This window comes from Mustela putorius, unplaced genomic scaffold (assembly GCF_011764305.1).
Source record: "Mustela putorius furo isolate JIRA1106 unplaced genomic scaffold, ASM1176430v1.1 tig00000695_pilon_pilon_pilon, whole genome shotgun sequence".
Classification (NCBI taxonomy): Eukaryota; Metazoa; Chordata; class Mammalia; order Carnivora; family Mustelidae; genus Mustela; species Mustela putorius.
Genome location: NW_025421447.1, coordinates 3,188,811 through 3,332,989, shown reverse-complemented (window position 1 = coordinate 3,332,989; position 144,179 = coordinate 3,188,811). Strand labels below are relative to the sequence as shown.

Sequence of the window (144,179 nt, the reverse complement as noted above, 5' to 3'; positions counted from 1 at the left end):
TTAAAAAAATTTTTTTTAAGGGTGCCTGGGTGGCTCAGTGGGTTAAGCCGCTGCCTTCGGCTCAGGTCATGATCTCAGGGTCCTGGGATCGAGTCCCGCATCGGGCTCTCTGCTCAGCAGGAAGCCTGCTTCCTCCTCTCTCTCTCTGCCTGCCTCTCTGCCTACTTGTAATCTCTCTCTGTCAAATAAATAAATAAATCTTTAAAAAAAAAAAAAAAATTTTTTTTAAGATTTTATTTATTTATTTGAGAGAGAGCAAGAGAGAAAACGCATACATGAGCAGGCTGGGGGAGGAGAGGAGAGGGAAAGGGAGAAGCAATCTCCCTGCTGAACAGGGAGTTGGATCTTCAGACTCCAAAGGCAAATGTTTAACTGACTGAGCCACCCAGGTGCCCCATTTTATCTATTCATCTGTCAGTGGCACTTGGGTTGCTTCTACTTTTTAGTTATTTTGAGTAATGGGTGTGAATATGAGTGTTCAGATATCTCTTTGATACCCTGCTTTCAGTTCTTTTGGGTATTTACCCAGAAGGAAAATGCTAGATCCTATGGTAATTCTATTTTTAATTTTCTGAGAAACCACCATACTGTGTTCCATAACAGCTGCACCATTTTACATTCCCTCTACCAGTACACAGGATTCCAATCCCCCCCCCAATTTCTTTATATCCTCACCAACACTTATTATTTTCTGGGGGGAGATGTTTTGGTTGTTTGTTTTTAGTAGGTTCCACACTCAGCGTTGAGCTCAACGTGGAGCTTGAACTTGTGACTCTGAGATCAAGAGTCTGATGCTTAACTAACTGACTGAGCCACCCAGGCGCCCCTGTTTTTTTTTGTTTTTAAATTTAATAATAGTCATTCTAATGGGTACAAGGTGAAATCTCCTTGTACATTTTTGTTCCTTGTGGGTTTTGATTTGCTTTTTCTCTGATGACTAATGATGTTGAGCATCTTTTCATGTGTTTATTGGCCATTTGTGTATCTTTGCAGAAACGTGTATTCAAGTCCTTCACCCTTTTTGAATTGGGTTTTGGGCTTTTTTTTTTTTTTTTAAGTTTTTGAGTTATAGGAGTTTTTTATATACTCTGGGATATTATTCACTTATCAGATATATGACTCACAAATATTTTCTCCTGTTCTGTGGATTGTCTTTTCACTCTCTTAATAGTGTCTTTTGATGCACAAAAGTTTTTAATCTTGATGAAGTCCAATTTATCTATTTTTTGCTGTTGTTACATGTGTTTTTGGTACCATAGCAAAGAAATCACTGCCAAATTTGATGTCGTGAAGATTTTCCCATGTTCCCTTTCATCCACAAATTTTACAGTTTGTGTCCTTAAGTTTAGGTCTTTGATCCATTTTGTGTTAAATTTTGTATATGATGCGCAAAAGGGGTCCAGCTTTATTCTTTGCATGTGGATACCCATTTTTTTCTGCACCATTTGTTGAACAGACTGTCCTGTCCCTATTGAATAGTCTTGGCACCCTTGTGAAAATGTCAACTGGCCATATATGTGACATTTATTTCTGAGTTCTGTTTTGTTGGTCTGCATGGCTGTCCTTTATGCTGGTACCACACTAACTGTGTTTTATACATTGCATTTAATCCTCATAATAGTATTTTGAAATAGAGATTCTTTTTTTTTTTTTTTTAAGATTTTATTTATTTAACAGACAGAGATCACAGGTAGGCAGAGAGGCAGGCAGAGAGAGAGGAGGAAGCAGGCTCCCTGCGGAGCAGAGAGCCCGATGTGGGGCTCGATCCCAGGACCCTGGGATCACGACCCGAGCCGAAGGCAAAGGCTTTAACCCACTGAGCCACCCAGGCACCCCTGAAATAGACATTCTTACTCTTATTTTATAATTCAGTAAACAACCTCAGAAAATTTAATTACCTGAAGGAATATAGCTAGTAACTGGGAGACTAAGGATTTAAACCCATCCATTTTCCAAGCATTAGAAATAAAATCAGTTCATAGAAAAACATTTCCCTCTGGGGAATTGAGCCCAGACAGTTAAAGGCACTGAAACAGAATAAACTTAAAACTCTGCAGAGTTGGAATCATTAACCCATTTAGCAGACTTAGAGTGAATGTTCTGTGAGACATTGGTGTTAGGTGCTGTAGATACATACAATGGGTAAGCTGAGGCATGAATAACTTGAGCAACATACTGGAGCTCCCTCAATTTGTTACTCAAAACCAAGCTTTATGGGCGTCTGGGTGGCTCAGTGGGTTAAACCCCTCTGCCTTTGGCTCAGATCATGATCCCTGAGTCCTGGGATCAAGCCCCACATCGGGCTCTCTGCTCTGCAGAGAGCCTGCTTCCTCCTCTCTGTCTCTCTGCCTGCCTCTCTGCCTACTTGTGATCTCTGTCTTTCAAATAAATAAATAAATCTTTAAAACAAACAAACAAACAGACAACACCAAGCTTTATTCCATGATGTCATGGTGCAACATCAGGGAAGATTTTTTTGTACTTGTTTAATCAGGAAAGTATTTTTCGTACTTGTTTAAAACCAGCCTTTTTTTTTTTTTTTAAGATTTTTATTTATTTATTTCAGAGAGAGAGAGACACAGTGAGAGAGGGAATACAAACAGGGGGAATGGGAGAGAGAGAAGCAGGCTTCCCGCCGAGCAGGGAGCCCGATGTGGGGCTCGATCCCAGGACTCTGGGATCATGACCTGAGCCAAAGGCAGACACTTAACGACGGGGCCACCCAGGTGCCCCTAAAACCAGCCTTTAGAAACACAAGTCTTATCTTCCCTGGGAAATTCTAATAACCTCCCTAGAGAATAGCTGCATATTGTGGTGAGCCTATCATCTAAGAAGACATCCTGGAATTTTAGTTTCTGCAGTTTGTAATTGGATATAGCAGAATAGTTTGTTTCCCATATATGAAACTGTACCATAATATTGGATGTATTTTTTCCAGACTTTACTTTGCCCATATACATGCTTTCCAGAAGCAGTGGTTTAAAGGGTCAGTAAGGTGTAGAGCCTCATTCTGAAGAAAGGAAAAAATACAGGCATACTGGTAGAATGAGAAAATCTGTTCTGTCAGGTCTTACTCATTTATCATTTGTTGAGCCTTTACTTTATTTGATACTCTCCTAGGTCCTGGAGATACAAAGACAATGTGACACAAAATGCCTTAAGGTATCTCCATTCCTTAGGTGAAAAACAGTTTATAGCCAGTTCTAAGGCCTGCAGGATCTGCTGCTGAAAAAACTTCATTCTTTAGTTCAACAAATATGAATTTATTTAATTGTGCCAGGTGCTATTATAGGCATTTAGGATATTTCAGTGACAACGAGTCCTCTCTTTAAGGAGGTTACATTCTACCAGAGGGAGTCAAATGATAAGCAATAAAACGTAAACTAGTACTAGTATGGTAGGTGGTGATAAGTACCATGGAAAAAGAAAAAAAGAAACTTGGGACTCTAGACTGCCAGACAGGCTTTAGAATTGAATGGGGTGATCAAGGAAGGCTTTACGTAGGCCATATTTGAATAAAAATCTGAAGGGGATTGAGGGAACAAATCCTATATCTGGGTTAAGACCAATCCAGGCAGAAAGCATCAAGTCCCAAGGCCTTGACGTGAAATTATCCTTGGCATGTTCAAGAAACAAGGGATTGGGATTTTGGAGCTCAATGAGTGAGGGAAAGAGTGGTAGTAGATGAGGTCACATAGGTAATGGCGTGGGGCATTTTGTAGGGCATTTTACTCAGTGAAATGGAATGCCAAGGGATGGTTTTAAGCAGAGGGATAATAATGACCTTTCCGATGTGTTTACATGGTCACTATAATACTTGCCATTCTAGTACTAGATAATTTGCTTATTAGCTTATGTGATGAGACTAACGGAGAGTAGGGGGAAGCAAGAGAGAAAGCAGGAGGCTACTAAAAAAATCCCAGGCATAGAAATGAGAATAGTGAAGGTGGTGAGAAGCAAATGGGTCTGTATATATTTGAAAGTAGGGCCAATGGAACAGGAGTCCAAGAAGATTCTGAGATTATTGGCCTGAATAACTGTAAGAATAGGGTTGCCATTGACGGAGGATGAAGACTATGAGCTGTTCTTTTGTGGGGGTGGACGAGTGGGGGGAGGGTTGGAATCAGGAGCTTAGTTTCATCATGTGAATTTGAAATGTCTGTTACACATTTATGTAGGCAATTAACTATCATTGTATAGAATGTAGCTTTATTGAACTCTATGGGAGGCACTGTTTTAAGTGCATTGCCCTCAGTCATTCTTGTAGTCCTAAGAGCAGCCCCATGAAGTGGATTTTTTTTACAGGTGAGGAAACAGGGCTTAAGTAACATGCCTAATATCACAGCTAAGGCGAGAGGCTACAATACAAATCTAGGCAGTCTGACTTTAAAGCCATGGTCTTAATCATAAGAACTATGGATTCTCAGAGGATGCCTGGCACTGAGTAGTGGGCAGTCAACAAGTATTACGTCAGTGAATGAATAAAACAAAAGGCACAGGGGCTACTATCTTCAGAGTCCTTCTATGTTCGTCATTCTTCTTGGTGGTCTCTGGCACCACGCTCAAGTAAAGGAGAAAGATGAAAGGGGTAGCTAATGCTAGTGACAACGCCTCTCAGATGGTTTCGTTTCTACCAGAAAGGCCCCGTTTAGCGCGAACGCAGAAGCTCCGCTTTTAGCGCATTTATTCACGACATGAGTACTGCAAGCAGCCCAGTTTCTGCTTCAGACAACATTAACTTCGCAGTACTCTAGTTACCAGATTTCGCTGGAGAAACTTAAAGAGGTAGGAACTTCCAAGTGCAATCTTTACAGCTCCAGCACGCATGCGCTCCGCCGAGGGGAAAGTGGTTACCACGGCTGCGCGAATCGGTGGCCCGGCCCTTCCCCGTCACATGTCGGGGGACCGCGGCGTGGCGGCGACTGTGGCGGTAGCGACGGCAGGCCGTAGGGCGGTCGGAGGGTTTCCGGTTCCGGTGTAACGTTCGGGCTCCGTCTCAGGGGCTGAAGTTTGTGAGGTGAGTAGTGGCCCCGGGCCCTGGGAGGGTATCCTCCGGTCTGAGCGGTGAGGGCCAGGGCTCAGCCCAAGGGGAGGACCGAGGCGGGAACGTTCAGTGGGAAGCAAGCCGAAAGTACAAGGTTCTGAGGGAGAATGGGTTGGAGTGAGATTGTGAGGAGGAAAAGGGCGGGGGCGGGAAGGGGACGGAGTGGGGAGATTAGCTTTAGGATGAGTTTGGGGAGAACAAGGTGGAGTAGGGAGCTGGTCGGAGATAGGAAGAGGGCAAGCAGAAGAATAGGGGTTGCAGCGGGGGAAACTCAGCTTATAGCAAAGAAGAGCACGGAGTAAGGAAATTTCTTCAGAAGATTGGATTCTGCTACCTGCTCATTCAGAGATCCTCTGCCTTCCTCTTCTTCCACCCCCACCCCGCCCCGCCCCAGCCACTTACTGTTGAACATTGGATTAGTGACAAAGCTGGTTACTGTTTGAAACTTTTATTTTTGCCCACTGGCTGTTTCGTTTCCTAGAGGATTGGATCGAAGTTGAATGCATTTGTTAGCATGATACTTGGACACACATTTCATCTGATAGAGTGATACCTCATTTGTTGCTTTGGATTTTCACATTGCTTACACTTTCCAGCCCACGATTGAGTTCTTGTGGAATATAAGATCCATTAAAGCGAGGATTGTCTGTTATGTTCACTGTCCTGTGTATCCTCAGCACACAGTACACTACTTGAGACCTAGTAATTATGCAATAAGTATCTGTTGAATGAGTAAGGATGCTTTAGGTGTGGGGATGGGCCTCATTTTGTAAGATGAGTAAACTAAGCCACAGAGGAATTATTTGCTCCAAAGCTGGTAGAGTTCAGTGTTTCAAATGTTCAGGGTGAATTCTTTCTTCACTCTCTTTGGTGTCTGAGTATGCCTTTTTTGAGTAATGCACATTTAATATGTAGAGATTTATAGGCCCTACTGCTATCTCATGAGAGTTGAATAGAGCTGCCACAGAATTATTCATATAACATGTCCCCGAGTCATAAAATCTTTCACTCCTATTTTCATGACTTTAAACTGCTAGCTTCCTATGGTTATACCAAAATTAAATATGCTGTTTAGCAACAGGTCTTACAGAGGATAAACCTGCCAAGAATGTAAAAATTAATCAGACTATCTTTTAGGAGAAAAGATGTCTTAAAACATCTTGAAAGATTGACTCCCAGAGACTCTGATTTGTAGCACTGCTTAGAGGAAGTTTGCTTGGAAATTGAGGTCAGTGCTGTTTATTGACTTTAGGCGGCACTTACGGAGAAAATTAGAGAAATAAATTTCTCTGTGCTCATGAGCTTTGCTATTTAAATGGGAGAGCAGAATGTAAACATGAGTAATGTTGAAGAGTTATACTAACTTGCATTAAGGTTTGTTGTAGAAGGTCCTTTGTGATAGTGTTTTCTCTGCTAAACTAAAAAGTAGAAATATAAAGATGAAAAGGGAGAGAGAGAAGGTACATCCAAAATGAGGGTATTCTTTTCTGAGCCAAAGGATTAATCTTACGAAGTCAACTGAAAGATCCTATAGAACATGAGAGAAAATCATCTGGGTACAGAATTTCCACAGGGATGAATATGACTATAGAGAAATGTGACGACATTCTTAAGGATTAGGAGCTTTAATTAATTAGCTAATTAATTAATTTTAAAGTAGGCTCCACACTCAGTGTGGGGTTTGAATTCACAGCCCTGAGATTGAGAGTCACTTGCTCCATCAGCTGAGCTAGCCAGGCTCCCCAGGATTATGAGCCTTTTTTTTTTTTTTTTTTTAATCATAGCTGGGGGAAGGCCTGTGGAAGAGGGAGAAAGAGAATCTCAAGCAGGCTCCACACCCAGCATGAACCCTGGCATGGAGCTCAGTCGCATAACCCCAAGATCGTGAATAGAGCCTAAATCAAGAGCTAGATGCTTGGCCAACTGAACCACCCAGGCATCCTTGATTATGAACTTTAATGTACAATGACTGACCTGGATAAGTCCTCCTTGTTTTTTTTTTATTTATCCTTTAAAGGAAAGGAAACTTACAGGTCAAGGCTGGATTAAGGAATGCCTGCCTAGGAGAAATAGAAAAGCCGGTCTCTGGGTGGGCTTTTCAGTCTTGTTTTCAGGTTATATGTTTGCCACCAACCCTTGTTATGACAGGACCAAAACAGAAGCTAAAACTCTGACTAGATGACTAGATAGACTAGATTATTCCCAGGGTTTCCTTGTTTATTCCACAAATTTACTGATGCACTGATACTTAACTGAGTTAGGGTCACAAACAGAATGTGACTCTTTCTGCTTTGAAATATGGGTTTTGGGGGAAGTATTTGGCTTGAAATGAAGTACAGGCACTTGCCTGATTGAGAAGAGGGATGGAGATGTCATTCATGATATACTAAACATTGCCTGGAATGGTCTTTTCCTACCCCCTAACAGAGCTTTTTCCTGGTTTCTTTTTAGGTGCAGTACTGAATCCCATTTGAGCTACCCCCTTTTTCCTGAAGAATGGCACTGTCTAAGAGGGAGCTGGATGAGCTGAAACCATGGATAGAGAAGACAGTGAAGAGGGTGCTGGGCTTCTCAGAGCCCACAGTGGTCACAGCAGCACTGAACTGTGTGGGGAAGGGCATGGACAAGAAGAAGGCAGCTGGTATGTCCTTTCATGAATCTTTGGATTTAACATATAGTATGATCCCAAATGCTACTTTGAATTTCCCCAAATTCTCTGTTGGGAGTATCTGAAAAAGATTAGGCCACATTTTATTTTCTCCTGCATTATAATGCAAATAGCCTAAGTGACTAATTTTGCATTTTTTCTGGCTTTTTATACTACTCCTTTAACCAGTATATTGAATTGATTAGGTTATATTTACTTAAGAAATATACTAAGGTATTCAAGGTAGGTATGTTCAGATTGAGATTGACATCTAAATACATCAAAGTCTCTGAAAAATAAAAACATGAAAAAAGTTGAGGATGGTAGAATTTGTTTATGGTAGTCTCCTATAGCTTGCTCTTTGGGAAGAGTTGGGATGATTATTCATCATAAACTTTTTTTTTTTTTTAGATTTTATTTATTTAAGAGAGAGCATGAGCAGGGGGGAGAGGGAGAGGAAAAAGCAGATTCCCCACTGAGCAGGGGGCCTCCTGACCTGGGACTCAATCCCAGGACCGTGGGATCATAACCTGAGCTGAAGACCGGTGCTTAACTGACTGAGCCATCCAGATGCCCTATTCATCATAAACTTCGATGCTCAACCTGAATAGTTTGCTCTGGCTGTGCTACTTCCTACTGTAAAAAAATTCTGACTGTACTTTTACCTCGAAAAGTAAAGTCATTCAATGTAAAAGGATTTATGGGAATCCTACAAAGAACTTAGGAAGACCTTTCCCTCCCTCCTGGCGATAAAATTTCAGTGTTGGTATCTGTTATATGCCTACTGTTGGATTAAGCACTCTTACTTTTTCAACCCTATCACCTCTTTTTTTCCTGTCAGACCATCTGAAACCTTTTCTTGATGATTCTACTCTCCGATTTGTGGACAAACTATTTGAGGCTGTGGAAGAAGGCCGAAGCTCTAGACATTCCAAGTCTAGCAGTGACAGGAGCAGAAAAAGAGAGCTGAAGGTAGGTTACAGTTAACTATCCGATGAGCTGGGGAGTGTTTTGAATGGTAACAAAGTTGCTGAGTTTACATGCCCCACACTTTGATATCCCCTATTAGAATACATAATATTCAAGAGAGGTACTTAGACATTAAAGGAGAGGTGTACTCATATTATCACCATTTTATGGTGATGAACTACCTGAGTTCATGGGTTGAAATACTCCAAAGAAACAATTGGTAGCTTTGTCCTTTTTCATGTACAGTTAGGAGGTTTTGGTTCTTATATTTCCTTAGGTCTCCTCCATCCTCCCCCTTGCTACTACCTATAAATTGATTGTCTAAGGTTTTATTCTTTGGATTACTTGGTAACTAATAGAGTGATTCAGAATATGACTCTGCTGCTATAGACCTCATTGTTGCACCTTTGAGAGTTTTCTCTGGAATGGACCTGTAGTTGGAATACCTAACAAAAACTATTATTTACTATATGTCTTGAGAGGCTACTGTTTGCTATATAGCATTTTTCTGGTCATCAGGCCCCATGAGTGGAGTGCTTAAAAGGACCATTATTACTGTTTTACCTCCTTCACTTTTTATTCAGTGACTGCTTATTCATCGTGCCATCTTTCAATATTAGTATCTTCAAGTGGCTGATTTCTCTCTTTTCTGTCTCTTCCATTAAGATACTCTTTTCTGTGAGTCCCATCAAACCTTCCAAAGTGCATTTGAAACCTTAGCTATCCTGTTGCTTTTCCTGAGGCACAAAGGCTGAATAAGCAATGTTGGCTCGGTCCCTGGCCAGGCTGTGGTACCAAGAGAAGTAGAGAATTGTGTGCCTTTTATGTTTAAGGCATTGTAAGGTGTTCAGAGGAATGAGAAATAGCCCTTGCTTTAAAGGAATTGGCAACTTGGGGGTGGGAGGGACGTAACAACAAAATACAGTCGCAAATTATAAAATCTAAGCGGTTTCCTATATATTTTAGAGTTGACTATAGAGTCAGACTGACGTTGAATTTGTTTGTTGAAGGGGAATGCTTGATCCACAGTATACACAGATCTGTGGAGCAAAGTTAGTGCTATAATAGGGCATGTGGCTGTGTAAGTTCTGAGGCATGCTGTGAGTGAAGTCACTACATTGGGTGGGATTAATGAAAACGGTTTCTTGAAGGAGATATCTAGATAGCCTTGGGATATGGGTCCCATTTTGGTCCATTCAGGTCCCCACCCCACACAATATATTATGGGAGAGTCCTTTTTCTTGAACTGTAGGAGTTCCAGGAAGCGCTCGCCCTTGGCCGAGGATATGTCCTTGCAAAACACGAGCCCTCCTAGTGAAGAGGGGATGTCACCCAAAGCCTACCACCGGTGTGTACATTTGCTTTTTCCCGTTGTCCCTTCCAGTTGGCCACTCTTGGTCCTGTTAAATTCACCTTGCAAATTAGTCAACATATTTGAGTTCCCATTGTTTGATGACAACAAGTGTTATTGGGGAATACTGAAGAAGAAAGAGAAAACCCCTGTCCTGGAAGAGCTTAGACTCTAGTTGGGAGAAAGTACTATCATTAAAAGACTTAACACTTGGCAAGGAGAATATCAGCAATGTAATTTTATGTAGCATGAGCCCAGGTCTTAAGTGCTAAGAGGATATGAAACAACAGTTTGATCAGAGTGGGATGAGTTTATGAGGAAAACTTCCTGGAGGAGGTGAGTTTCAGGCAGGATTTGGAATAGGGGTGTGGAAAAATTGAGGGAAATCATTACAAATGTAGGCAATAGCTTTTGTAAAGAGCTTGAGATGGGAACATTTGTAAGGACACGGAGATGAAATTTGCTTGGCTGGAGTAGGAGAATGATGAAATTGGGTGAGACGGTCCATTTGGTGGAGGGACTAGAAGACTAGGAAAAGCCACAAAATGCTGATAGGGACTAGGTTGATTCTTCCCTTCTCCCATGGGCAGGGAGACAACTCTTCTTTCGTCTTGGGTTTCCTTAGGAAGTGTTTGGTGATGACTCTGAGATCTCCAAGGAATCATCAGGAGTAAAGAAGCGACGGATACCCCGTTTTGAGGAGGTGGAAGAAGAGCCTGAAGTGATCCCTGGACCTCCCTCAGAAAGTCCTGGTATGCTAACTAAGCTCCAGGTGAGTAATTAGGAACTGAAAGCAGTGATTTTATGAGTTGAAGAAGCAAGAGATGCATAGGTCCAGATTTGTTGTGACCTTAATTTGGATTAATGTTTAGCATCAGGGAAGACTATTGAAGTTGTATTTACTGAGCTCCTGTTATATGGCAAACAAGCTGTATTACATACATCATTTGCCTAGTTGTGTACCTTGTTGAGTCATTGAGAAAATTACTGAAATAATCAGAACTCCGCTTGATGGCAGAGGAGAATTTCCAAATATAATGCTGAGACAAGATGATATAATCCACTAAAAATAGTTTCAAGTTGACTTTGTCAGGGTGGTAGGGGCGGTTTGTGGGGTTTTTTTGTTTTTTCCTTTGATGTTATTTGTTTAAAGAGAGCGAGCTCACACAAGCAGGAGAGAAGGGCAGAGGGAGAGAATCCCAACCAGACTCTGTGCTGACCAGAGTCCAGCACAGGGCTCGGTCCAGGAGCCAAACCTAAGAGTCAGATGCTTGACCAACTGAGCCACCTAGGCACCCCGACTTTGGGTCGTTTTTTTTTTAGTAGGAATTATTTGGGGGCGCCTGGGTGGCTTAGTCAGTTAAGCGGATGCCTTTGGCTCAGGTCATCATCCTGGGGTCCTGGGACTGAGCTCCATGTCGGGCTCCGTGCTCAGCAGGGTATCTGCTTCTCCCTCCTCCCTCTTCTCTGATTTATTCTCTCTCTCTCTCTTTCTCATATAAATAAGTGAAGTCTTTAACCTTTATAAACAGTAAATATTTCTTGTGCCATTTAAAATTTCTTAGAAGGGAAATAGAATATATACATATATGTGTATAGATGAGTAGATTAATTTCTTTTCCTTTTTTTTTTTTTTTTTAAAGATTTTATTTATTTATTTGACAGAGATATCACAAGTAGGCAGAGAGGCAGGCAGAGAGAGAGAGGAGGAAGCAGGCTTTCTGCCGAGCAGAGAGCCCGATGCGGGACTTGATCCCAGGACACCGGGATCATGACCTGAGCCGAAGGCAGAGGCCCCAACCCACTGAGCCACCCAGGCACCCCTCTTTTCCTTTTTTTTTTTTAAGGTAGGGGGGTGCAGAGGGAGATGGGGAGAGAGAGAATCTTAAGCAGACTCCACTCCCAGGGTATAGCCTATCACAGGGTTTGATCTCATCACTCTGAGATCATGGCCTGAGCCGAAATCAAGAGTTGTACACTTAACTGATTGAGCCACCCAGGTGCCCTGGAAAGAAACGAATGTTGGTGCTTTATAGAGAATAGGGGGTGGAAGAAATAATATACCTTTTTGTACTTTTTTTGCATTTTGAACTATGTAAACATATTACCTACTCAAAAAAATGTTTAAAAAAAGTGAATTTTAAAGGGGCTCCTAGTGGGCTCAGTGAGAAGAGGACGCAGCTTGGGGTTGTGAGTTTGACCACCATGTTGGGTGTAGACATTACTTAAATAAATGAAACTTTAAAAAAAATAAAAATAAATTTCAAAAACCATGAAGCACCTTGGCAGCAAGGTCTCTTTTTTGGAAAATTCAGAAAGAGTTACTTAATTGTATTTTCAGAGCTTATCATTTTCATATTCTTTAGGACAAAAGGGTTTTACAGAGGCTAGGAAACAGGTCTTTGGTTTGTCATCTCCAGTTACCCGAAGCAGGTATTCATAAAAAGTATGATAATGTGGGGCACCTGGCTGGCTCATTCGGGAGATCATGAAACTGTTTTTCTCAGGGTCCTGAGTTTGAATCCCATGTTGGATGTAGAAATTCCAAAAAATAGATAAATATACTTAAAAAAAAAAGTATGGTCATTTGTGCTGATTCTGTTAGGAGTTTTGTTTAAATGCTCATAATAGTCTCGTAACGTAGGTACTGTTTTTACCCTATTTAGACACTTGGCATTTTAGAGATTAAATTCCATATCCAGGGTCACACAAGCATTAAGTGTCAGTTAAAATTCAGGCTTGGGTTTCTCTTAACCTGATGCTTTTTTTTTTTTTTTTTTTTTAAGATTTATTTATTTTGAGAGAGGTAGGGGAGAAGCAATGGGAGAGGGAGAGGGAAAATCTCAAGCAGATTCCCTGCTGAGCATGGAGGCTGTCGCAGGGCTCCATCCCACAGGGATTATGACCAGAGCCAAAAACATGAGTTGGACACTTAACCCAAGTAATCATCAAATTATGTTACTACCTAACATGCCAGTCCTTCAGTAGGATGATGGGTTGAAAAGTTTCAGTGCTCAGCTATATAGGCTTATCTTTACTAAAATTTCTAGCCAGTCGTATAGGCAGAATATGATGGGTTCATTCAAACATTTTAGTTCTCTATACCTAAAAGCCTTTTGTGTTTAGGAACCCATACAGGAGAAATAAAAAAGAGATTTTTAGGTGCCTGGGTGGTTCAGTTGGTTAAGCATCTGCCTTTGGTTCAGGTCATAATCCTGGGATCAAGTCCCAGGTCAGTAGGGAGCCTCCTTCTCCTTCTCCCTCTGCTGCCCACCCTGCTTGTGCTCTCTCATTCTCCCTCTGTCAAATGAATACATCTTTTAAAAAAAAAAAAAGTTAACAGTTTTTTCTTTTTTTCCCCCATCGAGAACAGATCAAACAGATGATGGAGGCAGCTACACGGCAAATCGAGGAGAGGAAAAAGCAGCTGAGCTTCATTAGCCCCCCTACTCCTCAGGTACTGTGAAAAGAAGACTCTTTAGCAAAGATTTCTTGCTGTCTACTCATTTGAGAGTCTGGAAGGTGACTGCATGTTCCACCCTACAATCTACCAGTCTGTGTGTGTGTCTTTTTGTGTGACCTGTCTGCCCAATTCTTCTGATTCTGACTTCTTTTTCTCTGTCTCACAGCCAAAGACTCCTTCTTCCTCCCAACCAGAGCGACTTCCAATTGGCAACACTATTCAGCCCTCCCAGGCTGCCACTTTCATGAATGATGCCATTGAGAAGGCAAGGAAAGCAGCTGAATTACAAGCCCGCATCCAAGCCCAGCTGGCACTGAAGCCAGGGCTCATTGGCAATGCCAACATGGTGGGCCTGGCCAATCTCCATGCCATGGGCATTGCTCCCCCGTGAGTATCTGTTTCATGGAACCTCTTGTTATTGCTGGAGAAGCAATAAATACATTTGAAAGTTAAAAACAACAACAACAAACAAAACCCCTGAAATGTTACCGATCCTCTTCTTCCAAGAAACCTACATCATTTCTTAGTTTTATATTTCTTACATATGTTTAATAAATACTAGATGAATTCTTTTAGCTTCCTTGTTGCAGAATTTATCTTCTTTTTACAATTGGTAGAACTGAGGGTAAGATTATTTATCTATTGTTGTAGCTAGGAATAGAACCAGGTCTCCTGGTTCCTAACTCAGCCAAATCCATTAAATCACAGTGAGTGATCCCAGATCTCAGTGTTCCCTACACTGGGTAAAGATAATAGCCTTTATTTCTATCACCTACAATTGGTTTGGCATATTATATCTGACTCAGAAATTTAGGAGTGAAATAGGTTTGCAAATTCTTACCAATGTAATGTATACATAAATTCATTTCATCTGATTGTCTCCTGTACTCAAATATTTAGTTTGATGTTTTCAATCAAGCTGTTACTATTCACTGATGGGCTTATATTCCCTAGAATTTTGTAACCTGTTCTCTCTGTTGGGTTTGATTTATTTTCTTTTGTTTTTATTTGCTTTATTTATTGTCCCATATGGCATTTATTTCTTGGTGGGCTGTTTCTCAGGAAGGTGGAGTTAAAAGATCAAACTAAACCTACACCACTGATTCTCGATGAGCAAGGCCGGACTGTGGATGCAACTGGCAAGGAGATCGAGCTGACGCACCGCATGCCTACTCTGAAGGCCAATATTCGTGCTGTGAAGAGGGAACAATTCAAACAACAGCTAAAAGAAAAGCCATCTGAAGACATGGAGTCTAATACCTTTTTTGACCCCCGAGTCTCAATTGCCCCTTCCCAGCGCCAGAGACGCACTTTTAAATTCCATGACAAGGGCAAATTTGAGAAGATTGCCCAGCGGTTACGGACAAAGGTACCTAATTAAGAATATAACCCAGAACTAGAAGTTAGGAAGGGGAAAAGGAAATTTAATACAGTCCCAAAATACTATCAACTCAGTTCTCTTAAGTTTTAGCAATTAGATACACAAGTAATAAAACAGTGACTTAATTTTTAAAATACTTCATTTATGCCTGGAATCCTTGATTTTTTTAGCTGATTTGTCTTCTTAATTACACTCTGCTTATGTGGAAATAAAACTGAGTTTGAAAATTCACATACAAACAGTGGAAGGAAACAATTCAGAATACTCTGAGTGACTGAGGAAAGCTAGCCTCGTGTTAACATTTACTGCAGATAAATTAACTCCACATGTGGAGAGTTGGATTGACTGTATCTTCAGTGAGTTTTGCTCTTGTTTTCATCCTCTGAGAATGGTGTTTTCATGAAATTCCATTTCCGTGTATTTGCTATAGGCACACACTGTGGGGTGAAGCGGGTGGTGCTGAGAGTAGTTGTATGTAAATCAACTAAGGATAAAATAAAGTGGAAGTTTCTTCTAAGCTTTCAGAAATTATGAATTCTTTGCATTAGGCATAAAGAGTTCAACAAGAGAGTTAAAACAAGAGAGTTTAAAATATGGGGTTCTATCATATCCCTGTGTTCTGTAACTCTAGTTTATCTTCAGGTCTTGTTTTATCTTGTCTTTAGGCTCAACTGGAGAAGCTGCAGGCAGAGATCTCCCAGGCAGCTCGAAAAACCGGCATCCATACTTCAACTAGGCTGGCCCTCATTGCTCCCAAAAAAGAGCTAAAGGAAGGAGATATCCCTGAAATCGAGTGGTGGGACTCTTACATCATCCCCAATGGCTTTGACCTGTGAGTTTGTTAGATAATACCTTTTGATAAAGCTGGAGTTTTATTGGGAGAGGTGATATTCATGCATTAAGTAAAATTTTAAAATCCTGGGGAAATAGGTAACCATACACAGACTCATGTTTTTGTGAAGAATATATTGTATAGGTTTTTTTAAATTTGGGGTGTTAATATAGGAAGGAACAGGCACAAATAATCTAAAAGAAAAAGAGGGGCGCCTGGGTGGCTCAGTGGGTTAAGCCGCTGCCTTCGGCTCAGGTCATGATCTCAGGGTACTGGGATCGAGTCCCGCATCGGGCTCTCTGCTCAGCAGGGAGCCTGCTTCCTCCTCCTCTCTCTCTCTCTCTCTGCCTGCCTCTCTGCCTACTTGTGATCTCTCTCTGTCAAATAAATAAATAAAATCTTTAAAAAAAAAAAATAAAAAAAATAAAATAAAAGAAAAAGAATGTAAGTTTTACATTTGCTTTTGTTATACGTAGTTATTTGTTTTCTTAATTACATTTTCTGCTACTTATAATAGGTTTTTATATTTCTTAAAGATCCAGTCCTGAAATAGTGGAAGGATTCTTAATTGATGGGGGAGAGAATGGTAAATAAAGCATTTAGGAAACATTTGTAGAACTTTAATTATATCTGCTCTGTAATTCTGATACATGGCTTTAGGAGACTGTGTTCAGGCTTTCCCCTTACCCTTTCTTTGTCAACCACTGTCCCAGGGAGTTACCATTATTAGTTGAAAGAATGTGACATCTATCAAGGATGTTAGTGTAGGAAAAAGGTTGAGAATGACTGGTGTGGAGAATATGTCCAACCTTAGTAGGAGCCAGTTTTCTCATCTTGAAAATTATATGTAATATAATTACATGTTGTAGATAAGCACTAAAAAGTGCTAGAACATATAACAGAGAGTTCATTTTTCATTGTGTTTCTGAGACTCCCTCTCTCTTGGAATTGTCTCTACCCACATATCCTGTTTTCCTTTCTTCCTCCAATTTTAGTACAGAGGAAAATCCCAAGAGAGAAGATTATTTTGGAATCACAAATCTTGTTGAACACCCAGCCCAACTCAATCCTCCAGGTAATGTATAGCTTACTCAGTTAAGGCTCTAGAGAAGTATTATCCAATAGAACTTCATGTGATAATGAATATATTCCCTACCCGTGCTGACTGTATAGTATCAGCTGTCCACTTGTTACTACTGAGCACTTGAAAATGGAGTTGCACTAATACAACTGAAAGACTAACTCTTAAATTATGTTCAATTTTAATTTCAATTTAAATAGTATATGTATAGGACGCCTGGGTGGCTCAGTTGGTTGGGCGGCTGCCTTCGGCTCTGGTCATGATCCTGGCGTCCTGGGATCGAGTCCCACATCGGGCTCCTTGCTCGGCAGGGAGCCTGCTTCTCCCTCTGCCTCTGCCTGCCATTCTGTCTGCCTGTGCTTGCTCTCTCCCCTTCTCTCTCTCTGATAAATAAATAAAATCTTAAAATAAATAAATAAATAAATAGTATATGTGTGGGGCGCCTCGACGACTCACATGGTTAACATCTGATTCTTGGTTTCAGGTAAGGTCATGATCTCAGGGTTGTGGGATCAAGCCCTAGCCCTGTGTCAGGCTCTGTGCTAGGTGTGGAGCCTGCTTAAGATTTTCTCTCTCTCCCTCTGCCACTCCCCCTTGTATGCATGCACGCGCTCTCTCTCCATATATATATAAATAAGTAAATCTTTAAAAATATGTAGGTAGGCAGATAGTGTATGTGTGTGGCTATTAGCTACGGTATTGGACAGTGCAGCTCTAGAGCAGTGAGCCCTACTCCAAGAGGTGGTTTCACTGATGCCTGTAACAAATTGGGTTTTAAAAAATCATTCTTGGAGCACCTGGGTGGCTCAGTTGTTAAGTGTCTGCCTTTGGCTAGTGCCCTGGGATTGAGCCCCACATTGGGCTCCCTTCTCAGCAAGCCTGCTTCTCCATCTCCCTCTGCCTGCTGTTCCCCCTTCTGTGCTCGCTCTCTGTTTTATTTCTAAATAAATATAATCTTCAAAAAAAATCATTCTTGGGATGCCTGAGTGGCTCAGTCGGTTTAGCATCTGACTCTTGATCTCAGTTCAGGTAAGATTGTGTGTTTAAGCCCTACGTTGAACTCCACGCTGGGTGTGAAGCCTACTTAAAATAAATAAATGAGGGCGCCTGAGTGGCTCAGTGGTTAAGCCGCTGCCTTCGGCTCAGGTCATGATCTCAGGGTCCTGGGATCGAGTCCCGCATCGGGCTCTCTGCTCAGCAGGGAGCCTGCTTCCTCCTCTCTCTCTCTCTCTGCCTGCCTCTCTGCCTACTTGTGATTTCTCTCTGTCAAATAAATAAATAAAATCTTTATAAAAAAAATAATAATAAATAAAATAAATAAATGAGAAGCATTCTTATCTTCGACTCCCAACTCCATTCTTGTACACCATTACTGAATACCTGCCCTTCTTTAGTCTCCTTTGTCTTTACCCATTCTCTCTTTCATTTTTGTAGCAAAAGTCTGTTGCCTCACTCAAAAGAGAGATAAGTTTTAGTTGTGGCTCCTTTATTACCTAGCTGAATCCCTTGGGTAAATCACTTAGATTTACTTGGAATTTTCTCACATGTAGAGATAATATTAACTATTACATCTTCTTCAATAAGAGTTATGCAGATCATTAAAGATTTTTCTTATTTATTTTACAGAGAAAGAGATCACAAATAGGCAGAGCAGCAGGCAGAGGGAGAGGGGGAAGCAGGCTCCCTGCTGAGCAGAGAGCCCGATGCAGGGCTCGATCCCAGGACCCCAAGATCATGACCTGGGCAGGAAGCAGAGGCTTAACCCACTGAGCCACCCAGGCACCTCACAGATCATTAAAGATTTTAATACTTGCATCAGATTTGGGATGACTAAAGGACACAATACCTCAATTAGTAAATTGGAAAAATAGGTTGAGACCTTGAGGTAATACAACGTATGGAAATCACTGAATATTACTTAGTAAGAGTCTACTTAGATGTCATCAGTGTGGATCATTGGAAGACCATAGGGATTGTGTTTGTTTTAAAAAGTTAAGAGGTTGGGGCACCTGGGTGGTTCAGAGGGTTAAAGCCTCTGCCTTCCGCTCAGGTCATGATCCCAGGGTCCTGGGATCGAGCCCCGCATCAGGCTCCCAAGTCAGCAGGAAGCCTGCTTCTCCCTCTCCCATTCCCCATGCTTGTGTTTCCTCTCTTGCTGTGTCTCTGTCAAATAAATAAATAAAATCTTTAAAAAAAAAAAAAAAAGAAAGAAAAGAAAAAAACGAAATCCAGGGGAGCCCCACGTCAGGCTTCACACTCAGCAGGGAGTTTGCTTGAGATCTCTCCCTTTCCCTCTCCCCCTCCATCCCCTCACTTGCATGTGTGCACACACTCTCTATAAAATGAATAAATCAATCTTCAAAAAATAGTAAAAAGTTGAGGGTTTTCTGACCTGGCTGGCTCAGGTCAGAAGAGCATGTGACTCTTGCTTTCAGGTCCATGAGTTTGAGCCCCACTTTGGATATAGACATTGTTTAAATGAATAACCTTTAAAACTAATAATAAATAAAATTAAATAAAAATTTGAGCAAACCTGCTTTGGGAGTCTCAAGGATTTTCCCCAAACCCTGTAACTTCAAAAGTATAAATTTCATCATCGTGGCCCCACCTACCCCAAATCCTCAGACAAGGTAACTAGAGCAGCTCTCACTTTCTTTTCTATATCGGCCACTTTTAAGTTGATTAAAGCATTCAACTCCTTCAAGAAAAAACACGTTAGATCACTCTCATGAAAGATAAGAATGCTTTAAAAAAAAAAAAAAGTAACATACTAGGGGCACCTGGGTGGCTCAGTTCTTAAGCATCTGCCTTCAGCTCAGGTCATGGTCCCTGGATCCTGGGATCAAGCCCCACATTGGGCTGCCTGCTCAGCGGAAAGCCTGCTTCTCCCTCTGCTTGTATTACCTCTCTTGCTGTCTCTCTCTCTATCAAATAAATAAAATCTTTTAAAAAAATGTAACATGCTACCATTATCACAACATAAAAATAGTAAGAATTAAATTTCTTTTAATGTGATCGATACTCACTTACATTCCTCTGATGGGTCTGTTGCTTTTATACTTTCATTTCTCTACCTGGCAGTTGATAATGACACACCTGTTACTCTGGGGGTATATCTTACTAAGAAGGAACAGAAGAAACTTCGAAGGCAAACAAGGAGGGAAGCACAGAAGGAACTACAAGAGAAAGTCAGGCTGGGCCTGATGCCTCCTCCAGAACCCAAAGGTATGTATCTTAGAGCCAGGGAAGAAAGGGTGGTGCGTTTGTTTATCTCTGTAATTCTATAAGAACTTTCTCACCTCTCTATATTTGGGTGCTTTCCATTTCTCAGACTCATTCATTGATTCTTTTCTTCCTTTCCTAAATTTTCTACAATTTTACTAAGACAGGTCAGCATATTCAGAGGTCATTTAAGGCTTATGAAAATATATAACACTGTGATCTTCCTGAAAGAATAATGGTCTTGAAATACGTGAAGATAGCAGCTGCAGAGTGTGCATAAATTTGTTTTGTACATAATTCTTAATATCTGACAAAGATACTGTTAAAAGAAACCTTCACTCCTGTACTTCCCATTACCACTCAGGAATCTTTTGAGTGAGCACTGTAGGATCTTTAATTAAATGCTGTGATCAGAGTGAAAAATACCAAAGAAATTAAGTTCCTTATCTTTCATAAATTTTCAAGCAGTTTAAGTAAATGTATACCAACTATTTAGATTGTGTGTCATTCCACAAATGCTGAATTAATTGGATGGGCTTTTCAAGGTAGGGATTTTGGGAGGAAATGAACTTTGAGCAGAGATTTCAAGTAGGTAAACAGTATGAATTGAGAAGAGGTGACAGGTTATCTCAGCTGGAGAATTAATTGTTTTATATCCCCTCTCTCCACGTGCAGTGAGAATTTCAAATTTGATGCGAGTATTAGGAACAGAAGCTGTTCAAGACCCCACGAAGGTAGAAGCCCATGTCAGAGCTCAGATGGCAAAAAGACAGAAGTAAGTGCCATGGGATTGGGTGGAAACCCAGGGCAAGTACCTTTCCCAGACTCTTCTGGGGGGATCCATATTTGGAGGGAGGGGAGAGTCCTCTGTTGCTCTCTCTTTCCCTCAGCTTTGCCTCTGATCTTCAATGCCTTTCTCACTTGTGGATGTCCTTCCTGTCACGACAGAGCGCATGAAGAGGCCAACGCTGCCCGAAAACTTACAGCAGAACAGAGAAAGGTCAAGAAAATTAAAAAGCTTAAAGAAGACATTTCACAGGGGGTACACATATCTGTATATAGGTAGGTGTCCAATCTGGGCCAGCCTTTGCCTTAGAAATACCAAAAACTTTCCAAGTGCTTGAGGCAGAATCTCTGTGGACAAAGCACACATCAGTCTCTGCTGTCTTCTATGACCCCAACGTGAATCCGGAGCTGGTGAATCTTTTATAATGAGGGAGGTTTAAGGACTTAATTGTTGATCTCTGAGGCTTTTCAATGAACCAGTACTAGTTCTGAAGAATGAATGAATGAATATACCTGTTGAAACAAACCTGTGAACTAAGGATCATCATCCTTTGTTGAAATATAAAATAACCTATTTCTCCAGGAAGCATTAAACCAGAAACTATATTCTTATCCTCACTTATTGCAGTAATCCTCTTATTTCCACTCCAAAGTATATTTTAAACATTGTAAATATTTTCTACCTTCCTGTTGATTTAATGTTTTCATTTTATTCTTTTATGTTGAGTGCTTGTGTATCTTCCATTTTTTAAAATGTGCTCCTTTTTAATAACTAGCTCTTTATTATGAAAGTACTTTATCAGAAAAGTAGTGAAAGCTTATTAAAATTTTTTTTGATCTAATACTATAGAAGGCCCTTACTGAAAAAATCCCCTTCCTACTCTCTGATCCCTTGACACCACCTACTGTAGGTAATTGCGACTAACGGTTTTTTGTGTAGCTTTCTAGAAATTTTCCATGCATAGCATTCTGACTACTTTACATGATAAGTATCTAGGAGGCAGAGTTTGTTGATCTTTATTTATTTATTTATTTATATTTTATTTATTAATTTGACAGAGAGAGAGATCACAAGTAGGCAGAGAGGCAAGTGGGGCGGGAGGGGGCAGGCTCCCCGCCGAGCAGAGAGCCCGAGATCATGACCTGAGCCGAAGGCAGAGGCTTAACCCACTGAGCCACCCAGGCGCCCCTGCTGATCTTTATACTGTCAAGAACAGTTAGCTTACACATATTTTTGGATGATGGCAAATACCTCTCCTTTCTTAGAGAACATTTCAATTACTTGCTGTTTGTTGTAGGGTGTACAGTACTGGTCTTTAAAGCATAAGACAGTGGAATCACTTTGATACTCATTGATTCTAGCTTTTAAGCATTAGTGTATTTGCTTACTTTAAAGGGCTTTGTTTTTAGAGAGAAAACCATTTTGGGTCCATCTGTTTATTTGCCATTCCATTCAGGCAGCAACTGATGCTAAAACAAAAGCCGTAACTAAACTTTCCCTTCTCCAGAGTTCGAAATTTGAGCAACCCAGCCAAGAAGTTCAAGATTGAGGCCAATGCTGGGCAGCTGTACCTGACAGGGGTGGTGGTACTGCACAAGGATGTCAACGTGGTAGTAGTGGAAGGGGGTGAGTCTGAAAAAACGAAGGGAGACCGTCCCCACGCAACCCTAGGCCTTGAAGTGATAAGAATGGTGGGAAGAAAAGAAAGAGTTTTAGAGCCATACCTGGCTGTAATATCCTGGGCCTCTGTTTCTGTGTTTATTGGAGTAGAAGGACCTAAGATATGGTTCCTGGGATTGCTTCAACTACCACATTAAGGTCTGCGTCACAAATGCGCTTAGAGGCTCTTTCTATGTCATCATCTTCCGCCTCTCTGGCAAAGTTCTCCTCCTCTGTTTCCAGGCCCCAAGGCCCAGAAGAAATTTAAGCGTCTCATGCTGCATCGGATAAAGTGGGATGAGCAGACGGCGAGCACAAAGGGAGATGGTGAATGGGGGTTCAAGGGGATTCAGCAGGGGTTGGGGGTGGCTCTCTGTCCCGTCAGCCATTCCTTCCTAGTGAAAATTGCTCACGCTAGATAATGTTTAGGAATTTTAGAAAGACCCATTTGGATTGTGAACATGATAGGCATTCATACAGTATTTATTATGTGGTGATGCTTGTGACTGTTAGTTATTCTTCTGCCTGACCTTTGTATGAGCTGCTTTCCCTGTCTGCCTGGTTACTGGCTATGGGAGTGTATTGAGTTTGTGAAAATGTAGCAAGCTACGAATACTCTCTTTTTTAAAGATTTTATTTATTTGACAGAAACAGAGCATAAGCAAGGGGAGTTGCAGCAGAGGGAGAGAAACCAGGCACCCCACTGAGCAGGGAGCCTGATGGGGGGCTTGATCTAAGGACACTGGGATCATGGCCCAGGCCAAAGGCAGACGCTTAACCAGCTGAACCACCCAGGCAGCCCAAGCTATGCACTTATATGTACATTGTCTTAAGTATTTTTTTTTTTGTGGGGGGAGCTTTTTAAAGGGTTGAAGGCAGAATGTATATACACTTTTATTCTTTTGCCTGCCTTTATATATGTATAAAATATAAAAATATAGATTACATGTATATTTTGAATATACATGTCATGAATCATCATGAATCATCAATATTCATTCAGTAGTCATGAATCATCAATATTCATTCTTCCCTTCTTTGGAAACCTGGGTTAGCATTTAACATGCACAGAGAGCCTTACTTTTCTTAATTTTACCTAACTTTGGACCTCTTAAATTTTTTGTTCTTAAATTATTTTTGTGCCCTACTTAAAGTACACTTTTTTACTGCAGTTGACCTATGTTTTCTTTCGTTTTGCAAGGTTTCTAAGATATTTTAATTTAGTTTATCTGCCCTCCTCCACTAGATTAAAAACTCCTTGATAAGGTACTCTATCATGTTGGCATCTGAAGCCTGGCTCTCAAAGTGCTTAAGACAAGTTTTTAATTTTGTTTTGTTTTTTAAGATTTTATTTATTTATTTGACAAAAGCAGAGTACAAGCAGGAGAAGAGGCAGGGAGAGCTTCTCCAGCAGGCTCCTGAGCAGAGAGCCCAATGTGGGCCTTGATCCCAAGACCCTGCAATCATGACCTGAGCTGAGGGCAGACACTTAACTGACTGAGCCACCCAGGTGCCCCTTAAGACAAGATTTTATTGTTGGTTACTTGTCTTTTTAATTTTTCTCCTTATTCCCAGTACCTGGGCAGCTCTTGATATATAATAAGTGCTCAGTAGATGTTGAATTAATTAGTATCTCTGGCTCTTTGGAGCTTTCAGTCTAATTTGGGGGAAATAAAAATAACAGAAGAAATTTGACCCTGATACATGGCAAAGAGGGGGACAACATTTAAAAGAATTGGGGTAGACTTGAATACTCCTTGTTTAGAACCTAAATCTTGATCTCTAGTCTAAGTCTAGAGCAAGATTTAGCTATATTGTTTTTTCCAGATGATGAGGAATCTGATGAAGAAGCTGTGAAGAAAACCAACAAATGTGTACTAGTCTGGGAGGTAGGTGATCGTCTGTTACCCACTGAAGCAGAACTTTAACTAATTCCCGGTTGTTTATAGCATTCTAGAGGAGCAGTGGAATGATAAAACTAAGCGATGACTGATTCCTTAAGCAATTTAGGTTTCTTTTTGGAGACCAGTGGTAAATATTTGGCAGCAGATTCTTCCTGATTATATTTCAGTTAAATTGATGAGTATATAGTGTATTTCACCTGGGAGCAGGGGAAAGTATGGAAAATTGTGGCAAGAATATAAACGCTCGGCCAAGTTGTTTATTTCATAGTCCTGGATATGAGATGTGGAAAGGGGGAAATGGATTATGGGATTTTTTTTGGTCTGAATATAATGAAAGAAGTACTAGACTTAAGAATATCAAGTTGGGAGACTGGGCAGTACCACTCCCTAGCTGTTCAACTGGACAAAACACTTAACATCAATTACTGTTGGTTTGTCTACAAAATGTGGATATTATTTTCCCTTTCTAGTTGTCAAATTTTTTCTGAGCAGAATTAGATTACTATGAATAGTGCTCTGTAAAATGGAGCTTGTTTATGGTTATACAGTTCCCTCATTTCTGAAATCTTAGTGAACCAGTGTTCGTTATGAAGAATGAATTAATGAATATTATGCTTATTCAGGCCAAAATGTCAATTAAGGATTGTTCATTATTTGAGAAGCATAAAATACCATCCTGTTTTTTCAGGAAGCATTAAAATTTTCTTTCTTGAATAATTATATCCTTATCCTGATGTGTTGCAGTAATCCTTTTATTCCCACTCCAAAATACATTTTTTACATTGTAAGTATCTTCTACCTTTGTGTTGATGTAATGTTTTTATGTTATTATTTCATATTGAGTATATGTAGATCTTCCATTTTTTTAAAGTGCTCATGTTTAGTAGCTAGTTCTTTATTATAAAAGTATTATTTCAAAAGTGGTAAATGCTTATTAAAATAAATTCTAATAACACAGAAGAACATTTACTGAAATGGTCTCCTTCTGATCTCTGATTCTTTAAGACCACTCTTTTTTTTTTTTTTTTTTTAAGATTTTATTTATTTGTTTGACAGACAGAGATCACAAGTAGGCAGAGAGGCAGGCAGAGAGAGAGGAGGAAGCAGGCTCCCTGCTGAGCAGAGAGCCCCATTCGGGGCTCGATCCCAGGACCCTGGGATCATGACCGGAGCCGAAAGCAGAGGCTTTAACCCACTGAGCCACCCAGGCACCCCCCTTTAAGACCACTCTTTATAGGCAGTTGTTATTGTTCTTCATATATCCTTTTGTCTTATCCCAGACTTGTCCAATTTATGCATACAAATTAGAATAATAACCACCTGCATATTTAATAAATATATTTAATAATATATTAAATAAATATATTTAACAAATATATTTAATAATAAACCCCACCTGCATATTTAAGATCGTAACCCCTTCATCTCTTCCCGTTTCTCCTCCATTTATCCCTGAGAATCCACAGGAATTGTATCTCAGGTTCAGAAACAAGCCAGGTTCTACTCTAGCTTCTTCCTGGAATTTCATCCCTGAGAGTCTCTTGAGATAGCACTAAAGTGCATGCCAAAGTGACTGCCATTGCTGCTGGCGCCTTTGGCAAGGTTGTAGTTACACACCCAATTCTGTATGGTTTTCTGTTGTAGTTCTCCTTGGGTAGCCCCCACTCTGCTCCCATTCCCCTCTTCCCCTCACCCTCATATTGTTCTTGGTCTGTGGGCCCCAAAGCCTCCTGCTTGTATACAGGGTCCCACTGAGTCTTGGTAGAAGGAGTCCTTTCAGCCTTTGGTTCTCTCCTTTAAGGCCCAAATCTAGTTCTGGAGGCCTGGTGGGTTAGTGGTTCATCCCATCTCACCCTCCATAGTCCTTCCTGACTTGCTCTTTAACCCAGGTACCAAAGCACAGAATTCCTCATCCTTTGTTCATCAAAAAAAAAAAAAAGAACTGTAAAGCAACAACAAAAACAACCCCTGAAGCCTTTTATGCCTATAAATTCATGAAGACTTACACAAATATCCAAGGGAGTGGAAGTTGGAATAGCTTTTACTGTAAAATCATGCTCACTAGGCACATTGCTACACAAATGTTACTAGGTTTTAAAGATTCACTTATTCAAGGTGCGACTCCTGGCTCAGTCAGTTGTTTCTGCCTTCAGCTCAGGTTATGATCTCATGGCCCTAGGATCAAGCCTTGCGTGGCGCTCCCTGCTTAGTAGAGAGTCTTGCTCCCTCTCTCTCTCTGCCCCTCCACGCTACTTGTATGCAAACAACAGCCCTGCTTTTCTCTCTCAAATAAATAAAATATTTAAAAGTAAATAAAGATTTATTTATTAGAGAGAGAACATGTGTGCATGTGCACATGGCGGGGTAGATAGAGAGGGAGAGAATCTCAAGCAGACTCGCTGCTGATTGCAGAGCCCGATGCAGGGCTTTATCTCACAATCCTGAGATCATGACCTAAGCTGAAATCAAGAGTCAGATACTTAACTGACGGAGCTACCCAGGCACCCCAAAAATGCTACTAGGTTTTAAAAAAGAGTATTATATCTGATTTAAATTAGAAATTGCAATGTTTTGGGGCACCTGGCCAATTCAGTTGGTGGGGCTTACAGCTCTTGATATGGGGGTTGTAGTTTGGAGCCCCACGCTGGATGTAAAAATTACTTTAAAAAATAAAATCTTTTTTAAAAATTACAGTGTTCTTAACTACAGATGTCTCTTTCCCAGGGTACAGCCAAAGACCGGAGCTTTGGAGAGATGAAGTTCAAACAGTGCCCTACAGAGAACATGGCTCGAGAGCACTTCAAAAAGCATGGGGCTGAACACTACTGGGACCTTGCACTGAGTGAATCTGTGTTGGAGTCCACCGACTGAAACTACTGCGAGTCCTTGCCTCTCCCCTCCTGCCTTTGTCTCTTCAGTCCTCTTATTCCACGTCCCAACCCAGTCCTATTTGTGTGTGATCTCAGAACTGTGCCAAGCTGACATTGGGTCAAAGGGAAAACACCTTAGTCCCTTCCCCAGTCAGCCTGGTGCTGCCCTTTATTCCCCTTATGTGCATATGATTAAAGAGTTATTTTTAAAGTTGGTATGATATTTTTCACACATTTATAGGTATTGGAGTTTGGGTCTTCAGGTGATCTTTTCTCCCAACTTCTGCAATTGCTGTGGAAAAAGAAAATTTTGCCATTGTTATTTGTGTATATATTGAATGGATGGATGGATGGCTGAATGGATGAATATGTATTTTTGATGTCTGATGGAAATTCCTCACCTCATCTTGGAGCAAGAATGATAAATACTGTTTTTCTCCAGCAGAGTAAATAAAGGAGGAGGTGTTCAGTGGGTAAAAGAGGGTGGAACAAATCTGTTAACCTTCAAGAGAGTCACAAGGCAGACTACCTCTGGTCTTGGCTGTAGTCTTAACAGGAAGTCATTTCCTTAAACAGGTACATAGATGAGAGATATGTGTTGTGGGTGAAGTGGACACAGGAAGAGTCCAAGGAGGATGTTATGGGTCAGTTTGCAAAATGGAATAGGATTCAGGAATTTAGCCTATTTCCTCTCTTTACTAATTAAAAAAATAGAAAATCTTTTTCTAAAAGGCGTGTAGTTTGTTTTTTCTTTTCCAAAGAATATGACTAGATGTGGTTCTTTTCAGAATGTACTGTTTGTGGTTTGATTTTAGGAGTATTTAGGTCAGCATCAGTATCCATTGAAGTCCAGAATTCTTACCATATATACACTTCCAATTCATGTTGCCTGTTGAGAACCTAATGGGTACGAACACAAGAGCCATTAGAGCTCCTGTAACTTGCTCTAGTTGGAGTTTACCAGGAAGTGGTGTTGAAAAATGGATACTTGATTAGAAGTTAAAACATTCCTTATTACAAAATTAACCCTTTATTAAAAGTTTTATGTGTTCAGGTCCTAGTTAGAGTTCTAATTTCAAAACAGTATGAGAGAGCTTTAGGATAAAAAAGGTAGAAGGAGACAGGAACTGCTAAAAGCCTTAAGGAAAACCTAATATGATCTCTTTTAGAGATAAGTAAACTATAACCCAGACAGGTGAGGTTAACTAATTATTCCTGGAGCAGGATGAAATCTGAAAAGTTCACCAGGCCTCAGCAATGAACTGGGTTCTTGCTAATAATCAGCTCTGTATCTGTGAGATGGGAGCCAGAGAATTGAACTTGTTTTTTGATACTTCTTGATTTAAGCAAATCCAGGGGAAAAATTCATTGTCATAGAAATAAGTGCTTTTGCTCTTATTAAAGGATTTATCACAATAATGTGTGTAAATAATTTATATACTACTTTAAAAATGTATTATTTACATGAGGCCTTAAAAGGAATATTTATACTCATACACAATTTTTCATTGTAAAGTATAGTGAGACTTTTTTTTAAGATCTTCTTTCTTTATTTATTTGTTTGTTTGACAGAGAGAGAGAGGGGTCACAAGTAGGTGGAGAGGCAGGCAGAGAAGGGGGGAAGTAGGCTCCTTACTGAGGAGAGAGCCCAATGCAGGGCTCAATCCCAGGACCCTGGGATCATGATCTGAGCGGGAAGAGAGGCTTTAACCCACTGAGCCACTCAGGCATCCGAGTATAGTGAGACTTAGCCATGCCTTGAGCAAGTCTTTTTTTTCTTTTTAAAATTTTATTTGACATCACAAGTAGGCAGAGAGGCAGGCAGAGACAGGGGAAGCAGGCTCCTTGCTGAGCAGAGAGCCCAATGCAGAGCTCTATCCCAGGACCCTGGGATCATGACCTGAGCGGCAGGCAGAGGCTTTAACTACCCCTGAGCCACCCATGTGCCCCTTTGAGCAAGTCTTTAATCTCCCTGTGCTTCACAGTGTTTTTGTTGTCTTTAAATTTTTTGACCCCATCCATACTGTATTGAGCATTGTGTTCCATAAGCATTGCCTCTTTTATCAGAATAAATTTAAGATAGAAGTAGATTTTAGAGATGAGGAATTTGAGGCTTAGAGTAAGTAATTTGCTCCAAGGTTCTGGCTAGTAAGTAACGGAGCTTAGTTTGAACCCAGGTTCAAACTCCAAACTCCTAGCCCCTACATACGCTGCTTCATTTGTGAAATAAGGGGGTAGGAACAGCTGTGTTCTTTCAAATGAATGTTATTCCCAGAGTAGTTCCTATTTAAAATGCATTGTGAACTTTAGCAATGCCTTTCATAATGTTTGAAATTATGTATATTATGTCAGATATGTTAATGTCCGTTGTTTGTTCTCCAGAGTTCTGGTAAGAATTTTAAAAGTCATTTGGAATTTATAATAGGGAATTAAGTGAAACATCAAGGTAGAAAATAGCTTTCTTGGTTTAAAAGTGAATATAAAATAACTGGACTATTTACTCCTCCCTGTATGTAGCTTACCTTGATGAATTTCCAGAATTATCTTTTTTTTTTTTTTTAAGATTTTATTTATTTGCCAGAGATAGAGTGCACACAAGCAGGCAGAGAGGCAGGCAGAGGCAGCGAGAGAAGCAGGCTCCCTGCCGAGCAAGGAGCCTGATTCGGGACTTGATCCCAGCACCCTGGGATCATGACCTGAGCCGAAGGCAGCGGCTTAACCAACTGAGCCACCCAGGCGTCCCTAATTTCCAGAATTATCTTGAAAATGTTAATATCCTAGGACTATAGGTACCAAATAATTATTTTTGAATAAGGCAATTCAGTAATAACTAACACGACCATTTTAAAGTTTTCTGGGTGCATGTCATTGTTATTGTTAGGGTGCAGTTTTGCATGTTATTCAATGCAATATTCCCTGGAGATAAGAAAATACAAATAATTTCACTCAGGGCAGAAAATGTTAGTGCACAAAAGAGGCAATTTAAGATAGCTCTTGAGGGACGCCTGGGTAGCTCAGTTGGTTAAGCAGCTGCCTTCGGCTCAGGTCATGATCCCAGCGTCCTGGAATCGAGTCCCATATCGGGCTCCTTGCTCCGCAGGGAGCCTGCTTCTCCGTCTGACTCTGCCTTCCACTCTGTCTGCCTGTGCTCGCTCTCACTCGCTCTCTCTGACAAATAAATAAAATCTTTAAAAAAAAAAAAAAAAGATAGCTCTTGAAAGATGGGTAGAATTTTGATAATAGGATGTTTTAGGCAGAAAGAACAGAATTAATTGCAAATAGAAAATTACAAGATATATTTAAGGAAAAGAACAGTTTGGAGCCCAAGGAACCATGGAGGGGAGGCATTTGAGATTATACTGGAAAGTTAGATTGGAACCATTGTGGAGAGTCTTAAAAGCCGGGACTTTTACTTAACAAACAAGGAACACTCCTTAACAAGGAACACTTTTTTTTTTTTTTAAGATACTTATTTGAGAGAGCACTCACAAGTAGGGGAAGCAGGAGAGGCAGAGGGAGAATCAAGCTCCCCTTTGATCGTGACCTGAGCCAAATGGCAGCCACTTAACCACTGAGCTACCTAGGTGCCCCAAGGAACACTTTTTTTGTTTTGTTTTAAGGGGAGGGGAAAAGATGTTCATCCGATAATGGTATATAAGTTGAAGAGATAGACTGAGAAGCTAATTGTGATGCTCCTGTGCTGATATCATAGTTTATTGGAATGGTAATGATAACCATAAGTAGTAGAGGGCAAAGGGAATGGAAAGCAAATTCATACAAGAGTTGTGGGGTTTTTTTTAAAGATTTTATTTGTCAGACCAAGAGAGCACAAGAGGAGGAGCGGCAGGCAGAGGGAGAGGAAGAAGCAGACTCCCTGCTGACCCTGGGATCATGACCTGAGCCAAAGGCAGACGGTTAACTGACTGAGCCACCTAGGCGCCCCCATACAAGAGATTTCTAGGTATAGGTCTATAGGATTTGATAGCTAGATGGAAGAGGTGGAAACAAAAATAACTAGAATATCCCACTTGAATATGTCTGAATGCAGGTGATAAAATTTAATCTTTAAGAGAGGATAAGGAGATAACAAAAGGGCTAAAAATGGAACTGTGGCAAATAGGGTGTGAAAACTGGCAATGGGCAGAGAAAACCATTAATTTAGTACAGTCTGATTAGGGATTGTACATTTAACAGAAGCAAAAGGAAATAAGTTTTAAGAAAAGTTTAAGTGTAATAATAGCTGACATCATCATCAAACCTTTTCTGACTCAGGCACTATTCGAACCACACATTCATTAACTCATTTAATAATTGTAGCACCACGGAGATAAAGAAATTTACCTAAAATTGCTGCTGGTAAGTGGCATAGCCTGAATTTCAGCAGTCTGGTTCTAGAGGTCTTGTTCTTAGCCATTACACTCTCTAGCAGAAAAATGGGAGGTGAACCCTGCAATAGTACACGGGAATTGGCAGTTAGCAGATAATTACTGCCTTTGAAGTGGGTGTTTCCTCAGGACCTACTACAGTGCCCACTTATTTCACTGAGAAAATGAGCAGCTGAAGAGAATTTCTGCACATTGTGACCAAGAAATCTATCAATATGGGGCGCCTGGGTGGTTCAGTGGGTTAAGCCACTGCCTTCGGCTCAGGTCATGATCCCAGGGTCCTGGGATCGAGTCCCGCATTGGGCTCTCTGCTCAGCAGGGAGCCTGCTTCCTCCTTTCTCTCTGCCTGCCTCTCTGCCTACTTGTGATCTCTCTGTCAAATAAATAAATAAATTCTTAAAAAAAAAAATCTCTCAATACCTGAATCTCTTACCTACATTATCTACTTTCCTATTAAAAAGCAAAACAAAACTGTGAACCTATCACTTGATTCTATCCTCTCCCATCTATTCAAGGAAATCAATCCAACCATTGTCCCATCTCTATTCTGTATCAATATTTAACCCCCAATTTTCATTTCCATCAGCTATAATTATTTCCCATCATAGAAAAAGGACTGATGCCTTGATTTCACATTTCCCTTGGGCTTCAATTCCATTTCTCTGCTGCCTTTCTTCCTTTTATTTTTTTTCTTTTTTAAATTAGGCTCGGTACCCAATATGGAGTTTGATCTCATAACCCTGAGATCAAGAGTCACACATTCACCAACTGTGTGAGCCAGGCACCCCTCATTTTATTTCTTGAAAGAGTTGTCTATATATGATATCTCCACTTCTCCCATTCTCTGTAGAACCCTCTCCAAGCACTTCACTTCCTAGAAACAGTCCTTGTCAAGACCATCGATGATCACCATGTTGCCAAATCCGTGTTTGTCTCAGTCCTCACCCAACCTACACAGCAACAACTGACATAATTTTTTTTAAGAATTTTATTTATTTGACAGACAGAGATCACAAGCAGGCAGAGAGAGAGGAGGAAGCAGGCTTCCTGCTGAGCAGAGAGCCCGATGCGGGGCTCAATCCCAGGACCCTGGGATCATGACCTGAGCTGAAGGCAGCGGCTTTAACCCGCTGAGCCACCCAGGCGCCCCATGACATAATTTTTTTAAAGATTTTATTTATTTATTTGACAGAGAGAGAAAAGAACACAAGTAGGCAGAGAGGCAGGCAGAGGGAGGGGGGAAGCAGGCTCCCCAATGAGCAGGGAGCCCAATGCAGGACTCAATCCCAGGACCCTGGGATCGTGACCTGAGCCAAAGACAGTTGCTTAACCAACTGAGCCACCCAGGTGCCCCAACAGCTGACATAATTGATTGGTCATTCCTTCTTGACAAAATTTCATTACTTTTTTAAAAACATTGTATTTATTTGTCAGAGAAAGAAAGAACAAGAGAGCAAGCACACTCAGGGGAAGCGGCAGGCTGGGAGAAGCAGGCTCTCCCGCTGAACAAGGAACCCAATGAAGGACTCAAGGGATCACTATCTGAGCCAATGGCAGCCGCTTAACGGACTAAGCCAGGCAGGTGTCCCTTCATTACTTCTTTCAGAACATTATTCTCTAGGTTCTCCCTTCAGTGGTCATTCCTTTTTGATCTCCTATACAAGTTGTTCGTTATGTCTTAGTCCTTGGACCTCTTTTCTATCTACACCCACTCATTTCCTAGGGAACCTTAACCATTTCATGGCTTTATTATCAATAACTCTTTTTAAAAATACAATTCTTAAAGTTCTATGTATGGGGCTCAGGTCATGATTCCAGGGTCCTGGGATTGAGACCCGCATTGGGCTGCCTGCTCAGTGAGAAGTCTGTTTCTCCCTTTCCCACTCCCTCTGTTTGTATTCCCTCTCTCTTTCTCTGTCTCCCTCTCTGTGTCAAATAAATAAACAAAATTTTAAAAGAATAGTAAAGATTTATTTATTTTTTTTAGTACTCTCTACACCCAACGTGGAGCTGGAACTCACAACTCTCAGATCTAGAGTTGCATGCTCTTCCAGCCAGTCAAGCTCCCCTAAATACTGATATTTTAAAAAATTCAACGTACAGACTTTAACAAAAGTAACAGAGAAGGTCAAACAAGCACTTATATTAAGAGAAAAACTGACTAGAAGGAATTTTATCTTATTATTTTATTTTTTAAAAGATTTTATTTATTTATTTGACAGAGATCACAAGTACGCAGAGAGGCAGGCAGGGGTGGGGGGGAAGCAGGTTCCCTGCCGAGCAGAGAGCCGAATGCCTGCTCCATCCCAGGACCCTGGGATCATTACCTCAGCCAAAGGCAGATGCTTAGCCCACTGAGCCACCCAGGTGCCCCTATTATTTTATTTTTTAATCAGCAAGAGAGTGAGTATACACAAGGAGAATGGTAAGCAGAGAAGCAGGCTCCCCGCTGAGCAAGGAGCCGGATATGGGACTCGATCCCAGAACCTTAGGAACATGACCTGAGCTGAAGGCAGCCACTTAAGCAGCTGAACTACCCAGGCATCCAGGAATTGTATCTTTTTTTCTTAATTATTTAAAAAAATTAACATATAATGTATTATTAGCCCCAGAGGTACAGGTCTGTGAATCGTCAGGCTTACACACTTCACAGCACTCACCATAGCACATACCCTCCCCAATGTCCATAACCCAGTCACCCTCTCCTTAGCCCCACCCCCCACAACCCTTAGTTTGTTTTGTGACATTAAGAGTCTCTTATGGTTTGTCTCCCTCCTGACAGGAATTGTATCTTAAACGCCTTATAGTAACCTACTCGATGCATTTAACTGAGCTCTGTTCCTGTGAAGAATATAGATAGCTCATGTACAGGTATGGAGGAATGATTTATACATTTTTACCTTTGCACAGGTATGGATGAACATTTGTACATTCACCTTATATACATATACATTAAATCTGAAAAATATTTAATTGATGATCACCAGATAAACTTCACTTTTGTTGATCTTTTGGAAGAGGTCATCTAAAGACAAGAATATGTGGTTCTGGCTCATGAATCATGTAATGAGCCCAGTCTGGACTGTATTAGACACCAAGTCTCCTCTACTCTTCTTCAGACATCAGATAGATTTTTGGTACTTGTTTGGAAAGTTCTCTGGGTAACATGCTAGGTCACCATTTATCATAAAAAGATACAATTCAGGAACAGCCAGATGAAGAGATACACAGGGCCACATATGGGGAAAGGCGCAGAGCTTCCATGCCCTCTCTGGGTGCCTCTTTCCAAATCTCCACAAGTTCACCAACCTGGAAGCTCCAATACTAACAATGCTTTTTTTTTTTTTTTTGAGATTTTATTTATTTGATAGAGACACAATGAGAGAGGGAACACAAGCAGGGGGAGTGGGAGAGGGAGAAGCAGGCTTCCCGCTGAGCAAGGAACCCGATGCGGGGCTCTATCCCAGGACCCCGGGATCATCACCTGAGCCAAATACAAACCCTTAATGACTAAGTGCCCCCCTTTTTAAGATTTATTTTTATTTATTTGGGAAGAGAGAGTGAGAGCAAGTGGGGACGGCAAGGAAGAGGGAGAGAACCTCAGACTCCTCACAGACGGAACATAGAGCCCAGTGTGGGGCTTGATCCCAGGACCCCAAGATCATGACCTGAGCCAAAATCAAGAGTTGATGCTTAACTAACTGAGCCTCCCAGGCAACCCCCAACACTAACAATTCTTTTTTTTTTTTTTTTTAAGATTTTATTTATTTGACAGAGATCACAAGTAGGCAGAGAGGCAGGCAGAGAGAGGAGGAAGCAGGCTCCCTGCTAAGCAGAGAGCCTGATGCGGGGTTCAATCCCAGGACCCTGGGATCATGACCTGAACCGAAGGCAGAGGCTTTAACCCACTGAGCCACCCAGATGCCCCACAACACTAACAATTCTTAAATTGATGTTTCCTACCTAGATCTTTCTTGTGAACTTCAGACTTTTATATCTATGCCATTTATAGATCTGATATCTCAAACGCAAGCTGTCCATAACTGAAATCCTGACTCCTATTCATTTCTTACCTGACTGCTCCTCCATCTTTCTTCCCTGGTCCATCTGAGAAAACGTTTATTTCCTGCATTTTCAACCACGGCAGTGTCACCCCACGAAAGGGAAAAATTTGGCTCTTGCATGATGAAGAAGTCTTAGATATTATAGTGGTTTAGATATTATATATAGATATAATAGATATTATATATAGATTATATTTAGATATACATAGATATTATATATAGATACTACATATAGATACTACATATAGATATAGATATAGATATAGATATAGATATAGATATAGATACTATAGTGGTAACTCATTAAAACTCAAATATACCCAACATCTTTTCTTCAAAGATTTTGTTTACTCTAGAAAGAGAGAGAGAGAGAGAGAAAGAAACTGTGCACAGAGGGGAGGGGGAACAGAGGGAGAGAGAGAGGGACAAGCAGACTCTGCACTGAGTCTGGGGTCATGTTAGGGCTTGATCCCAGGAACCTGAGACCATGACCTGAGCTGAAGGCAAACACTTGACCAACTGAGACACCCGGGCACCCCTTACCCAACACAAACTTATTCCTTACTTAATTTCTCTATTTATTTTTTGGATAGGACAAAAACAACAATAACATTGAGTTCATGGAAGAGATACAAAATTATGCAAGGTCAATGCTACAAAATTTTGAGGCTGTGACTGGAGAACCTTCCCTTAATTTTGAAGTTCTGAATACAAGGAAATGGCCTATACCCAATTTTTTTTGACTGTCATGTAGTGCCTTGTGAATATCATTTTTGATTCTGAGTGCTTTTGTGTATGACTTGGGCTTTGAGGAGCAAATAAAAATAGTTTGTATTTTTTATTTAACTTTACCTTTGTTATTCAGTTCATCATTAACTCTGTCAAATGCTGAGAAGGAAAAAATGTCAACAATATCTGAACAACTAGCTAGTAATTTTCTGTCAAATAAAAATTTAAAATTCATTAAAAATTTTGAAGAAACAATTTTTCAATTGTTTTGTTGGAAATATAAACAATTTTGAAGGATTTGTTTATTTTTTAAATATTTTATTTATTTATTAGAGAAAGAAAGAAAAAGCAAAGCAGGGGGGAGCAGCACGGAGAGGGGGAAGCAAGCTCCCCACTGAGCAAGGAGCCTGATGTGGGACTCCATCTCAGGACCCTAGGATCATGTCCTGAGTGGAAGGCAGATGCCTAACCAACTGAGCCACCAAGGTATTCCTATTTTCATTTTTTAAAAAGATTTTATCCATTTATTCAACAGAGAGAGACAGTATAAGAAGGGGGAGCAGTAGGCAGAGGGAGAGGGAGAAGCAGGCTCCCCACTGAGCAAGGAGCCCAATGAGGGCTTATCCCAGGACCCCAGGAACATGACTTGAGTCAAATGCAGATACCTAACCAACTAAGCCACCCAGCCACAATTTTGAATGATTTAAAAAAGTGATTACATTGCTATTATGTATTTGTGTAAACCACTAATTTGCATATGTAATGGCCATAAATTATAATTTATGTAAGTAAATAAATTATTACATTAAAGTTTACTCAGCAAATGCAGTTATAAAGATTTTAAATACTAATAGCTTAAAAATTTTTTTAAACATTTTTTAAAACTTTTTTTAAAAAAGATTATTTATTTATTTATTTGACAGAGAGAGATCACAAGTAGGCAGAGAGGCAGGCAGAGAGAGAGGGAAGCAGGCTCCCTGCTGAGCAGAAAGTTCAATGCAGACTCGATCCCAGGACCCTGAGATCATGACCTGAGCTGAAGGCAGTGGCTTAACCCACTGAGCCACCCAGGCACCCCAAAGATTTTATTTATTTATTTGACAGAGAGCACAAGCAGGGGGAGCAGTAGGTAGAGAGAGAGGGGAGAAGCAGCCTCCTTACTGAGCAAGGAGCCAGATATGGGACTTAAATCCAGGATCCTGGGATCATGACCTGAGTCAAAGGCAGACACTTAACCGACTGAGCCACCCAGGCACCCCCACTTTAAATTTTTTAATTTGGGGGCGCCTGGGTGGCTCAGTGGGTTAAGCTTCTGCCTTCAGCTCGGGTCATGGTCTCAGGGTCCTGGGATCGAGTCCCACATGGGGTTCTTTGCTCAGCGGAGAGCCTGCTTCCCCCTCTCTTTCTGCCTACTTGTGATTTCTCTCTCTCTGTGTCAAATAAAACACACACACACACACACACTTTTAAAATTTTTAATTTTTAATTTGTGGTATTAGTACTTAAAAAAAAATCTATTTATTAATTTAAATAATCTCTACACCCAACATGGAATTCAAACCCATGACTCCAAGATGAAGAGTTGCATGCTCTCCTAACTGAGCCATACAGGTGCCCCAAAGATTTTAGTACTGCTTTACTCTGCATTGAATAAAGCATACTGCACATAAACAGATATATAGTTTATCTGTGGCATTAAAATTCAATGTGAACTGGGAGATTAGGAGAAAATATTTAAAAAGGATCTTCAGGGGCAACATTAAAAAAAAAAAAAGGCAGAGAAATACTGGTCTAGCTGCTCAGGTCACAAACTGTGGTGTTGTACCTGACTCATTTGTTTTTCTCATACTCACCTTAACTCCATGAGCAGTTCTTTTGGCTCTATCTTCAAAATATATCCAGGATCATGGGACGCTTGGGTGGCTCAGTGGGTTAAGCGTCTGCCTTCGGCTTAGGTCATGATCTCAGAGTCCTGGGATTGACCCCTGAGCCCTGCAAGGGGCTCTCTGCTTAGCCGGGAACCTGCTTCCCCCTCTCTCTGGCTTCCTACTCGTGATCTATCTCTGTCAAATAAATAAATAAAATCTTTAAATATATCTATATCTGTATCCGTATCTATATCTATATCTATGTATATCTATATCTATTTCTGTATCTATCTCCAGGATCTGACACCACTTATTATCTCTTTGCTATTACTCTTGTACAAGCCATGGTTTCCTTGTCTGGATTATTCCAATAGCCTCCTTGACTGGTGGCTCTTAAATCTGTTTTCAACATAGCAACCAGTTAAAAAGTTACGTGGGTTGTAACTTCCCTACTTGTAACCTCTCTGCTTAAATGTCTCCCCATCTCAAAGTTAAAAGGCAGAATCCTGGGGTGCCTGGGTGGCTCAGTGGGTTAAACCCTCTACCTTTGGTTCAGGTCATGATCCCAGGGTCCTGGGATCGAGCCTGGCATGGGGCTCTCTGCTGAGTGGGGAGCCTGCTTCCCTTCCTTTCTCTCTGCCTGCCTACTTGTGATCTCTGTCAAATAAATAAATAAAATCTTTATTAAAAAAAAAAAAAGCCAGAATCCTTACAGTCGCCAGCAAGGTCTTCCAAGAACCCCCTCCCTCCACGTCAGACCTCATATTCTGCTCCTTGTACCCTCTCTTTCTCTTCTCCAGCCAAACCGGCCTCCTTTTTCTTGCTGGAATATGTCAAGACGTAGTTGCAGTCCTTTGCACTTGGCTGATCCAGCATGTTCTTCTCCCCCTTCCCAAGACCTGCTTGGTTACCTTACTCTCAGGGTTCAGCTAAGTGTCACTTCCTTCCAAAAGCCTTCCTGGATCAGCAATTGCCCTTCTCATACAGGATCTCATAAACAAAATACTCTCTCTTTCTTACATTGTTTCAGAGAAGTAGCTTCTTGGTTCCATACACTACTACTTCATAGAATTTATTACTCCCTGACACGTATTTGTTCATGATCTGCTACTAAGCTCCATAGGTAGAATATTTTTGTTTGTTTTGCTATTATACTTCCCAGTATCTAGAACTGTACTTAGCACAAAACGTTCACCAACTTTTTGTTGAATGAATGAACACTAGATAAGAGTTTGACAAAACAGGTTCCTCGCCTCAAGAAACTGAGTTCTTTGGGGAGACGTAAAAGACTTAAAATACAGTAACTCCATGTACTTAGTGGAACACAGGAGCCTCCAAATCTGCCCAGAGGATTTACATAAGAAGATACGGTGGGAAGGCTAATCTAGGTTGTGCTAATCAATACAATAGACGGCTAGGGCTCTTGTAAACAATAATGTATTACGTGGTTGCGAGGCTATTATAACCCGCAAAGGTGAGATCATCTCGCCTTCTATTTTCTCGTCTCGAAAATTTTACTAAGCAATTCTTCGTTTCACTTCATTTACTTCCTCTTCCTATAATCCAAATAGCCTACTGGCTATGAATGGCACCGTCCAACCGGAGTGTAAAATATTGTTTGATTTGGGAGTCTGCGTAGTGAATGGCTCGCCGGAGCTGACGCATGCGCATCTTTTGAGGCACTGCAAGATGGCTGCCAGCCACCTTGTCGCGCGTCGGAGCCCCGAGGAGTTAGCGGCGGCGGCGGCCGCAGCGGCAGCAGCTGCCACAGAATAACAGTGACCTCTGAGCGGTGGGAATTACCCGGTCTGCTGTAAGAGTTGACAATCCCAAGAGGGAAACCTCGCTTGGAAGTAAAGGGCGGGGCAGAGCGATGAAGCTCCACCCCCAACCTCTCCTTAATTTGACCAACTCCCTCACCCTTCCTCCTGGTTTTTCCTCCTAGCCCTCTACACGCGGGTCTGGTGCGCAAGCGCACAAATAATCGTAGCGCCTCCTTGGCCCTTAGGGCTTGAGGGCTTCTGCGCGCGCTTCCCGTTCTGGTCCTTTGATTGGTCAGACTGCCCCGCCATCACGCCTCCCTCTGCTTTCTAGGTTGAGAAGGAAGCGGGGAGGCGGAGCGAAGCAGCGCGTGCGCGATACTGTTGCTGTTCCTTTGCTGCTATTGCGTTGCAAAAAAAATCCAGTCTAGGTAGCCTTGGGCCTTTTCTGTGCTAGAGGATCTAAAGGAGAAAGATTTCTGCAACTGAAGGGGCAGTCGGGTAGTATTAAATTTAAGATATTAACGCCCAGCTTTACAGGAGCGTGGTGATAGGAGTGGGGAATAGCCTTAGCTTTGAGAGCTGAAGAGTGTAAAACCATTAGTTTCGGGGCCAGGCGTTTGGAAAGGCTTTGCAGGATCCGTTTTCAGCGCAGTTCTTCCGTGATTATTGACTGGTTTAAACACAACCCCTTGAACAATTCTGATAAACCTTCGATACCCGCAGCCCTTAGAGCCTGTAGGAGCCACCAGCGTGCCCAGCAGCTGGTCCTCCCGTCCTACCTCTAGAAGAGCCTAGCGCGTGCACCATCCCCACCCCCTGGCCTCCTTCCCCACCTACGGCTTTCACGCACTCGCAGTGATTGTTTTGCCCGCTCCCGCTCCCGCTCCCGCCGCCGCCGCCGCCGCCGCCGCCGCGGCCGCCAGAGGAGCAGCAGCGCTTGTGCAAACCGGGAAGATGGCGGCCGGCGGCGGCGGAGGCAGCAGTAAGGCCTCCTCCTCGTCGGCCTCTTCGGCAGGGGCTCTGGAGTCCTCGTTGGATCGAAAATTCCAGTCGGTAACTAACACCATGGAATCTATTCAAGGCTTGTCGTCTTGGTGTATAGAGAACAAGAAACACCACACTACTATCGTCTACCATTGGATGAAGTGGCTCCGGAGATGTGAGTGTTGGGGGTGACTAGGGAAGGGAAGACTGGGGAAATGGAAGGAAATCCTTCCAGAAACGCCTGGGTTTTTTTCCCCACGGAGCCACTGCATTCGGTTGGCGTTGTTCACATTAATGCTTTGACGCGAGTGTTCCCAAACCCAGCCTCCATTCCTAGCCAGAGTTGTCCTGAGCTGCCGGAGGCTCATCATTTCTTGGATTTTTTTATTAGCTAGTTACCCACTTGGGGTGTGTGTGTGACCTTGGGCCGTTGGGCCCAGATCATTAGAGATTTAGGTGTTATTTTAGAGCCTTGTAAGGTGCTGTTGTCTTTACTGAACCTTCGCGGAAATTATCGCGTCCGTTTATTTCTTACAGGCCTAGACGTGCTCATGATTTCTGGTTTTCGTGATGATAGACAAGCTATGGTTTAAGCAGTAGCAAAACCACTTCTTTGGTATATGTTGGACCACTATTTTACGCTGAACTATAACTCGTGATCTGTTATACGAAGGGCCTTGCTTGGGTGAATGTTACGAAGTAACGGGAGCTCCACGTAGAGCTGAAGCGACCACCTGGGAGGTTTCCCCGTACCTGTGTTTGCTGCAATAAAACACGGGCTTCTTGATACTGCCCGGAAATAACTGCAGTCAGTATCATCACTTAATACCTTAAAATGTAAAACATGTCTGGCTTCTTTTCAGTCACTTGAGATACCTTTTTTAAAGAATAAGTTTGGCTTCATAGGCAATCAAAACAGGAAATCGGGATAATATATGGTACTTTCTTTCCCAAGTAACTGCTTTTTTGTCTCCCTTGGGTATTTTTTTCCACTTTGCTTCTTTTCTACAGAAAAGAGGTATGTATATTAAACTGTCAGGAAGCATGGACTGTCTCCAAAACATTTCAAATCTTTTAGGAGCAAGTGTGGAGAATTCATTGTTGCTTCCTGCTGAGAAGAGGGTTAACCCTAAATCCATATATATTTATTTGACATTTTGGTCTTTTGTTGCTTCTTGTCTATGGCATGTCACCAGTGAGACCCATCGTCCAGTTCCTCTTCTTACTCCACTTCTGCCATTGGCCCTATAGTGTTTTGGTTTGTGTTAACCTTTGGGGGAGTAGATGGATAAAGCTTACAAAATCATAGGCCCCAATCTTCAGACTATGTGTGTAAAGTTATTGTTGGTAGAGATGTGGCACTTGGAGTAATATATACTGAAAAGGTTGTAGAACCAAGACAGGATTACCAATATTTACCAATAGATTAGTGTTACTTTCTTCCGAAGAAGTAAAATTAGAACATACAATATAAACTATGATAACAGTTATCATTAAAAGACTCACATGTTTAAGGATCTGCTATGTGCCCAACCCTTTATTGCCACTTACGATATATCCATCTCATTATACTTTAAAATAACCCTAAGAAGTGGATTTTTTTTTACATATGGGGAAACTAAAGCCCAGAAGTGTTAAGTAAATTGCTTAAGATTACACAGAAAAAGTGTGGAGTTAGGATTTGATTCCACCATATCAGATGACAGTGACCACATTTAACTTTGTAGTAATGTTTTCAAGATTAAAAGAAAATTGTTCTTTAATGTACTTGGTACACTAGGTGTACCAATGATACACCGTGGTAGCAAATGCTCATACAAGTCTGAAACATACTTTCTTTAATTGTCTTAAAACATTTTTACAAAATTATACAAGCATTTAACATTTCCTACCTTTGAGCTCTGGTGCTTTACTTGCACGGTTACATCATTTGCAAGACTAAGTTGGTCCCCATCCCTGCCTTGTGGGATTTCAAATGACAATTAGAATTTTTTTTCTAGTTAGCAATAATGAGATATACTGGAGCCAAAAGTTTTCTGCCTCTACTATTGTTGGTATTTTGCCCGAGCTTATTTCCCCTGTTGATATCTTGAGTGAAAAAGTGATTGCTCTAGTAAAATACTTGATTTGAAGTGCATTATATGTAATTTATGTAGTTAAATGCTTTTGGCTTTCTAAAAACTTGATTCTTTTTTCCCTAGTGTAATGGAACTTTCTAAAAATGGTTCAGGGTTATTTGTAGTCATTTTGTGTTTACCTTTAATGAACATCATCTATTTAATCTATTTCAATGTAAATAAAATTTGAGAGAAATTTTCAGGAGAGTAATGAAGGGCACAGTGAAAATAGTTGATGCATTAGGCTTCATTTAGTTTCATATTTCTTTACAGTTGGGATTATTTTAGTTTGAGTTCATTTCTAAGTCAGGTTTAGGCAAGTCTGCGAAATAGGTGTCTCTGGCATTCCCAGCCTTTGTGTCTGTTTTCCCGATGTTACTTTTGCTTCTCTTTTTTATTCTAGCATCCATTATTTAATAAGTTGTGTTTAGACCTCAGTGTGAATTTAAGTGTGTTAGCTCTTCCAAAGATATTTTCATATGACCCTTTATTCCATATGTTGTAATGAGAGGCTTTTGTTGATTTTAAAGGAAATAATTTGGAGAAAGCAAGTAGGCTTCTGGAAGATACACTCCATAGCTGGGTTCTAACTGATTTTATTTAGGCTTTTTAAAATTTGTCCTGAAGCATTTATTGCCATCATTTTTAAAACTGATCTTTCTATAGCATAAACAGATGTCATTACTGTGTTTCAGAATCCTCCACTGATGTCCCATTGCAACAGGTTAGAATCTAAATTTCTTTATTGTGGTCTATAAGTTCCTACACCATCTGCCTTGCCTACTACCTCTCAGGTTTCTTCCAGTTCCATTTCTGCATCATTTAGATTCAAGCTCGTGTATTACCTGTTCAGAAAGGCCCTCTCTTAATTGACCTTATTTCAGGTGGTCACTTTGATTGCCTTCTGTCACTTCACATTGTTTTCAGTATATGAAATTACCTTGCTTATTTGTTTACATGTTTATTGTTTGTCTTCTCCCACCAGATGATAGAGCTAGGTCTTCTTTGCTGCTGTATCCTCAAGCAACTAAAACAGTGTTTGGCACAAAGTGAGCTGTCAGTAAATATTTGCCGACATAATTTTGTGTATTAATCAAGAACTTGAATTGTTTTAATTTCTATTTATCAGAAAGATGCTTATAATTAGTGAAAGAAATGATTGCTATGGTTTTCAGCAGGTTCAAGATATGGCTTTTTTTTTTGTTGTTTTTTGTTTGTTTGTAAGCTATGGCTCTTTTTGGACTTGATGTTCATATAACCAGATTTTCATTTCTTTACTTCATTTGTCCCTCCCATTTTTAATGTAAAATAGAAATCAATGTGGAAAAGTAGAAAAATGCAGACTTTAGAATTAGACATAGATTCAGACCTTAATTCCATCATTTAATACTTAGGTGACTCTACACTTATATTGCGAGCCCCAATTTCTGATCTGTAAGTAGAGGTAATAATTATCTCATAGAATTGCTGTCTAGGTTTGAAAAGATTATTTATTTTAGCATAGGTTCTAGCATATCCAGAACTTTCAAATTATTTATTATGATGACAGTGATGATGCAGATAAAGATTGTCTTTATCTTAAAATCCTGAGTATCCAGAATAATTACAGCAGAACTTTTTTGGGATATAGTGCTGGAAATTCCCAGTTGGAGCAGATGGATTGGACCAGACACTAATGAATTAACAAGTGCTCTGAAGAACTAGTAGGACAAAATGGAAATTACTGTGTTCATGATATTTCCATGTTGTCTTGTTTCTTTTTAAAAGTAATTTATTTATGTATCAGAGAGAGAGCAGTGCACAAGCAGGAGGAATGGCAGGCAGAGGGGGGAAGCAGGCTCCCTGCTGAGCAAGGAGCCCCATGTGGAACTGAAGCGTTTCACCCAAGCTGAAAGCAGACGCTTAACCCACTTAGCCACCCAGGCAACCCATGTTGTCTTGTTTCTAACCATTGAATGGGTTGGTCTGTTTTAGAAGGTGGTCTGAGAATTTAAGTGAGTTTTTTAAGAAAGGATATAGAAAAATAGAATCATTTGTAGAGCAGAAAATCTGTTAAGAAGTCCCTTCAGCTATTTTTGATACAAACTAAATATTTTACACCCACCCCAGACCTTGTACTGATTAACCCACTTCATTAGTTATCAACTTAATGGCCAGTCTTTTTTTCTTCTGCCTCCCCTTACTTTTTACCCCTTCCACCTCATTTGAAGGAACTCATAGTACAATGTTTTTTTTTTCTACAAGAGAAACTATTACATAAACATGGGCTAGCAAAAAAAAAAATTCTCTTTTTACAGGATTAAATTGTTGGAGAGAATTTGCAAAGTGCAGTTACTGTTTTGATTTATGGCAGTGGTTTCTCAGTTTGGTACTCACAGATCCTTAGCTGGACTATGAAGATGGTGATAATTTTTTTTTTTTTAAAGATTTTATTTATTTATTGGACAGAGAGAGATCACAAGTAGGCAGAGAGGCAGGCAGAGAGAGAGAGGAGGAAACAGGCTCCCTGCTGAGCAGAGAGCCCGATGCGGGACTCGATCCCAGGACCCTGAGATCATGACCTGAGCTGAAGGCAGAGGCTTAACCCACTGAGCCATCCAGGTGCCCCCAGTCCTCATAGATCTTTGAAGTGTAGGTATTGTTATGATCGCCATTTTATGGATGAGAAAACAGAGACACTAAAAGATTGAGTAACTTGCTGATGGTTACAGAGGTATTAAGTGGTAGAGCCAGGATTCAATCCAGACATTCTGGATTTAGGGTGAATACTCTTCACCACTACTATACTGCTTTTCTGATCCATAAAATACTCTCTTTCTGCCATGCAGAAAACCTTTCATTACTTGCTTATTTATCCAAGGTTAGGCTTTGTAGATTAACCAGAATGTTGAAATTTTAAATCTCTGTGGGTGTTTTTGTTTTTGCATTCTGTGGCAAAACTGATTATCTTGTGTGGATTTTGAGTTCTGATAGGTATTTATGTTTTTGCTTGAAAATATGGTAACTATGAAAGCTGACTACTAGATAAAAATCTCTAAATATGGGGTTATTTGGATTAAATAATAAATTTTTTTTTTAAAGATTTTATTTATTTATTTGTCAGAGCAGCAGAGAGCACAAGCAGGGTGAGCAGCAGGGAGAGGGAGAAGCAGACTCCTCACCAAGCAAGGAGCCTGATGTAGGGCTCAATCCCAGGAGCCTGGGATCATGACCTGAACCAAAGGCAGACACTTAAGGACTGAGCTACCCAGGCAGCTGCCTTTTTTTTTTTTTCTTTTAAGATTTTATTTATTTATTTGACAGAGATTACAAGTAGGCAGAGAGGCAGGCAGAGAGAGAGGGAGAAGCAGGCTTGCTGCCAAGCAGGCAGCCCGATGTGGGGCTCAATCCCAGGACCCTGAGATCATGACCCGAGCTGAAGGCAGAGGCTCAACCCACTGAGTGACCCAGGTGCCCCTGCCTTTTTTTTTTTTAAGTAATTTCTGCCCAATGTGGGGTTGAACTCAACGACCCCAAGGTCAAGAGTTACTGAGGTGACTGACTGAGCTAGCTTGGTGCTCCATAAGAGTTTTCTTGACAAAAAGTTCGGGACATAGTATTGGTCAGTGGGGAGTGGAGTCTGCTATTGTATATATATATATATATATATTTTTTTTTTAAGATTTTATTTATTTATTTGTCATAGAGAGAGAAGCGAGAGCAATCACAGGCAGACAGAGTGGCAGGCAGAGGAAGAGGGAGAAGCAGGCTCCCCGCCAAGCAAGGAGCCCGATGTGGGACTCGATCCCAGGACGCTGGGATCATGACCTGAGCCGAAGGCAGCAGCTTAACCAACTGAGCCACCCAGGCGTCCCAGCTATTGTATATTTGATATTCCGCAAATCTGAGGGTCTGGGACCATTTCTGCAGCTTTGGCTTCTGAAATGTACTTTTTTTGGGCACAGATTTAAAAATTTTTGTTATTATTTTTTAAAATAATAGAGGTTGGAGTGCCTGAGTGGTTCAGTCAGTTAAGCATCTGCCTTAGGCTCAGGTCATGATCTGGGGGATCCTGGGGTTGAGCCCTGCATGGGACTCTCTGAGAAGCATGGAGTCTGCTCCTCCTCCCTCTTCCTCAGCCTCTCCCTCTGCTCACATACATGCTCTCTCTCTCTCTCTTAATAAATAAATAAAATCTTTAAAAACAACAACAGAGGTCAACCACAGATGTAGATCTCCAGCAATAAAAGCAGTATCTCAAGTGCCAGATACTTAGCAATTTAGGTTTCCTACCTAATAATACCAATACCTACCTATTAAGTCACAGGTAATAGTTGTAAGTATCTGTGATGTGATCCAAAAGCCTAAAAACAGCTGGCATAGTTAACTGTTTATTCTCTTTGAAATCCATTCTTGGCAGCAAATATGTAGGCTAGACATGTAGAATATATAATATATAACAGTACTGCCATAGGCATAAAGCTTTATAATTACATATCACATGTATACAGACGAATAATACAGGTGAACTAGAGAACAGATTCTAACTTTGAGTAGGAAGATGCGTTTTGCTTATAAGTCCCTAGTTTACATTCGGTTCTTTAACAACTATTTGTTGAATACCTGTTGTACCAAGGCCTGGGGATATAGCACGTGAACCAAATGGAGAAAAATTTTGCCCTCTTGGAGCTTATACTCCAGTGAGGTGAGACAACAAGAAAATAAGTAAAATATTAAATATATGTGAAGGTAAAAGTATTAGAAGTGCTGTAGAGAAAGTAGGAAAGGGAAATACAGAGTGTTATAGGGGTTTGCAGTTTTTTTTTTTTTTTTTTTTTTAAGATTTTATCCATCCACTTTGACAGAAAGAGAGAGAGAAAGAGAGTGCACAAGCAGGGGCAACATCAGGCAGAGGGAGAAGGAGGCTTTCCAAAGAACAAGGGAGCCCAGCGTAGGACTTGATCCTGGGACTTCCGGAACATGACCTGAGCCTCAGATGCCCAACTGACTGAGCCACCTAGGTACCCAGGGGTTTGCAGTTTTAAATTAGGTTGTAAGAGAAGGCCTCACTGGGAAGGTGACATTTGAGCAGGGAAATGAGGTATTGCAGTATAGATAAATGAGAGTGTGAGGAGAGAATGTTCCAACACAAAGAGAACAGAAAAATACAAAGGTCCTGAGGGTAGAATGTGCCTGGAAAGTTTAAGGAAGGGCAAGAAAGCTTTTGTGGCTGGAAAGGAATAGGTACAGTGAGGTTTGGCAGATGATCTCAGAGATTATGGTGGGTGATGGTGGGAGGAGAGGCATATCACAGTGTCTTATAGGTGTCAGAAGGACTTTTTTGGCTTTCAGTCTAAATTAGATGGGGAGCTATTTGAGCAGAGGAATGACATGAACTGATTTTTTTTCTTTCTTTCTTTCCTTTTTTTTTAAGTGAGCTCTAGGCCCAGTGTGGGACTTGAACTTGTGATGCTGAGATCAAGAGTCATGTGCTCGGTGGACTGAGCCAGGGAAGGCATCCCATGATTTATGTTTTTAAAAGGTCATTCTGCAGGGCACCTGGCTTAGTTGGTTAAGTGTCTGCCTTTGGCTTAGGTTGTGATTCCAGGGTCCTGGCATCTATGGCGGCATTGGGCTCTCTCCTCAGCAAGGAGTCTGCTTCTCCCTCTTAGTCTCCCTCTGTGCTATCTCTCTCTCAAATAAATAAAAAAACCTAAAAAAAAAAAAAGGTCATTCGAGTTGCTGTAGAAACAGGGATACCAATTAGGTGGCTGTTGTAGTAATCCTAGAGAAAGGTGCTGGTGGTTTGGACCAGGCTGTGGCCTATGGAGGTGATAAATAATTTAATTCTGGATCTATTTTGAATGTAGGTCTAACTGGATTTCTAGATGGATTAAACATGGGCTAAGAGAGTAAAGTAATCCAGAATGACTCCAGTTTTTTGCTGGACTAGGAAGAGTTGATATTTATTAATATGGGGAAGGCAGTAAGTGGAGCAGATTTGGGGAGGAAGATCAGAATTTTAGTTTTAAATGTTAGGTTTGTGTTGTCCATATTTTAAAGTATCTTTATTGAGATATAATTCACAAATACAAGATTCATTCATTTAAACTCTAAAATCAGTTGTTTTAGTATGTTCACAGAATTGTCCAACAGTCACTATAGGGTGTCTGTTTAGTGTATAGATTATTTTTGGAGCCACAGAGATTGAGCTACATGGGAGTTAAGTATAACTAGATGGGGCACCTGGGTGGCTTAGTGGGTTAAGCCTCTGCCTTCAGCTCAGGTCACGATCTCAGGGTCCTGGGATCAAGCCCCGCATCTGGCTCTCTGCTCAGTGGGGAGCCTGCTTCCCCCTCTCTCTGCCTGCCTCTCTGCCTACTTGTGATCTCTCTCTGTGTGTCAACTAACTAAATAAAATCTTTAAAAAAAAAAAAATCTTAAAAAAAAAAGTATAGATAGAGAAGGAAGCATGGGAAGAGTACTAAGTGTAGATAGAGAAGAGGTCCAGAGAGAAGGCTCTGGGGCAGTCAGTATTTCAGATACTTCTTTCTGCTTATTTGATCTAATGTGTTCTTGGCTTAGGTTCTTTTTGAGGTTCAAGGTAAACTTTATCTCAGCTCCCCAAAGAAGTAATCTATTTTGAGCTCTTGTTTAGACTAAATGGCACTTCCGGATTAGTTAGGCAGTAACTGTATCTTAATTACCAATTATAAAATTATTGCATAATGATTCTCTCCCTCTCCTTTGGATGCTTAGGTCACTTTTTCTTTATTCCACTGCCCTAAATTCATAGAGATGTACATAATATTTTCCATGTTTCCTGACAGTGTTTTAAAACATGAACTACCTAATTATGACATATTTCATTACTAGATGGCATATACTAAATGAGCTTTTTCACTTGGATTGTGAGACTTTACAGTCAGTCATTATGTTCTTCATTTAGCTATGTTGTCTCTGAAATACAGAAGGGTGACACTATAAACATGGCCGTAGATGGGTTTGAAGCATTATATATGACATAATTTTGTTATACATTCCATAGTAAGCTAAATGTTAAATTATGTAGCAAGTAAACATTCCTATAACTAAAAGTGTGAAACAATATTGACAAACTTCGAATGGTTCTTTGGTATGGAAAGGAAAATTTCATTGGCAGTGAAAAAATACTAATTAAAATTTGCTCAGATAGGTCACAACAAAATTATAGTTTTGTCTGCATAGAAGGAGTGAGTGTATGTATGTGTATAATTTCTTTTTTCTTTTAAAGGTTTTATTTATTTATTTAAAGATTTTATTTGTTTATTTGAGGGAGTGAGTAAGAGAGGGAGGGAGAAGGAGAAGCAGACTCCCAGCTCAGCAGGGAGCCTAATGCAGGGCTGGATCCCAGGACCCCGAGACCCTGGGATCATGACCTGAGCCGAAGGCAGCCGCTTAACCAACTGAGCTACGCATTTATTTAGCATTTATTTATTTAAGAGAGCAAGAGCGAGCCTACGCAAGCACACACAAGCTAGGGAGGAGCAGAGAATGACGGAGAGGGACAAGCAGACTCCCTGCTAAGCAGGGAGCTGGTGTGTGGACGTGTGGCTCCATCCCAGGACCTGATCATGACTTGAGCTGAAGTCAGACAGTTAACCAGCTGAGCTACCCAGATGCTCCTGTATGTGTATAATTTCTTAGGGGGTAGAGGCTTATTGATTTTATTTTTAGTGACTTGGCTTCCTGCTTTTCATAAACTAATAAATCATAGATGCATCCAAACTCCTTTTCTCCTAAGCTTTTGCCAAACAGTTATGATACTTGTTTAAAAATTTCAAATGTTGGCAAAGTAAGGATACAGAAGGTTTTTTAAGGTGTAGAAGGAGCTCAGAGACCCTAGTAAAATTACTCCAGAACTCAATAGTGTTATACAAACCAGCTAGACTGAGTTTCTCATCTGTTTGTCAAGGAAACAAAAAGTAGTTTGTGTTTTGTGGTGCTTTCAGATCCCACTGCCTCCACAGATTTTAATTATAGAACACTGGAGAAATGCACATCTTGTGGAAAAAGTAATAGAACAGAGTTACTCTTTTTGGAAAAAAGGCAACAATTCCATCTGTGCTTTGGAATATTGAAGTTTTTCTAAGATAGAACAGTTAAAAAAAAACCCAATTTTTATTCTTTTCTTAACAAACATTGAAATAGAGTCTCTTTGATGAAAGAAGTGAAGTGTTCAGTATTCCGGGTTTATTTTGTTTGTGGCCTTTATCTTTGCCTCCTCTCTTCTCCTTCCACTTCACTTTCTAGTGTTTAGTTTCACTTACTTTCACTCTCTGGTTCTTTGGTAACCCACTAGCCGAGAGTGTGTGTTTCTTTATTACCCTTTAGTAAAAGTTGCACTGTTAGAAGGGAAAAGATCTTTTAATGTTAAGAATTGTAGCTTAAGGGGCGCCTGGGTGGCTCAGTGGGTTAAGCCGCTGCCTTCGGCTCGTCCTGCGATCGAGCCCCGCATCAGGCTCTCTGCTCAGCCGCGAGCCTGCTTCCTCCTCTCTCTCTGCCTGCTTGTGATCTCTCTCTGTCGAATAAATAAATAAAATCTCTCAAAAAAAAAAAAAGATTAAAAAAAATTGTAGCTTAACATTTTAAAAAATATTTACTTTTTTTTTTTAAGATTTTATTTATTCATTTGAAATATATATATGGGGGGGGAGACTGAACAGGGAGAGAGGCCACAAGAGAGGGAGAAGCAGGCTCCCCACCAAGCCAGGAGCCCGAGACCATGATCTGAGCTGAAGGCAGATGTTTAACCATCTGAGCCGCCCAGGCTCCCCTATTTATCTGTTTAAGTTTATGTATTTAAGTAATCTATACAACCAGCATGGAGCTCATACTTAGGACCCCAGGATCAAGAGCCACATGCTTCTCTGACTGAGCCAGCCAGCCACTCATGACCCTGAGATCATGACCACCATTTTTTATTTTAAAAAGACCAGAATGGATCCTATATTGTTTTCGGGTTCCCTTTACCATCAGGGTAATTTTAAAACTGTAGTAAATGGGTTATTTTAGGGGCACCTGGGTGGCTCATTGGGTTAAAGTCTTTGCCTTCAGCTCAGGTCATGATCCCAGGATCCTGGGATGGAGCCCCGTATCAGGCTTTTGGCTCCCTGCTCAGCAGGGAGCCTGCTTCACCCCCACCCCCACCCCTCTGCCTGCCACTCTGCCTACTTGTGATTTCTGTCTGTCAAATAAATGAATAAAATCTAAAAAGACAAAAATGTCTTTTAAAAAACTGTGTTATTTTGGGTGCCTGGGTGGCTCAGTGGGTTAAGCCTCTGCCTTCGGCTCGGGTCGTGATCTCAGGGTCCTGGGATCAAGCCCCGCATTGGCCTGTTTGCTCAGCGGGAAGCCTGCTTCCCCTCCCCTGTCTATCTGCTTCTCTGCCTATTTGTGATCTCTCTCTCTTTGTCAAATAAATAAATCAAATCTTTTTTTAAAAATGTGTTATTTTAAAATGATGAATTCTGTGTCCAGGGGACAGTCACTGTTACTCAAATTATTAAAATTTATAGTGTGTTCCTATGTCCAAAGTTAGAGAATTTAGAAAAAATTAGAAATACTGAGTACTTGCTCTGTGTAGAACTCTCGATTGGAATTATAAGGAATTTAACTCTTAGTAACTTAGAAATTGAACAAAAATAACTCATTCTGGGACGCCTGGGTGGCTCAGTTGGTTAAGCAGCTGCCTTTGGCTCGGGTCATGATCTCAGCGTCCTGGGATCGAATCCCACATCGGGCTCCTTGCTCAGCAGGGAGCCTGCTTCTCCCTCTGCCTCTGCCTGCCATTCTGTCTGCCTGTGCTTGCTCTCTCCCCCCCCTCTCTCTGATAAATAAATAAAATCTTAAAAAATAACAACTCATTCTGGAAAGTAGTATGATAGTGTGAGGTTTTTATATGCTATAACAGTTGGACGATTTTTTATTTTTATTTTTTAAAGAATTTATTTATTTGACAGAGATCACAAGTAGGCAGAGAGGCAGGCAGAGAGAGAGAGAGGAGGAAGCAGGCTCCCTGCTGAGCAGAGAGCCCGATGTGGGGCTCAATCCCGGGACCCTGGGATCATGACCTGAGCCGAAGGCAGAGGCTTTAACCTACTGAGCCACCCAGGTGCCCTGAAAATTTTTTTTTTTTTTTTTTTTTTTGTAATTTGAGAGAGAGAGAGAGAGAGGACAAGCAGTGGGCAGCAGGAGTGGGAAAAGCAGGCTCTCCGCTGAGCAGGGAGCCCGATGCAGAGCTGGAGCACAGGACAGTGGGATCATGACCTGAGCTAAAGGCAGACATTTAACTGACTGAGCCACCCAGGCGCCCCATAAGCTGTAACAGTTTAGAAGAGGGTATCACTTTTTGGTTGGGGTGAAGGTATGGTGGATATATACGTATTACCTATAATCTTGATATCAACTCTGCAAAATAAGACTTATCTGCGCTTTAAAATTTTATAATCTGAGGGAAGTTGATTGATTATTTGAGGAAATTGTCAGAACATTTATTGCATAGGAAAAGGAAACCAGAGGTGCCTGTGTGGCTCCAGTGGATTGAACGTCTGCCTCAAACTCCCAGGATTGAGCCTACATTGGGCTCCCTGCTCAGCAGGGAGTCTGCTTCTCCCTCTGCCCCTCACCAGACTTGTGTTCTCTCACTCACGCGCTCTCTCAAATAAAATCTTAAAAAAAAAAAAGGAGAGGAAACCATACCTGATTTCAGGGTAAGGCTAATTTTGGTTTGTTTTATGTAGGCAGAAGTTGAGAGTGGGAGAGAAAAGAAATACAGTGGATTAAAGCCTGAGTTGCTCACAGATACTTCACTATTATTTAGCAGTGTTCTTTATTAAATTTCCAGTCATTAATATAGTTAACTTCACAAATGTCACTAATAGATTTAATGATAAATAGCCAACAAGGCACCTCGCTGTCTCAGTAGAGTGTGCGACTCTTGATCTCAGGGTTGTGGGTTGGAGTCCCATGTTGGATGTAGAGATTATTTAAAAATAAAATCTTTTTTTTTTTTTTAAGATTTTATTTATTTATTTGACAGAGATCACAGGTAGGCAGAATTGGGGGGGGGGGCACGCTCCCTGCTGAGCAGAGAGCCTGATGCAGGGCTCAATCCCAGGACCCTGAGATCATGACCTGAGCTGAGGGCAGAGGCTTAATCCACTGAGCCACCCAGGCGCCCCTAAAAATTAAATCTTTAAAAAGAATAAATAGGGCACCTGGGTGGCTCAGCCCATTAGGCATCTGCCTTTGGCTCAGGTTGTGATCCCAGGATCCTGGGATCAAGCCCTGCGTTGGGCTCCCTGCTCAGGGAGTCTGCTTCTCCCTCTCCCTCTCTGCCACCCCTGCTCATGCTCTCTCTCTCTCAAATAAATATCTTTTTTTTTAAGATTTTATGTATTTGAGAGAGAACACAAGTAAATTTTATTTGAGAGAGGGGCAGAAGGAGAAGCAGCAGCAGCAGGAGCCCAGTGTGGGGCTGGATTGTAGGATCTTGGTATCATGACCTGAGCTGAAGGCAAAGGCCTAACCAACTAAGCCACCCAGGCGCCCCTAAATTAAAAAAAAAAAAAATCTTAAATAAATAGTCAACGTATACCAGATTTTTATGTGATCTTATGTAATATAACAACTCATGAGGTAATTACTGTATATAATTTTTATTACTGAGTAAGTGTATTAGTAATGTAAATGTAAAATTAACTACACTGGTGACAGGCAAAATAATAAGACAAAGGATAGTAAGTGAAGTACTTGAAGTCTCAGTGAGGGAGAATTTATCGAAGGCATAGGGGTGGTAAACAGTAGAGCCAAGATTCAAATCTAAGTAGTATTTTTTTTTTAGGTATTTATTTATTTATTTGTATATGTATGTGTCAGAGTGAGAAAGAGAGAGAGGCAAGCAGAGGGAGATGCAGACTCCTTGCTGAGCAAGGGGCCTGATCTGGGACTTGATCCCCAGACCCCTGAGATCATGACCTGCGCTGAAGGCAGACACTTAACTGACTGAGCTACCCAGGCATCCCCCCCACTTTTTTTTTTTTTAAGTAGTAGCTAGGGGAAGAGGGAGAGAATCTTAAGAAGGCTCCATATGCACCACAGAGCATAACACAGGGCTTGTTATCACAACCCTGAGATCATGACCTAAGTTGAAATTAAGGATCGAATGCTTAACTGACTGAGCCACACAGGCACCCCCAAATCTTTTTCTTTTTTTAAGATTTTTAAAATTGTTTTTGAGAGAGAGAAAATGGGACCAAGCCTAGGGTGGGGTGGAGGGAGGAGCAGAGGGAGAGGGAAACCTAAGCAGGTTCCTTGCTGAGTGCAGAGTCCGCCCTGGGGCTTAATCCCATGACTCTGGGATCACCATCTGAGCTGAAACCAAGGGCTGGACGTTTAACTGACTGTGCCACCCAGGCACTCCCAAATTCAAGCATTCTTGACTCCAGAATCTGTGCTCTACCGTTGTGCTAGACTGCTTCCCACTTCTTCCTAAGTTTATTGGTATTTTAGTGTCCCATAGACACTATGGTATATATAGTATAATAGATTTCAAACAGCCTTGTGGTTTTTTCCCCCCAGCTTTATTGAGATATATTTGACATATAACATTGTATAAATTCAAGGTATATAATGTGATGATTGTTTTTTTAAGATTTTTATTTATTTATTTGACAGAGATCACAAGTAGGCAGAGAGGCAGGCAGAGAGAGAGGAGGAAGCAGGCTCCCTGCTGAGCAGAGAGCTGGATGTGGGGCTTAATCCCAGGACCCTGGGATCATGACCTGAGCCAAAGGCAGAGGGTTTAACCCACTGAGCCATCCAGGCACCCCTCATGTGATGGTTTGATACACATATATATTGTAAAATAATTACCACAATAAGGTTAGTTAACATGTGTATCACCTCACAATTACCTTTTTGTTGTTTTATTTTTTAAAGATTTTCTGTATTTATATTAGAGAGCATGCTCATGCACGCAGGCAAGTGTGGGGAGGAGCAGAGGGAAAGGGAGAGAATCTCCAGTAGACCGCACAGAGCCCAGTGCAGGGCTTGATCTGAGGATTCTGTGATTGTAACCTGAGCCAAAACCAAAAGTCAGAACCCCAACTGAGTGAGCCACTCAGGTGCCCCATTGTTTTTGCTTTGAGAGAAAGAGAGTGCATGCGCATGCGCAAGAGGGGGTGTGCAAAGGGAGAGGGAAAGAATTTTACCCACTGTGGAGCCCGAGTCCGGCTTGAACTCAGTACCCTAAGATCAAGACCTGAGTTGAGATAAAGAATCAGTTGGTTGCTTAACCAGCTGAGCTGATCAGGTGCCTTACCTTTTTTGTTGTTGTGAAAATATTTAAGATTTACTGTCTTAGCATCTTTCAGGGTTGTTAGCTATAGTATAAGGCTGTACATGAGCTCCCCAGAATCTTATTCATCTTTTTTTTTTTAATTTTTAAAATTTTTATTATTTTTTAAAAGATTCTATTTATTTGACACAGAGAGAGAGAGAGATCACAAGTAGGTAGAGAGGCAGGCAGAGAGATGGGGGAAGCAGGCTCCCCGCTGAGCAGAGTCCAATGCAGGGCTCCATCCCAGGACCCTGAGATTGTGACCTGAGCCTAAGGCAGAGGATTAACCTACTGAGCCACCCAGGCACCCCATCTTATTCATCTTTTTTTTTTTTTAAGATTTTATTTATTTACTTGTCAGAGAGAGAGAGAACGCACAGGCAGACAAGTGGCAGGCATAGGCAGAAGGAGAAGCAGCCTCCCTTCCAAGCAAGGAGCCCCGATGTGGGACTCATTGCTAGGACGCTCGGATCATGACCTGAGCTGAAGGCGGTCGCTTAACTGACTGAGCCACCCAGGCATCCCTTATTCATCTTTTAATTGGAAGTTTGTACACTTTGACCAACATCTCCGCATTTCTGCCACTCTCTAGCCCCTGGAAACCACTATTCTACTGTTTCTATGAGTTCATGTACCTGCGTATTTTTTTTCATGATTTCACACAACTGTGAAGTTGAAGGAACTCATTAATTCATATATAGAAATAAATTGAATATGATATGATATGAGATCCTAGTTGTTTTTTCTTATTAAACCAGACATTAGATTTTAAAAAATGTAAAACAATGCTACTTACCTTTACAAAGTAGCATTTAAAAAAAATATTTTTATTTGAGAGAGAGGGGCCCTCCAGAATGTGTGCATGCAAGTGAGTCGGGGAAGGGGCAGAGGGAGAAAATCTGCATGCTGACATGGCTTGACCTAATGGCCCATGAGATCATGACCTGAGCCGAAACCAAGAGTTAGAAGCTTAACTGAGCCACCTAGGCACCACAAAATATAGTTATTATTAGCAAAAATTGTATGTAACATTAAATATAATGATTTTATTGCTGCTTTTAGTGAATTAGTGGATTTTTAGATTGCTTAGTTTTAATTTCTAATATACAGTAAATAACTAGTTTTAACTCACATAAACAAAAGCAGTTTGGGGTTTTTAATAATTTTTTAGAGTTTTTTTTTTTTTAATTTTATTTATTTATTTGTCAGAGAGAGAGCAAGAGCGAGCACAGGCAGACAGAGTGGCAGGCAGAGTCAGAGGGAGAAGCAGGCTCCCTGCGGAGCAAGGAGCCCGATGTGGGACTCGATCCCAGGATGCTGGGATCATGACCTGAGCTGAAGACAGCTGCTTAACCAACTGAGCCACCCAGGCATCCCAATAATTTTTTAGAGTTTAAAGGGATCCTGAAACCAAAAGGTTTGAGAGCCACTGCTTTATAATACAGAGTGACCTTTATCAAGTTTCTGCAAGGTACATAGCCATTGTCTCTCCTCTGAATACTGCATATTGCTCATTGGCTTCCAGGCTTTATCAATCATTTAATTATTATCATTATTTTAACTTGTGAGATCATACATTTGCCAACTTTTTATTTTGCCAAAAATAAGGATTTATAAGTACACTACAATTTATATTATTACTATGATTTTATAAATTACCACTTTATATGAAAAATTTGCCTTGATGTTTTTGTCTTTCAGGTCTTAGCTCAAATGTCTTCTTAGAGGTTAACCCTTCACCGTAGCCAAGGTCCTACCCCCACAGCCCCCTCTCCATCATTCTCTTATTACACCACCTTTTAAATTTTGTTCATAGTTTTTCTCATTACTGTATAAGATACTGCTTACTGAGAGGCATGTGAGAGTGCTTGCATGCGTGGGGAGCGTGAGGGGCAGAGGGAGACAGAATCTTAAGCAGACTCTGTGCTGAGCGGGAGTCCCATGTGGAGGTTGATCTCAGGACGCTGAGATCACTATCCAAGTGAAAATAAGAGTTGGACACTTAACTGACTGCACTACTCAGGCACCCCTGTTGTCATTTTTAAATGCAGTTATGCTATGTTATACTTTTTATATCATGTTTCATGTAAGCTTGTCTACTTAAGCTTTAAGTTCTTCCCGTTAATCTTACATACTGTAGGTGAAATTTTAAGGTTAATAATCCAAACGAAAGAATGTGAATTTTTTCATCTTTTCTTATTAATACTACTGAGTGTCCAAAGAATACATAATTAAGAAACTGTGTACCTATTTTGATTATTTCAAGGAGCTGTTCATATAAGAACATCTTATAGTTAAGAAACTTTCATGTTTTGGGCGCCTGGGTGGCTCAGTGGGTTAAGCCGCTGCCTTCGGCTCAGGTCATGGTCTCGGGGTCCTGGGATCGAGTCCCGCATCGGGCTCCACAGGGAGCCTGCTTCCTCCTCTCTCTCTCTCTGCCTGCCTCTCTGCCTACTTCTGATCTCTCTCTGTCAAATAAATAAATAAAATCTTTAAAAAAAAAAAGAAACTTTCATGTTTTTATAGCTGTTGTGCTAACATGAAAGTGCATCTTTTTTTTTTTTAGATTATTTATTTATTTATTTGACAGAAATCACAAGTAGATGGAGAGGCAGGCAGAGAGAGAGATAGGGAAGCAGGCTCCCTGCTGAGCAGAGAGCCCAATGCGGGACTCGATCCCAGGACCCTGAGATCATGACCCGAGCCGAAAGCAGGGGCTTAACCCACTGAGCCACCCAGGCGCCCCATGAAAGTGCATCTTAAGGAAGGGAATTTTTTTTTTTTAAGATTTTATTTATTTAACAGAGAGCACAAGCAGGGGGAGGCAGAAGCAAGCTCCCACTGAATAGGGACCCTGATGCAGGGTGGATCCCAGGACCCTGGAATCTTGACCTGAGCAGAGTTGACTGAGCCATGCAGATGCCCTCAAGGAAGGGATTTCAAAGGGACAGCAATATCTTTAGTGTTGGTAGATCTGGGGGGGAAAAAAATAAATAACCTGTCGTGGGGCACATAACTCTAGCTCAGGATTGTGAGTTTGAGGCTCACACTGGGCATAGAGATTACGTAATAAATAACCTGTTGAGGGGTGCCTGGGTGGGTGGTTCAGTTCTTAGGCATCTGTCTTTGGCCCAGGTCATGATCCCAGGGTATTGGGGTTGAGCCCTGCATCGGGCTCCCTACTCTGCAGAGGCCTGCTTTCCCTCTTCCACTCCCCCTGCTTGTGTTCCTGCTTGCTCGCTCGCTCGCTCGCTCTCTGTCAGATAAATAAATAAATAAATAAAATAAAATAAAATCGTAAAATTATCCTCTTGAAAACAAGGGATTTCTTTCTTTCTTTCTTTTCTTAGATTTTACTTCTTTATTTGACAGAGAGATCACAAGCAGGCAGAGCAGCAGGCCGGGTGGGGGGAAGCAGACTCCCTGCTGAGTAGAGAACCCAATGCTGGGCTTGATCCCAGGACCCTGAGATCATGACCTGAGCTAAAGGTAGAGGTTTAACCCACTGAGCCATCCAGATGCCCCCTATTTTTTTTTTTTAAGATTTTATTTACCTTAAAAAAAAAATTTATGTATTTATTTGACAGAGAGACAGCAAGAGAGGGAACACAGGCAGGAGGAGTGGAAGATGGAGAAACAGGCTTCCCACTGAGCAGGGAGCCCAGTTTGGGGCTCAGTCCCAGGACCCTGGGATCTTGACCTGAGCCGAAGGCAACTGCTTAATGGCTGAGCCATCCAGGTGCCTGAAAACAAGGGATGTCTGTAAATTGAAGTTGGAGTAATAAATATTATTACAAATATTAATCATATTTTTATTTAAATTTTTAAAATTTAAGTTCAAGATTTTTTAAAAAAGAAATTTCATATCAAGACAACATTTTGGAGGATCAGTTTCACTTCATTTTATATGACTTGTAAAATGCAATAATAGAAAAATGAAGTTTTTTGGGGCACCCGGGTGGCTCAGTGGGTTAAAGCCTCTGCCTTCAGCTCAGGTCATGATCCCAGGGTTCTGGGATCAAGCCCCGCATCAGGCTCTTTGCTTAGCAGGGAGCCTGCTTCCCTTCCTCTCTCTGCCTGCATCTCTGCCTACTTGTGATCTCTGTCAAATAAATAAATAAATAATATTTTAAAAATATATTAAAAGAAAAATGAAGTTTTTCAAATCCATTTATAGGGCATCCTTCTACATATATATTGTAGTTAGTATCAGTTAAGAGTTCATTTCTGTCCTCTTAGGTTTTTCAGATTGCCATGTGTAGTACATATCTATAAACGGGCAGATGTGAAGAGAAAATAAAACATGGCAATGAGCAAAAATAACAGTATGGGAGTGCCTGGGTGGCTCAGTTGTTAAGTGTCTGCCTTCGGCTCAGGTCATGATCCCAGCGTCCTGGGATTGAGCCCCCGCATCGGGCTCCCTGCTCAGTGGGAAGCCTACTTCTCCTTCTCCCGCTCCCCCAGCTTGTGTTCCCTCTCTCGCTGTGTCACTCTCTGTCAAACAAATAAATTTTAAAAATCTTTAAAAAATTAAAAATAACAGTATGAATCTGTACTTTGTACAAATATAGTATTTCCCCAAAAGTGATGTTTAAATGTCAGTTCATAGTTTAGAAACTACCAAGTTAAATTTACACCTTGTTTCATGCTGCTTTCCTTTAGTGTGGTTAATAAAGTACTTCATGAATTTCCAAGAGGCATGGGGAATAAGATATTCAGCATTTTTCAAACTTACTTGACCATGGAATCTCTTTTTTTTCTAACCATCTCATGTGAGTAGTGTGCCATGGAACACACTTTGGGAAACTTTGTAAGAAGTTTTTCTAGGCAACCTCCAATTAAAGAACAGAGAGAACCCATTTATATTTGTGTATAGTAAGAAGGGCTTCGTGGAGGATACAGGTGTTCAAAAAAGATGTAAAGCAGGTGAAGGAAGGCACCCCAAATGTAAACGAAGGTGTGAAAGAATCAGAAGCTGGGAGTGAAAACAAGTTAGGATGGAAAAGACAAAGAAAAGGAATGAAAGGCCTAATTTTTACAACATAAAGGGTGAAAAGTAAGTTGGAAAAAAGTACAAATAGTTACAAAAGCTAAATTAGATAGTGATTATAACACTGGACCAAAATTATTTTTTGTAATACTGGTATTAGTATAATTCTGTTTTATTTTTTATTTATTTAATTTTTTAAAAGATTTTATTAATTTGTTTGACAGAGAGAGAGAACACAAGTAGGGGGAGGGACAGAGGGAGAAGCTCTCCCTGCTCAGCATGGAGCCTGACACAGGGTTCGATCCCAGGATCCCAGGATCGTGACCCAAGCCAAAGGCAGGTACCTCATGACTGAGCCACCCAGGCACCCCTAATAAAAGCTTTTATTAAAGCTTCTATTTATTTTTTAAAAAGATTTTCTTTACTTGAGAGACAGTGAGCAAGAGAGCATGAGTGGAATGAGAGGGAGAGGGAGATGCAGACTCCCAGCTGAGCAGGGAGCCCAACATGGGACTCAGTCCTGGGACTCCGGGATGATGTCCTGAGCTGAAGGCAGATGCCTAACTGACTGAGCCACCCAGGTGCCCCTATTAAAGCTTTTAGAATTCAGAAATTGAAATCAGATCAGTGAAGCGGGGAATTTAATATAGTTCATATTTTAAAAATTATCATTAAGACACAGTAAAAATATGAATTTATAAAGTATTAAATATAGTTAATCTTCTAATGTAAATCATCAGCTGCTCCTGGCTTTGGTTTTTTCCTTTTCTTTGCTCTTTTCCTTTAACTATGGTCTTTTTGTCTGAGACACCTGTATAATTGCCATGTGTGATATATCTGGTTGGGTTGGACTTAAGTATCTTTTTTGCCAGATTTAACTGCCCTGACTAGTGCTTTGAAAACCTTCTGTCTCTGTTCAGTTCAAAATTGCTGAAGTTTTGATTTTTTTTTTTTTTCTTTGCCAACCTGGGAAAGATTGCCTTAGTGGAGGTCTAACTCCTTTCTTTCCCCAAGGAGAGAGCCTTTGGGTTCTTACCCTCAGGTGCAGACTCACCCTGTAAGCAGGGGGTGATAATTGTGGAGGGGACTGAGGCAGGGGATTTTCTTGAGCTGGGTAGTAAACAGGGTAAGGAGTTTGTGGTGAAAGTGAGAGGGATAGGGATGGGTGAGTAGTGAATTACTAAAGATAATCAAGAAAGACACATGGAGCTGCTTTTGTATAATGCCAACCAGAATGTTGTAGTTTGTCATTTAAAATAGCACAGTAAGCTATAATACCTGAAACTGATATTACAGTTATAAAAAATAAATAATGTATTTGGGAGAAATGGAAGGAGGCCATTATAATAATGCAACAAATGACCAAGAGTTGAATTAGTATCGTGGTAGTGGGGAAGGCAGAAAAGATCTAAGACATATCAGAATGTGGAATTTGATAGAACTGGATTACCAGTTGGATATTGGGGATAAGAGGAAAGCTTGGAAAACAGATTCTGTGGATTCTGTCCTGGGTGGCAGGGAATTTGGGAGGAAGAGAGACAATGAAAGCAGGCTTGAACATAGGGAGCTGAAGTGTCTGGAGAGCATCTGGGAAGAATTGTTTGGTAGACAATTAGCCATATAGATGGTATTTATCATCCTAATATTGGCTAATATTTACTGACAGTTATGGACTTGATGCTCTCCTAGGAATTTTACATGTATTATGTCATGTAATCTTGACAACAACCTTTGCATGAGTAGGTACTATTACTACCCCTTGTAATGGGGAAAGCAGTGTTTGGGGAGGGTCATGCAGTTGGAAATAGGGCTGGGTTTTGAAACTGGCTCTGACTCAGTAAAGATGTTCATAACCATTATATTGTATTTGGGAGGGAGCTTTGAACTAGAGCTGTAGACTTGAGAGTTGTACATATATTGGTAATGTTAATGGATGAACACTCTTAAACAGAGTTTGAGAAGAGAATAGGGCCAATGAAAGAACTTGGGAAACACCACTTTCAAAGGTTAGCAGAAGGAAAGATGTCTTAAATAGATGAGAAGATCAGAACAAAGTGATTTTTTAGAAACTAAGGAAAAGAAGTTTGCCAGAGGAATTTTGGTGGGGCATGGTTCTGAGAGGGAGCATGATTATATTTGGCAAAAGTGTAAATAGAAGGACTTCTGGTGATATGACATTAGACTTTTCAGGATCCTTTCACCAAAAAAAAAACCAAAAAACCAAAACTGAATCCTACAGAAATGGCAACAAATACAGTTTTTTTGAAATAAACTGTTAACTTAATTTTATTTTTAAAAAAGGTTTTATTTATTTGAGAGAAAAGTAATTTCCCAGGATATAATGCTGAGAAAGAAGTTGATAAGAATGATAATGAATCTAACATATGTGTGATTGAAGTCCCAGAAGGATTAAATGGAGATTAGGTGATATTTGATGAAATAATGGCTTAGAAATCTGAGGAATTAGTGAAAGATTGTGAAAGATGGGAATGTACAGGAAGCAGAATGTATATGAAGGAGATTGAACAAAATGAAATCTATAACTGCACACTTTATGGTTAAACTGAAGAATACAGGGGCACCTGGGTGGCTCAGTGGCTTAATAAGCCTCAGCCTTCAGCTCAAGTCATGATCCCAGGGTCCTGGGATGGAGCTCCTAATCGGGCTGTCTGCTCAGTAGGAAGCCTGCTTCCTCCTCTCTCTGCCTGCCTCTCTGCCTACTTGTGATCTTTGTCAAATAAATAAATAAATCTTTAAAAAAACAAACAACAAACAACTGAAGAATACCAAAGACAAAGAGAAGCCCTTAAAAATAGCTAGAGAGAACAAATAAATAGCTTGTAAAGGAATGACAATAAGATTGATAGCAACAGTGGAAGCCAGACATAAGAATAAAATGGAACAGTGGAAACAATAGTGGAAGAAGACATAAGAATAAAATTTTCAAAGGCAGGGAGAAAATAACTGTTAATCTTGAATTGTATACTTAGCAAAGCTATTTTCTTTTTAAGATTTTATTTATTTATTTGACAGAGATCACAAGTAGGCAGAGAGGCAGGCAGAAAGAGAGAGAGATGAGGAAGCAGGCTCCCTGCTGAGCAGAGAGCCCGATGTGGGACTCGATCCCAGGACCCTGAGATCATGACCTTAGCCAAAGACAGCGGCTTAACCCACTGAGCCACCCAGGTGCCCGCAAAGCTTTTTTAATTTTTAATTTTTTATAAACATATATTTTTATATGTTTATACAGGTCTGTGAATCGCCAGGTTTACACAGTTCACAGCACTCACCAAATCACATACCCTCCCCAATGTCCATAACACCAAAAGCTATTTTTTTTAAGAGCAAGGGTAAAATGATGATATTTTCAGAAAGACAAAAGTTGGAAACCAAAAATCTTCACTTTGGGACCTTCTAAAGGATATATACTTAAAGAAGCAGGAAAATAATCCCAGGAAGGTTTGAGAGAGAAAATGCAACTCTGAACAAATAAATTGGTAATCATGAGTGTAAATCTAAACGAACATTATCTGTATAAAATAATGTTTAGTATGGAGTTTTTTTTTTAAGAAAGTCAAAACTAAAATACTGGATAACATAGACCAAGCAGAAGTCGACTTGGGATAAAAGTATTCTCAGATCCTTGTATCTTTTAAGGGGTGTGTGTATGTGTGTGTGTGTGTATGGTAAAATACTGCAAGTAGTTACTAAATGACTAGAAATAGAATTAACTTCCAGCCACTAGAAGGGGGAAAAGAGAATCAAGAAATAAAAACTTGTCAAAGAGGCATGAAAGGAAAATAGTGAAGCATAACACACAGATAATAGGGCAAATAAAAATAAGTCCAAATATATCAGTCACAGTTAAGTGTATATATAATGATCCTAGACAGTGATAACCAGTTTGGAATTTTTTTTTTTTTTTTTTTTAGCAACAGTTAGAGCATAGCTAAAATGGAAAGGTTAAAGGTAGAAGGAAATTACTATCCTAAAGCAAACAATCAAAAACATTAAAAGCATCACTGTGGTAGCTGATTGAATAACGACAAATGAGATTTTAAGGTAAAAAAAAAAAATTAGGGATAAACAGGGTCCCTAAAATGACAAAGTTCAATGTACCAGGAAGATACGTCAGATCTGAATTTGGAAGTACCTAATAAAATAGCATCAGTATATAAAGCAATCTTTGGTATGCTAACAGAATTTATCAACTCCATTGTCCTGGCAGGAGAGTTAAAATGTAGCTCTTAATTATTGGTAGTTTAAGGAGATATAAAATTTGTAAAAATAAAGAAAATTTATACTATAGCATATCTGATTTAATGAACTCACATAGAGAACCCTGTGCTCTAAAATTAGAAAATAAGGCATTTTTATAACAAACAGGTATGTTTATTTAAACAACTGATAATTAAAAGGTTGATTTAAGCCTCTGCAGTGGTGAATTCAACTTCAGCTCAATTCTGTTGGAAGTAATCTGATTCACCATCTCAGGACTTTGCACATCAATGAGTCACTTGGGATCCTCATCCAAAAGTGATCCCAAATCTTTTAAAATTGATTTTTATTTATTTATTTTAAGTAAGCTCTAGGGGCCATTGTGGAACTTAGGAAGGAACCCAGTATCAAACTCACCACATGTTCTACTAGCTGAGCCAGCCAGGGCCCTGATCCCAAGTTTTATATCTTTACCACAAGGAGTTTTTCTTGTAGTGATTCTCAGGGTCTTGGTAGGTATCTGAACTAGCCCTTTGACTTTGAGATTCTTTTCCTTTGTACCTCTGATCAAGCCAGCACATGCTTATTCCAAAGATTTTTATGTTGTGGCTGGTTAGAATAATTCAGATTTGGTGAATTGCCATCTCTGGTTCCACAGGTGTCTTTCAGTATCTTTTTTTTTTTAAAAAAATCTCTATTTGAGGGAGAGAGAGCACAAGCTGGAGCAGGGGTGGGGTAGAAGAAGTGGGACAAGCAGGTTCCCTGAACAGGGAGCCTAATTCGGGGGCTCGATCCCAGGATGCTGAGATCATGACCTGAGCTGAAGGCAGACGCTTAACTGACTGAGTCACCGAGGCCCCCCTCTTTCAGTATCTTTAAAGGCTAAGGCTGTAGTGTGGCTTCTTCAACAGCTTGTTCCTTGGGAGAATGAACAGCAAGAAGTCAGGAGCAGTAGCCAGTGACCTGAGCTCTGCTGCAGCTACCACTGTCTTCTGAAAACTCAAATATGGAATGTTTAAAACGATTGAGCCAGCCAGGTGCCCCCCACTTTTTTATTTTTAAGATTTTATTTATTTATTTGACAGAGATCACAAGTAGGCAGAGAGGCAGGCAGAGAGAGAGGAGGAAGCAGGCTCCCTGCTGAGCAGAGAGCCCGATGTGGGGCTCGATTCCAGGACCCTGGGATCATGACCTGAGCCGAAGGCAGAGGCTTTAAGCCACTGAGGCACCCAGGCACCCCTGCCCCCCACCTTTTTAAAACCAATTCTGATGTTTACTGCTGACCCCTAATGCAAGATTAGTATTTCAAATGCTCCGTATCACAGATTCATGTTCTTTAATCATAGCACTATTAACTTAGAAGTTAACAAAAACAAAATGTTCCCTTTTGCTTGGAAATTAAAATACGCATTTCCAAATAACTCATGGATCAAAGAAGAAATCAGTGCAAATTTAAAAATATATAGCAATGAACAGCAATAAGGACACTACATGTCAAAACTGGTGTGACCTGGGGCACCTACGTGGTCTAGTGGTTAGGCATCTGACCCTTGATCTTGGCTTAGGTCTTGATCTCAGGGTCATGAGTTCAGGTCCTGCATCGGGCTTCACACTGGGCATGGACCCTACTTAAACAAACAAAAATTAGTGTGACTCACTTTATTAACTGCTTACTTTTACGTGTGCCATTTGATAATACATTAGATTTCTGACACCGTGGAGCCAACAGTTGGTGGGGAAATGGGTAGCCAACAAACATAATGAAAAAGTAAATTATCTAGTGTGATAGAAGATGATAAATTCATCTTGGAAAAAAGTAAAAATAGAGCAGAGGGCTTTGGAATTAATGATGGAGATGGGGGAACAGGTTGTAGTTATTAAAGGAGACACTTAAGATAGGCTCCATTAAGAGTAAGAATTGTGGGGCTACTGGGTGGCTCAGTTGATTAAGCATATGCTTTTGGTTTGGGGCATGATCCCAGGGTCCTGGGATCAAGCCCCACATTGGGCTCCCTGCTCACCAGGGAGCCTGCTTCTCCCTCTCCCACTCCCCATGCTTATGTTCACTCTCTTGCTCTCTCTGTGTCAAATAAATAAATAAATTTTTTAAAGTGAGAATTGAGTAAAAACCTGAAAATATACTGAGTTAGCCCAGTGGTTATCTGGAGGAAGAGGAGTTTAGGTAGAGGGTACAGTTCAAATCAAGACCCTACTATATATCTGGTATGTTCAAGGAACAGTGTCTATCTAGAACACTAGGTGGAATGGAGTGAGGGGGAAGGTAAGTGAGGTCAGAGAGATAAGGGGATGGCAGATCATGGCATTCTTTGGCTTCTATTTGGAGTGAAAGGAGTAACCATTGGGGGATTTTGAGCAGAGAGTGACATTAACTGACTTAGGTTTTAAAAGGATCCTTCAGGGGCACCTGGGTGGCTCAGTCAGTTAAGCATCCCACTCTTGATTTAATCTCAGGTCTTCACCTCAGGGTTGTGAGTTCAAGACCCCTGTTGGGCTCCATGCTGGGTGTGGAGCCTGCTTAAAAAAAAAGTGGGGGGTGGCTGGGTGGCTCAGTCAGTTAAACGTGACTTCAGTTTGGGTCATGATTTCAGGGTCCTGGGATTGAGCTTCACATTATTAGACTCCCTGCTCCGCGGGGAGTCTGCTTTGTCTTTCCTCTCTATCACCCTCTGCTCCCTCCCCTTACCTTTGTCAAGATTCATCAAGGGGGAAAAAAAAGGAAGCACAAATAGACAATATTAGGAGTGGAAAAGGGGGCACGCTTACAGATAAAATAAAAATTTAAAAATTACATGAACTATTTTATGACAGTAAGCATGAAACCTCTGACGAAATGAACAGATTCCTTTTAAAAAAATTAATAGTGATTCAAGAAGAATTAAAAATTTTGAATAGTACTATGAGTACTAATCAGATTGCATCAATAGTTTATAAAATCTTCCTATGAAGAAAATGTCAGGCTCATGGAAACAGAATCATGGGCCAAAAAAAGAGAAGTTGCTTAAAGATGAATGAGATGATACAAAAAAGATGTAGGAGCTGGCTTGAAGGGGATTTTACTGGCTAAGTGTAGGGCCAGTTTGGATATCAAAAAGAATACTCATGGTAGTGAATGCAGCAAAAAATCCCTTAGTGTATACTTGCGTTCGTTTAAAGAAAAGAGAATAAGGAAGGGGCAAAAAAGGGAAATTCTTCACTATAGATGAATGTCAACTAGTAAGTTGCATGTTTCTTGTATGCTCAATATTAAGTGACTTAAATAATTCTACTCCTTCTCTTCTTTCTCTTCCTTTCCCTCCTCCTCCTCCTTTCCCTCTTCCAGTTCCCCCTCCCTCCTCCTCCTCCTCTTCCAGTCCTCCTCCTCCTTCCCCTTCTCCTCTTCCTCCTAATAAATAGTGAATGGAGGTGAGAAAGTAGAGAGATATCTGACCATTGTAGTAGACTCTTAGTTTCAAATACTTAACTGGGAAAGGAAGGTAAGAACTGAGAAGATAGTTGCAATAGATTATGTACTTAAGGGAGGGTTCTTTTCTTTTTTTCTTTTTAAGATCTATTTATTTATTTATTTGACAGACAGAGATCACAAGTAGGCAGAGAGGCAGGCAGAGAGAGAGGTTGAGAAGCAGGCTCCCTGCTGAGCAGAGAGCCCCATGTGGGGCTCCATCCCAGGACCCCAAGATCACGACCCAAGCCAAAGGCAGAGGCTTTAACCCACTGAGCCACCCAGGTGCCCCAAGGGAGGGTTATTTTCAAATTAGAGTCACTTCAGTTTATTAGGGAATGATTAACTAGTCTATTTTTTAGCTATGTTTTTTGTTTTGTTTAACTTTTTTTTTTTTTTTTTTTTAAAGTAAGCTCTGTGCCCAATGTGGGGCTTGAACTCACAACCCCAAGATCAGGAATTGCATGCTTTATGGACTGAGCCAGCCAGGTTCCCCACTACTTCGTTTTTTAAACTATTATAGAAGTATATGGTGAGGGGCTCCTGGGTGGGCTCAGTGAGTTAAGCCTCTGCCTTCAGCTCAGGTCATGTTCCCAGGGTACTGGGATTGAGCCTGGAATCAGGCTCTCTGCTCAACAGGGAGCCTGCTTCCCCCTCTCTCTCTGCCTGCCTCTCTGCCTACTTGTAATTCTCTCTGTCAAATAAATAAATAAATAAATAAATAAATAAAAGAAGTACATGGTGAATAAAACTGAAACAGTATGCAACAAAAGTAAGTTGTCCACCTTCTTCCTCTATGTGCCCCGTCCCAATTTCTTGTGTATTTCCTGTGTATGTTAACGTGGCTGTGCAACATTATCACCATCCATCTCCAGAACTTTTTTAATCTCCCCAGACTGAAACTATATACCCATTAAACAATAACTCCCCATTCCTCCCATCCCTTGGCCCCTGGCAACTGTCTGTCTGTGAATTTGACTGCTCTAGGTACTTTATATAAGTGAAATCATACAGTATTTGTTCTTTTTTTATTTACTTTGTTTAACATAAGGTCTCTTCAGGGTTTGTCTATATTATGGCATGTGCCAGAGTTTCCTTTTTAAGGCTGAATATGTGTGATGATACATATTTTATGATGTATATTTTAAGAACAAATTTTATATATATATATACACACACACACACATTTAATTTTTTAAAGATTTTATTTGTCAGAGAGAGAAAGAGGTGTACACAAGCAGGGAGAGTGGTAGGCAGAGCAGGCAGAGGTGATGCAGGCTACCCCTCGAGCAAGGAGCCCAATGCGGAACTTGATCTCAGGACGTTGGGACCATGACCTGAGTTGAAGACAGATGCTTAAGTCATCCAGGTGTCCCAATGTATTTACTTTACACATAAGTATCACATTTCATTTATCCAGTGTGCTCCTTGTTTTTCCTTAAAATTTTATTTATTTGAGAGAGAGCGAACAAGCATGAGTCGGAGGCAGAGGGAAAAGGAGAAGCAGACTCCCCATTAAGCAGGGAGCCCAATGTGGTGCTCAGTCCCTAGGACCCCGAGATCATGACCTGAGCCAAAGGCAGACACTTAACCAATTAAACCACCTAGGTCCCCCTACCAATGTGTTCTCAAAAGCAGACTAACGGTAGATATATGGAGATTTTAAAAAATTACTAACAAATGCAAGTTCAACTTTACATTAATAATTTTGAAAGCCAAGGGTATCCAGGTGGCTCAGTGGTTAAATGTCTTCCTTTGGCTTGGGTCATGATCTCAGGGTTTTGGGATTGAGTCCCGTGTCTGGCTTCCTGCTTAGTGGGGAGTCTGCTTCTCCCTCTCCTTCTGTCCCTCCCGCTACTTGTGTACTCTCATGCTCTCTCTCTTGCTCTCAAAAATAAATAAATAAACAAAATCTTAAAAGGTAATAATTTTGAAAGCCTAGAGGAAATGGAAAAAGTGTCTGTGAACATACTAACCCTATTGGCTCAAGAAGTAGAAAACCTGAGGGGTGTCTGGGTGGCTCAGTGGGTTAAGCCTCTGCCTCTGGCTCAGGTCATGATCTCAGGGTCCTGGGATCGAGCCCCGCATCAGGCTCTTTTTTTTTTTTAGAAGGAAAATCTTTTTTTTTTTTTTTTTAAGATTTTATTTATTTGTCAGAGAGAGAGAGAGAGAGAGTGAGTACAGGCAGACAGAATGGCAGGCAGAGGCATAGGGAGAAGCAGGCTCCCTGCTGAGCAAGGAGCCCCATTGTGGGACTTGATCCCAGGATGCCAGGATTATGACCTGAGCTGGAGGCAGACCCTTAGGCAACTGAGCTACCCAGGTGTCCCAGGAGAGAGAATCTTAAGCAGGCTCCATGCACAGTGGAGAGCCTGACATAGGGCTTGATCTCACAACCCTGAGATCCTACCCTGAGCTGAACTCAAGGGTTGGATGCTTAACTGACTGAGCCACTTAGCCGCCCCTAAGGTCATTTTTTTTGATAAAGATTTTTTTTTTATTTGAAAGAGAGAATCAGAGAGACACCATGAGATGGGGGAGGGCAGAGGGAGAAGCAGACTCCCCGCTGAGCAGAGAGCCCGGTGTGGGACTCGATCCCAGGACTCCAGGATCATGACCTGAGCCGAAGGCAGTCGCTTAACCAACTGAGCCATACAGGCACACTTTTTAAAAAATGTTTAAGATTTTCATTGTTATTTATGTGAGAGAGAGAGAGCGCACAAGCAAAGGGAGCTGCAGAGGGAAAGGATATGGGGCTTAAATCCCTGGACCTTGAGATCATGACCTGAGCCAAAGGCAGGTGCCTAACCAACTGAACCACTCAAGCACTGCCCCTGCAGGTCATTTTAGATGGAAGGAATAATATGAACTTTTTAAAAAAAAGTTTTATTTTTTTAGGGGTGCCCAGGTGGCTCAGTGGGTTAAGCCACTGCCTTCAGCTCAGGTCGTGATCCCAGTGTCCTGGGATCGAGTCCCGCATTGGGCTCCTCGCTCAGCGGGGAGCCTGCTTCACTCTGCCTCTCCCTGCCACTCTGCCTACTTGTGCACTCTCTCTGACAAATAAATAAATAAAATCTTCAAAAAAAAAAAAAACAAGTTTTATTTATTTACTTTAAAGTAATCTACACCCAAAGTGGGGCTCAAACTGATGCTCTGGAGATCAAGAGTTGAATGCTCTTTGGACTGAGTCAACCAGACGCTGCAGAATGATTTATTTTTATATTTATTTAAGATTTTGTTTATTCATTTGACAGAGAGAGACAGTGAGAGAGGGAACACAAGAAGGGGGAGCAGGAGAGGGAGAAGTAGGTTTCCCACTGAGCAGGGAGCCTGATGCGGGCCTGGATCCCAGGACCCTGGGATCATGATCTGAGCCGAAGGCAGGAGCTTAACCGATTAAGCCACTCAGGTGCCCCTTCTTTTTTAATTTTTAGTGTATTATTTTGGATAAGTAAATAAATACATCCCCAAATCAAATTCCAAAATGTATACAATAGAAAATTAATTCCTCTATGATAACTGCCCCTAGCTCTCTTGGTCTCTTGGTTTCTTTCTGCCAAAGAATTACTATTAACAGTTTGTTGTTACCTTCTCAAGAGGTATTCTTTATGAATATAAAATATATGCTTATTTGTATTTTTTTGTGTACCTATAGTTGCATACTACTCCATTGTGCTTTTCTCCTTGGAGGTTCTAAATGAACTATTGAATGTCCTTGTGTTTATTTTATTTTTTTAAAGATTTAATTTATTCATTTGACTCAGAGAGAGATCACAAGTAGGCAGAGAGAGAGAGGGAGAAGCAGGCTCCCCACTGAGTAGAGAGCCTGATGTGGGGCTCGATCCCAGGACCCTGAGATCATGACCTGAGCTGAAGGCAGAGGCTTAACCCACTGAGCCACCCAGGTACCCCAGAATGTCCTTGTGTTTAATAGTTATATGCTATTCAGTTGGATTTATCCAGTCTCCTGTTAATGGACTTTCAGGATATTTCCAGGCTTTTGTTGGTAATAGTGTTAGAGAGAGTATTTTTATACTAGTTATGTACGTGGGGGCAAGCACATCTGTGGCATGAATTCCCAGCAGTCTGGAGAATTCATTGAAAGGTGGTGAAACTAGAGGCAGGGATCAGTTATTAGGAAGTAGTAATGATGAAAAACTGAAGTAAGGCAGTGGCAAAAAGAGTGGGGGAGGGAAAGAATGAATTACAAATCATGCATTCCATCAACTTTAAGGTGCACATTGTTTCTTCACATTTTAACACATTTGAAATCTGTGTATTTTACAGTTGATGGCTTCATTCAGTTAATTGTTAGTACTTTGTAAGTTTCGTGCTGCTTTGGTTTTTTTTTTTAAGATTTTATTTATTTATTTGAGAGAGAGGGCACACAGGTAGGGGGAGCAGCAGAGGGAGAGGGGAAAAAGTAGGCTTACCATGGAGCAGAGAGCCTAATGTGGGCTTGATCCCAGGGCCCTTACATCATGACCTGAGGCGAAGGCAGGTGCTTAACTGACTGAGTCCCCCCAGGTGCCCTAGTACTTTGTAAGTTTCTTCGTTTGTTTGTAAGGAAGTTTTTCTTGTGGGGGTGGGAGGATGCCCAGTGGCTCAGTCTTTAAGTGTCTGTGTTCAGCTGTGGTCATGATCCCAGGGCCCTGGGATCAAGCCCCGCATCAGGCTCCCCACTTGGCAGGGAGCCTGGTTCTCCCTCTCCTGCTCCCCTGCTTCTGTTCCCTCTCTCACTGTGTCTCTCTCTGTCAAATAAATAAATAAAATCTTAAAAAAAAAAAATCTAACCCTTCTGGGGTGCCTGGGTGGCTCAGTCATTGGGCGTCTGCCTTCAGGTTGGGTTGCAATTCCAGGGTCCTGGGATCCAGCCCCACATCAGGCTCCTTGCTTGGCAGGAGACCTGCTTCTCCCTCTCCCACTCCCCCCGCTTATGTTCCCTCTCTCTGTGTCTCTCTCTGTCAAATAAATAAATAAAATCTTTAAAAAAAATCATCTAACCCTTCTGGGGTGCCTGGGTGGCAGAGTTGGTTAAGTGTCTCAGCTCTGGATTTTGGCCTAGGTCATGATCTCAGGGTGGTTTCAAGCCCCATGTTAGACTCTGTGCTCAACATGAAGTTTACTTGAGATTCTCTTTCCATCTCCCTTTGTCCCTCCAGCTCGTGATCTCTCTCATTCTCTCTCTCTCTCTCTCAAATAAATGTATCTTAAAAAACAAAAAACTAATCCTTTTGCCACCAGATTAGGAGGCTTATTTTGAATAATTTACTTACTACTTATTTTAAATCAGTGGCCCATCTTTTCCTTTTTAAAAAGAGTTTATTGGGGCACCTGGGTGGCTCAGTGGGTTGAGGCCTCTGCCTTCGGCTCAGGTCATGATCTCAGGGTCCTGGGATCAAGCCCCACGTCGGGCTCTCTGTTCAGCGGGGAGCCTGCTTTCCTTCCTCTCTTTCTGCCTGCCTCTCTGCCTACTTGTGGTCTCTGTCTGTCAAATAAATAAGTAAATAAATAAAAATCTTAAAAAAAAAAAAGAGTTTATTTATTTATTTATTTGAGAGACAAGAGTATGAGCAGGGAGAGGGGCAGAGGGAAAGGGACAGAGGGAGGATTGGGATAAGCAGAGTCCCGTTTTCTGCAGGGAGCCAGACTGGATGGTGAGTTCATGACCTGAGCCAGTCAGATGCTTAACCAGCTGAGCCTCCAAGCACCCTGGCCCCTCTTTTCCTATTGTTAGTCTCTTTCCCCTTCTTTATGATGATTAAAAGAGTGTTGAGTTCTTAGTTTCTCGATTGTTGAGGAATTGCTGTCGTGAGAACACTGATTTTATATCTAAATGATCTTCTGCAACAACCCCTTAGAATACCTAAACCTAACTTAAATGAAGCCTGTCCTTTATAGTTACACATAAACCAGCTGACCTCTGGGATTATGAAACAAACCGAATAGAAGACTTCTCATTTTTCATTCCTTTTCTTCTTTTCCTTGTATTTTGTTCTCTAATTTATTCATTCAGAAGATAGTTACTCAAAGCTTACTGTGTGTTAGGCATGGTCCTAGATGCCGAGAATTCAACAGTAGGCAAAAATCTTTGCTTTCAGGAGGCTTATATTCTTGTCGGGGGGAGAGAGACAAAAAAATAATTAAATTTTATAGTATATTGGGAAATTATGTGCTAGGGGGGAAATAAAGGAGAGGTGATGTTTGATATTACAGTTTTCCTATTCTGGGAAGTCCAGGAAGGCACTGGGAGAGTGACATTGGTCAAAGATTTAAAGGCAATGAGAGGGTAAACTGTGAGACTATATGGGAAAAGAATGTGCAAAGCAGAGGGAGTAGGCAGCTTAAAGGACAGGGGGAGGGTGGTGTGGTGTGTGTGACCCTGGGTATGCCAGGTGTGGTGTAGATCTTAACTTCATTTCAGTAATGTGGGTAGAATATCTGGAATGGAATGAATGGTGATTGGACAGAGAGGATCAGAGACGATGTGGGGCCAGATTGTTAAGAACTTTTAAGCGATTGTAAGGTACCCCTTGAAGGTAGTGCCTGTGTCCTCTTGACATCATGCTCTGAGCACTTTTTTACTTTCTAGTGCAGATTGTTCCAAGCTCTTGTACCTTCTTTCCTGGCCTGGAAGAAGCCCTGATTCTGCTTTGAAACCAAGATCTAGATATTAGATACTGGGATATTTTCAGTGGAGATTAGGAAATAGTTGTATTTATACATATACACACACATTCATTCCCCTTGTCTTTCTATATATGTAACTATGAGGTTTACACCAAGACTTCCAATTATAGTCCCAACACAACAAGATTTATTCTAATCTTCTCCCTTTCTACATTTGAAATTTCCTGAGTCTGTATGTATTTTGAAAGTAGCATTAATGAGGTCTACATTGTGAATTTGGATGTGGAGTATGAAAGAGAAAGAGTAGTTAAGGATGACTCAAGAATTTTGGCTGAAAAAAGCCACCAGAATAAATGCCATTTTACTGAGATGGAGAAGACTATAGGAGGAGACAGTTTGGAGGAACAGATCAGAAGGTCACGTGTTGAGTCTGAGCTATTAGACATGTAGGAGGAGGTGTTGGGGAAGTAGTTGGATATTTGAGTTTACAGTTCAAAGTTAGAGGTCCAGAATGAAATGCAGATTACTTGAAGAAAACTGGCTCAACTTTTGGGGCCTAAATGCTTATATTTCCTTACTGAGTATTGTTATGGAAGCAGCAAGTATGTTTTGTAGAAAATTAGAATACAAGCAAGCAAAAGGAAAATAGAGATCAATACTATTTAAAGTTAATTCTATATCCTTTCTGATCTCTTTAAAAGATTTTTTTTCCTAACATGAAATCACTCTGTAATTACTGTTTTTTTCAATTGATGGTTTTTATTTTCATTTTAGTAAATTTTCATTTAAAAACATATTTTATTTATTTATTTGAGAGAGACAGAGATACCAAAAGAGAGCACAAGTGGGAAGGAAGAGGGAGAAACAGACTCCCCACTGAGCAGGGAGCCCAGTGCAGGATCGATCATAGGACCCTGGAATCGTGACCTGATCAGAAGGCAGGCGTGTAACCCACTGAGCCACCCAGGCACCCAGTAAATTTTCATTTTATTTAATCCCAGACCATATTCAGATTTCTTTCATTGATCCAGAAATGTCATATACAGGTGGTTAGTTCAAACCTGTGTGCAGTGTAGGGACACAGATAAATCAGATCAGATTACTTTGTTCCTTGGGTCTCTTAATCTCTCTGTTACATTTTATGCCACTGGTTTGTTGATGAGACTGGGCCTGTTGACCTGCAGAATATCTCACCTTGTAGATTTGTCTGGTTGCAAATGTTATTAGCTCTTATTATTTCTACCAGTAAAATTATCTGCAGCTTTTTCTAAATCATCTTTTTATATAAAAACTTTTCATGGTTTTTTGTTAGGCACAGAATATAGGCTTAAGCTTTCTTAGCTCAATATTTAATAACCATCAGAATTTGTCATCTTTTCCTATTCTCCCACTGTTCTTCCAGCCAAACCTTTCTAGTCAGACACAAGTAGAAATAGGTAGTAATTAAGAATGTCATTCTTTGGGGGCACCTGGGTGGCTCAGTGGCTTGAGCCTCTGCCTTGGGCTCAGGTTATGATCTTAGGGTCCTGGGATTACGTCCCGCATGGGGGGGGGGTGTCTCTGCTCAGCAGGGAGCCTGCTTCCTTCTCTCTCTCTGCCTGCCTCTCTGCCTACTTGTGATCTCTCTCTGTGTCAAATAAATAAATAAAATCTTAAAAAAAAAAAAAATGTCAAACTTTTGAGCCAAACTATCTATACTTAAATTCTGGTTTCAGTACCTACTAGATGTGACAATTCACATCATTCCATCTCTCAAATGGAGATAATAGTATCAGCCTCATAGGGATGTTATAAGGATATCAGTTAATATTTGTATCCTCTTTAAAACAGTGTCTAGCACATAGAAAATGCTATAAGTATTATTAAATAAGTTTTAAAATCTAGCCTAAATTTTTCCCTTCTGCAAAACAAAAGACACTCATTGCACAATTCTTTTCAGCACCTTTACTCATGACTTGTTCTTGCTAGAGTGCTCTTCCCCTTTCTTCCTGCCTATACAAAACCTTAACTTCTTCATCAGACATTTAATTAATACTATTTGAGCACCTGCCAGTTACTCAATCATTGAGGTCATAGCATTAAACAAGACAGAATTCCAGCCTTTAGGGAACTTACACTCTAGTGGAAGGTGCAGACAAGTACACTACAGTGTGGTAAGCGTAGGACACACGTATCTTCAGGATCTACTCAAGGCCTTGTCTTAAAGAGCCAGGGGAAGCTTTGTGGAAGATGTGATATGTAAGCTGAGAGTAGAAGGAAGAAAAAGAATTAGCCTGTTGAAATGGGTGTCAAGACAAGGGAAGGAGGTGGGGCTTGGCTTTGAGATAAAGTGTAGTTCACTAAATAGCGACTTTAAGGGAGAGTGGCTAAAGTTGAGGCTAAACAAGTAAGCAAGAACTAGGTTGCAGAGGGTTTGGAAAATCACGCAGGAGGGGTCTTCTCAAATCCCACTGCCTTTAGGCATTTTCACAGACTCTCTCAGCCAATTTTTCTCATTTCTTCCTGACTTTCTGTAGTGATTTGACTGTAGGGTGTAGGGTTTACATTGGAAAGAAGTTGTGTTAAAATCATTGTGGGTGGTTGGTTTGGGTAAGAAGTAGTGATAAGGTGGGGGGCAAAATCTGACATGAGTTAAAGTAAGTATTTTGGACTTCTGTGGATGAGTAGAAAACACAAGGTATTCAGGATGGGATATCTTATAAAAAGGAAGATTCTGAGAGAGAAGGAGAGAGAATACACATGCAAGTTTTCTGGGAACTGTATTTCATTAAAAATAGAACTTTGAAAGGGAGGGAATGAGACTGAAAGAGAGAAGGTAAGATCCAGATCATAAATGGAGACCAGGGCGTTCAGGCATTTTCTAGTAAGCATTTGGAAATCATTGATGGATTTGATATGAGAAACAACTTGGATATTGTTTGCATAGTAGAAGTGAATTTAGCAATGTAGAAGTTAAATTTGAGGAGACTAAGTCTAGAGGTAAGATAACCAGTTAGGAGGGTACTGCAGTAGTAGGGGAGGACTATTCTTTTTTTTTTTTTTTTTAAGATTTTATTTATTTATTTGACAGACAGAGATCACAAGTAGGCAGAGAGGCAGGCAGTGAGAGAGGGAAGCAGGCTCCCTGCTGAGCAGAGAGCCCGACGAGGGACTCGATCCCAGGACCCTGAGATCATGATCTGAGCCAAAGGCAGCAGCCTAATCCACTGAGCCACCCAGGCGCCCAAGGACTATTCTTAATACTGAAAAATCAAGCCAAGGTGCCTCTGAGACTTGAACGTGGATGTGTGCATTGACTGATAAAGGGAAATCCAGGCTTGATATCTATAGATATGGGAGTCATTGATGCATAGGTGATGGGAATTAAGGCTGTGAAAGTAGATGGTCATACTGATAGCATTTCATTTTCTGTGTGCTAAGCACTATCCAGAATGCTTTATATATCTTGTTTCATTTAATACTTGTAACAACCCTGTGAGGTTGTCATTTTACAAAGAAAAAGGAAGTGTTCTATGGAAGAGTTAAGTAGTGTATAAAACCCCAAAGCTAATAAGGGACAAGAGTCAGGAATGGAACAAACTATCTAACTTAATACCTGAAATCTTAGAACATGATGCCTTGGGTGAATGGAGGGAGTGCTCAGGAGAGAACGCTGGGAACTTCAACATTTAAAGGTCGCAGGTGGAGCTGCCTGTCTACGCATGGTCACCCATGTATGTATGGAGGAGGAATCAGAGAGGTAGGAAAACCAGGGAAGTGGTTATGACTGAAACCAAAGAGGAATTACCCTAACACATTATTCTGTGTACCAAAAGCCATAATGAAATAACATTTTAAAAATTTTCATCAGGTTTAATAAGTTGGAATTTATTGGTAATTATTATTTGAGTGCAGTGGTGGCAACATAAATTAGATGACATAATTTATATAAAGCTCTTTAAATTGCATATTTTAAGTACAGAAAAACAAAAGCTCCTATAGGTATGGAATTAATGGGAGTTAAAGTGGAGACAATGAGAACTCTTTCAGATATTTTATTCTGAAAGATCTTGAATCAGGTAAGTTGATTTGGTTGGGTTTAAATATGGATTTTTTTTGAGAGAGTATAATTTACATCTAATGGTTTCTGATGATAATAAAGAACATGTGGAAGGACCGTAGCATTGTAATGTTGAGGGCCCAGCTGAAGACTAGATTTATGATTTCAGTCCTCCTGGTGGTATGATTTTTCTTCATCGAACCCAAGAGAAGAAATAAAAGTGCAGTAAAGGCATTCAGTTAGGTTGATCTAGATTTAGGATTTGTTGAATGCATATGATAGAAAATGAAGTTTTTTGTTTTGTTTTTGTTTTAAGATTTTATTTATTTATTTGACAGAGAGTTAGTGAGAGCAGGAACACCAGCAGGGGGAGTGGGAGAGGGAGTAGCAGGCTTCCTGCTAAACAGGGAGCCCATTACAGGGCTCTATCCCAAGCAGCTGAGCCACCCAGGCACCCCTAAAATGAAGATTTTAATGAGTGGTTTAGGGGCACCTGGGTGGCTCGTGGGTTAAGCGTCTGACTCTTGATATTGGCTCAGGTCACAATCTTGGGGTTGTGAGATAGAGACCTGAGTTGGGCTCTGTGTTGGGCAGATCCTGCATAGGATCCTCTGTGCCTCTGCTCGTGGGCATGCACACACATTCTTTCTCTCGCGCTCTCTCCAAAAAAAAAAAAAGTTTAAATAATAGATCAAAGGCTGGAATTGATAGAGAAAAATTGAGTACTAAGAGTATAAAGTTAGGAAAAATGTAGAACTGAGATCATGATAAAAGTGACAGATTTAAGGGGAATAGTAGGCTGTGGTCAGAAAAGGGGATTTTAAAATGTGCAGGTAGTTCTTAAGAGGTCACAGAATTTAAGATCAGAATTTTAAGACTAGAAAATGTGATGGGTCATCCAAATGGACATTAAAATTGTCCAGGATATAATGCAACTTGGGGTGTTTTGTTTTTTTTAATTACTTATTTATTTGACAGAGAGAGACAGCAAGAGAGGGAACATCCACCAGCAGAGAGAGTGGGAGAGGGAGAAGCAGGCCTCCTGCTGAGCAGGGAGGCCAATCTAGGGCTTGATCCTAGGACTCTAGGATCACGGCCTGAGCTGAAGGCAGATGCTTAACTACTGAGCCACCCAGGTGCCCCAAAACTTGGGATGGTTTTGCTTGAGTTCAGAAAGCAAATTGATTGGGCCTTGTCACGGGCCTTAGAAGAATTTGATATGTGTGTGTGTGTGTGTGTGTGTGGTAAAATTACATGTTTCTTAGGACCTAGTTTTCAAAGTAGGAGCAAAGTGTTGCTTCCAGTTAGATGGCAATATTTAGGTGTACCTCAGTAGTATCAGGACTAGTCGATGAAAAGAATCTAGCTCTAATAATAATGCAGAGGAGGTTAAGCAGTTTGCCCAAGGTCACATTTTAACTGGTTTTAAAGCCCATGCTCTTTCCACTAACCTTGGTGTTTTTGCAACAAGTTGAGTTGTTTCAGCAGAGTTTATCTTTCCAAATGTTTGGGAGAACAGTTTTTATTTTAACTTCTCCAGAGTTAATGAGTTTTTTAGTGCCAAACATCTATAAAATGAAGTGGAAATCTACTCAGGGAGCACCTTGAACAGAATATTAACCTGAGACAATCAATGCTTTTAGACACTAGTTTCAATAAATTGATCCATTAGTTCACTTGTCTGTTTATTTGTTCTCCACCCACATAATAGTGGTTACACAGTTTGAGAACACTGTATTTGGAATAAGTTGAACAAAGTATAATTTGACTCATTTGGTTTTATTTGTTGTCTTTTTTTGTCTCTAGCTGCCTATCCCCACCGTTTAAATCTCTTTTACCTCGCCAATGATGTCATACAGAACTGCAAAAGGAAAAACGCAATCATTTTCCGTGAGTCATTTGCTGATGTCCTTCCTGAAGCAGCTGCTCTAGTGAAGTAAGTAAATTCTTACTGCTTTTGGGGATCCAAGCTTAGAACATTAAGAATTTTAGTTTTCCTTTTGACATATCAGTAAGAATTGTTAATAGTTGAACATGCTTGAAGGTACACGGATATTTTGCCCAAATTGTTCATGTCACTTTCCCACTAAGACACACATTTTTCTTTTAAAACTTCTTTCTTCTCGCTCTCTTTTAAGATTTTATTTTTGGGGACGCCTGGGTGGCTCAGTTGGTTGGACAACTGCCTTCAGCTCAGGTCATGATCTCGGAGTCCCGGGATCGAGTCCCGCATCGGGCTCCCAGCTCCACGGGGAGTCTGCTTCTCTCTCTGCCCTTCTCCTCGCTCATGCTCTCTCTCCCTGTCTCTCTCTCAAATAAATAAATAAAATCTTAAAAGAAAAAAAAAAAAAGATTTTATTTTTGGGGGCGCCTGGGTGGCTCAATCTGTTGGCCGTCTGTCTTTAGCTCAGGTCACGATCCTAGAGTCCTGGAATTGAGCCCCACGTCAGGCCCCTTGCTCAGCTGATCAGCCGGGGGCATCTCCCTCTTCTTCTGCCTCCTGTTCTCCCTGCTTGTGGGCTCACTCTCTCTCTGTCAAATAAATAATTTCTTTTTTTAAAAATTATTTATTTATTCTATTCTCTTTTTGAAAGCTTGTTTGCTATTTACTCTCTGCCTCTTCTCTCCTACCATATAGCTCCTGGTTGTACTCTTCAGTTGGTACTTCTTTCCAATAGCTCCTTCTTTTCCTTTTTTTTTACACATTTCCTTTCTTCTTTCAGTGTTCTTGAAATCTTGACCCTTCTATGATATCTGTGTAATTAAAGAGAAATGGAAATTTTTGTTCTGAACTTCATATTGATTTATTCCATCCTTAATGAAATTGTAACCAGCATTTACCAAAGTGTTGGAATACTTCGATGTTATTTTTACTCTTTATTAATAGTGTCTTCCTTGTGTTTCATCCATATTTTCAAGTTGTTTATTTGGTGCAAGAGACATACATACACAATTAGAGGATAAGTAAATATGTAGAACAATCAAAATTGCTGAGTATTTTCTCAAATAATATTGCACATTATCCATCCATTTGTTAGCTATTAACCCATTCAAAATTGAATGATCCTTTCCTTTCCTTTGAATTATTAACTTGAGGTGTTTATTTTGGTGCTAGGTGAATATACTAAAAGATTTATACACGTGTCAGAAGAACATAAAATTGGGGTGCCCAGCTGGCTCAATTGGTAGAGCATGGGACTCTTGATCTCAGGGCTGTGAGTTAAAGCCCTGTATTAGGTATAGAGATTACTTAAAAGTAAAATTTTTGAATAAAAAAGGGGGTGGGCGCTGGGGTGGCTCAGTTGTTAGGCATCTGCCTTCGGCTCGGTCATGATCCCAGGGTCCTGGGATTGAGCCCTGCTTCAGGCTCTCTGATCAACAGGAGGCCTACTTCTCCTCTTGCACTCCCCCTGCTTGTGTTCCCTCTCTTTTGCTGTGTGTCTCTCTGTCAGATAAATAAAATCTTTTTAAAAAGTACATAAAATAATAACAATAACACCTAACATTTATTGAACACTTGTAATTGACCAGATATGATACAAAGTGTTTTGTGTGCTTTAAGTTATTGAATCCTGAGGGCAACTACTTTGTTGCTACTTTGTCCCCATTTAAGGAGAAAGAAACTGGTTAGAGAGATTCAGTAGCTTGCCTAAGTTCTCACAGCTGGCAGGGTTGTGGGGAGGGCAGGGAGGGACCGAATTCCCACCCAAGCTTGTCTAGACCCCAAAGCACATGTTCTTTCCCACTTAACCACAGTCTGTGTTGTTTCTTTACATACATAAACCCAGTATAATTTAGAGTAAGAAAAGCAATATGCTGGATGGTCTCCATTTAGAGTTTCTGCTGTAAATATCACTATAGTCTTTTTATAACTTAACCTACTGTTTCCTAGACTTAGGTTTTATGACCTAGTTCATGGGTTAATATAGAGTTGTCAGCTTTTATTTTACTAGGCACAGGTATTTTTTAAAACAACTTCTTTGAATTAATTTAACTAATTTCACAGAAAAAGGTGGAAGGACATAATCTCAGAATAAACTTAAGTCCTTTATTTATTTTTTGAGAGGGGGAGGGGCAGAGGGAGAAGGATAAGCAGAGACTCCTTGCCAAGTGTGAAGTCAGACACAGGGCTCCATCCCAGGATCCAGAGACCATGACCTGAGCTGAAGTCAGACACTTAAACCAACTGAGCCACCAGGTACCCCAGTTTAGTCTTTCAAATTAAAATTTCAAGTGCTGAAAATGTTCTTTTTTTTTTTTTTTAAAGATTTTATTTATTTTGGGGTGCTGGGTGGCTCAGTCATTTGCGTCTGCCTTCAGCTTGGGTCATGATCCCAGGGTCCTACGATCAAGCCCCGCATGATCCTCCTTGTTCAGTGGGGAGCATGCTTCGCCCCTGCCTGCTACTGCCCCTGCTTGTGCACAGTCTCTCTCTCTGTCAAACTAAATAAATCTTAAAAAAAACGATTTTATTTGTTTTGAGAGAGAGAGAGCACAAGCAGTGGAGAGGCAGAAGAAGGGGGACAAGGAACAAGCAGACTGCCTGCCTAGCAGGGAGCCCAGTTCAACTAAAGGATCAATCCCAGGACCCCAGGATCATGACCTGAGTTGAAGGCAGAAGCTCAGGAAACTGATGTGCTCCAGTTCTGAAAATGTTCTTAACTCAACGAGGGTATCTTCAGAAACCTGTAGTAAACATAGGACTTAACAGTACAACAATAAAAGCATTCCAAGATAAGGATGCCTTCTGACATCATTCATATTTGCCATTATGCTGGAGATCCCATTCATTTCTGAATAAGTAAAAAGAGTACATTTAGAAGAGATAGGATTGTTGTTACCTACATCAGGGATGGGCTACCTTTTTTTTTATAAAGGGCCAGATAACAAGTGTTTTAGGTTCTGTAGGCCCTAGAATCTCTGTTGTCACTACTCAATTCTGCTATTCTAGCATGAAAGCAGCTATAAAACAGCAGGTAAACAAATGGGTATGGCTGTGTTCCAGTAAAACTTTATTTACAAAAATAGGTAGCTGGCCTGAGGATCAGAGTTTGCTGACCCCCAGCTCACATAAAGTCAACTAATAAGAGATTTCATATAAAGTCAGATTCAAGTTCAAGTACTAGCTATAACCAATTTAAAAATGTAATTAGGAGAAAAGATTCCTTGTTCTTTTATTCTGCTCCCCAGAATAAAAGAGATCCCACTCGAGTAAATGTAGTAAGAAGTACATTAAGGTTTTTATAAAGAAAGCTTTTTTTTTAAAAAAAATATTTTATTTATTTATTTGACAGAGAGAAATCACAAGTAGGCAGAGTGGCAGGCAGAGGCAGAGAGAGAAGCAGGCTCCCCTCTGAGCAGAGAGCCTGATGTGGGGCTTGATCCCAGGACCCTGGGATCATGACCTGAGCTGAAGGCAGGGACCCAACCCACTGAGCCACCCAGGCACCCCTAAAGAAAGCTTTTAGACTTCACTAAATAGTACTAAAGATCTGGATAAATGAAAAGAGATTATTATGTACCATTTTGAAGAGAAAGATTTTGGTATTGTTAAAAATATGATTTCCACGAGGTGCCTGGGTGGCTCAATGGGTTAAAGCCTCTGCCTTCGGCTCAGGTCATGATCTCAGGGTCCTGGGCTCGAGTCCTGCATCAGGCTCTTTGCTCAGCAGGGAGCCTGCTTCCTCCTCTCTCTCTCTGCCTGCCTCTCTGCCTACTTGTGATCTCTGTCTGTCAAATAAATAAATAAATAAATAAAATCTAAAAAAGAAATATGATTCCCAATATGTAATCTATAAATTCATTGTAATCCCAGTTAAAATCTCAACAGGGTTTAATGTGGAAGGATAACATATGAAAGATAATTGTTTTAAAGAATAGTAAGGCTAGATTTCCTGTATCAGTTATTAATTAAAATCTGTTAACTAACACTCTCATAGAAGCAGAAGACTGTATCAGTGAACAATATATTCTTGGTTGTAAAGAAATTAATTACACAGTATATGATAAATGAGGGGATTGTAAAAGATGAGCTTTAATATTCCGTAAACATCCCCATCCCAATCACTACTACCCTCTTTTAAATTTCTATTCATACATATACTTTAGATTCATTTCTACCCTTTTGTGAATTCTTACATCTTAATTTAAGGCTATTGTTTTAATCCCTTTATTCAGGAGGGGCAAATGACTAGAAATTCCAGGCCGGTCACATATAGTGAGGTATCTTGAATGTGGAGAAGAACCCATCTAATAGGAGCAACAGTTACCTAGCCCTAGCCTTTGGCCATAAAGCAGCAGAAGTCCAGTGTTAACACATGCTGCCAGACCTTCTAAAACTTGCCTTTTTTTTTTTTTTTTAAAAGATTTTCATCTGTTTATTTGAGAGAGAGAGCACAAGCAGGGGGAGGGCCTGAGGGAGACAGAGAAGCAGGCTCCCCACCAGCCGGGAGCCTGACTGAGGGCTGGATGCCAGGACCCTGAGATCATGAGCCCAAGATAGATGCTTAACTGACTGAGCCATCCAGGTGCCCCAGGAGTTTTTCACTTTTTAAGTTAGATCAAAATTGGATTTTTATATGAAGTCTCCCAATTTTTAAACGTGTGACACTAAATCACATTTTTTTAAAAAGTTACTGCTAGCCAAACAAAGCACATCTCTTGACTAAATTTTGAGCTGTAGGCAACCTGTTAGAAACTACTGCATTAGGGCATTCATTTTATTCCTTTAATCCTTTTAAGGAGTTACTTGGTTTCACCAAACTAAAAGTTGGTGTGGGATGGGCTGCTGCCATATGTTAAGAGAGATGACTAAAAAGGGAAACTGGTGCTTTCAGAGGGGTTAGGAAACTTTTTCTTTGCAAAAAATTATCTAATTATTATAGCTCCTTTTTATTTTTATTTTTGTTTTTTGGATATTTTATTTATTTATTTGTGAGAGAGAGCATGAGAGGGGAGAGGGTCAGAGGGAGAAGCAGACTCCCCATGGAGCTGGGAGTCCGATATGGGACTCGATCCTGGTACTCCAGGATCTTTACCTGAGCTGAAGTCAGTCACTCAACCAACTGAGCCACCCAGGTGCCCTACAGCTCCTTTTTAAGTTAAATTTCAGTTTATTCTTCCTTCACTGGTTTGAAATTCTATAGAGTGAGAACTTGGAGATTTTGTTTTGGACATACTAGTCATTATTATAGTGAAAATTACACATGAGAGGGTGGGACATAAATGAAGGTAAAGTAAACCAACCTGATGGTGTTAGTTTTGCCATTTGTGTCCTAGGGATACTAGCTAAGGGACAAAAATGCCATTCATCTGGATGCATACATCATTGTGACAACAGAACAGTAGAAAACTCAATTTGAAGCACAGGGAAAGTATTTTCATGAATGTCAAAGTTGAGTTACCACTTGGAAGACTATGGTCTATTCTGCCACCAGCAGTGGTGTACACACACACACACACACATCACACACACACACACACACACATTATATATAGACTATAGAAAAATCCTGGGAAAAACTGAAGGTCTGCTTGTATTATGCCGGGATTGTTTGGAAGAAGGTTATATCTTTGATGTGGATGGAGCTTACCAAAGTCCTATTGCTATCCCAGACTTTCATAAAAGGCAGTCATTTTTGCTTTTTAAAATTTTCTTATTTAATTGAACTGAAAAGTGTATTTATACTAGTTGTTATCATTATAGCTTAATGTGTTCTTTTGGCTCTCAGGGTGTAGAGAAACTTGCATGTATGTCTGACCTTTGAAAGATGTCATGACAGATTTTGGGGAAACAATGAGCTTGGTACTCTAAAATAAACCCACCATAAGAAGGGCTTCTGATGACTTCATGGCTAGTTGTTGGTTATTGAAGAAAGTCTTGAAAGCACTTGGGAGTTTGAATTGGGGCACTTTTCTTTCTTTCTCTCTTTTTTAAGGTCTGTTCATTTTGAGAGAGAGAGAGAGAGAGAGCATGAACACACACAAGGCGGGGAAAAGGTAGAGGGAGAAAGAGAGAGAGAATCCCAAACACACTCCATGTTGAACTTGGAGCCTGACTCGGGGCTTAATCTCATGATCCTGAGTTCATGACCTGACACAAAGCCAAGAGTCTTGACGCTTAACTGACTGAGCCACCCAGGTGCCCCAGTTTTCTAACTAAACTGACAGCCACATTTCTTCTCTCTTTACATACATTCTCTTGGAGACTTACCTACTCATGGATTAAACTCTTACTCATATCCTAATAACTACTATAACTCTATCTAGATTTTTAGGGTTTTGTTTTGTTTTTAAAGATTTTATTTTTATTTTTTTAAAGATTTTATTTATTTATTTGACAGACAAAGATCACAAGTAGGCAGAGAGAGAGGGAGAAGCAGGCTCCCCGGTGAGCAGAGAGCCCAATGTGGGGCCCCATCCCAAGACCCTGAGATCATGACCTGAGCCAAAGGCAGAGGCTTAACCCATTGAGCCTCCAGGCGCCCCTAAAGATTTTATTTTTAAGTAATCTCTATACCCAGTGTGGGCTCGAACTTAGAACTCTGAGATCAGGAGTCACATGCTCTACCGACTGAGCCAGCCAATCACCCCCTTCTTTTTTTTTTTTTTTAAACCATATCTTCAACTTTTTGTGAATTACTGCCTTATTATATGATACTCAGCTCAACATCTAAAACTGTAATCTACTTTATATGTGTATAAAGCCCTGCTCTCACAGTTTGTGTGATAATAGGTTGTAAATTGAAAATTTTTATACAAATGGTATTTTGAAACTCATTGTAACCAACTTATCAGGTAAGCAAATTGAATTTTATTATTTCTTTTTATAAAATGAGAAAACTGAAGGCCAGAGCCGTTAAGAATTGCCCAAAGTAAAATGTCAATTTAATAAAAGAGATGAGGGCGCCTGGGTGGTTCAGTGGGTTAAGCCGCTGCCTTCGGCTCGGGTCATGATCTCGCGTCCCGGGATCGAGTCCCACATCGGGCTCTCTGCTTGGCAGGGAGCCTGCTTCCTCCTCGCTCTCTCTCTGCCTGCCTCTCTGCCTACTTGTGATCTCTCTCTGTCAAATAAATAAATAAAATCTTAAAAAAAAAAAATAAATAAAAGAGATGAGAATAGAACTGAGATTTTTCTGACTCTTAGGTCTCCTGTTATTTCCATTTTACAATACAGTTTGCCTAAACTTAACTTAGAGTTTTTCATCTTATAATGGCCCCTTAGTAATTTTAAATTCTTGTCTCATCTATTCTGAGTCACTTATCAGACTCTTTTGCTGTTTCTTCCTCCTTTTCTCTGTCTTTAAATTTCCCATTATCATCTCTATCTGATATGTTTATATTTTTATAATCGCCTTCTGAGTTCTTATTGTCTGATGTCAGCCTGAGGTGTTTTTTTTGTTTTTTTTTGTTTTTTTAATCTGTGTAAATCTGCCCATAATAGTACCTATTCCACAGGGTCTGGGAACTACTAAATGAGTAAATACTGTGATACGGGGTGAGAGCTTAGAATAGTGATGAACACCTAATAAATGTTAGCTGCTGCTGTGATGATGAGGTTGATAATGACAGTTACTCCTACAATTATATTAACAAATTAATGTCATAAAATCACTGCTCTGAAATATTTAAAATGTTTTAAAAAGTATTTTTATATTACTATGTAAGTAAACAAATTCCTTTTCCATGTTTGTTGTTTTCTTTGACTCTCAAACCACAACTACATAATATAATTAGGGGCAAAGAGTGTTATCCTCATTTTACAGATAAGGATACTGATAATAAAGTAAATGATACAAAACTAAGATAGGAGATTGAACTTTTTAAAAACTGAGAAAGAATGAGATCATGACCCATCATTGGGTTTTTTTACTGTGAGGTCCCATTATCCAAGCTCCTTGGGAAGGCACTTAAAACCCTCTACAGTCAGATGTCAACTTCCCATCCTTGTCAACAATTCTCCCATGTTCCAGTAATGAGCCATTGCTCCAGCCAAACACTCATACAATGTGTCTTGATACGAGTGCTTGTGAATTTTTCTTCCTGGAGTATTTTTACTTTCTTGAAAAGCAGTGCAACTTACAAGTTAGGAATCTAAGTTTTGGAGTCAAGTTGCCAAGGTTCAAATCCTTGTTAACCACTTGTTAAACTAATTGTTTACTTTTTCTGTGCTTCAGTTTTCTCACCTATAAATGAGAATAATAGTACAGCTTGTATCTGAGGGTTGTTGTAAGAATTAAGCTAATATATGGAAAGCACTTAAAAAGTATCTAGAACACAAAAGGCTCCAAAAATTAATGAGCTAAGTATCTATCTCAAGAAGTTCATGAAAGAAGAGCGAAATAAACTAAAGGAAGGAAGAAAAGATATAATAAGAACAGAAACTCATGAAATTAAAAAAAAGTCGAACACAAAGTGGGGAACTTAGAATAGTCAAATTTGTAAAGAAAGCGGAATGTTAGTTGGCCAGGACTGGAGGGAGGGGAAATGGGAGGTTTAATAGCTATTGTTTAATAGCCATAGTTTCAGTTTTGCAAGATGAAAAGAGGCCTAGAGATGGATGGTGGTGATGGTTGCACAAGAATATGAATATACTTTTTTTAAAAAGATTTTATATATTTATTTGACAGAGAGCTCTCACAAGCAGGGGGAGTAGGAGAGGGAGAAGCAGACTCCCTACTCAGCAGGATGCCTGATGCAGACAAATCCCAGGATGCTTAACTGACTGAGCCACCCAGGCGTCCTGACGATAAGAATATACTTAATCCTGCTGAACTTTAAAAAAATGGTTAAGGTGGTAAATTTTATATGTTAATTTTTAACCACATTAAAAAGAAAATTGGGGAAAAAACATAACCACAAAACTGAACAAACATATAATAGTAGAAGGGTTCCACAAAGGAAACACTCTTTTGTTTGAGGAAATAATAAAATCAATAAACTTCAGGTGAGGTTGACCAAGAAAAAAGAAGGCATAAATAAACAGTATTAGAAATGTAAAAAGTAGATTTGATTATGGTGCTGTAGACCATAAAAGGATAATATGAACAGCTTTATTCCAATAAATTTGAAGTTATAGACAAAATGGTAAAGTTCCTCAAAAATACAAGAACTAAGGGGCGCCTGGGTGGCTCAGGTGTGCTTCTCTGAAGCACAGAAAAAGTAAACAATTAGTTTAACAAGTGGTTAACAAGGATTTGAACCTTGGCAACTTGACTCCAAAACTTAGATTCCTAACTTGTAAGTTGCACTGCTTTTCAAGAAAGTAAAAATACTCCAGGAAGAAAAATTCACAAGCACTCGTATCAAGACACATTGTATGAGTGTTTGGCTGGAGCAATGGCTCATTACTGGAACATGGGAGAATTGTTGACAAGGATGGGAAGTTGACATCTGACTGTAGAGGGTTTTAAGTGCCTTCCCAAGGAGCTTGGATAATGGGACCTCACAGTAAAAAAACCCAATGATGGGTCATGATCTCATTCTTTCTCATTTTTTAAAATTTAAAAAAATATATATAAGAACTGAAATGGCACAAATTAAAAATTGAGGACCCTGTAATCCTATAACCATTGACTAAATTCAGCCAGTCATCAGAAATCTTCCCATAAGAACAGCCCCATTTTGCAATGGGTTTGCCCCCATAATACAAGTGTCATGAAAACCACTGCTAAGACCATGCCAGAATGATAAAGGAAAAGATTTATATCAACATTGTTTTCACTAGAAAACAAGTCCACTGCTACTGGCTGTTTGATCACAAATGTGATGGTATCAAAAAATTTGAGAAGGTGGCTGCTGAGATGGGAATAGGTTCCTTCAAGTATGCTTGGGTCTTGGATAGACTGAAAGCTGCATGTGAGCATCGTATCACCATTGATACCTCTCTGTGGAAATTCAAGACCAGCAAGTATTATGTGACCCTCAGTATTGCCCCAGGACACAGACTTCATCAAAAACGTGATTATAGGCACATCTCAGCCTGACTGTGCTATCCTGATTATTACTACTGATATTTGGAGAATTTGAAGACTGCAACTCCAAGAATGGGCAGACTCCTGAGCATTCCCTTTTGGCTTACACACTGGGTATGAAAAATAAGATGGATTCTGTCAAGCCACACCACAGCCAGAAGAGATACAAGGAAACCGTTAGGGAAGTGAGGACCTACATTAAGAGAATTGGCTTCTACCCTGACACAGTTGCATTTGTATCAGTTTCTGGTTGGAATAGTGACAACATGCTGGACCCAAGTACCAATACACATTGGTTTAAGGGATAGAAAGACACTCGGGAAGATGGCCATGCCAGTAGAACCATGCTGCTTGAAGCTGTGGATTGTCTTCTCTCAGCAACTTGTCCAGCTGTCCAGCTCTTGAATCTGCTGCTCTACGATTACTACAGAATTGGTGGTATTTATACTGTCCCAGTTGGCCAGTTAGATACTAGTATTCCCAAACCCCACATAGTGGTCACCTTTGCTCTGGTCATTGTTACAGCTGAAGTAAAGGCTTTTGAAGTGTACCATGAAGTTTTGAGTTAAGCTCTTCGTGGGAACAATATGGGCTTCAGTGTCAAAGATGTGCCTGTCAGAGATGTTTTCCATGGCTCAGGTGGTTATCCTGAACTGTCTGGGCCAAATCAGGCCTGGCTATTAATGCATCAGTGGTGGATTGTCACACAGCTCCCCCACCTGCTTGTAAGTTTGCTGAGCCGAAGGAGAAAATCGATCACCACCCTGGTAAGAAGCTGGAAGATGGCCCCAAATTCTTAAAATTATTCATACCATTTTTGGCAAGCCCAGTATGTTGAGCGCTTCTATGACTATCCTCCTCTGAATATTTTTGGTTGTTGTTTTGCTATTTGTGATATGAAATAGACCATTGCTGTGGATGTCACCAGAGCAGTGGCCAAGAAGGCTGTCAGAAGTGGCAAGATCACCAATCTGCTCTGTCTAGAAAGCTTGGGAGGCTAAATGAGTATTATCCCTAGTACCTGTCACCCTGTCCTTTTTTTTTTTTTTTTTTTTTTAAAGGTTTTATTTAGGAGCCCCTGGGTGTCCCAGGGTGTCCCTGCCTTCAGCTCAGGTCATGATGGCAGGGTCCTGAGATCGAGCCCAGTGTTGGGCTCCCTGCTTATTGGGGAGCTTGCTTCTCTGTCTCCCTGCCTGTGCTCTCTCTCTCTGTCAAATAAATAAATAGAATCTTAAAAAAAAAAAAATTTTGTTTATTTGGGAAAGGGAAAAAGCACGAACAGGGGATAGGCAGAGGAAGAGAGAAGCAGACTTCCCTCCAAACAGGGAGCCCAATGCAGGAGTCCCATTCCAGGGCCCTGGGATCATGACCTGAGCACCCCAGCACCCCCTTGCTGCCCTACTCTTAATCAGTAGTAGGAGAACTGTCTCAAAACTGTTTGTCTCAGTTGGCCATTAAGTTTAATAATAAAAGTCTGAGGGGTGCCTGGGTGGCTTAGTCAGGTGTCTGCCTTCAGCTCAGGTTATGATCCTGAGGTCCTGGGATCACATCCCACATCAGGCTTTCTGCTCGGTGGGGAGCTTGCTTTTCCCTCTCCCTCTGCCTTCCAGCACTCACTCTCTCTTTTTTCATTTTTTTTTTTTTAAGATTTTATTTATTTATGTGGCAGAGAGCGAGAGAGGGAACACGAGCAGGGTGGGTGGGAGAGGAAGTAGGCTTCCCACCAAGCAGGGAGCCTGATACAGGACTTGATCCCAGGATCCTGGGATCATGACCTGAGCCGAAGGCAGATGCTTAATGGCTGAGCCAGCCACCCAGGCACTCCCTCTCTATTTCTGTCAAATAAATGGATAAAATCTTTAAAAAAAATTTTTTTTAAAGATTTTATTTATTTGACAGAGAGAGATCACAAGTAGGCAGAGGTGGCAGGGAAGCAGGCTCCCTGCTTAGCAGAGAGCCCGATGCAGGGTTCAATCCAGGACCCTGAGATCATGACCTGAGCTGAAGGCAGAGGCTTAACCCACTGAGTCACCCAAGCGCCCCTAAAAAAAATTTTTTTAAATAAAAGACTGGTTAATGCCTTTAAAAAATAGTCTATTAAACTATAACTTTATATGATAATAAAAGCTAAAGGACAGGACAAAAGAAAAAAGGACCAGTTAATGGTAACAGTGCATCATAAAAGCTTCAGAATGAAAGGAGAATATTTTATAGACCATTTGTTTCATGTGTGGCAGTTTTAAGTCCCTAGTTTTCAAAATCAGTATTTTTTAGTGGAAGCAGTCTGACCAAAAAACCTGTCACAGAATTTTGTGACCCATTAAAACAAAGTTTAATGGGGGGGGGGGGTGGAAATCCTGGATCTAGGTGCTTTACCAGCAAGTCCACCAAATATTGAAGGAGGAAATATTATTCCAATCTTACACTTGTTCAGAAAAGAAAAAGAATGCTCCCCAGCTTATAAATGAGACTAGCATAACCTTGACACCAAAGTTTAACTACGAAATATGAGGAAAGAAAATTACAAACTGATCTTATTCCTGAGGAACCTGAGCTAGTGGAACATAAAAAGAGCATAGTACATCGTAGTGGGGTTTATCCCAGGAATGGAAGCATGGTTTAATGGGGAGAATAAATTCATCTAATACACTATGCTTAAAAATAAAATGAGAAAAATTATATGATGATCTTAAAGGTGCAGAAGAAGTAAGTAAAAAATCCATTCATTATAAACCAAACCAGGAATAGAAAGGAGTCTCCAGTCTAGTAACCTATATCTTCCAAAAATAAAAGCCTATAGCAAACATACTATGTATGAGAAACAAAACACAGGTAATGCCCAATATCAACATTTCTGTTCAACTTCATCCTGGAGTTCCTAGCCAGAACATTAAGGCAGAAAGAAGAGAGGGAAAGAACAAAGTGTATAAATGAAAGGATTGGGAAAAGAAAAAAACAAAATTGTCATTAAGTACAGATGATATGATTAGCAGGCTTATTGGACCCAAATCAATAATAATAAAATTAATTATTTTAGCTGTATACCAGAAACAAAGTTAGAAAATTAAAATTTAAAAAGTTAACTCTTTATACTAGGGAGGTGTTGGGGAAAAGAGATATAGTTGATTCTTATTATTCATAGTAATTATGTTCCATGAGGTTGCCATGAACAATGAATTAGTGAATACTGAATCATTGCTCCTGGGGCAAATACAGGGTTAGGTTCCTGCAAGCACCCTGGTTGCAATATTTTTATCAACTGATCAGTACATAACTTATTTAATGTAGGTTTCTGTATACAGATAACTTATTTAATATATATTTATTAATATATTTTTGATTGATTAACATTGAATTCATGGCTAACAGCACTACAGTGCTTGAACAGAGTTTATATAATACATGTGTTTTCTATGTAAGGCACATTACAGCCTTCTTGTTCTTAGGAAGTCTAGACAGAAGAACTTCAGCACTATGCTTGGAGGCCATTTTAAACACCAAAATCCTCACTCAAGCACAATGATGCAAAGAAATATGACACTAAATAGACGATAAAGAGGATACTTGGTTCTAGTATGATAGCTGAAACAAGAGGCAGAACATCTGAGAATATGCCAGTAACCAACCTAAAGTTTTTGCCATTCTGTATGTGTTTTAAGAATGACTGAAATAGCAAAGCTTGCTAAATAAATTTTAGCAAGTAGGTGAATTGACAAATAGGGAATCCAGGATTGAGATTAATGAGGATCAACTGTGTGTAGAAAAAAATCTTTAACAAAAGTTGTGTAAGATGTCTATGGAGAAAATTATAAAACATAATTGAAAAACACTGTAGTAAGATCTAAATATTTGTGGATAGGGAAGACTTGGTATTTAACAATGTTAATTCTTCCCAAATTGATTTATAAATCTAGTGCAGTCTTTATTTTATTTTTTTCCTTATTTTACTTTTTAAGTTATGTCTACACCCAGGATCGTTCTCAGACTCAACAACCCTGAGATCAGGAGTCACATGCTCCACCGACTGAGCCAGCAGGTAATCCAGCGCAGTCTTAAGATCTCAGTAAATATGCCCTCCCCCTTTTTACAGATTGCTCTGAATTTTATGTGGAAGTGCAGGGAGTTCTCCTTCCCCTCCCCAGAAAGAGAAAGCCAGAAGTTGTTGAAAAATAACAAGGTGGAAGAATGGCTCTACCAGATTTCAAACTTTATAAAGCTGTAATAAATAAAGCAGTCTGATATTAGCCTGAGATAGCCAGAGAAAATGGTAGAACATTATACAAAGTGTAGATGCAGACCAATGTATGTGTATACTAGATTTGTGTATGAAACTATATATGGGTAGTGGAAAAGGAACTAACTATTGCTCCAGCAATTGGCTATTTATATATATTTATATAAAATTAGATTTCATATATATCTATATATTTAAAATTAGATTTCATTCATACCATACGTAAAAATTAGTTGCACATTAAGGACTTAAATACAAAAGAACTAGGTGGTTCAGTCATTTAAACATCTGACTCTTGTTCTTGGCTCACTTCCTGTTTTCAAGGTTGTGAGTTCAAGCCCTGTGTTGGGCTCCATGCTGGGCATGGAGCGTACTTTAAAAAAAAAAAAAAAAGAACGAACTTAAAGGAAAAAAAAGAACTATAAATCTTTTTGAAGGAGAGTATCTCATAACCTTACCTCCAAAGATTGATAAATTCTCCTATTTTTTTTTTTAAAGATTTTATTTATTCATTTGAGAGAGAGAGAAATAGCACAAACAGGAGAGGCAGAGGCAGAGAAACAAGGAGACTCCCTGATGAGCTGGGAACCTGATGTGAGGCTGGAACCCAGGACCCTAGGACCATGACCTGAGCTAAAGGTAGACACTCAACCACTGAGCCACCCAGGTGCCCCTAAATTCGACTACTTTAAAACAAAGATCTTCTTTGGCACCTGGGTGGCTCAGTAGCATAAGCCTCTACCTTCGGCTCAGGTCATGATCTCAGAGTTCTGGGATTGAGCCAGGACTTTAACTAAATAAATAAATAAAATCTTTAAAAAAAAAAAAAAAAGACCTTCTGTTTATTGAAAGACACCATAAAGAATGAAAAGAAAAACCACAGAGTGGGAGAAAATATCTGCTGTGCAGTCAACAAAGAGTTCATATCCAGAATATACAAAGAATAACAAAATAATAAGAAAAAGACAAAAAAAATTAGAAGGTTATACCTGACACTCACTATCTTTGAAATTAAAACAGAAATTGTTTAAGTATTGATCACCTTTAAAGTTTTATTATTTATTTATTTATTTATTCATTTATTTATTTGATAAACAGAGGTCACAAGTAGGCAGAGAGGCAGGCAGAGAGAGGGGGAGGAAGCTTCCTGCCGAGCAGAGAGCCTGATACGGGGCTTGGTCCCAGGACCCTGGGATCATGACCTAAGCCAAAGGCAAAGGCTTTAACCCACTGAGCCACCCAGATGCCCCTATTAATCACCTTTAAAGCAATCAACAAATAATTGGAGCAGCTGGGTGGCTCATTTGGTTAAGCGTTTGACTCTTGATTTTAGCTTAGATCATGATCTTAGGGTTGTGAGATTGTGCCCCAGTTGGGCTCTGTGGTTGGCGCACAGCCTGCTTAAGATTCTCTCTCTCCCTCTCCCTCTTCACTTCCTCCAACCCTCAAATAAATAAATAAATAAATAAATAAAAACTTTTAAAGACTTAAATGAGGAGTGCCTTGGTGGCACACTTAGTTAAGTGTCAGACTGTTGGTTTTAGCCCAGGTGGTGATCTCACAGTCATGGGACTGAGCCCTGCATGGGCTCCACACATAGCATGGAGTCTGCTTGAGATTCTTTCTCTCCCTCTGCCCCTCCCACTTGTATTCTGTCTCTCTCCCTCAAATAAATAAATCTTTAAAAAAATTTTAATGAGAAGAGCTCATTAAGAGCTGGTATTTTGCATTTTTTTCATATCTCTTTAATATCTTGTAGTAACGGTATACAGTTAAATTCTCTTGTCTGCTTCTGCATTCAGTATGGTGTGATACCACATCATATGGTCTTCAGACTGCTGACATATGTATATCCTTAATCCTTACATACAGTGTAAGCCAAGTTCCAGTCAAGTGGGGGAAACCACACACCAGTAATTTAAATAAGGAAAATTTAATGTAGAGAATTGTTAAGTAGGTAAAATGTAGCTAACTACTGCTAGAAGAAATAAGAGAACTCTAAGGTGTAATGGGATAGTGTGTGCTGAAAGCAGCTACTACCTCTGGCCCTGATGGAAGGGTGAAGAGCGAGCCCTTCCCTCCTCCCACCTGAGGAAAGAGTGAATTGCTGCAAGAATGTGCTACCTGGGGACACCTGAGTGGCTCAGTGGGTTAAACCCTCTGCCTTCAGCTCAGGTCATGATCTCAGGGTCCTGGGATCGAGTCCCGCATTGGGCTCTCTGCTCAGCGGGGAGCCTGCTTCCTCCTCTCTCTCTGCCTGCCTCTCTGCCTACCTGTGATCTCTGTCTGTCAAATAAATAAATAAAATCTTTAAAAAAAAAACAAAAAAAAAGAATGTGCCCCCTGCCCCTGTAGTGGCAGAGACTGGCTGCAGAGCACTTGTCACTGGCTGCAAGAGCAGCAACACGCCGCTGTGCTCAGACCCTGCCAGGAAGGCCATGTGCCGATCTATTTGAGAACAGAACACTGAAAGAATCCCACCAATTCTCCCAGCCTTTCAGCGTGGCTCTAGGGGCCTCTGTTGGCAGATAGCTAACACTGAGACAAAGGGAAATAGAGCTTGCAGTCTGGCTCTTGCACCAACCACAAAGAAGTATGGGTTTAGAGCTGAGAGGCACTAAATTAATAACTAGCATGTATATTCACCTGATAGGGCAGACATTTTAAAGTCCACCAATACCAACATGTGTACAACTATGGCACAGTGGAAGCTCTCGTATACTGCTGGCTTAAGGGTTTATTGGTATAAAATAACCTCCTTTTGAAAAGTTTGTTATGTACCCACTATGACCTTTGGGTTTCACCCAGAGGCTTTTACTCCTGAGAAACTGCAAAATAAGTGGCAGAGAATTTTTGTAGTAACGTTGTTCTTGGTAATAAAAATTTGCAAACAATCCAGATGGTCTTCTGCAGGAAAATGAATGTGGTGTGGTATATTGGGATAACTAGATAGCAAAGAATATTAATGAATTTCAGTTACATACAACAACAGAGCAATATCTCACAAAATATTGGGGTGCCTTGGTGGCTTAGTTAGTTAAGTGTCTGCCTTCAGCTCAGGTCATGATCCCAGAGTCCTGGGATCTAGTCCATATTGGGCTCCCCACTCAGTGGGGAGGCTGCTTCTCCCTCTGCCTGCTGCTCCCCCTGCTTGTGCTCTCTCTCTGACCAAGAGAGATTTTAAATAAAATAAAATCTTTAAATAAAAATCTTTTAAAAAGGGGGGCACCTGGGTGGCTCAGTGGATTAAGCCACGCTGCCTTCGGCTCAGGTCATGATCTCAGGGTCCTGGGATTGAGTCCTGCATTGGGCTCTCTGCTCAGCAGGGAGCCTGCTTCCCTCTCTCTCTCTCTGCCTGCCTCTCTGTCTACTGTGATCTCTCTCTGTCAAATAAATAAATAAAATCTTTTTAAAAAAATCTTAAAAAAAAAAGATAAATTGCAGAATTGAGTAAATAGAAGAAATTGGTTCCTTTTGGAAGTTGAATCGCCAGCCTGTAAGTACAAATTGTATAATAAACCATAGAGTGATATAGTATGCCCACTTAGGGAATAAGTTCTGTAAGATTTTGCTTACTCTGTCCCTTTTTTGAGATTCAGTATCAAGAAATTTTCCCTTCCTGGCTTCTTTGTTTCAGTCCGAATTAAGGAATTTTAACTCTTTGCTACCATTATACCTTGTCTCTTCTTCCATCCTGGTAACTAACACTCCACATTGTAATTGATACAGGTCCTGCTTATCACCAGTTTCTACTCCCCTGACTTTAAGCCTCTGCTCAAAGCATAATGCCAGGCACTTCTTAGGTGATTGGTAAATGCCTGTACAATGGATGACTGATGACTGGATGGGAGGGAGATACTGTGGAGTGCTGCAAAGCAGCATGTCTTTAAGTACAGGTCCTGGGTATTCTTTTTTTTTTTTTAAAGATTTTATTTATTTATTTGACAGAGAGAAATCACAAGTAGATGGAGAGGCAGGCAGAGAGAGAGAGAGGGAAGCAGGCTCTCCGCTGAGCAGAGAGCCTGATGCGGGACTCGATCCCAGGACTCTGAGATCATGACCTGAGCCGAAGGCAGAGGCTTAACCCACTGAGCCACCCAGGCGCCCCCAGGTCCTGGGTATTCTTAGGTGGGTCCATGGATGTAGTTTAAATTATCTTAGTTTAAGAGAAATAAAATTTAAAATTTTATTTTATAATAATTTGGAAGTAATTGGATTATTTAGTGTAATATTTAATATTATCTGTATTATTATCTTATATTAACAGTTTTGCAACTGATTTTCAGTGGCTGTGTTAATGTGTTTGTGATTGCATTTTTTCCCCTTTGTTTCTTGGGGGTTTTGTTGTGATTGCATTTTGGCATGAGATGATACTATTTTATGAGAAGCTAATGAGAACAGATTAAAGATAGCTTTGATATATACATAATTGTTTGTATCAAGTGACTGTGGAAAGTATTTACGATAGTTTCAATGGAGAAAAATGGTGAAATAATTGAACAGTAAGGTGAAATGATTGAATTATGGGGTTGATAAATTAAAAACAATGTATATATACATTATCATGCTCATCTTGTAATTTGTTTCAACAAAATATCATTTTTCCCTTTAATGTCAATATGAATGGTATTTGCCTTAATTTGTAAATTCTAATTTGTAGTTGTTGAAGAACTATAGAATGTAATCAGTAGGATCATATAAGGATAAAAAGATATATGGAGACTTTGCAATCATCTTCATTGGAAATCCAAGAGAATTCACAGACTTAAGAGGATTTAGCAGGGTTACTGGGTACAGATCAACATCTAGGAATCAATAGCATTTCAATACATCAGAAATAACCAGTCAAAAAGTATAATAGAGGGGCACCACAGTGGGTTAAACCTCTGCCTTCGGCTCAGTTCATGATCTCAGGGTCCTGGGATGGAGTCCCACATCGGCCTCTCTGCTCAGCAGGGAGCCTGCTTCCCCCACCTCTCTCTGCTTGCCTCTCTGCCTTCTTGTGATCTCTCTCTCTGTCAAATAAATATCTTTTTTTTAAAAAGTATATTAGAAGAACAGGTATTATTAACAGTAACAACAAAAGCTATGTGAAGTATCTAGAATAAAAGCATATTAAGACCTTTCTGGAGAAGATTACAAACTATTAGAAAAAAATGATAATCAGCATGTAAATACAGTACACTTTAATAAAAATCCCAATAGGACATTTTAAGAAACTTTTTTTTTTTTTAAAGATTTTATTTATTTGTCAGAGAGAGAGAGGGAGAGCGAGCACAGGCAGACAGAACGGCAGGCAGAGGCAGAGGGAGAAGCAGGCTCCCCTCCGAGCAAGGAGTTGGATGTGTGGGACTCGATCCCAGGATGCTGGGATCATGACCTAAGCCGAAGGCAGCTGCTTAACCAACTGAGCCACCCAGGCGTCCCTTTAAAAAACTTTTTATACTGATTCTAAAATTCACATAGGGGGTCCCTGGATGGCTCAGTTGGTTAAGGGTCTGTCTTCAGCTCAGGTCTTAATCCCAGTGTCCTAGGATTGAGCCCCACGTCTGGCTCTCTGCTCAGCCAGGAGTCTGCTTCTCCGTCTCCTTCTGCTCTTTCCCTTGCTTGTTCTCATTCTCTCTCTCTCAAATAAATAAAATTCATATAGAAGAGTCTGTGTCTAGGAGTAGCCAAGACTGTTGATAAACAGCAAGTCAAATAATAAACCTTGATACTTTAATTATAACTATAAAAGAATGTGAAAGCAGTATAAGGACAGATTTGAGGAAAAGAGAAAACCCAGAAAGGGACCCATATATATGAGACCTTTGTAAATGATAGAAGTTGCATTACAAATCATTGGAGGAAAGATAAACTCTTCAGTAAGTGAGTCTGGGACATATGCTTTCCATCCAGAAAAAATGCACCTGCTAAATGTTTTTCTATACATATCCACAGGTGTATTCCAAATGAATTACCTTAGTGTATAAAACAAAACTTTTTTTTTTAAAGATTTTATTTATTTATTTGAGCGAGAGACAGTGAGAGAGAGCATGAGAGGGGAGAAGGTCAGAGGGAGAAGCAGACTCCCCATGGAGCTGGGAGCTGCATGTGGAACTTGATACTGGGATTCCAGGATCATAACTTGAGCCGAAGGCAGTTGCTTAACCAGCTGAGCCACCTAGGCACCCTAAAACAAAACTTCCAAAATGTTAGAACCAAATATTTTTATGACTGTAAGGATTAAAAGATCTTTTAGAGGGCACCTGCGTGGCTCAGCTGGTTGAGCATCTGACTCTTGATTTCAGCTCAAGTCATGATCTCACAGTTGTGAGATCGAGCCCCAAGTCAGGCTCCATGATCAGTGTGGAGCCAGCTTAAGATTCTCTCTCTCGGGGCGCCTGGGTGGCTCAGTGGGTTAAGCCACTGCCTTCGGCTCAGGTCATGATCTCAGGGTCCTGGGATCGAGTCCCGCATCGGGCTCTCTGCTCAGCGGGGAGCCTGCTTCCCTCTCTCTCTCTCTCTCTCTCTCTCTCTGCCTGCCTCTCCATCTACTTGTGATTTCTCTGTGTCAAATAAATAAATAAAATCTTTAATAAATAAATAAATAAATAAAAATTTAAAAAAAAATTCTCTCTCTCCCTCCCTGTCTTCCCCTTCCTGCCCTCCCTCTCTTAAAAAAAAAGGTCATGGGGCAGGGAGCTCCAGCAGAGAAACAAAGAAAGTACCTTAGAATTTAATGACATCAAAATTAGATTTGCGCATTGTAGAAGACACCTTAAAATTAAAGACAAGTAACACACCAGGGAAGATATTTGTTATAGGCAAGTAAAAAAGAAAAGTTGTATAAATGGGGATCATTTAGGAGACACAGAATAGGAAGTTTTTGGAGATAAAATCTATCCAATTTGAGCTCCAAGGTTTTTAAAGCGTTGACTATTTCCTTAAGTTGACCTGTTATTTAGTCTTCCATTCAGTTAGCAAATACTTACTAAGAACCTATAAGACATAGCACACGACATCCCAGGAATAAGATCTCTCTTTTTTTTAACATTTTATTTATTTATTTGACAGAGAGAGGTCACAGGTAGGCAGAGAAGCAGGCAGAGAGGGGGGAAGCAGGCTCCCCGTTGAGCAGAGAGCCCGAGGTGGGGCTGGATCCCAGGACCCTGAGATCATGACCTGAGCCAAAGGCAGAGGCTCAACCACTGAGCAACCCAAGCGCCCCAGAAATAAGATCTTGATAAAGAAAACATATTCCCCTGAGTGAGGCACAAGAGTATGCTGTTTAGCTCTGTTTGTTTTAACTGTGATACATGGGCACGACCTCCTTTACTCTTCATCAGCTTTATGCTTTGAAATAATTGTTAATACCCTGCTATTTTAAATGTAGGAGTAGGGGATGCTAGAGAAGGAAACATTTGTTGAATATCTTAGCACTTCTTACAAGGTCAACCAATTGTTTGTTACATATAAGTCAACAACAAAGTTTATAATTAATTTTTTATGTTATATGTGGCAGAATTATACATTCTGTAGAATTGATATTGTGATCAGTAATGGCTAAAATTGAGACCTAGAATAACAAGGTAAGTAAAACTGCTATTCTGGATTTTATTTTAATTTTATTTTCAGAAAATACCTAATATGAGAGATGGTTGAATTGTATCAAACCAAACAGAAAGTTCTGTTTTTGTATAAATAAGAAATCTGTTAAGAATTTTAGAGCTAACAAAATTATGTAATGAAATCATTTTTACAAATGAAGCAATCTAGGGGAACTTGGCTGGCTCAGTTGGTAGAGCTTATGACTCTTGATCTTGGGTTAGAGTTTGAGCCCCATCATGGGTATGGAGATTACTTAAGAAATAAAATCCTAAAAAAAAAACCAGCAACACAAAAACAAATGAAGAAACCTGGCCCCCAAAAGACTCTTACTGAAACAGAACTAAAACCTATAGGTTTCTTTCTCCATCTAGAGCTACTTTTACTGTATTATGCCCTAGTCTTAATTATATGTTCTCTTAGCAGTTGTTTTTCCAGCACATTTTACTTGAGGACTCACAGCAAATAATTTAGTTTGACAATAACAAAATCCAGTTGTCATTTATTCAGTTACTATTTAGTGACCACCTTGTAGGTACCAAAGAAACAATAGTAAATAAGTTATCTCTGCTGTGAAGAAGCTCTACAGTCTAGTTGGAAAGAAAGACCATCACAGATATTTTGATTTGACTTCTGGCCAGATGGCGGATGATCAATTCCAAAGGGTTGGGGTTTTTTGTTGTTGTTGTTTGTTAGTTTTAAGATTTGTATTTATTTGAGAAAGAACATGAGAGCGTGCGAGCTGGTGGAGGGGGTGCAGTTAGGGCAGAGGGAGAGAGAGAAGCAGACTCCACTCTCAGCAGGGAGCCTGATGCTCGATCCCAGGACCCTGGGGTCATGACCTGAACCAGGTCAGATGCTTAACCCTAGCCACCCAGATGCCCCCAAAAGGTCATTTTTAAATAAAACGGTTATATTCTTGACCAAATAAAAACTGCACCAGCAACAATGGACATATTAGAAATTCAGAGCTGACATTAACCAGTATGCCTATGTCAGTAGTACCATGTGGTCTGGCAGTTAGACTGGGACTCTGGAAAAAAGGGGTGGTTTTGAGTCATAAGCACCCCCTGGCTTCTGATACAAATTTTCTCTCTAAGAGTACATTTCCTATCTAGACCACCAGGAATCCCATAGATTAAATAAATATGTTTACAATCCAAAAATCACCAGACATTTTGGAAGACAAACCACCATGAAGGAGGATCAGCAGATTTAGATCCCCTCCCCACAGTGAGCTTCAGATATTAGAATTATCAGGCAGAATATATAAAATAACTATACAAAAAACGTTAAAGATGAATGAAATGAAATGAACTATGAATAAGGTACTTGAACAGATTTTAAAAAGAGCCAACAGGAATTGTAGAAAGAAAAAAGAGTAAGCTAGAAATTACTTGTGAAGAAATTAGAATGCAGCAATTAGAAGGAGGTGGGAAAAAAAAGATCAGAATGAGAGACCTAATTAACATCAAATTAGCTTCCAGGAGGAGAGAACATTTGAGTTCTTCTGAGGAGGTAATAGCTGAGAGCTCTCTGAAAGATGAAAAACATGAATCTGCAGCTACCACAACCACAACATATACTAAGCAGGATAATTAAAAAGAAAATCACACCTAGTCATTGTAATAAAATTATCAAACCTAACCAGAAAATAGCAAGTGTTGGGATGGGGGGAACTTCTGTTTCTGGTAAGAATGTAAAATGGTACAACAGCTATGGAAAAAAAATTGATAGTTCCTCAAAAACTTAGAATTTCTGTATGATTTAGCAGTTCTGCTTCTAAGTATATACTCCCCGGAAATGAAAGCAGGGACTCAAAGAAGTATTTGTACACCAGTGTTCAAAACAGCATTATTCACAATAGCCAAAAGGTAGAAGCAAACTAAGTATCAATTTTCAAAGGACTGGATATGCAAAGTGTATATACAAAGTATATACATAAAATGGAATATTATTTAACCTTAAAAAGAATTCTGGCTTATGCTATACAACACAGATAAACTTTGAACACATTATGCTAAGTGAAATAAGCTAGTCACAAAAGGGCAAGTGTCTTGATTCCACTTAGACAAACGACAATAATTTACAGACAGAAAGTACAGTGGTGGTTGTAGGGGGAAAGGGAAGATGATGTTTAATGGCTATAGAGTTTGAGTTTTGCAAGGTTAAGAGAGTTGTGGAGATTGATTGTACAACAGTGTGAATGTGTATATCCATAGAGATAGAAAGTAGATGAAAGTCAGGAACTGGGGGAGGCAGTAGTGGTGAGTTAATTATTTAATGGGTAAGAGTTTCTGTTTAGGACAATGACAAATTTTGGAAATTGTTGGTGGTGGTTGTACAACATTGTGAATATAATTAATGCCACTGAGTTGAGCATTTAAAAAATGGTTAAAATGGGGATGCCTGGGTGGCTCAGTTGGTTAAGCAGCTGCCTTCTGCTCAGGTCATGATCCCAGCATCCTGGGATTGAGTTCCACATCGGGCTCCTTGCTCGGCAGGGAGCCTGCTTCTCTCTCTGATTCTGCCTGCCACTCTGTCTGCCTGTGCTCGCTCTCACTCGTTCTCTCTCTCTCACAAATAAATAAAAAATCTTAAAATAAAAAATAAAAAATGGTTAAAATGGCAAGTTTTATTTTACTACAGTAAAAAATAAAGAGCAGTGCCAAAGAGAGAAGACAGAAAGATCCCATACATAAGACTACAATTAGATTGACAACATACTTCTCAGTTACAACTATGGAAGCCAGATGGCAGTTTTGAGTGGTATGTAGGAGCATTTATAGAAGTAGCTGTTAATACAGATTTGCATACAAAGCAAAACTACTTTGCAGAACCATTCAAGGAGCACTTGAGTGGCTCATTTAGTTAAGTGTCTGCCCCTGGTTCCCAGGGTCCCAGGATTGAGCCCTGCGTTGGGCTCCTGGCTCAGTGGGGAGTCTGCTTCTCCCACTCCCTCTCTCTGTGTGTGCTCACTCCCTCCCTCTCTCTCTCTCTCTCTCTCACACACAAATAAATAAATCTTAAAGAAAAAAAAAAAAAAGAGGGACATCTGGGTGTCTCAGTCAGTTACACATCTTCCTTCCGCTCAGGTCATGATCCCTCAGGGTCATGAGTCTGCATGCTCACTCTCTCTTACTCTCTTTCTCAAATAAATAAATTTTAAAAAAGGAAAAAAAAATCTGTTTAGATTAGAGGTTGATTTTACATTCTATACCCAGTAGATTTCTCTTTAAAGATTTTATTTATTTATTTGACAGAGACACAGTGAGAGGGGAACACAAGTAGGGGAAATGAGAAAGGGAGAAGCAGGCTTTTCGCCCGGCAGGGAGCCTACTGCAAGGCTCCATGACCTGAGCCTGACCCAAAGGCAGACACTTAACAACCAGGTGCCCCATCCAGTAGATTTTAAATGAATTATGCAACCAAATTTTTTAAATTTTAATCATTAAAAGATAAAAGAAAATGTTATAATTTTTTAAGCCTCTGGTAGCCTTCCTATACTTAAAAAGTGGCTGTAGAGAGCAATTTGCTTTTAATAAGGCTACATTTTAAAGTTACATGTTTTAAAATGTAACTTAAAAATGCAAGTGCAAAGTGGGGAAAGATTTATAATGTTGGTGAAATAATATTTAACATATAGAGCTTACATACATATAATTATTTAGTCCATAGATAAGCACTAAAATGCTAGTGAGTAGATAGGCACAGCTGACAAGAGAAAGTACTGCCTTATTCCATTTATCAGGCTTAATGCTGTTAAAGATGGGCTGATAGCCAGAGATTGTGTATATGCTGATGGGATGCAGTATGAAGTATATAGTATCGTTTATTCAATATTTGTTCCCCAAAATTTGAACATGTATATAATCCAACTAATTTTTATCTAGAGGAAATTCAGGCTTTAGTGGAGCAAATAAGTAAAGCTGGAGAATGTGGCATGTTCTGCTCGGCAGACAACCAAATTACTGAGGACTATTTAATATAATTGCTCTAGATTAAAAGAGATTTAAGAGACATAACCAAATGCAGTGTGTTGACCTTCCTTGGATCCCAGTTTAAACAAATCAACTATAATTGATATTTTTGGAACATTTTAAGGAAATTTTAATGTGTTAAATATACTTCAATTAAAAATAATAATAAAGTGTGTCAACTGTACTTCAATTTAGAAAAATTAAAATCCCAGGATCGAGCCCTGGGTCATGCTCCCTGCTCAGCCTGGAGTCTGCTTCTCCTTCTCCCTCTGTCCCTTCCCTCAGCTCATACTCTGTCTTGAGTGCACTCTCTGTCTCTCCCAATTGAGTAAAATCTTTAAAAAAAAAAAGAAAAAAGATTTCATTTTATTTAACTTCCTTTACCTTATGAGATGTCAGCTGTATCAATGAACACACTGACTAACCCTCATAACTTCATATACATCAGAAAGCTCAGTATGCTGTCATAGCCTCATATATGTCATTGATAAAAAGTATTGAATAGGGGCGCTTGGGTGGCTGAGTGGGTAAAATCTCTGCCTTCGGCTCAGGTCATGATCCCAAGGTCCTGGGATCGAGCCCTGCATCGGGCTCTCTGCTTAGCAGGGAGCCTACTTCTCCCTCTCTCTCTGCCTGCCTGCCTCTCTGCCTACTTGTGATCTCTGTCTGTCAAATAAGTAAATAAAATATTTTTAAAAATAATAAAGTCTTTTTTAAAAAAGTATTGAATAAGAATGTTTAAGATTTTTAGAGATTTTATTTACATTATTTGAGAGAGAGCACTTTTGCACACATGTGTGCACAAGCTGGGGAGGGGCAGAGGAAGAGCATCTCAAGCAGACGCCATGCTAATCCCAACACAGGGCTCCATCTCACAATCCTGAGATCATGACCTAAGCTGAAACCAAGAGTTGGATGCTTAACTGACTGAGTCACCCAGGCACCTCAGAATATTTAAGATTTTAATGTGTTAACTATACTTCAGTTAAAATAATAGTAAAGTGTTTCAAATGCATTTCAATTTTTTAAAATTTAAAGAATTTTAAAGAGGTGTCTGGGTGGCTTAGTCGGTAAAGTGTCTACCTTCAGCTTAGGTCATGATCCTTTAGTCTTGGGATTGAGCCACACATTGGGCTCCTTGCTCGGTAGGGAGCCAGCTTCTCCCTCTCCTGCTGCTTCCCTGCTTGTGCTTCCTCTTGCTCTCCTGATTTTCTGTCAAATAAATAAGTAAAATCTTAAAAAAAAATTTTTTAAGTAGCATTTAAGGTTTCAGTCATATTAAAAGAAAAAAAATTTTAGTCCTATTAGACACTGTAGAAAAAAATGTCTTGAACATCAGAAGACATTTGGAAAATAATTTTTTTTACTTTATTTTCAGATTTCTAGTTTGAGATATAAATTAACATTTTTATATGTCTGTGTCACTTTTTCTTTGTCTTCAGGGATCCATCTGTCTCTAAGTCTATAGAACGAATCTTCAAAATCTGGGAAGATAGAAATGTATACCCAGAAGAAATGATTATGGCATTGAGAGAAGCTTTGAGTAAGTGTGTTTTTTCTCCTAAAAGAAAAAACTGAGTCCTTGAGTCTTTAAAATTAGAGATATTTTATAGATCTGGTCCTCTTGCTTAATAATGAAAAATAAAGTCCTGAATTGAGTCCTATTTATTTAAAATTAAATACTTTTAAAAGTCTGGGTTAAAAATCTGAATTTTAAGGTTGTAAAAATCTGAATTAAAATTTAAATAGAATTGGTTTGGAGAGGGTTGGATTTTTTCATATTGACTAGAGAAAGTCAAGCATATTAAGTGATAATGGCTATCTGATTATTTTCCTGCCTTTGGTTTTTTTTTTTTTTTTTTGTATGTTTAATAATTAACTGCCCTATCCTCTTACAGTTGGATAATTTTTTAATGGGGTTTCAGTTTCTACTAAATTATTTGATATTAAGCATATGTTGGGATTCTTTAGTCTTTATTTTGATTTAGATTTGCAGTTAGTTGTGTACCTGTTTTTTAAAAGTTATTTATTTCTTATGTATTAGATGCATGCAGTTGAGTCATTAAATGAAAGTTGGTGATGATATCTGATACCATGACCATTATTTGACTAGAAATTTGCTTTAAAAACAGCATCTTCTAAGAAGCCGTTAAATTCTTCATTTGAATGTGTTAACTGGTATTTTTAAGCTTCTTTCCTTGTTCTTAAAATCGATAATTTTATTGATTATCGAAATCATGTTTATTTGACAGCTTCTTAGATCTGGTGGGTGTTTTTATTTTTTTATAAAAATGAAAGAGAAAGAGAGAAAAAAACAACACACAGTCTCGGATTGCCTTTTTTCAATGCTACAACTTTGACACTGAAGTGGACAGACAGAACAGCTTCCCATAATGCCAGATTGCAAAAACTGAAATGTTTTCCAGGTACCACTTTCAAAACTCAGAAGCAGCTGAAAGAAAATCTGAACAAACAACCGAATAAGCAGTGGAAGAAATCACAAAGTAAGGAACAAAATCTCAACTAATATAAAATTACCTCCTCTTTTTGGAGCAGAAGAAAATGTAGACCATTTGACATCGTACCTGGCATAAACCATGGGGAAGCCTGTGTTTTCCGGGCCTGGGAGTCACCCAGTGACTTAAACTAAACAAGCCATCCTGGAGTTACTTCTTTAAAAAAACAAAAACAAAACCAAACAAAAAAACCCTACTTTTAAACAAAGGAAATGCAGAAAAAGGGTTTAAATGAGTGAAGATTCAAGAGTAGTTGGGGGAGTGAAAGAAGAAAAAAAAAATGCTTGATAGTGCCCAGGCTAACTCTTAGGTTGAAAGATATAAGAAATCAGAGGCAGCTGACATTAAACAACAGAGCTGAAGAGGAGACTAGGCATTAAGAAGCATTTCTTTGGGAGCCATGAAATACTTCGATTTGGGGATGCACTCTGCCAGATTAGACATGGGCCTCAAATCCTGGCCAGAAGCTCATTCTCTTAACAGGAGCTCCTTTTATGTTTATCATGTTTACCCAGCATGAGATCAAGGGAGTGGTATACTGCATGTGATAGGCTGCTATGGGCCAAACTCAGGAATGTTGAGAAAGACTTGAAGGTGTGGAGGGAACAAGGTAGAAGACAGTAAGAATTGGGAGGTAAAACAAGATACTTGGGATGGTTTTACTCCAGCAAGCCTGTGATATCCATCATGATTAAGGGAGTCCTCTGACATCCTTTTGGTCATAAGTTGCTTGCGTAGGAACAGCAAGAGTCATCATTTCAGCCAAAGTTGAACCACAGTGGTAATGTACTTAGAACTTTTCCTCCCTCTTTTTGCTGTGAATTGAGTCAGCAGAAAAAGAAATCCAGAGCTAAATCATAGGAATAGAGTTGATGTTTATCAGTAATTTTCTTCAGCCAGTGCTCAGGATTAATTGGATGTCCTACTTCTGAACACTCTTAAGTTGAGGTATTGAGATCCTCTTAAACTCAAACAAAAAAGGTATTCCATGTATCTCAGTATCTCTAAATCAGTAATTCTAGGACTTTATGACTTAAAGGGTCTGTTGGAGGTAAGTAGGTTAGACCTATCTAAATAGTATATTTTTATATTGGCCACACTTGGGAGTGTTTAAATTTCATATTCCAGGAATATTTGTTCTAAGAATTATATTATTCTTTGAATGTGCATATTTGACATATGTTCAAAGTGTAAACCCTTAACTATAATGCTGAAAAATTGCCTGAATGTTAATTGACTTTTTGTGTCTCTATTCTTAATGACCTTTTGTTTAATTCAACAGCATCCACGAATCCAAAAGCTGCTCTCAAGTCTAAGATAGTTGCAGAATTTCGAGTAAGTTCTAGATAGAATAAGTTTAATATGCCAAAGCTTTATTCACCCCTTTTGCTACAGTTCTCCATATATAGTCCAGTAAGATTTATTTTTATTATTTTTTATTTTAAGATTTTATTTATTTTTATTTATATATATATACACATATATATATATTTATTTATTTATTTATTCAGTTGTATATAAATTATATTTTGAACAAATTTAAACGGTTCTAAAAGAATCCAGGTTGGGATCAGATTACTTGGAGTTTTATATGTTCCCCTAATGGGAGAATTAACCTTCTTCCAGAATATCTATTACCAGCCAAGTTCCGTATTGAAACCTACCCCCCAACAAGGGGTTCATTCTACTGTGAAGCTCTACTAAATTAGAATTTGCTTACTGTTAACGTAATAAGATTATATTCATCTAATTAAAATTTAAAGAATAAGTGGACCTTTGTCTTAGTATTAACCTATATGTTTAATTAGCTTTGACTAAATAAGGAAAGGACATTTTAAAGTATGTAACTAAAAGTACAGTTTTGGCATAAAAATTGATAGTTATATCCCCGATTATAAAGAATTGCAAAGGGTTTCTTTCTTATTAGTGTTATTAGATTTTAGACATGTTTTATGTTAATGGGGGAAGGGAGAGTAAGTGAATGATTTCATAAATAAAATGTGACTCTGGTCTATGTTCAGTCTCAGGCCCTCATTGAAGAGCTGTTGCTGTACAAGCGCTCAGAAGATCAGATAGAATTGAAGGAAAAACAGCTGTCAACCATGAGGGTGGATGTGTGCAGCACAGAAACTCTGAAATGTTTAAAAGGTAATACTTCTTTTTAAATAGAGTAACTCAGATTTTCTTCCCAGGTCCGTCATTTTTAAGTCATCAGACTGGCTTCATGAAGAGAACCTTAGGTTTTATTTATATTTATTTATTTTTAAATATTTTATTTATGTATTTGACAGAGAGAGAGTGAGAGACAGCAAGAGACGGAATACAAAAAAAAAAAAGAGAGAGAGACGGAATACAAACAGGGGCATTGGGAGAGGGAGAAGCAGGCTTCCCACCAAGCAGGGACACTGACATGGGGCCTGATCTCAAGACCCTGGGATCACAACCTGAGCTGAAGGCAGACACTTAATGACTGAACCACCCAGGCACCCCATGAAATTTATATGCATGAAATCACCACTTGGAAGACCAGAAGTGCCACAACTGCTTTCTAAAACCTAAGGTTCTCTGGGGCGCTTTTGGCTCAGGTCATGATCCCAGGGTGCTGGGATCAAGCCCCACATGGGGCTCCCCGCTTGGTGGGAAGCCTGCTTCTCCCTCTCCCACTCCGCCTGCTTGTGTTCCCTCTCTCGCTGTGTCTGTCTGTCTCTCTGTCAAGTAAATAAATAAAATCTTAGGAAAAAAGTTTCGTAAGTAAATTCTTGTCTTTCACATTGCATATCTTAAACTTACACAGTGTTATATGTTGATTGTATCTCAATGAAGGAGGAAAAAAAAATTAAAAATCTAAAATGTAATTAAAACAAATTCTGTCCTTTTCCTCATTTCTAGTGCTTTCTTGATATATTGGGATATATATAGACAATGTATTTCACATGTGTGATAATGTGGTTTAGGTATGTTCTTTAATAAGGTCACTGTAATGCCCCATAAAATCTAGTTAGTTGCTCTCTTTTCCTTAGATTATAAATTAAAAATAATAATTATGTTAATAAATTGTTAGAATGTAAATCTCATGAAGGTAGAAATTATCCTTATTTGTTTATTGTTGTATCCTAGCACCTAGAGCAATGCCTGCTACATAATAGGCATTTGATAAATATTTTTGAAATCATGAATAAATGGCAATCAGCTATTCATTTGGGCACCTGCTTTGTTCTTGCACTGTACTTTAAATTTAACCATTGTTACCTAATTTAATCCTCACAACAACCCAGCTTATTAAAAACCTGCATTTTGGGGCGTCTGTGTGGCTCAGTGGGTTAAAGCCTCTGCCTTCAGCTCGGGTCATGATCTCAGGGTCCTGGAATCAAACCCTGCATCGGGCTCTCTGCTCAGCAGAGAGCCTGCTTTCCCCTCTCTCTCTGCTTGCCTCTCTGCCTACTTGTGATCTCTGTCTGTCAAATAAATAAATAGAATCTTTAAAAAAAAATAAAAATAAAACAAATAAAAACCTGCATTTTGTACATGAGAAATTGAGACTTCATAAGGAGATGAGTAGCTTACCAAGCAAGTTACACAGCTGATAAAAATTTTAGCAAAGCCAAAATTTGTACCCATATCTGAAGCTGTATTCCAGTAGTCACTGGGAAAGATGTATACTTAGAAGAGTAAGTAACAGGATGCCTGGGTGGCTCAGTTGGCTGGACGACTGCCTTCGGCTCAGGTCATGATCCCAGAGTCCCGGGATCGAGTCCCGCATCAGGCTCCCAGCTCCACGGGCAGTCTACTTCTCCCTCTGACCTTCTCCTCACTCATGCTCTCTCTCACTGTCTCTCTCTCAAGTAAATAAATAAAATATTAAAAAAAAAAAAAAAAAGAGTAAGTAACAGTTTGTAACATCACAGATGCTGAAGAAAACAATTCATGGTTTGTACTCTTATCAGGGATCTTCTTCAGATAAGAAAGAAGAATTTTTCATATGATACATACAGAGGTCAATGTACTTTTCTGAACCTCCATTTTCTCACATTCTGTAGTGAATCTAAGTGAACAAAATTGAGCCTCATCATGTTACTTCTAATTAGCAGCTCAGCATCCAGTTTGTGAAGAGAAGCAATCAACAGAGTTTCTTTTAGTTGAACTTTCTTTTGTTTACTTTAATTATAGGTGTCCTCATGATACACTCTTGACTACATTCTAGTACATTCACATGAATCTGTTTTGTGGATTTTGTGACTTGGGAGACTCTCCTTTAAGGTGATACTGAGACTAAGGCAGCAAGAACAGTTTCACAGATTATGTAAAAGGGGTTTTCCTCAAAAGATTTGAATTTTTTATATTTTCTGTTTTATCCTAAATTGAGTAATTCTGTTATTTTAGATAAGACAGGTGGAAAGAAGTTCTCCAAAGAATTTGAAGAGGCAAGTTCCAAACTGGAGGAATTTGTGAATGGATTAGATAAGCAGGTGAAAAATGGGCCCTCACTAACAGAAGCACTGGAAAATGCTGGAATTTTCTATGAAGCACAGTACAAAGAAGTGAAAGTGGTGGCCAATGTAAGTAATAATTAAAGCTGTCTTATATTGATTGCTTACTGTAAATCAGTGATTGTTTATATGAGTTCTCTAACTCTATGAGGGTAAACATTATTATCTCCAGTGCATGGATGAAGAAATTAGTTTTGAAGAAGGTCAGTAGCCTTGTATAAGTTAATAGAGCCAGCAAGTGGAGGAGTCTAAATTAAGACCTGGCTTTTTTTGACACTAAAGCTCACAGATAACCCTGACCATTAAGCTTCACTAAAGCTTTATGTCTTAGCATTTCAAAGGGCATGTGCCTAGTTACTGTTACAGGATTTAAAAAGTATTAAAAAATACTTTATTATTTTACCAGAAAACTAGATGGAAACATTCTGTTATGAAAATTCTATTCCTAGTGGCCTCTGAAAGAAACTGCCTGTGTTATACTGAAGTTTTTATATTTTTATTTATTTGTTTATTTTTATAGAGGAGAAACTGGGTCGGGGGGCAGGGGAAGAAAAAGAGAGAGAGAGAGAATCTTAAGCAGGACACTTATGTGACTGAGCTGCCCAGGTGCCTTGAAAATTTTTTTTTTAATAGCTTTAATCTCTGTGTATAGTCATAAAAGTAGATGACAGTAGATTCTACCAGTCCCACTTCCTAGACGCAATCCCTTTTAACTCATTCTTTTTTTTTTTCTGGCTTTTGCCTTCCATGTTTTCTGAATAATATGCTTATATTGTTCCTTCTTCTTTTTTTTTTTTTTTTTTTTTTAAGATTTTACTTATTTATTTGACAGACAGAGATCACAAGTAGGCAGAGGGAGAGGAAGGGAAGCAGGCTCCCTGCTGAGCAGAGAGCCCAATGCAGGGCTTGATCCCAGGACCCTGAGATCATGACCTGAGCCGAAGGCAGCAGCTTAACCCACCGAGCCACCCAGGCGCCCATATTGTTCCTTCTTGATTTATCCTATTTAAAAAATATCTACTAACTTCTTGGTATGACATATGAGGATTTAACTCACACTCCACTCCCTTTCTCCTTCTTCCAAAGCATTATTTAACTGTTTTAAATCTGTTGATCATCTTCATACATGGTAGTACTGTATTCAATATTTTTTGACCACTAACTCTAGACTCTTCACTATGTAGAATGAGGTTATTAATATCCCTCTCCTTTCCCATTAGTTCTCATTTATCCCTTCAGTTTCCCATCTTCAGTAAACTGTACTTTCACTTTGTCAAGGTGGAGAATATTTATATTCTACTCTGTAATCAATTAAATGTTACTTCCTTGCTCTAAAAGTTGAAAGTTAATAAACAAAGATTATAGTAAAGCTCTGTAAACATTGTTCACCATGTGATCCTAGTAGGTATGGTAATATTAGAGACTTTTTGTTTTTTTCCTAAAATTTTTTTGGATTGTTTGCTTTCTCATAGCCTTTTTTTTTTTTTACTTTGTAAATTCTCTATCATGTTGAATATCTGAAATCACATTTTCCCCAGAAACCTCCCTAGCTGAACTTTCAATCTCCTGCTCCAGTTTGAAATGTCTGGATCTCATTCTAGGACTACCTTTTACTGGTACTCTGAATTGAGCACTCTGTTTTACAGATTTCTTTATCTTCTTTTTTTGGTTTTCTCTCATGTTTTGGTGGAATATATCCTTGGTTAATTTCCAAAAATAGGGGGCTTATGAGAGGTGAATTTTCTGAGTCCTTAGATCTCAAAATATCTTTATACTGTTTTCACATTTACTTTCATAGTTTGTCTTGTTGAAAATCATTTTCCCTTACAGCTTAAAAGGCAATACTTCTTGTCTTTAGTGTTTTTGAGATGAAGTCTTTGCAAGATCATTTGTAGGAACTTTTTTTTTTCTGCCTGGGAGCCTTTATAGACTTCATCCATAATGTCCTGTAATTTTTACAATGATGTATCAACAGATGAGGTTTTATTTTTCATTCCTTATGGGTTACTTGGAGGGCTCTTTCAGTCTGAAGATTGGTGTTCTTCAGTTGTGGAATAATTTCTTTCTCTCGTATTTTCTCCTATTTTCTCAATCTTGATCTTTTTGTTCTGCTTTCTGAAAGATCTTGAGTTTTTTTTCTCTCTAGTTTTCTTGGTCTTTCTCTTATGAAAAGGCTTTCATCAAAAATCAGTTGGTATCTCTGTCCATTCATATTTAGGAATGAGGTATGAAAAAATTGAGACATTCCTGGTACGTAGATAGGGATTATTTACTCTCGGGTTTGGTAAAGTCTGTGTAGGTGAGGAACTGGCTGTTCAGGGCAGGAGGAGTGCTAAGTGTTAGAAGGCTGGAGTCTTTTCCAAAATATTTTAACTTTTTAGAGAAGTCATATTTTTTTGCCCAAGGAATAGTACCTTAGCTACCAAGTATGGAGATTGCAAGGCAGGTGGTGTTGAGTGTTTGCTAGTCACACTTTTAATTAATTATATTGATTTTAAACCCTCTACTCACTCTTCTACCCTTCTGTAGTCATCATGCCCTAGATTAAAACTGCTCAGGGATTCTGTAAGTCAGATCAGCGATCAACTCCTTTCCAAGATACTTCTCCCCTTCTGCATAGCCCTAACCTCATTTTTTTCCCCACTGCCTTATCCCTTTTTTTTTTTTTTTAAAGATTTTATTTATTTATTTGACAGAGAGAGATCACAAGTAGGCAGAGAGGCAGGCAGAGAGAGAGAGGAGGAAGCAGGCTCCCTGCTGAGCAGAGAGCCCAATGCGGGACTCGATCCCAGGACCCTGAGATCATGACCTGAGCGGAAGGCAGCGGCTTAACCCACTGAGCCACCCAGGGGCCCTGCCTTATCCCTTCTTTAGTACTCTTTTATTCTTTTTTTGTCTTCTAAATTTTGTAGAAATGTTTTTTCCAGGTATACTTCTGGTTAATTGTTTATACCTTTGTTTGTTTGTTGTTGTTGTTAACTATTCACTTTATAGGAGTCCCTGGAGGGAGAGACAGTGAATAGGAGTGGTCGGCTCACCATTTTGACCCAAAGGACCATTTAATAATTTTTTTATACTGACCTGTGATCTTATGTAAGAAATCATTTAGTCTACTTTAGAGGATCTTCAACAAATGGCTGGGAGAGGTTTATTCAGCAAGCATTTGTTGAGTACACATAATTGAAGTTCCATATGACGCGTGCTATAATAGAGGATGCTATGTGAATGGATTGAATAGGTGCTTTAGTTAATTTTGGAGTGGGGATGGAAGAGAAAAATCTCTCAAAGGACCTAAACTCTGAAATTGCAGTAATTAGCTAAATGAAAAGCCCATATTCTCTGAAGAGCATAGTTGAAAGCATGCAAACATGAGTATGGCAAAATTGGTGGACCTGAAAATAATTTCTCATTGCTGGGCATGTATGTGGAAGGTGGTAAATAGAACTGGAGTGTTACTTAGGAACAAGGAGCTGGAAGGTGTGTGTTCGCTAGAATTGGTCTTGGAATTTTACCCTGAAAGCAGTGGGAAGCAGTTGTAGGATTTTAATTTTGCTAATGATATGATCAGGTTTGCATTTTAGAATCAGGGGAACAGGATGGAGAATGGGTGGGTGGCTTAGTCAGCTAAGGGTCCGCTTTCAGCCCAGGTATGAACCCAGGGTCCTAGGATTAAGTCCTGTATCAGGCTTCCTGCTCATTGGGGAGCCTGGTTCTCCCTCTCCCTCTGCCTGGGACTCTCTCCTCCTGCTTGTGTGCTCACTCGCTCTCTGTCTCTCTGTGTCAAATAACTAAATAAAATTAAAAAAAAAATTTTTTTCTTTTATTACCTAAAAAGTGTCAATCTGTCTGGCTTCCCTTATAATGAGAAGTTAACTGTGCCTAGATGTATTCTTTGTAGTTACCCTGCTTGGGGGTTCACTGAGCATTTTGGATCTATGGTCTGGTATCTTTAATTAATTTTGGGAAATATTTACCATTATCTTTTAAAATATTTCTTCTCTTCCTCTCTCTCTTCTCCTTTGAGGATTTTAGTTACATATCCCATGTGGTCTTAGATTTCTGCTGTTTTATTCATTCTTTTTTCCCTTTGGACTAATTTTTGGCTAATTTATACTTACTAATCTTCAAGTTCAAATAATTCTTTCTTCTGCTGAGCTGGTGTGCTTGTAGTTACACAACAATGTGTCTAATCTTCTTCATATCTGGTTTGGGGTTTGTAGAACTTTTTGAATCAATGATGTATTAGTTTACTGGGGCTGCTGTAACAAAGTTTCTCAGACTGGGTGGTTTAAACATTAATTTGTTGTCTCCCTCATAATTCTAGAAGTCAGAAGTCTGAGATCAAATTGATAGCATGGTTGACTTTTTTAAAGATTTTATTTATTTGAGAAAGAGAGAGAGGACATGCATGAGTTGGGGGAGGGGCAGAGGGAGAGAGACAAGCAGATTTCCTGCTGAGCTAGGAGCTCAATGTGGGGCTCAGTCCCAGGACCTCAAGACTATGACTGAGCTGAAGTCAGATAACTAACTGACTGAGCCTCCCAGGCATCCCTGCATGCTTTATTCTTTCTGAGGGTTGTGAGGGAAGGTTCTGTTTCTTGCTTCATAGTTTGACTTGTGGTGGCCATTTTCAATATCTCCACATTGTCTTTTCTCTGTGTGTGTCTGTGTCCAGATTTCCCCTTTCTCTAAGGATACCAGTCATTTTGGCCCTAATGACCTCATTTTAACTTGATTACCTCTGTAAAACCTTGTCACATTCTGAGGTATATAGGGTTAGGACTTGGACCTATGACTCTGCAGGGTCACACCCATAACAAATTGCTTGATGTTTTTCACAAATTTTGGAAATTTTTCAACTGTTACCTGTTTGGGTTTTATTTCTTTTCCATTCTCTCTCCTCTCCTGGAACTCTATAAAATCTATCAGATCTCATCACTAAGTTCCTTTTTATGTTCCTTTTTGTATTTTCCATCCTTTTTTCTCTCAGTGCTTCCTTCTAGATATTTTCTATTAACCATTCTTCTAATTCATTAATTCTCTCTTCTGCTGAACCTTATCTGTTGTTAAACCCACCAATTTAATTTGCTTATTTTTCAGTTCTAGAATCACTATTTGATTTTTTTCCCCCCTCCCTTCCCCTGATTTCTTTTTACAAAGAATTTGATTTTCTGGTAAAAAAGTCTGTTGATCTTTTTTCTTCATCTTTTCCTGTCTTTCAGCTTTTCATTCTTTTTAAAATTTTGACACAATCTTAAACACCCTAAGTACATTATGAAGACATTTTTTTTCCTGAATCATTTGAAAATAAATTGGTGATGTCCTATCACCCCCAAATATTTTCATATGTGTTTTTCTGCCAGACTATTATATTCTCCTTCACAACCATAAAGTATAGCCATTTAATAAAAAAATAATTCATACATTTATGTACTATTATTATATATAATACTTAAACCCTATTCCGATTGACCAGTTTCTATAGCAGAAGATTCTGTCTGGAATAACAGGTTTCATTTATTGCATTTCTCTTGATTTTCCTTGGATCTAAAACAATTCCTCAGTCTTTTCCTTGATTTTCATGTTTTAAATATGTTTAAAGATTATAAGTCAAAATATTTTGTTCAGTGTCCCCCAGTTTGGATTTATGTGATGATTTTTGTGATCAGATTTAGGTTATGTGTCTTTAGTAAGGTTATCACAGAATTGATTGTATTCTTCTCTTTCCATTTTTTCATTTATCACACAAGTTTGATGTCTTCCACTACCTGTTCTGTTCCTTTTGATATCTTATAGATGTAGTATCTTCCAGCCTTGTCCATTGAAAAGTTTTCACTTGGTAATTACTATGGATTGAATTGTGTATCCCAAAAAGATGTTGGAGTCCTAGTTCCTGGTACACATGAATGTGGCCTTACTTGGAAATAGGGTCTTTGCAGATGTAATCAGATTAAGCTGAGGTCATTAGGGTGAGTCTTATACAATATAACTTATGTCATTATAAGAAGAGGGAAATTTGGATACAGACAGACACAGGGAGAACATCATGTGACAACCAAAACAGATATTTTATTGATATGGCTACAAGCCAAGGAACACAAAGGGTTGATGGCTACCACCAAAGTGAGGAAAAGGCAAAGAAGGATAGCCCTGCTGACACCTTGATTTTAGACTTCTAGCCACCACAATTAGGAGATAATACATTTCTGTTGTTTTAAGCATCCCAAGTTGTGGTACTTTATTACCACAACCCTAAGAAGGTAATAGAGTAATTAGTAAGTGTTTTGCGGGGAGGTTTTTTGAAACATTGTGAATAACTTATTTATCATAAAACTTTCAATTTATTCATTTATTTAAATAAGTATGGACCCATAGAGTCTTTTTATTCTATGTTTTAATTAATTACTACCAGTAATTATTGTGATGCTCAAATTTTCCCAGATTTGGCAAGTGGGATTTCTTTTAGGCTGCTTTCTGTGTTCTTTTACAAATCCCTATGATTTTCGGAGCATTTTGTTACTTCTGGAATAAGGTGTTCCATCTCATCTTGCACTGTTCTGCCTGGCCCTTGAGTCAGTCATTTCTCCAAGTAGCTTGAGTTCCTTTTAGTGAAAAATCATTTAGAAACCATCCGAATGGGACACTTGGGTGGCTAAGTCAATTAAATGTCTGCCTTCGGCTCAGGTCATGATCTCAGGGTCCTGGGATAAAGCCCCACACCAGGCTCCCTGCTCAGTGGGAAGCCCTGCTTCTCCTTCTGCCTCTTCCCCATTTGTGCTCTCTCTTGCTGTCTCTCTCTCTCTATCAAAGAAATAAAGTTTTAAAAAGAAAAAAAAGAAACCATCTGAGTATTAGGTATACTCATTGATGTCAGGATATCACAGCTGCTAAACCATATCAGTGTACAGAGCTAGGAAATAGATGTATGTTTACATACTTATCCGGTCTGTACACACACATACATCTATATTAATTTCTTTTTTTTTAAGATTTTATTTATTTGTTTTATTTATTTATTTATCATGACCTGAGTCGAAGGCAGAGGCTTAACCCATTGAACCCCTCAAGCGCCCCATATTAATTTCTTTATCTGTCTGTATGTTCTCTCCAATCCTAATCCAACACCACAGTATTCATTCTAGTTTTCTCCGTTTTCCTGTTTGTAATTGCTTTTTTTTACAGTGCAAAACCTTGTCCCCCTTATTTTCAATGCAGTCACTTACTTGATCAGTCCCTGTGTGGAGGGGAACCTGGGTGGATCAGTCGGTTAAGCATCTGCCTTCCGCTCAGGTCATGATCTCAGGGTTCTGGGATCAAGCCCTGCATTGGGCTCCCTCCTCAGTAGGGAGTGTGCTTCTCCCTCTCCCTCCATCTCTCCCCTCTGCTCATGCTCCCATACTCTCTCTCTCTCTCAAATAAATAAATAAAATATTTAAAAAAAAAAAAGATCCTCTGTGTAGGCAGATAACCATCACATCCATCCTTCCTTACCCACCTCTGGGCTTTCTCATATCTCACTTCAGCATCCCATGCAATGCCTTCCTCATATTTTCCTCAACCCATTTTGGCTCTGTCATCTTACTCTAGGCTACCAAGTCTTTATTTTTAGCTTCATCTAATGGATATTATACCAAAGTGTTTGTGAAGGGATTTTTCTCTATTTTCTTGAACATGTGAAACATAACTGTTTGGGTTTTGTCAGATAATTCCAATACTGGCTTCACTTGTTATAAGTCTGTTTCTAACAAATTTTTTTTTTAAGATTCTATTTATTTATTTGACAGAGAGAGAGAGATCACAAGTAGGCAGAGAGGCAGGCAAAGAGAGAGAGGGGAAGCAGGCTCCCCACTGAGCAGAGAGCCCGATGCGGAGCTCGATCCCAGGACCCTGAGATCATGACCTGAGCTGAAAACAGAGGCTTAACCCATTGAGCCACCCAGGTGCCCCTATAAGTCTGTTTCTAATGTCTTTTTTCTTTTAGGTCAGTTGGTCCTATTTCTTGGCATGCTGGCTAATTTTTGTACTGTCAACATTGTGTATGAAAGTGTTTATAGAGTCTCTGGATGATTTCTCTTCTTACAGACAGAATAAACCCTTTTCCTTGCTAGGGTTTGCAGATATTTTGAGAGCTGATAAATATGTTAATCAGAGGTTAAACTGAACTGACTTGGGCTGAATTGCTGTTTGGGCATGACTCTGTCTCTCTCTGGTTCTTCCCAGCTTCCAGGGCATAGAGCTTTCCCCCTGAGAGGCTGGAGTGATCTCTAGGGCCCTCTTCCCCCTGAATGATTTGAAGTCTAATCCTTGTCTCCTTAACACCTAAGCCTGTGTTAAACTACTCTTTTCAGAAGCTTCCTGCTTGGCTTCTTAATTCCCTCTTCTTCAGAATTCAGGAAATATCTTGAAGAGCTAAAATAACATGTGGCTGAGCCTATTTCACCAGAATCTTGGCCTTTCGAATCTCTAATTCAGAATGTCTAATCCAACAAGACTGTTAAAAAGCTGTGCTTTTTGTGTAGTAGTGGCCCTCTGCCTTGTCCTTTTACCTGAATTATCAAATTCTTACTTGGCTCTCCCAAGTCAGCAGAATCCTGAGAAAAAAGGCAACTGCAGAATGTCAGCTTAGCTTTCTTTCCTTATGGTTTCCCCCTGGTGTAGGACTTGCCTCTTAAGTTTCGGTTGCCTCAGCACTCCTACCACACTGAAACGTGTGCATGAGTGCGTGTGTGTTCAAGTATGTATGTGTATATATCTGGGTTTCCTAGTTGTTCTTGGTGGGAGCATTGTTCTACTGCAAGCTACTCAGGTATATCCAGAAGGAAAAGCTCAACTCTAGTATATTCTTTTCTGTCCCATTCCTTTTTTAAAGTGTTTCTTGTTTGACCACCCAAACACCCAAAATGATTTAGCAATCTAATGATCCAAGACTCTTAACCAAAAGAAAAAAAACATACCGTTTTAAGGCATGAACATTAAGATCAGATCAATAGGATTTAAGCTGAGTGATGAAGGCTAGCATCAGCAATGGCATGTCATATTGATTATGTGTACCCTTGATGTGACATGATGATAATAGTGCTTTACATCCATGGTCTTCCTCCCAAACACCTTTAACCCCAGTCTGATCATGAGAAAAACATCAGGCAAATCTCAGATTTGAGGGACAGTCTATAAAATACCTGACTGGTACCATCAAAGTCATGAAAAACAAGGAAAATCTAACCACCTCACAAATAAAGAGGGGCCTAAGAAGACATGACTGTTAAATGTACTGTGGTTGGGGTGCTTGGGTGGCTCAGTGTGTTAAAGCCTCTGCCTTTGGCTTGGGTAATGACCCCGGGGTCCTGGGATCGAGCCCCACATCAGGCTCTCTGCTCAGCAGGGAGCCTGCTTCCCTTCCTCTCTCTCTCTGCCTGCCTCTCTGCCTACTTGTGATCTCTGCCTATCAAATAGATAAATAAAATCTTTTTTTAAATAAATAAATAAATAAATGTACTGTGGTTTTTCCCACATGGGATCCTGGAATAAAAAAAGGACATTAGAGGGCGCCTGGGTGGCTCAGTGGGTTAAGCTGCTGCCTTCGGCTCAGGTCATGATCTCAGAGTCCTGGGATCGAGTCCCGCATCGGGCTCTCTGCTGAGCAGAGAGCCTGCTTCCCTCTCTCTCTCTCTGCCTGCCTCTCCATCTACTTGTGATTTCTCTCTGTCAAATAAATAAATAAAATCTTTAAAAAAAAAAAAAAAAAAAAAAAAAGGACATTAGATAAAAACTGAAGAAGTCTGCCTTAAGTATGTGGACTTCGGTTAATAATAATTATCAAAATTTGCCATTAATTGTGACAAATGTATCATACTAATGTTTGATGTTAATAAAAGGGATAATTGGGAACTCTGTATAATCTTCACAGTAATTTTTTATACCTAAAACTGTTCTAAAATCAAGTTTATTTCTTAAAGAAATCCATACTATTTGACTTCATATGCTAAACTTTATTTATGGATTTCGTTTTTGTCTGTCTTCTTAGTCATTGTCATATCTCCAGTACCTAGAAGATTGACCAGCACATTTAAGCCCTCAGTAAATATTGGGTCAGTTAGATTGGTAGAAGAGAGCAAAAGAGGATTAAGTACAGATAACTTGGGCAACTGCATGGATGGTAATATTCATTTAGGGAGTATAAAAAGCAGAGATTGGAAACTGTTCCAGGCTTGATGGGTGATTTTTTTATTGTTGTTGTCTTGTACCAGGGATGTATTTAATAATAATGAGGGAATCTTGTCAAAGTCAAAATGGTAACATCTTGTTCCTTTTCTCAGAGGAATAACTCTTCTTTTCCTCTTTTAGGCATATAAAACCTTCGCTAATCGAGTGAACAATTTAAAGAAAAAGCTGGATCAATTGAAGTCAACCCTTCCTGATCCTGAAGAATCACCAGTCCCTTCCCCAAGCATGGATGCTCCTTCTCCAACTGGTTCTGAGTCTCCTTTTCAGGGAATGGGAGGTGAGGAATCCCAATCACCAGCCATGGAGAGTGAGAAATCTGCCACACCTGAGCCTGTGACAGATAATCGTGATGTAGAAGACATGGAACTCTCAGATGTGGAAGATGATGGGTCAAAAATCATTGGTATGTCTTTATGGGGTTAATAGGCAACTTATTCCTTACCTATTTTGCTTTCCCACCAATGAATCTATCACAGGCTGGTATTAAAAGATAGCTTAATCCTTATAAGATTAGAACAGCAATGTATTATTATCCTGGTTCAGGATTTGGTAAGCCATATGGGCTAAGAATCATCCCTTAAGATTTGGTCCATTCAGCGAGGTAGCCACTAGCTACATGTGACTATTGAGCATTTGAAATGCGGCTTTTCCAACTTGAGAAGTGCTCTACTTAAAAAATACACAATGGATTCTAGAAACTTAATACCCACAAAACATAAAAATATCTCAGTTATTTTTGTATTTATAACATATTGAAATAAAAATATTTGGGAAATAGTGAGATAAAATACATAATTTTATCCGTTTCTACTTTTTTGAATGTGGCCACTAGAAAATTTAAATTTATGCATGTGGCTTAAGTTGCATTTCTGTTGAACAGCGCTGTTCTAGAGGGAGGGGCACTTACACTGGAGTACCTTACATCTGTCACTCTTGACTTTCAAGATTCCAAAGCCACACTTTGTTAACTATGCTTTCAAAATTAACTTGGCAGCCCCTGGCTGGCTCAGTGGGTAGAACATGTGGCTCTTGATCTCAGAGTCGGGAGTTTGTGTCCCACATTGGGTGTAGAAATTACATACATATATAAATACATACATACACATGTACATACACAAATACACAAATTGAACCTGGATCAATGCATTGTTTCTGTGACACCCCCAGCTTTTAGAATTATTCTTCTTAGGCAGTTGGCCTTCTGTTGAATTTAATGCATTCTTCATACATATATGAAGTATATAGTACATAGCCTTTAAAGTATTAGAAGGAATATATTGTAAAGCCCATTTATTGCAGTTTCATGTTAGTGTCTACAGTTGTATCCACCAGTTAGGCCAATTTTAGGAAGTCAAAGAAAAAATACAGGAAAGTATGTACAAAGTTTCTATGTCTTAGAAAGCTTTCAGGTTAATGGAAAGGAAAAGACAGGGATAATTCATAACTATAAATATCATGACTGAAAGAACATAAATATGTACCAAATAATGAAATTATCCCAGAAATGTACAAATTTAATACACAAATACTAAAAAAAATGCAAAGAAATCTTTGAAAAGACAAAAAATGAATTTGGGAAATTTATTTTAAGCAGGCATTGAAGGTCAGAAGGAACATAAAGAGTACGACTTGCTTAAAAATCATAAAGTGAATGATTTTTCTCTAAAGCTTAGTGCTTTATACCCCCAGATCAGGAACTATTAGGACATGTTTCATACCGGAAGCAGAGTGTGGAAAGCAGTAATGCAGTATCACCTCTTTTCTTTAAACAGTAGAGGACAGGAAGGAAAAGCCTGTGGAGAAGTCAACTGTATCTACTTCTATGTCCACAAAGCCAACAGAAAGTACCTCAAAGGCCTCTTCCTGTACCCCAGTGCCTGTTACCATAACAGCAACCCCACCTCTTCCAAAGCCTGTGAATACTTCTCTTCTGTCCCCTTCTCCAACATTGGCTTTGCCAAACCTGGCTAATGTGGATCTGGCAAAGATCAGTTCTATCCTTAGCAGCCTAACATCAGTCATGAAGAATACTGGTAAGTAAGCCCTATAAGAGAATAAAAAGCTTATTTTCGTCTTTCTAATTGAGCCATCAGTCTGGTTTTTTGTTTTTTGTTTTTTTTCTTAAATTAAAAGTAATTTTTTCCTTAAGATTTTATTTATTCATTTGACAGAGAGAGAGAGAGAGCACAAGCAGGGGCAGCAGCAGGCAGAGGGAGCAGCAGGCAGAGGAAGAGGGAGAAGCATGTTCCCCACTGAGGAGGGAGCCCGATTCGGGGCTTGATCCCAGAACCCTGGTATCACGACCTGAGCGAAAGGCAGACACTTAATGACTGAGCCACCCAGGTGCCCCTAAAAGTAAATCTTTTAAATCAAAAAAACAAAAACAACAACAAAAAAAAAACAGTACATGGTCATTATAGAAAAATTAGAAAATAAGAGAATAAAATAAGTATCTCCAGTCCTGCCACCCCAAAGGACACCACTTGTGTCTAACCTTAATATGTGTGTATTTGTGTGTTTGAGAGAATGTTTTGGTAGATTAAATATTTATAATAATTTTTCTTTCAGTAATTGAAGGATATTTATACTTTGCTATATGTATAAAGGATTGGTTTATCTAAGCCTTTATTGCTAGGCATCTGGTATATTTCCAGTTTTTCACTATTATAAAGAACAATGAACAACTTTTTTTTTTTTTTTAAAGATTTTATTTATTTTATTTGACAGACAGAGATCACAAGTAGGCAAAGAGGCAGGCAGAGAGAGAGGGAGGAGGAAGCAGGCTCCCTGCTGAGCAGAGAGCCCGATGCGGGGCTCGATCCCAGGACCCTGAGATCATGACCTGAGCTGAAGGCAGAGGCTTTAACCCACTGAGCCACCCAGGTGCCCCGAACAATGAACAACTTTGATGCTAAACTGGATGCACAGCCCTTCCAAAATGATTGAGTATATAGGGCTTTTTTTTTTCTCTTCATGGAAATTTAATGAAAATATACAAAAGTAGAGCATCTGCATGTATTCACCACTCATCCTCAACAGTAGAAACACATGGCCAGTCTTGTTTCTGCTGTGTCTTACCCAATCTTAATTGTTTTGAAGAAAATCCCAATTATTTAATTTCTTTATAAAAACTTAAATATATTTTTCTAAAAGATAAAACCAGGGGCACCTGGGTGGCTCAGTGGGTTAAGCCTCTGCCTTCGGCTTGGGTCATGATCTCAGGGTCCTGGGATCGAGTCCCGCATTGGGCTCTCTGCTCAGTGGGGAGCCTGCTTCCCTCTCTCTCTCTCTGCCTGCCTCTCCGTCTACTTGTAATTTCTGTCAAATAAATAAATAAAATCTTAAAAAAAAAAAAAGATAAAACCAAATAAAATAAATATGTAGGTTTTTAGTCTTTTCATGTTAAAACTAAAATGATTACCAAAATGTACTACTTGATGTACCAAGCACATGAAAGTTCCCATTGTTCCTCAACCTGTACAACACTATTTTGTCTTATTTTAATACATTGTCAAATTCAGCCTTAAAAAGTCATTTTTAGGCCCTTTTTTAAGGGTCACCTGAGAGGGTCAGTTGTTAAGCACCTGCCTTTGGTTCAGGTCATGATTCCAGGATCCTGGGATTGAGCCCCACATTGGGCTCCTTGCTCCGCAGGAAGTCTCCTTCTCCCTCTCCCATTCGCCTTGCTTGTCAGTAGAGCATGCATCTCTCTTTCTCTTTTTTTAATGTGTAATCTCTATACCCAGTGTGGGGCTCAAACCCACAACCCTGAGATCAAGAGTTATATGCTCCACAGACCCAGCCAGCCAGGTGTCCCAAACATGCAGCTCTTTTTTTTTTTTTAAGACTTTCATTTATTTATTTGTCAGAGAAAGAGAGCACAAACAGCTGGAGGGGCCTGCAGAGGGAGAAGCAGGCTCCCTTATGGGCAAGGAGGTGGGACTCAATCCCAGCACCCTGGAATCTTGACCTGAGCTGAAGGCAGATGCTTAACTGACTGAGCCACCCAGACGTCCCATCATGCAACTCTTGATCTCACGGTTGTGAGTTCAAGCCCCATATTGGGTGTAGAGATTACTTGAAAAAAACAAACAAAAAGGCACCTGGTTGACTCAGTTGAGCATCTGACTCTTGATTTGGATCAGGTCAGGATCTCCGGGTTGTAAGATAGGGCCCCATATTGGGCTCCCTGCTGGGTGTGAAGCCTGTTTAAGATTCTCTCCACCTCCCTCTGCCTCTCTTGCCCCCAACTCTCTCCCCACCCCCCCAAAAAAGTTACTTGTTTTAGTTTACATCTCTTTAATTAAGATATGGTTAAAACCTTTTCATTTCTTTATCATTTAGTTTTCCTTGTGAAATAGCTGTTCATATTTTTGGTCATTCAAAGATTATTTTCTTTTTATATACTTTTTTCTTATACATTAAAAACTAACCTGGTGTTTTAAAATATAAAGATGTAGGGGCTCCTGGCTGTCTCAGTCCCTGGAGGGTGCAGCTCTTGATTTTGTGGTCATGAGTTCAAGCCCCATGTTGAGTGTGGAGCCTATTTAAAAATATGTATATATTTAAAGATGTAAGGGAAGTTGCTTATATAATCTCCTTTTAAAAACAATGTATTAATCACATAGAGTTATGCAGTGGCCGGGTTACACAGTTGTAGTGGCTCTGATCATAATCAGCCATTAATACTTACTTAGCACCTACAGGACTCTGAGGTATAGGTTCCACTTGGCAGGGAAAAACAAGAAAGCGGTTCCCAAAAATCTCTTTCTACTGCTTTTAAAACTGACAAATACATATGAAAAAAACTTAATACTTATTTACTTTAGATTTTAATCTAATTTTCAGTTTTTCCTTTGTACAAGCCATGATATATCCTATTTGTGGATCTGTCACAGAAGCATTCCTGATTGAGTGGGAAGGATCATGAATTTAATGATTATTTTGAATTGCATTTTCTTGAGTTATACTTTCTGCCACCAGGGGTCAGTCCTGCATCAAGACCTTCTCCAGGAACTCCTACAAGTCCCAGCAACCTCGGCAGTGGCCTGAAAACACCTGCACCTGCCCCAACAACATCTCACAATCCTCTGGCAAATATCCTCTCAAAGGTGGAGATCACCCCAGAGAGCATTCTGTCTGCTCTTTCCAAAACCCAGACACAGTCAGCCCCAGCACTGCAAGGTAAACCAACATATGCCAGAGGGACTTGAATTGTGAGTGTTTGCCTCTGGCCTGATCTTGGATTCCATTTCTGAAGAATTCAAAGCCATGGAATGTATAGAACAGTTATTTAGTATCTTCTTTATATGTATCATCTATAAGCTGCCATTCATAGAGTGAGGTGATGTGATCTGCTTAAGGTCGCACATTTATCTGTTCAGTGATGAACTGAAACTAAAAGCCAGTTGTTTTTTTTTAACTGGAATCCTGTGTTCTTCCATCTACACCATGACCCCCCCAACCCTCAGGGCCTGCATTCCAGCTTTTATAGTATATATTGAGGTTTACATTTTTAGTGTTAACCGAAGCTAAAGATAGTGAGAAAGGTCAATCTACTGTCGAAAATCTTACAAGACAGGGCGCCTGGGGAGTGCAGTCTGTTAAGTGTCTGACTCTTGGTTTTGGCTCAGGTTGTGATCCTGGGGCTGTGAGATCAAGCCCTGAATCAAACTCTGCAGTTAATGTAGTGTCTATTTAAGACACACTCTGCCTTCTCCTTATCTCCTTCTCTCTTTCTTTCTCAAATAAATAAATCCTTAAAAAAAAAATCTGAGGGCACCTGGGTGGCTTAGTCAGTTAAGTGTCTGCCTTCAGCTCAGGGCATGATCCCAGGGTTCTGGGATGGAGCCCCGCATCAGGCTCTCTGCTCAGCAGGGAATCTGTTGCTCCCTTTCCCTCTGCTTCCGCCTTCCACTCCCCCTGCTCATGCACGCTCTGTCTCCATCTCTCTCTCTCTCTCTCAAAAATATTAAATAAAATCTTTAAAAAAAATCTTATGAGTTTTTGTTTTTATGTCCTAATGTATTAGAGAGGACTCTATATATACGTATAGCACATCTTTTTTGGGTTTGCCTACCTATAATCTCTACCTTATTTGAACCTCTCTGTTCGGCTCTGCTAGTTACCTATTCTATGTCTAAAACTGTCTGCTTCTAACATTTTTTCATAAAGCTCACCTGTTCTCTCTTCTCAGACCCTCCATATACCAGCACAATCTTTATTTGGCACCTAAGTATAATTATGCAATGAATTACAAATACTAGAGCAGTATCTTCAATACAGCAATTTAACTGCGGTTCTCACTCAGCAGCCTCCAGGGGACATTTGCCAATGTCTGAGCACGTTTTTGTTTGTCAGAACTGGGGTGGGGGTGGGAGTGTCACTGCATCTAGTGGGCAGAGGCCAGAGATGCTGTTACACATCCTGCAATGCAGACCACAGCCCCCACGACAGAGACTAATCAGCCCTAAATGCTGGTAGTGCTAAGGTTGAGAAACCCTGCTTTATATGAATAGAGACCAGAACAGATTTCTATTAATTTTATTTCCTAAACTTTTCTGTGAGTGGATCAGCCAAGGACTAGATTATAGTGAACTTTCCCTTTCAATAAGATATAGTAGATTTTTGTTACACAGACTTAAATGCTATTAAATAGTAACCTACAGGGCACCTGGGTGGCTCAGTTGGTTAAGCGACTGCCTTCAGCTCAGGTCATGATCCCAGGGTCCCGGGATCGAGTCCCGAATCGGGCTCCCTGCTCCATGGGGGGTCTGCTCCCTCTGACCCCCCCCCTTCATGCTTTCTCTCACTGACTCTCAAATAAATAAAATCTTAAAAAAAAAAAAAAGTAACCCACAGTTAACATATATTGGCACCAGCAATAAAGGATTAATGATCTACTACAGCATATCTAATAGTAAGGATTTTAGAGATAATTAGTTTGAGGGATCAGCATGGTTATGCTTTCTACCTTCTAGGCCCTCTTCTGTCACCATCCTGCAGTTCTAGTAAAAATGTTGAATCACTTGTTTTTATTAGCCTCTTATATAGATGGGTATAATAATAATTACAGCTTTTTCTTTCAGTTGATTATTGTACCATGTCTTGTGGACTTTCTTATCAGGCAAAATTTGAGCAGAGCTAAGTGTGCTCTGACAGAATGCTTTTCTGGAGAACCCAGAAAACAACCTTTGTGGAGTAGTTCATCACCTTTCATTTCCTTTGGAGAGTAGAATTCTTGATTTTTAAAAGACTATAAAAGGATTGTCTTATTAGAGTCTCTGATTGTGTCACCACAACTATTATTGACAAGTTTTCAACACAAAAGAACAACTTCAGTGGGCAGAAGGGCCATAGAGGATAGCCTGTTAAGATTGAAGAAAAGTAATATTTAGCGGCTTAGTAGTAGGAGACCATCTCACCAGTTACCAGAAATCTGAGTAGTGTCATTTCATCCCACAGTATCTAAAAGATATGCTGAAATATCTTTTAAAATGCATATGATGTCATATATCACATTCTAGTGCTTGAGGATTTTTGTATGAACAGTGGCTACTAAGAGTTAAATCAGACTGTTAGTGGGGTAAGTTAAAGAGCCAGAGAACTTTTTGGAAATGAAACATGGAACTTATTTTTCAGGAGGATAATTGAAATAAACGATATGTATTATTCAGATGTTAGTGAATATTGGATAACAAAAATCATGCACTTTACTATATAGAAACTGTTGGCAGTTAAAAATGTTCCAAGGATGGGGGGTGTCTGGATGGTGTAGTCTGTTAAGCATCCTCCTCTTTGTATCTGCAAGGTTGGTGGTCTCAAGGTCATGATCTCAGGATTGTGAGATCAAGCCCCACGCCAGCCTCCACGCTCAGTGCACAGCCTGCTTAAGTTTCTGTCTCCCTCTCCCTGACTTACTCTCTAAAATAAATAAATCAATCTTTTTAAAAAAATGTTCTAAGGATGGAGTGATCTCAGAATTCTTCAGAGTTTAAGTCTCTTAGTAAATACTGGATTAAAATTGAAATTTTGAAGAAACATTTAATTAAAGTATCCTCTGAAATACTGTTTTCTTTCACCCTATCATGAAAGAACAGTTTTCGTGTGTGACTAAAAGCTATAAACTTGGGTGAAGTATGCACAAAAAGTTTTCGTTTATAACTACAAATTGGGTAAATTCTCCAAAATATCATCGAACTTATAGGACTCTATTTATCTCTTTGTCAAGTATTTTTCTAAAAAAATTTCTACAGGAGAGGTTTGCTTTGTTGGACTTCAGCCTTTGCCCCAAAGAATTCTTTCTCAGAGCTTCTGAGATTTTGTCTGTCAGTGAGTAGGTTTGAATCTCATCAATGTCAGCCTGGGTCGATGAGTAATTCTTGAATTTTCCAAGCTATAAGGTGGTCCAGCTTTGTAATTCTTTGTGGTATGTGTATGTGTGTTTGTATGTTTACTACTGCTACATTTTACAACCAAAAATGATATCTAAAAGCATTGTTTCCCCAAAGCCTAGCAAGAGATGCTTGGAAAAAAGTGACCCTATTGAAATAAATTTGAACAATGTGCATATACTGTCTCTCTCTTGAGAATAACACCGTATATTAACTTATTAGAAACAGTTGTGGAGGCTAGAAAGGAAGAGTTGGACAGAAAGTCTGTTTGCATTTAGAGAAATAGTACCACAAATCCAATGTTAAGAAATACTGGCTTAAAGTGTTATTTTAAGGATAATTTTGCCTCCTTTCTTCTCCTGCTTTGTCTTGTTTAAACTGTGAATGATTCTGACACCAAAATCTCCCCTTTCCTGTTGCCTTTTATTGTGCTATGTTGGACTTGTTTGATGACTGCAGTAGAAACATTTCAGTAATTTGCTTTCTTTATATTGAGAACTAGGTCCAATATTTTCTATGACATTTAGCCATTGCTTGTTTGGTCTGGATTCTCTTTGGCCTCATATTATAATGTCTATCTTGTTCCCACTGGAATGAATGAGAATATCCGATTAGCGACATTGTTTTTATTGTAAGGTAGGCAGTCGTTCTTTTTAATTCCTCTAATCTCTGTTTCTACAGGCCTGTCATCTTTACTTCAGAGTGTTACTGGGAACCCAGTCCCAGCCAGTGAAGCCGCATCCCAGAGCACTTCAGCTTCCCCTGCCAACACCACAGTCTCTAGCATAAAAGGAAGAAATCTGCCCTCCAATACCCAATCCTTTATTCCCAAAAGCTTCAGCTATTCTCCTAATTCATCAACTTCTGAAGTCTCTTCAACATCAGCCAGCAAGGCCTCAATTGGGCAAAGCCCAGGGCTCCCAAGCACTACTTTTAAGCTACCATCCAACTCTATTGGGTTTACAGGAACCCACACTACTAACCCCGCCGCCCCACCTACTGAAGTTGCCATGTGCCAATCTTCAGAGATCCCCAAGCCAAAGCTGGAGTCCGAGTCCACCTCTCCAAGCCTGGAAATGAAGATCCACAACTTCTTAAAAGGTAATCCTGGTTTCAGTGGCTTAAACTTAAACATCCCAATCTTGAGCAGCTTGGGGTCCAGTGCCCCAGCAGAAAGCCACCCCTCAGACTTCCAGCGTGGCCCTACTAGCACGTCAATCGACAACATTGACGGAACCCCTGTGCGGGATGAAAGGAGTGGGACGCCCACCCAGGATGAGATGATGGACAAGCCCACATCCAGCAGTGTAGACACTATGTCCCTGCTTTCTAAGATCATTAGCCCTGGTTCCTCAACACCCAGCAGTACAAGATCACCACCCCCTGGGAGAGAGGAAAGCTACCCCCGGGAACTCTCCAATTCTGTACCTACATATCGACCTTTTGGCCTGGGCAGTGAATCACCCTATAAGCAGCCTTCTGATGGAATGGAGAGACCATCTTCCCTGATGGACTCTTCACAGGAAAAGTTCTATCCAGATACTTCTTTCCAGGAAGATGAGGATTACCGAGATTTTGAGTACTCAGGGCCTCCACCCTCTGCCATGATGAACCTAGAGAAGAAGCCAGCCAAGTCTATCCTGAAGTCAAGCAAGCTTTCTGATACCACCGAATACCAGCCAATCCTCTCCAATTATAGCCACAGGGCCCAAGAATTTGGGGTAAAGTCTGCCTTCCCTCCATCTGTAAGGGCCCTCCTGGACTCTAGTGAGAATTGTGACCGTCTCTCCTCTTCCCCTGGGCTATTTGGTGCCTTCAGCATAAGAGGGAGTGAACCAGGGTCTGACCGGTCACCATCACCGAGTAAGAATGATTCATTTTTCACCCCTGACTCCAACCACAATAGCTTGTCTCAGTCTACAACCACTGGGCATCTCGGTTTGCCACAGAAGCAGTACCCAGACCCCCCTCACCCAGTCCCACATCGTTCCCTTTTCTCTCCGCAGAATACCCTTGCCGCTCCCACGGGCCACCCACCCACACCAGGCGTGGAGAAAGTTCTGGCCCCCACCATTTCCACCACGTCGACGATTGAGTTTAAGAATATGCTTAAAAACGCCTCCCGAAAACCCTCAGACGATAAGCATTTTGGCCAGGCACCCAACAAGGGTACTTCAAGTGATGGTGTTGTCGGTCTCTCAAACCTCGCCCAGCCCAGCTTGACAGCCACTGAGCAGCAGCAACAAGAAGAGCACTACCGCATAGAAACCCGAGTCTCCTCCTCCTGCTTAGACTTGCCCGATAGCACCGAAGAGAAGGGGGCCCCTATAGAAACCTTGGGTTATCATAATGCATCCACTAGGAGGATGTCAGGGGAGCCAATACAGACCGTAGAGTCCGTCCGAGTTCCTGGGAAGGGAAATAGAGGACATGGGCGTGAGGCTTCAAGGGTGGGTTGGTTTGATCTGAGCACCTCAGGCAGCTCCTTTGACAATGGCCCCTCAAGTGCCTCTGAGTTGGCATCCCTTGGGGGCGGGGGCAGCGGAGGCCTCACTGGCTTTAAAGCGGCACCATACAAGGAACGGGCACCCCAATTTCAGGAAAGTGTCGGCAGCTTCCGTTCCAACAGTTTCAACTCAACATTTGAGCATCATCTCCCCCCGTCCCCCTTGGAACATGGGGCACCCTTCCAGAGAGAGCCAGTGGGGCCGTCATCTGCCCCACCTGCCCCTCCTAAGGATCATGGTGGTATCTTCTCTCGAGATGCATCCACTCATCTACCCTCTGTGGATCTTTCGAACCCCTTCACAAAGGAGGCGGCCCTGGCCCACGCCGCCCCACCCCCTCCTCCTGGAGAGCACAGTGGAGTTCCTTTCCCCACCCCACCCCCTCCTCCACCCCCTGGGGAGCATAGCAGCAGTGGTGGGAGTGGTGTTCCCTTTTCCACTCCACCTCCTCCTCCACCCCCTGTTGACCACTCTGGGGTTGTACCCTTCCCAGCCCCACCACTGGCAGAGCACGGAGTGGCAGGAGCTGTGGCAGTATTTCCTAAGGACCATAGTTCCCTCCTTCAAGGGACCCTGGCTGAGCATTTTGGGGTGCTCCCAGGACCCAGGGACCATGGGGGCCCCACCCAACGGGACCTCAACGGCCCTGGCCTTAGCCGTGTACGAGAGAGCCTCAGCCTACCCTCCCATTCTCTGGAGCACCTGGGCCCAGCCCATGGAGGAGGAGGTGGGGGAGGCAGCAACAGCAGCAGTGGCCCCCACTTGGGTCCCTCACACAGAGACGCCATCAACCGGAGTGGTATGATTTTGCGGAATCCCCGGCCAGACTTTCGGCCTAGGGAACCTTTTCTCAGCAGAGACCCGTTCCACAGTCTAAAGAGACCCAGGCCGCCTTTTGCTAGGGGCCCTCCGTTCTTTGCACCAAAACGCCCATTCTTCCCTCCCAGGTACTGATGGAAACCAAGGGAAAAAGCATTTTGAACAGTCTAGAGAGCATTGGAAGTAGGAGTTCGATTTATTGTTCTTTTTATGTTTTCCTTCCTTTGATTTAAATTTTTTTAATGACAAAGGGCCTCCCTTCCAAATTTAAAAGTCATACATGCTTACATGTCACTATTCCATCCAGTCCTCCTTCCCACTGCACTTAACTGACCTTCCCCAAGCTACTTGTATTTTTAAGGGGGCAGGGGGTGGGAGGGAGAGGAGGGAGCAAAGAAACACAAACAAAGCCACTTCACTTGGCTGGGGGTTTGAAGGGTGGGAAGGAAAAAACAGATCTTATTTTACCCCATTTATTGAAGAGTATTATTACATTTGAAATAAAACTTCCATCAGTACAGAGAATAACATGTGCAATGTTGGGATGTTATTTTGGGTTTGGCTTATCACATAGTCAATAGAAGGATTCCTATCCCCTCTCTCTCCCATTAACTAACTACTGGGACCAGCGTGGCTCCCTTTCCTGAATGCTCTGTGCACTGCTGACGAGCCCAAAAGATGTTGCGAGCGAAGATAGGTGGGAGACCACGGACCCATCAAGTTGGTTTTGTTTTTAAAGACATACTGAAGTTGGGTTCTTTACCTTTCTCCTAAAATCTTAATTAAAGAAAATCAGCCTTTTCTAAAGGACTATCCGTCATTAACTTGGAGGAGATACAGATCTCATTCTACCCTAGTAAAAATTATTCCTCTTTATCCTTGGAATGAAAGGGTACTGGATATAATCTCCAGGTTAAAATAAGGTGTAACTCCACTAAAGAGAGAAAGGAACCACCAGTAGTTCAATGTGACCTGCACATCCCTCCTCATAAACAAGAATGGGAGACTTTTTGAGGTAGTTTGATACGTCTTGCACCAACTCTTGCTTCCTGCTTTTCTTTCTTGATTGACTTTTTCTCCCTCGGTTTTCACTTCTGCTTTGGCCGGAAAGAAAGTCATTATTACAGGTGACAATTGATAAAAAGATGCAATTAAAATATTATCCCTCAATTTTTTTAATGTAAAAGGTAGATGTTTTTACCATGGCACCTCCCTAACGTAAGTGATATTTGTTGGTGGTTTTTAACAAAGGTTAACTACTGAGGAAAGGGAACTATTGGGCTGTATCTTCTTTCCTCCTTGCCCTACAACTTGTATTTACGTCTGTTCTTGGTATTTCGGAGGGGGTTCAGTCGTATCTTTCAGTGCTTTACACCTCTTTAGGTGTGTCTTAGTGACAAGTGGGTATCACTATACATATCTTTTCAGAGAACAAGGGGGAGCTGAGAAATCCAAATTGACCCCATTCTACAGCTAGCAGCCTGTCACATTTCAAGGCTCAAGCCTTATCCTCACCTTCCACTCCCAATAGGAAATAATGTTTCTGCCCTTAGTCATTTTACACGAGAAGGGTGTGCTTTCCTTCTCCCCAAACTGAAAGGCTTCTTTGTAGTTCTACAACTAGTACTGGGAAAAAAGACAATCAGTATGCTTTGAGTGTTTATAACTTTATATTTAGGAACACTGAAAAGCAAAGATTGCTTTACTATTATTTTGTGTTCTTTAGTGTCTTGCCCCAAGGTATACACACTGGTGATCTCCAGCTGGATAGGTAAAACAGTATGTGGTGGGGTTTTGATTTTGTTCTGTTTTGTTTTTAAAAGGAATCCTAGCAAGTTTCATACTTTTTTTTCAAGTGAGCATAGAACTTACTAGCAAGTACGGGGATTGTTTTGGATTCCTCTACTGAAATATTAAAGATGGGAGAGAGTGGACAACCTAGTGACAGAAGATAATCCTTTGTGTCAGAATAAACTTGCTTTTCAGGTAAAGAGCAGCTTAAACCAGTTGTGCGTCATAGTTGGGGAGGTTGTGTGTAATTTATTCCACATTATTTATTTGGGCTTGCCATGTGTTCTGTGGTTAGGAGGCTGCAAGTCCTTCATCTTCCTGATGCGTTTCTGATCTTAAGTCAACTCTTCTGTCTTTGACCCTCTCGAGCCTCTCTACCCTGAAGCTCTCCTCACAAAAATGCATGATACCATGATCTTGTGTGTGGGATGGGGTATATAGTGTAGCAAAGCAAAGAAACAATATAGTTACCTTGAGTCCTGAGACATTTGTTTAGGGAAAAGAGTGATCAAGAGTAAAGTTGGGGGAGGGAGAGTTCTAATTGATTCAAAACTGAAACTTTTTTTTCAGAAATTAAGTGGGATTTTTTTCACTCTAGAATAAAAGTATGTGAATTCTTTCTGCTGCTCTTGTTTAAGCTGAAAGTAGTGTTTACTTGAAAAGGCTCTCTGACCATTTGATTTTATCAGAAAATGGGGGGATGTCAGGAAAGTGGCTTCCTGAATGTTGGGGCAGGGTAATTGTCCTCAAAAGCATGATGACTAACACATGAAAGGAAGACCTTATTGTACAGTTTAAAAGATGGACTTTTAAGGGTTGGGTTTGTTTGTTTGTTTGTTTGTTTTTGTTGTTTTTGCAGGGTGTTTTGCTTTTTAAGCTACAAAATCCTCATTGAGTTTGTTTCAGGATGGAACTGAGGATTTGTATGACTGTCAGCTGTTAAGGGAGTCTGTCTACAGCAGTAAATGAAGATGACAATGTATATATGTGATATAATGAAACAAAAAAGACAATTCTGGTATTCATAACATGAAACAAAGGGGTTTTATCCTTTCTGTGTCTGTGATTTAAAACTCCGTGCCCATGCTCTGACTTTTGTATTTCAACCTGAGTTTAAAAATACAATAAACAAAAATTTTTTTAAAGAAAGCATAATATAGTGTGTCTTGGCAAGGACATGGTTTATAAGAAACAATGTGCAAAGTTGTTACTAAGGTCCTTGGTGCTCACTGTAAAATCACAGACAGAGAATGGGGGGCGGGGGTCATGAATACACTGGTACCACTTAAAACTCAGTATCAGAAATCAAGTCCTTAAATATTGTATAAGAGTTTACTCTTCAGTCAGCTTAGATGTGAGTCTTCTCCCTGCTCCCTCCTGCCCTCCCAAAAGATGAGCATAAATACAATTTGGTTTGATGCCAGGGTAGGTAAAATGATCAGAGAGTAGGACTTTTATCCTTTACAATCCCAGGAATACGATATTTGTTATCTCTATGGTACAGCTAACCTATCTAGATAATGTGAATATGCTAAACTTTCTAATTGCAGAATATTCACTATCAATCCTGAAGTTACCAGTTCATGCAGAATTAAGCTTCAGCTGTTAATTATTTTGAAGCCGCTGTAAATTACTGCTTTTTCCCCTTTTTTCCTCCCCCACCCCTTTTTTTGAATGGGCGGGGGTGCCTGCTAAGATTAAAATTAGATATGTTGGATGATAATCTCAACGTGTTCAGTGTGGAAAACAAGTACATGCTTTAGAGGCAATAACAATGAAATCCTTTTGAAATGTGTATTAATATCATTTAATAAAATAACTAGTTCTGAAGGTTTGACATTTTTCTTTGAGATTTGGGGCTTTGACCAAGGGCTCCTGACTCTGTGGTGAGCGCAACTAAGAGGGAACTTCTCCAGGAGCTGAAACTGCTGCATTGTGGAGCAGGCCTATGGTTGGAAAATCTAAATTTTCTCCAGCAAAGACCCTTCTATGTGACTGTCCAGGGCTGAAGGTGAAACCAACGACAGGATCAGAAAGGAAGCTTGGATATATCTCTGAAGATCGCATTGTATTGGCTTTTGGTCTAAGTGCAAGGGGGATCGAGGGGACCGTGTGTGCACCTGCACATTTCTGAGCCACACAGACACCACAGACCACCTGTCATGTCCCTTTCTTGTGACCACTTACACTTGCCTCTCTTCCAACCATTCCTTTTTTTTTTTTTAATCTTTGTCCCCGATAGTATGTTTTTGTTTTTCCAGTTTAATAAAATATGGTTTCCTTTGTTGTGTGGTTGACTTTCCCCCTATCACCCTGATCTTATGCAGGTGTCCCATTTGACTAGAGCATTCAGTGTCCCTGAAAGCAGTATGAGCCTCAGATCTCCATGGCCTTGTGGGTTTTCTGTTTGATCCTTTGTGTAATTCAGTTTTGAAAAGGGTTGATGGGTGGGATGAAGTCAAGATGTTTGAGGAGTGGCTGGTAATGAAGTGGGATATATTGTATGAATAATTATTTGTCTTGTGTCTTCAAAATGTGCAATTTTAAGTGAAGAATGCATTTTTAAAGCAAGCATAGAGAGGCACCTGGGTGACTCTGTCGGTTAAGTGTCCAACTCTTGATTTTGGCTCAGGTCATCATCTCAGGGTTGTGAGATTGAACCCCACATTGGGGTCCACACTGGGTGTGGCACCTGCCTAAGATCCTTTGCCCCCCTACCAGAAAAGATTTAAAGCAAGCATCCAGTTGGCAGGGGCGATGGTGGCGGGGTTCCTTCTAGTCAATTCTTTGCCCACATCTACCCTTATTGCTGCATGTTGGCAATCAATCTATCCTACATAAGCCAAACTTAACCCGCCTTTCTTGCCCCATCCCTTTTTCATACCCCAGTGAAGCTTAGTAAGTGGAATGTTAGCTTTAAGGGATAAAGAGAGTCACTGCATCCAGACCCCGCCTGGGTCACTAGCAGGGTAGAAGGCTGCAAATAGCAGCCTTCATTACATGAAGTTACATGCGTGTGTCACCAGACACTTCAGAAATAGCAGCCTACGAACACACCCAGTATGTAGGGTGTACGATTGTACTGGCTGGTTCTGGAATCTGGTTCACCTTTTTCCTGGTCCCCTCTTGGAACTTTGACTTGCCCAACTGATTTCTGTCTCCATCTCCAAGGAAGCAACAGCTTTTAGACTTCGACATTGGTGTTTCTGGGCATGTTGAAAATGCAAAGCTTCATTCCCTGGAATTGTTTTTATTTAAGCCAATCTTGTATAAGAGGGATGAGTTACCCCCTCATGTATGTAGACAGTAACACAAACACCATCCAAATGGGTTTTGGGGTTTTGGGGCGTTTCTCATACTTGTTTATGAGTAACTGTATAGACAAGTCCAGTCAGCTGCTATTCACAATTGCTGAGTAATAACTCACTGAAGCTGCATAGACAAAGCTACAAGAGATTCACCCGCAAATGAGATAGCAGCTCTTAAGTAAACATCCTGTTCTCCCTTCCCCCTTGTAAGGAGAAGCATACATGCTTTAAAGGAAAGGAGCAAGTGCAATGTAAAACTAATGAATTGCTTCTAACTCTAGGCAGGGAAAAAAACATTCTATGCTTAGTTATAAGTTGTGGAGCATAGGGTATAAGAAGGCTGATACCAATTTTAGGAATTGCTACTGCAGTTACCTTATGGCACTATCATTGTGTTGTTGCTTTCTCTCCCTTTGTTCGCACTGTAGCAAGAGTCAAAAGTTGAAAATGCAGATTTGGGTGGAGGGGTAGTGATCAGCGCCAACAGAGGCAACAGATACGGGCTGCGGGTTTTTGATTGGAAAGGGTGCTGGCTAAACCAGTCTGCCCTGGGTCTGTTGGGTTCATAGCAAGTTAGATGTTCCAGCAACTTTACTTCCTTCCTCATCCCCGTTCTGTCCCCTTCATTTTTGCAAATAACTCAGATTTTTTGCTGCTTAATTTCTGGGAAAGGAGAGCTAAAAGAACTTGAAACTTTGTGTGTCTTCCTTGCCGTGTTTCAGTTGGAATGGGTAGAAATAAAGGAGACACGCAGCATCCAATTCCTTGTTTCGTTGTCTCCTAGCTAGGAATCCTTTACACTGAGGTGAAACATCACTTAAGATCCTGTATCTTCTAGATAGCCAATCATTGCCAAGGGCAGTAAAGCTTAGTAAAGGATTAATCCGAAATATCTATTATTTGGTAGTGGGCCTTAGTTGTGCACTGCCTTCTAGAGATGTATCTAGGGCTTTATTTCACAGTACTTTTCTCTTGCTTTTGTTTTTTACTTCAACATCAACCTAAGGTGACAGACACATCCTGCACGGGTCCTGTGTTTGGCCTCACCTAACAAATGGGGGTCATTTAAGGGGGGTGGGGGGAGGATGGAGATGGCTGTCTTTGTTTCTCTTCTACAGACTCAAGAGTTGTCTTGGAGAAGGGAAGTCATAGTAGAGATTCTAGGTAAGCTTAAGGCACTGTTTTCAAAACAGTTCAACTCATCCCCATCCCCTGGTAGGAAGTCCCCCCCCCTTTTTTAAATCAGCAAATGTGTCTAGACTTAAAGATTTTCTTGGTATCTTAAAGCAAAGTTAAAAGCTTGGCCCCATCCTACATCTTCATCATTAAAGTATTGCGGGGGATTTGGTTTTATTTTTAAATCTAACCTCCCAAACCCACTGCACTTTTAGCTACTTGGCTAGTTCTCTGGGCTTCAAAATCATTTGGTAACCATGACATAAACCTTTCTTTATATATTTTACCCTCTTAAATTTCTCTTTTTTACCTCTAGCATCTTTACTACTTTGGTGTCAAGAAATTTTGTGAAGAGCTGAGATAGAATTTGAGGTGTATGTTGATCCTGATGACAAGTGGAAATGCACTTTACCATCAATGGAGAGCATTCTTACATGTAGTTTAGGAATATAAAAATAATACCTGTTCATCCAAAGCTTTAGCTAACTTGTGATGTTTATTCTTTTTTTTTTTTAAAGGAGTTTATTTATTTATTTGACAGAGATCACACGTAGGTAAAGAGGCAGGGGGGAGAGAGAGGGGGAGGAAGGAGGCTCCCCGCTGAGCAGAGAGCCTGATGCAGGGCTCAATCCCAGGACCCCAGGACCACGACTGGAGCTGAAGACCGAGGCTTCCCCTGAGCCACCCAAGCACCCGTATTCTTTTTTTTTTTTTTAAGATTTGATTTATTTGACAGACAGTGATCACAGGTAGGCAGAGAGGCAGGCAGATAGGAAGGGAATCAGGCTCCCTGCTAAGCAGAGAGCCCTATGTGAGGCTTGATCCCAGGACCCTGGCTGGGATCATGACCTGAACTGAAGGCAGAGGCTTTAACCCACTGAGCCACCCAGGTGCCCCTATGATGTTTATTCTAAAAGTAGAATAAAGCTGAGGACTTCCCAAAATGTGACCAATGGTCTAGGCTATGCTTAACTGAGGATTGCCTTTTCTCTGAACTTCTCTGAAATCTGCTGGCATGATTTCCTAAACACTATTTTTCTTTAACTTTGGTTAGAGAAAATCTGGTAATACACTTCTTTCCTTGGCCTTTATTGGACCCCTCTTTTGACGCTATATTAAAGGCCTCTTTGGCCCTACAAGTGATGTACTGGGCAGAGAAAAAGGGAAGATTTGCTACCAAGCCTGATGCATTAGGACTATTCTGGTTGCTGGCATAACACAGGCTTTGGATTCAGATGGGCTAGGGCTTGACTTCTCTGAGGATTGTCTTCCATGTTTTAAATGGAGCATAAAAATAGCTATTACCTGTCAAGATTGTTCTTGGAATTAAATAGGATAGTGAAGGCATAGAACTTGGCACATAGTAGG

General features: G+C 40.1%; 2 protein-coding genes across 9 annotated transcripts; both read left to right on the top strand.

Moving 5' to 3' along the window:
- Positions 1-4,870: 4,870 nt before the first annotated feature.
- PRPF3 (pre-mRNA processing factor 3) lies at positions 4,871-27,421 on the top strand. 3 transcript variants are annotated; one of them, XM_045083131.1, is made up of 16 exons: positions 4,871-5,017; positions 7,496-7,685; positions 8,533-8,663; positions 10,637-10,783; positions 13,385-13,468; positions 13,641-13,861; positions 14,537-14,843; positions 15,521-15,687; positions 16,683-16,762; positions 19,850-19,993; positions 20,666-20,765; positions 20,939-21,052; positions 22,285-22,403; positions 22,680-22,763; positions 24,264-24,325; positions 27,065-27,421. In XM_045083131.1, exons 2-16 carry the CDS (start codon positions 7,541-7,543, stop codon positions 27,209-27,211), a joined length of 2,052 nt encoding a protein of 683 aa, XP_044939066.1. In that variant the 5' UTR covers positions 4,871-5,017; positions 7,496-7,540; the 3' UTR covers positions 27,212-27,421. The 3 variants fall into 3 exon arrangements, with proteins under 3 accessions (XP_044939066.1, XP_044939067.1, XP_044939068.1); XM_045083132.1 differs by lacking the exon at positions 4,871-5,017 and adding an exon at positions 6,188-6,272; XM_045083133.1 differs by lacking the exons at positions 4,871-5,017; positions 7,496-7,685 and adding an exon at positions 9,913-10,008 and having other exon boundaries at positions 8,532-8,663.
- Positions 27,422-39,946: 12,525 nt separating this feature from the next.
- On the top strand, positions 39,947-140,611 carry RPRD2 (regulation of nuclear pre-mRNA domain containing 2). 6 transcript variants are annotated; one of them, XM_045083128.1, is made up of 12 exons: positions 39,948-41,178; positions 81,624-81,753; positions 109,033-109,133; positions 110,017-110,094; positions 111,389-111,441; positions 112,128-112,254; positions 114,487-114,662; positions 124,938-125,220; positions 126,590-126,850; positions 129,801-130,001; positions 133,892-135,073; positions 135,217-135,443. In XM_045083128.1, the coding sequence occupies exons 1-12, from the start codon at positions 40,974-40,976 to the stop codon at positions 135,303-135,305; spliced, it is 2,886 nt and encodes a 961-aa protein (XP_044939063.1). In that variant the 5' UTR covers positions 39,948-40,973; the 3' UTR covers positions 135,306-135,443. The 6 variants fall into 6 exon arrangements, with proteins under 6 accessions (XP_004776859.1, XP_012903419.1, XP_004776860.1 ...); XM_045083129.1 differs by having other exon boundaries at positions 39,949-41,178; positions 133,892-134,311; XM_004776802.2 differs by having other exon boundaries at positions 39,947-41,178; positions 133,892-140,611.
- Positions 140,612-144,179: the final 3,568 nt, after the last annotated feature.

What these genes read in the sequence shown, in the direction of transcription:
- RPRD2 (XM_004776802.2), top strand. Translation starts at nt 40,974, where the DNA reads ATGGCGGCCGGCGGCGGCGGAGGCAGCAGTAAGGCCTCCTCCTCGTCG. An exon ending in GAAGCAGCTGCTCTAGTGAA is followed by an intron (nt 81,754 to 109,032) that starts GTAAGTAAATTC and finishes CTTTGTCTTCAG; the next exon opens with GGATCCATCTGTCTCTAAGT. An exon ending in AGATAGTTGCAGAATTTCGA is followed by an intron (nt 111,442 to 112,127) that starts GTAAGTTCTAGA and finishes GTCTATGTTCAG; the next exon opens with TCTCAGGCCCTCATTGAAGA.
- PRPF3 (XM_045083131.1), top strand. Translation starts at nt 7,541, where the DNA reads ATGGCACTGTCTAAGAGGGAGCTGGATGAGCTGAAACCATGGATAGAG. An exon ending in GGACAAGAAGAAGGCAGCTG is followed by an intron (nt 7,686 to 8,532) that starts GTATGTCCTTTC and finishes TTTTCCTGTCAG; the next exon opens with ACCATCTGAAACCTTTTCTT. An exon ending in GGCGAGCACAAAGGGAGATG is followed by an intron (nt 22,764 to 24,263) that starts GTGAATGGGGGT and finishes TGTTTTTTCCAG; the next exon opens with ATGATGAGGAATCTGATGAA.